Here is a 144179-nt window from a genome sequence, read left to right as displayed (position 1 = left end):
AGATGTTAATAGTTTTATTGTCAAAGAAGTCCATGAAGTCGCAGCACAGTTTAGTGGAAGCAGCCAATGGAAATTGTTTAGCCGGTTGAAGTAGGTTATTGATGGTGCGAAAGAGGGTTCTACGGTTACCTTGTCCATTTGCAATTATAGAGGAGTAGTACGTGTTCTTGGCATGGTTCAGTGCTTCCTTGTAGGTTGTAACATGGTCTTTGTAGGCTAAGGCATGAACAGTTACGCCAGTTATCCTGCTGAGATGCTCTTGTTGGCGACAAACAGCTGATTTTGTGTAGCTCAGTTGTGAACCATGGTGCAGAATGGCGGAAGAAGAAGAATGGCAGACATTTCGCGATGTAAGTGGGGCAAGGTGATCCAGTGTTTCTGAGAGGAGGACAATATATGTTGAGACCCGATCGTCTGTTGATGAGAAGGTGTCATCACTACTTAGCTGAGTGTCAGAATGTCCAGAAGAGATGGTACACTTATGTTCTTGAGATTCCTGTAGGTTATAGTACGAGATGCATGTAGACGCTGATGGGGGGCAGGGAGTGAGATATTAAATAGGACAGCCTTGTGGTCCGATACTGCAAGATCCATGCCATGAAGGTTGGAGGGAGATATGCCAGAAGAACAGACAAGGTCGAGTGTATGGCATTTTGTGTGAGTAGTAAAGTTAACAAGCTGCGAGAAATCTAGTGCAGGGAGCAGGTTTAAAAACTCAGCAGCAAATGAGCAATGTTTAGAGTCAACATGAATGTTCAGATCATCAACAAGTAAAATAGCAGGGTACAGAGGACAGACAGACATAATTAGCTCAGACAGTTCACTAATAAAAACAGAGGATGAACTGGGAGGACGGTAGATAAGTAAGAGTAACAGAGGCTGGGGACCAGAACATTTTAGGGCAAGACATTCAAAGGATGTAGCATTTTGTAAGGGCACAGTGACGACTATGCGTTAAGCGGTAGAGCACAGCAAGACCAACCCCCACCCAGTTGTATGTGGTTTGTCGATGTACACAAACCCAGAAGGGGTTGCTTGGTTTAATGCTAGATAGTCATTCGGGGGCTGCCACGTTTCCGTCACACACAAAAAGTCAATGCAATGCTCAGAGATGACATCACTTATAAACGGTGCTTTGTTATTTAAAGAGCGAATGTTAAGCAGGGCAAATTTTAAAAAAAATGTCACTTTCAATAAAAGAATAAAAGATAAAATTGTGCTATAAAACTTCCGACTGCTTAAAGGAGAACTTCGGTCGATTTAAACATGCAGCTTCATTGCTCAAGCTACCCTTGACTTGCCAGTACCGAAGACGCGAACAAATTTGGTCCAGCCATTACAGAGCTCCGTGAACAGAGATGTAGCATTGAACGCTAACAGCATGGGGTCAGAACTTTGCACTGTGTTTTAAGCGTCTTAACATGCTCCACATCTCACACCAAAAGTTATGCAACATCAGCAGACACCTTACAACACAGCACTGTAGCGTGTATGGCTCAAAATGAATAAAAAAGTAGTTAAAATAGTGTGTTTGTGCAAGCAGCTACTTACCTGTTTGTTGACATCTGTGTGTTCCGGTAGCTAGACCAAACTAGCATATCCATCGAGTGTGCACTTCACAGGCTTAACAGGCTATTGTAAGGCTCATGGCTCATGACAGGCTGTAACATGGACATGTACATTATGAACATAAACACGAAAATGCTGGATTACGTTTCCGTCTCCGCCAGTGAGGGAGTAAGTGCACGCTCGACGGATTGACTAGTTTGGTCTAGCTACCGGAAGACGTCGATGTCAACGCCGATGTCAACAAACAGGTAGGTAGCTCCTTGCACAAACACACTGTTTTAACTACTATTTTATTCAGTCAGGTGTCATTTGTGCCAACATGAACGACAACTTTTTGGATACTAGGATATTTTAAAAGGATACCTGGTAGTATTTCCAGGTCAGAGACCGTGGCACCCGGGAGGCAGTGGGTCACATCTGCTCTCGAGCAGATATTTCTGATGATGGAGTCACCAATGATGAGAAGCGGTGCAGGAGATGGAGGATCCAGACCGACGCCCCTTGGCGGAGCCTTGGTGGAGTCTGGCCCTAAGGGTGAAGGCAGAGGGGACGGTGGAAGATGGTTGGGTCCCTCCAGAGGGGGAAACTCCTGCATGTCCAGGATGTCAAACTTGTATGCCAACGGGAGCTACCCGTGTGGAGGAGGGGGAGACAGACGATTTTCACAGTGTTTACCTTTGCAGGCTACAGTCCAGTGCTCTGGCTGCCGGGAGGTTGTACTCACCAGAGCCTTCACATTTCCCTAACCGACAGGTGACCATACCTTAGCCAGGCCATGGCTGGGTGTGGGGGTGGCTGTTGCTCTGGGTTTTGCTCCCATGAGCAACCAAGAAACCTCAGGAGCTGACTCAGGGACTGCGTTGATGGAGCCATTCCACGGAAGAGTGGGATCGTTGTCCTGTGGACTAGAGCAGTGAGATGGACAGATCACATTCCTGATGCCACAGCCAGAACAGTGGAAAACTCCAGGATGAGCTTGTCTTTCACTTTGAGCTCAGTTTCCAGGCCAGCGATGCTCCTCTGCAGCTTTGAGACGGTAAGGTGGCACGATATGCACTCAGATCCACAATCTGCCATCACACTGAAGATTGTAAAAGTTCGTAAAAGTGTAAAAGGCTTGAGATCACAGTAAAATATGCTTAAAAACTTTTGTAAAGCAGCAGGGCTCGGAAGTTGAGGCAGGCCACACACACGTGGACAGACCAGTTTATAACTTAAAATCCAGGAGTCCAATAACTAAAACATTTCACCGAAACAAAATAGATGTGTAAAACAGGACAAACAAGGATCTAAAAGTGGTAGCATACTGTGTGCCATAAAAACTGGGTGAAAGCACCAAGGCTGCGACACCAAAACCGCTCACAAGAAACCGCGAGAAACCGTTCTGAATCTCTCGTGCTACTCTGCGCGTTAGCTCGCTCCAAGTCCTCTGTGATCTCATAAGACTTTCAAATGCAGCTCCAAACATGACCTGTAATCTTTTCTTATCTGGTTACTAGGAAATGAGCCATGTCAGCATCTGTTTTCAGTCCCAATTCAAGTTGAAGCTGCCACCACGAGTCGAATGCATATCCAATGTTTATTCGGGTGCCAGCCCAGCTTTGGTCGTAATTTTGTTTCCAGTCACAACTTGTCGTTGATAAAACCTTCATTTTCTCCTTAGTATGACTTTTAAGTGGACTTACTACCCAAACACTAGTTTGGGTCCACTGCACTTGTCTTCTTCCTGTATCCAAGCTGTCGAGGACGCGCATTCAGCGTTATTTGACGTCATGTCTGCAGGACTGCGCAGGAAATTCGGACCACGAATTGCAGTACATATGCAGCACACAGCCTGTTCAAGGCAATGGAGAGATACGTGGGTGGGGTCATTCTTTTTGTTTTTTAAAGCTTCATCACCCATTAGCATTAAAAGACTTACATTTCATGTTTATTTTTTCACAAATCCTGCCCTAAGTTTCTTAAAGTGGTCATGGTCTGAAAAAGTAAAAAGTTTGAGAAACACTGAAGTAAAGTGTAGTAAGGCGCTGGTGGTTCTGCTTAAGTCATGCAAATGTGATGTAGTTGGTTCATGGCCTGACGTTAGCTTATTATCTGGTGATGCCTTAAAAATCATAAAAGTGGTGTTCTTCTGTGTGGATTATCTTGTTGAACAAGTGGTGTAAGTATCATGTTCTTGTGTCTGTCACAGGGCTTTTTTTCTGCAATAATCCAAAATCCAATTTAAAACTTTCATGGGCTTCTGAGTCCGCCTCCAAAAATAACCCATCCCTGCAGCAGTCTATAAAGAGTAATGTTTGTGTTGCTTGTCTGAATATGCTTTTCTAAATTGAGCATCCAGACAGGATGCTGATTGTTCATTAATCAAGTATGGAGCCATGAATGACATAATTAAGGTCCTTCAATCGGCCCCTCATTTTAAAACTAGTCTGCTAAGAGTGTTACCACCTAATTCACAGAGCTAATATTAATAGCTAGCATTTGGAGATTAAGAATTTCCAGTTTTCCCCACAGTTATCACTGTGAAGTACTTATAAGCGGTGAGAAAATGGAGGTTGTAGCAACATAACCTAATTTGCCAGTTCAGTACCAAATTACAGTTTAAGCACTTCAAACATAATTAATCAGTCTATTGTACATAGACATGTAAAGATATAATACTATTGTCCGTGCTATCTTGAGACCCTAAGGCTTATCGTTACCCACCACCATGAAACCACAGGTTAAGTCACCCTTCCCTAGGTTATGCAAAACATCCCCACAGAGTCATGACCGCAGGCCTGCATCTGCTCTGGGGGATCTGCTCACACAATGGATGGCAGGGAGGGGCGAGGGTGTGTGGGAGGTTAAGATGCATTACTTAATTACCCACTTTGAAGTGTGGAGGAGGGGATGGATAGAGCAACATACACAACCATGCACACATGCCCTCTCCTCAAGCCATCTGCGTAGGGGTCACCATCCCATCACCATCCCAAAAGACAGGCCTCCCTACCCCCCTTAGCCTCAAATACAGCTCTCTCCATCTTTTCCAACTCACTGTCTTGCCCTCAGTGACCTACCCTGGACCCAAAGTAGACTGGATGGATGAATGAATGTCCCCCACAGCTGTGATTTCACAGTAAGTTAGTGGCAAATTACAGAACTGACAGTATGGCACCACTTTTTAAGCGTGATCCATGTCATTTTTTCATCCAGGTGAGAATCCATCTGATTATGATAAAAGCAAAATGAGGCTTGACAAGGGGTGCCCTGGTAGCTCAGTTGGTAGATGTTGGGTCCTTTGCACAGAGACCCCCTGCTCACACCACAGCGGCCCAGAGTTCAAGTTCGATCTGTAGCAGCCTGCTGAATGACATTCCCCCTCTCCCTTTCCCTCTTCCTAAATGTTGTCATCTCTCCAAGCTGTCCAATGAATAAAGCCATGAAAGGCCAAAGAATACAAAAATAAAGATGCTCTATAAAGAAAATCTGTGATCTGCTGAGCAAGTTGATGTTGAGACGAATGATTGGCCCTTAAGTTATTTCATGTCCTCTATTGCCATCTAGTGACCAAATTTAGGAACAGTCTCCAGTCAGTCTGAAAGGCACTGAATGACAGACTGTTGCCATTTTACTGTCCACTGTAGTGCAGTTTTGAGAACACACATACTGACATACACACAATTGTTAGATTGATGGTAAATGGACTGGCTTTTCAGCCTACTGACCGCCCAGAGCGCTTCACAACACTGAACATTCACACACATGTTCATGCACTGATTGCAGAGGCTTCCAATTTGGGGTTCTTCTATCTTGCCCAAGGATGCTTCAACATGCGGGCAGGCAGTGGCGTGCACAGACTTTTTGAAGGGCAGGGGCGAAAAGAAAAAAAAGGGCACATACAGCGCGTTCTCGCAGGCTGCTGCCATTACCTTCTCAAATGATATGCAAACCACGCTGTACTTGCCCCTCCCCTCAGGCCCCTCCCTCTCGACGCCAAAACAGTGACAGAAAGTTGAAAATGAAAATCAGTGACACTGAAAAAAAACTGACATTGTAAAAAAAATCTGTCACTGAAAAAAAAGTGACATGAAGAACAAATCTGAAGATTGTCATTGAAAAATACAAAAAAATCCCAATAAAATAAAATGATAAGATTTTCGCATTTGAATTACTTTCTTTTTTCGGTGCCAATACTTGTTTCAATGCCAATACAACTGTTTTCAATACAAATGTTTCAATGACAATGTTTTTTTTTTCAGTACTGGTTTTGTGTTCAATGCCAATTTTTTTTTTGGATGCCAAATTTTAAAGTCACCGTTCTGGCTCCATAGATTTGTAGGTGTTCATCAGAGGAGCGCAGGCTGGTTTGTAGTCTGTGATAATCTGTATTCCTTGCCATAGCCCCCTGGAATCGTGCTGTTTTAGATGCTCCTCCAGCTTCCTCCCGTATCGCCATTTAGCCTCCCTGACTGCCCTGCGAACATTGTAAGAGGCAGCCTTGTATTCCTCCATATTCCAAGTTAACAGTCCCGCGTTATAAGCAGTGGTGCGTGATCTCAGAGCATGGCAAACAGAGTTATCCACCCACAGCTTCTGGTTGGGAAACGTCCTAACTTTGCTCCTGGGAGCGCAGTCCCACTTGCTTCCCAATAAATCCCACCACCACTTCTGTAAACATGTTGATGTCATCACCGGAGCTGTGCCGAGCGAATCCCAATAGGTGATGTTCAGTGCGTCTTGTAAGGTCGCTACTGATTGGTCAGACCATAGCATCACCTCCCTGCATGCCGGGGCTTGTAGTTTCCCTAAGCTATCCTGCCTGCTCCACATTCAGCAGTCTTCTCCTTGTTTTGACTCACAAAACAAAAAAAATGACTCCACTACACACTAAACACACTACACTAAACACTACACAACACACTAATTATACACTCCAAACACACTATATGTCACAAATCTCTCAACTCTCAAGACTCGCTGTCTCTGTCACCGTCACTGCTGCTGTCAATCTTTCGCCGCTGTTCCTCCCACAACTTCTGCCTGTTCCACAGCAACCAAACCACGGTTTTGCCATATAATTTTGTGATTGGTTGGTGTGGTGCCTTTTTCCACCAATAGGAACATGTTTTTTTTGCTTGCAAACACTTCCTGCTTGCGGACACTTGCGTGAGAAAAGCCTGTTTTTAGCGTCTCTTCCTGCTAAAAACGCGCAGCAAACGTGAAGATAATGTTGGCGAAAAAAGCATGGCAGACATTATTTATCGTATCTCTGGTTTTACGTGGCCTATCAACACAAAAACTGGTATATAGTTGAAAAGCTGCTCCAACACAATACGTAGGAACCAAGACTCACTGAGGCACCGTCTCTTTAAATCAGCTCTTAACCAGAAAAGTGGAGACTCAGATTTTTTTTGCTAAAAATAGAATATTTGAATCAGGCAATAAGCCAGGCTGGCTGCTGGCTCGCCTTGCCCTTGGTAAAACTGAGACCAATGTAATCCCTTCTCTCATAGACAGAAATGGGGTGAGGTGCCTCAAATCATCTGATATAAATGAAGTAATGAAGCTGTTTTGCAAGGACCTCTATAGTTTCGAATGCACATCATCTTCTGAGACTAGGGCAACATATTATTTTTTTTTTTTTTATTTATTCCGAATATGCAAAATGGAACATGGCTTCCTGATTGCTATTTAACAAATTATTTACACAACATAATATGGAAATAAAAGTTTTTGAGGAAGCAAAATAATAATGATAAAAAGTAAAACAAATAACATATTCGAAAAGGAGTGAGAAGAAGCATAGCTTGTTAGCTCTCACCCCTTTGTCTAAATGAAATTAATAAATATATATATATCTACATACACACATACCACCCACATATACATGCTTGTATATATACATTTCTTAACAAGATAAAATTACAATCTTATTCAGATGCACAGAAAGCAGATCTATGCAAGCCAATCAGTAAGGAAGAAGTCTTACAAGCCATACGCACTCTTAAGCGAGGTAAAGCTCCAGGACCAGACGGTTTTAGCCCTGAATTTTACGAAACGTTCAGTCAGGAAATAGTCGGCCCCCTTACAGACATGTATTTAGACTCCTTTGATGGGGGTTATCTCCCTCCTACATTAGGCATTGCTAATATATTGGTTATTCTAAAGAGGGATAAGCCTTCTGACATGTGTGGTTCCTATAGACCAATCTGTTTGATTTTTGTTGACAGCAAACTGCTGTCAAAACTTCTGGCAAGACGCCTGGAAAAATTGCTCCGAACACTTAGAGATTAAGATCAGACAGGCTTTGTTCATCGACACTATTCAACCAGCAATGTGATAAGGCTCTTAAATATTATACAATTTACTTCACAATACAAGGGTCGAGTGGGGCTATTTGTTCGATGTTTTGGGGAGATTTGGTTTAGGGGGGTACTTTCTAAAATGGATCCAAACCATATATCACTCACCCACAGCTGTTGTCATAACTAACGGGCACCTTCCGATCCCTTCCCTAGCAAGAGGTGTACGTCTGGGGTGCCCTCTCAGTCCGCTCCTCTTTGCCTTTGCATTCGAACCATTAGCCGAAGCTATTCAACTACATACCAATATAAAGGGAATAACAATAGGACATAAGGAGCACAAAATTGCATTGTACGTGGATGATATCTTTGTGTTTTTTTGCTCTCCTCGTCTATCAATTCCTGCAATTGTGGATATTTTCAATAAGTTTAGTAACATATCTGGCTATAAAATCAATGTTAGTAAATCTGAAGCTATGCCACTAGGAGCCCTGGATACTACAGAGGTTCAGGAGAACCTCCCTTTCAGATGGTCTAGATCTGGCTTTACTTATTTGGGGTCTCAGACTTGAGGGATCTGCAAAATGCACATACCTTTTTTACTGCCCAGTGATGGCTACAAGGACTTTGCAAACTGTAAAGGATGGCCTTTGTATGTCCTCCAAGCCGCGGTGGACGACATATATCGGTAAGTTTTGGCCAAACACTTTTATGTAGTTGTCTGCACAGTCTGTGCATTATGAACGCTTACTAACTGCTGATATGATTCCTTATAGATTCTGGAACATCAACTGCAAGATGCCTGGGTGTGCTCACGATGCTAACGTGCTTAGGCAGTCAACGTTGTTTAGCCAGGCACATCTTCTACCAAAAGTAAGTCCTTCTTTACTCTCAAGATATCTCACTGAGCATGCATATAGTAGTTTTCAGTATTCCCTTCTGTCCCCGTGTCTTCCACACATATGTAGGCATAACCCTTTTGTATGAAACCTTAATGTTCAAAACACTGTATGGACTATTGTCAGATACTGAACTGTATAGTTCCTAGCACACTGTGTAACCATTTTGTCTTTTTAGTCTCAGGAGCCAAGAGAAATCAATGGCATTTCATCGGCCACTTTCTGTTGGGAGATCCAGCTTATCCTCTCTTGCACTGGCTCATGAAAGGCTACACCAATTCCCCAAACATCACCCCTGAGCAGGAGTCATTCAACGTGCATCTAAGCTCTGCAAGGACCACAGTAGAGATTGCGTTTGGTAGACTGAAGTCACACTGGAGAGTGTTGCTTAAGTGCAGTGACTTTCACTTTACATTCACCACTCACATAATTGCAACATGTTTTGCATTGTACAATTTCTGCAGGAGGGAGAAGGAGAGTGTGAATCCCACCTGGAAAGTTGAAGCTGCTGTCCTTGAAGCGGACCACAGCCAAGTGTCCGTGCTTACAACACCTCGGACAATGCAAGTGCACAGAGGATTAGAGTGGCGCTTACAAACTATTTGAGTACAAACTTCCCCCTGCGCCGATCATACTTTTAGATGTGTTAGTATTTTGTAAATAGTTGAAATAATGTTCACAGTGTTGACTGTACAGTTTACACTTGTTTCAATCCAAGAATAAACAAACACTCACGAAAGTTGTATAAGAAATATGAACAAGGTAAAATGTATACATAAAATTATAAAATAAAAAAGTACAATTTGTAAAAAAAAAAAAAAAAAAGGATTTGAAAGTACAAAAGCTTACAATATACAATATACAAAAAACAGTGAACACTGAGGTAGACTGTGCTGTGCAACTTAAGGTGCTACAAATGTGGAAATTGAAAGTGAAGAACGACATGTTGTCTGTGCGTTTTAAAGTGCAAAAGAAACAAATGCGCAAATAGGAGTTTAGAGCTGGCGGTAGACAGGGCTGGATGGTCCTGGGAAGCCATAACCAGAATAAACATCTGGCTGCGGCGCCTGGGAGTGGTTTGTGTGAAAGGAGGGGGCAGCTGGCTGAAAGCTCTGCATACCCTTCAAAAGTGCAGCAACCATACTGGCGTTGCTCTCCAAAATCGCGGTCAACATCCGCTCCTCCCGTGCCTCACTCCTTTCCAGACGCTCGTTCCAAACTTGAGTAATGCTGCTATCTTTTGGACAATCACATCAAACATGTCCATGGAATTTCGTCTCCACCTGCCTGGTCGCTGGGTCCTTGTTCCTTAAGAAATAATATGTGTAAAGTCAGTTACACGTCCCTACAGTTCAGGCATATGATAGCATGATGTAATCATCTTGACTTGGGTAAATGTTGAAACAAAGCAGCATAGGTTGATGCAGCTAGAATATTGCATAACTTACCAGTTAAATCAACGGAATTTAGTGGAGTACTATACTCCTCTTCATCCCAGCTCCTCCAGTCAAGCGAGGCGAGGACACAGGTGAGCCTTCAGGCGGGGCCTCTCCTATTGTCTCTTCCGGGTCCACCGTCGCTATTGTAGTCTCTACAAAGGGGCACAAAAACACAAACGTTTACAATCGAAGTACATGTTTTCATCATGGGATTTATTGTTGGCCAGTGAGGGGAGCATGCTCACAACCACTTGTTTCGTTGTTGTGTTTGGCGCCGTGGTATGCCTTCCTGAGGTTCTTCCACTGGACTCGGACCTGCTCCGGGGTCCTCGTGAAGCCAGCTTCCTCAATTTTCGGAGCCACCTTTTTAAATAAATCTCCGTTTCGTGTTTTTCTCCCATCCATGAACTTCAAAATGTTCAGTTCTTGGAGCTGGTGTAACATGAACCTCGTCTCTTCATCTGTCCAGAAGTGCGTGTTGCTCCTCGATCTCTCCATCGGCAATATTCGCTGTACGTTACATGTAATAGAGAATATAAAAAAGAATAAACTTTAGGTAGTCCTATTGAGCCTCGATGCTGAAAAGGCATCAAATTCGCTTGGCCTGGAAAGAGGGACCAGACAGGGCTGTCCACTAAGCCCATTATTGTTTGCAATTTTTGTTTAAGTATTAAGCCAGGGGATTACTCAAGACAAAAATATAACAGGCATTACAATGTTTGACCAAGAACACAAAATTTCATTATTCGCGGACAATGTACTAGTCTACTTGTCACACCCAGAGAGTTCAATCTTGAAATTGTTGTCATTTTTGAATGCCTTTAGCTCTGTATCAGGATACAAATTGAATATTTCAAAATCTCAAATATTAACTTTCAACTACAGACATGGGACATGGATCATATTAAATACCTGGGAGTAAACATTCCAAGAGAGCTAACTAATTTGTATGATCTAAATTTTAACTTGTTAAGCCAAAAGATAAAGGAAGACATAAGGAGGTGGAATTTAATCCCAGTATTAGGTTTTGAATCACGGATTGAGTCTGTAAAAATGAATATATTGCCTAGGGTGCTATATTTATTTCAGACGGTTCCAGTTGAGATAAACAATTCGATGAATGGCAGTGTTTCCTCTAGGTTTTTTTTCAGCAGTGGAGGCAGGCTCTCCAGGGAGCCGTGGCGGCGTAAACAAATGACACTTGACCGCAGATTTTACTTTTATGCCCAGCATAATCCCCCTTTTATTGAATGGCTGGCATGGAAAATGGCTTTTTAAAGGCTGAATGTAAAAATAAAAAATAATAACAAAAATTCAACATTAAAATAAAAATAAATAAAACAATAAATAATAATTTCTCGATGGGGCTGCTGAATCAGCTACCTCCCTTTAGGTTTTTCTCCTCTACTCTCATCTCTCTCTCCTGCACCATCACTTTGCTCTCCTGCTCCTTCACTCGGCTCTCCCCCTGCTGTACTCTGCTCTCCTTCACTTTGTTCCACTGCTCCTCCCTGTCTAATGTTACTTGTCTTATACGATTACATAAAACATTAACGTTAGATAATTTACACTCACATCACATCTGATTACAAGTGTGAATACAATTTTTTACCTAACCATCATCATTTAAGTCAGTAAAACGCTAATGATACCTGACTAGCGTCATCTTCATCAGGTGTCTTTCTCTTCTTTGAGAAATATTTGAACAAGCTCATCTGAAAATGCAGTCAGCAGTTACATCATGGCGTGTATATATTCGCTTGATGCTATCAATTAGTTTACTCACCAGTGGCGTGCACAGACTTTTTGAAGGGCAGGGGCGAAAAGAAAAAAAAGGGCACATACAGCGCGTTCTCGCCACTGAAGAGGGCACAGTTCTGTGTGTTGCCGAGGGCACTTTAGACATGTTTATATGTTATACAAATGGCACATTATATAGCCTGAAAACAGACTAACTAGACAGACTACTCAAGTTAATTTGTAGTTAGGATCAGAATCCACGAGAACTGTGTAGATTCAACATTGGACTGTGAAGAACACACAGAGACATGGATGTATGAAGGAAATAAAACCCTAGGGGGTCTGGGGGTCCTCCCCCAGAACATTTTCAATTAAGTAGATGCCATTTCCTGTATTCTAGTGCATTTTAACACCATATTAGCACCAGATAATCCAAACTGGTTCTGTGAGATCTAGTTCTGGCTCAATATAGATCAAAAAGGGGCCCAACATAAAAGTCATTGCAACAGTAATGTTTCATAGTATTTCTTGATCTTAATAGTCTTCTGGAGTTTAGTGTGTTTTCTTCACCCAATAGGGCTCTGTGATAAAAAGACAGGGAACAATACACATTTAAAATATTTATTTGACACCTCAAAAGAAACAAACTATGATGAAGCATGGACATACAGTGGCTTGCAAAAGTATTCACCCCCCTTGAACTTTTTCACATTTTGTCATGTTACAACCACAAATGTAAATGTATTTGAATGGGGTTTTATGTGATAGACCAACACAAAGTGGTGCATAATTGTGACGTGGAAGGAAAATGATACATGGTTTTTAAACATTTTTAAAAATAAAAAACAGAAAAGTGTGGTGTGCAAAAGTATTCACCCCCCTGAGTCAATACTTCGTAGAACCACCTTTCCCTGCAATGACAGCTGCAAGTCTTTCGGGGTAAGTCTCTACCAGCGATGCACATATAGAGACTGAAATATTTGCCCATTCCTTCTTGCAAAATAGCTCAAGTTTAGTCTGATTGGATGGAGCAATTTTCAAGTCTTGCCAAAGATTCTCACTTGGATTTAGGTCTGGACTTTGACTGGGCCATTCCAACACATGAATATGCTTTGATCTAAACCATTCCATTGTAGCTCTGGCTGTATGTTTAGGTTCGTTGTCCTGCTGGAAGGTGAACCTCTGCCCCAGTCTCAAGTCTTTTGCAGACTCTAACAGGTTTTCTTCCAAGATTGTCCAGTATTTGGCTCCATCCATCTTCCCATCCCATGGATTGAACAGTGCTCTGTGAGATGTTCAAAGCTTGGGATATTTTTTCATATCCTAACCATGCTTTAAACTTCTCCACAACTTTATCCCTGACCTGTCTGGTGTGTTCCTTGGGGTTCATGATGCTGTTTGTTCAACAACGTTCTCTAGCAAACCTCTGAGGCCTTCACAGATCAGCTGTATTTACACTGAGATTAGATTACACACAGGTGGACTCCATTTACTAATTAGGTGACTTCTGAAGGCAATTGGTTGCAGTGGATTTTATTTAAGTGTATCAGAGTAAAGTGGGGTGAATACTTTTGCACACCACACTTTTCAGTTTTCTATTTTTAAAAATGTTTGAAACCCTTGTATAACCTTGTATTATGCACCACTTTATCACATGAAATCCCATTAATATACAATTACGTTTGTGGTTGTAACGTGACAAAATGTGGAAAAGTTCAAGGGGGATGAATACTTTTGCAAGCCACTATATATGTTTCCAACTGAGCTGTGCACTTAAAAAGGCATTTTAAAGAAAAGCATTTTTAAAAATTAAAACAGAATAAAAAATCCCAAATGCTTAGCCTGGCAGAAACCGTGATATGCAATGCTAACCCCACTTTTAATTTTACTGGCTAGCTTTAAAAAGCTATTCCCGCAAGACTTAGCTAGGCTAGCTCCTCAGCCTAGGCTTAACCATGTGATAGGCATCTCTATCTAATAATAGCACTTCCAGGCTACATACACTAGTATTTAGTAATGCAAAATTGGTAACTTAATAGACAGCTTGCTATATTAGCTACCTACCTCGCACAGCAGTAGGATGCCGGGTTGCACCTCAGTCAGTATTAAGTCCCCACTGACATGTGACCATTTGAGAGAGAGTGTGTCTAAAACTGAATACTTAAATGGATGGAATGGACTTATTTTAACAACGGGAATGTGTTCTTAAAACTTAAGTTACCATCTATCTAGCTGCTATCAATTTATTCCATCATTTACTAAATACAATGAATCTAACTGACCTAGCCTAAATTGTAAATTGAAAATAAAATCTAGAAAGTTTATTAGCCCATCGGCCGTTTGCAAAAAATAAATAAATAAATAAATTTTAAAAAACAGAAAATATGGGCTAATGGCCATACAAAGTGTATTGAACATAAACAGGGTTTAACTTGTTGAGACCATAAAATGACTCTGGGAAAGCTTGCATGCCTTAATTGGAATCAAAATTCTCCATCCAATGGCAGCAGTTTAGTGTGTTTTTCCACCCAAGAGAGCAGTTGTGTTTTACCAACCACGAGGGCACTTAAGCACACGTTTATACCACCCAAGACTAGAGGGCAGGTTATCATGTTTTGCCAACCGGGAGTGCGCTTAAACCTGTTTTAACCACCCAAGAGAGCAATTAAGTGTTTTATTTTCACCTAAACAGTTTATCATGTTTTAACCAGCCAAGAGGGCAGTTTAGTGTGTTTTGCCAACCAGGAGGGCACTTTAGCACGCGTTTTTGCCTCCCAAGAGGGCACTTTAGCACGTGTTTTTGCCTCTCAAGAGGGCACTTTAGCATGTGTTTTTGCCTCCCAAGAAGGCACTTTAGCACATGTTTTTGCCTCCCAAGAGGGCACTTTAGCACATATTTTTGCCTCCCAAGAGAGCACATTAGCATGCGTTTTTGCTAGAGATGCACCGATCAGGATTTTTGGGGCCGATCACCGATCACCGATCACCGAAAGCAGTATCTGCCGATCCCGATATTGCCGATCACCGATCACAGCGTCAAATCCATAAATTTTTCTATATTGTTGTCTTGTGTAACTTTCATATATTTAATCAATGATTCTTCTTACATAACATTGACATTGTATTATCAAGTATAAAAATTAGGAGATGAGAAAGTATCATGAATTGACCACTGTTTTATTGCAGGCTGAGGCAATGTGCAATATTTCACACTCTAGAGACTCTCTTAGAGACAACTTGGACTCAGCTTACATAGAGTAACTGTAGCTTACTAGTGGGAATGCATCCAGTCAGGGTGGGAATTTTTTCATTTTAGGGGCAAGTCCATTTGGCCTTCACTTTTTTTTTCAGGGGCACCAAGGCCACATGACAGGGCACAAAGGCCACTGAGTAAAATGTGTTGATTTACCTTTCAGACTGATACCGTAACATCCTAATTTACAATAAGACATGGATTGTGTATTAAAACATTTTTTTATACCAAAATCAAGTTAAAGTTACATTAGAAAGTAGTTTTTGTTAAGTAGGGTTAGGGTGAGGTGATTTTTGTGACACCTCACTGAATTTTAGTTTTATTGAATATTTCTCCCAATAGAAATTCCCCAAAATTATGGCAAAGCACATTTTTTCCAAACAAAAAAATGTAGAATAACCAGCAGGAAACCACTGATGTGTGGAGTGATTTTGGTGACACTACACTCTGAATAATACTGAAGTTATTGAATTTTTTCTAGTTTCTCTTTTCAGTGTTGCACTTTGTAGACGGTCCCTGCGCCCTCGTCTCACAGCTGGCTGACCATACAGACCAGAGTTAATGTCCAGACACTCGTTTTGATGAAAATACGGTTGTAGCTCGTTGTCTTCCTTACTACGGTAGAAAATAGCTGTCGTTTGTGTTTTAACAAGGTTTCACTTATGAGTTATTGATCCGGGAAGTTCGAATCTGTGAATATATTTCCAACTTTACCGGACTAAATCCTACCACATAAGTCAGTTACGTATCATGTCAAAACCGGCTGCACTCGCTTTCGCACCAGTGCTGTAAGTTTCGTTCTTCTGTTTTGAGACGTTGCTGCTGCTGTTTGAGAGGCTTTCACGTGAGATCATCGTCATCGTAAGACTCCACCTACGCGAACCGCGGACTCACTGAAGTTACTGCACTCAGGTGGCTGTAATTCAGGGCAAGCTCGCTACGCTGACCGGGCCAGGGGCACAGAGGCCACTGTGGCCGTACAATGAGTTTTTTTTCACGGGGCATCAAGGCCAAAATGCGGGGCAACGGCGGCCATGAAATTCCCTCCCTGCATGCAGTTTATGCACTGTCTTTATACTTAAACGTCATCTGATCGGCCTGATGTGATCTATTTTGAGAACTCCGATCAAAACAGATAGGGGCATTATCGGCCGATTGCGATCGGTTGCCGATCGATCGGTGCATCTCTAGTTTTTGCCACCCAAGAGGCCAACCAGGTGGGCACTTTAGCACGCGTTTTTGCCTCCCAAGAGGCCCTTTAGCGCATGTTTTTGCCACCCAAGAGGGCAGTTTATCATGTTTTAACCAGCCATGGGGGCAGTTTAGTGTGTTTTTTCCACCCAAGAGGGCAGTTTAGCACGCGTTTTGGCTCCCAAGAGGGCACTTTAGCGCACGTTTTTCAACAACTGGGCCACAAGGGGGGGCGACCGCAGGAAGGGGATATACTATAGCTGCTTGCACAAACACACTGTTTTAACTACTTTTTTATTCAGTTTGAGCCATACACGCTACAGTGCGGTGTGCTAAGGTGTCTGCTGATGTTGCATAACTTTTGGTGTGAGATGTGGAGCATGTTAAGACGCTTAAAACACAGTGTAAAGTTCTGACCCCATGCTGTTAGCGTTCAATGCTAAGTCTCCGTTCAAGGAGCTCTGTAATGGCTGGACCAAATTTGTTCGCGTCTTCGGTACTGGCAAGTCAAGGGTAGCTTGAGCAATGAAGCTGCATGTTTAAATCGACCGAAGTTCTCCTTTAAGACTGAGAGCCTCGCATGACCATAAACAAGGCTTAATGGCGTCGCGCCGCAATGTTAGTGACCTCACCTAACTGTTTTATTGTTCTCATGCATATAAATGTTGAGTTTTACAATTTGCTAACATGAAGCTGCAGATTGAAGCCACATATTTAAGCAGTTATAGGATGTGTTGCACATACAATAAGGTGTTCAGTGTAACACATAATGTTCAGCAGCTTACATGAGCAGTTAATTTGGTACATATAAACATGTTGTTAAGTGGCCATTATAATATCAACTGTGAAGATAAGCAGTTTATATGGTTATATCTTTTACAAATAAAGTCGGTGTTAAGCAGCAGAGGTAACTGAGTGTTTGATATAAGCAGCCAAAACATGAGGTATGTTTGTAGTAGGCTTTACATGTAATTTTGTGTATTAATTTATTAATTTAACTAGTGCAGTGCCCATAAGAAAAATGTATTCCTATAGAAAATTGGGAGGTTAAGTAGCTTTTTCATGGATGGCCAAATGAGGCTGTGTTTGAAGGTGGGACGTCAGGGATATTTAGGTTTGTTGTGAAATCCGATATTCCAGGGTATAATTGGCCGTTTTTGACTATTTTTGATTTTGCCATTATATTTCACCTTAAAAACTATTTAGTTGTTGTCATTATTTTCAGCACAACCTCACATGTGACTGTACAGTTATTTTTTTATTTTGACATACTGTATTAACACAATGGACCTAAAATCACAAAAAAAACATAAAATCCGAGTAGAAAAAGTTTGATTCTTTTACTGTGAAAACCACAAATATGTTTAACAAACCAGTTTTTTATAACTTATAATGCAAATATAAATTGTTGTTTGCTAAATATGTGCATAATTAAAAGTTTTAAAAATTTACAAAGTAATATGTAACTATTTACATTTAAATGCAGGCAATGCTCATTCAGCAGTCTCCTCATTGCTTTGACTCATTAAACAAAAAACCGACTCCACTACACACTAAACACTACATAACACACTAACTATACACTCCAAACATGCTAAATGTCACAAATCTCTCAACTCTCAGTATCGCTGTCTCTACACCGACTGTCGTTGCCTGTCATTCATCTGCTTATGTCCCTCCCACAACTTCCTGTTCCTCAACAACCAAACTTGCTGCTTGGACACTTTCGTGACAAAAGCCCGTTTTTACCGTTTCTTCCTGCACCAGACACAAAGCAAATGTGACGGCAATGTTCGCGAAAAAGCGTGGCGGACATTATTTACCCTAAGTCCGGTTTTGGACGTGCCGGTGAGTCCGGTCCATCGCCTCGATCGGGAGGTGGGCTGTGTAGCTAACGGATAGCAGCTAGCGGCTAGCAGCTAGCTACACACGAACATCCACAGATCTGATTCCACTTTGTTGTCCGCGCGTCTCCGGATCTCCTCAGACCCGAACAGACTCGATTCCGGACTCTTTTAGTCTCATTAATCCACAACAGTCAGTTTAGATGCACAAAACAGAACGGACCGAACCGCCGGCAAAATCCCGGTCCAGCTCGCGCTGCTGCAGGTATAAATCCGCTTGTTTTTTAAGGTACAGTGATGTAATAAGGGTCTAACAGTGAGTAGGTCTTCACTTCATTTTAGACATATTGTTAAATACAACTCAAATACATGTATTTTCCTCTGAACTCTGTGTGTTTTGTCCGACTATTATAAAGGCCATGTCCACTATAATATGTACATTCGACTAATTAAGATATAGGGGGATGTTGGTAGCATTAAATGTGTAATTTGTTAATGAGGGTAGAATAGTGTCTAACTAGAGTATTTTGTATCTGATATGACATTGTGTGTGATTTCTAATTAGATTAAGATCTTGTAAAATGGTGTCTAATAGTGTATAAGGATCTCTGGTTTGGTTTGTAATTACAGTATAATTTGGTATAATAGTGTCTAAGTATAGTAGCCTATATTATAAGTAAAAAGACTGTATATGCAGTTTCTGATTACAGCATCATTTGGGTAGGCTATAAGGTGTCTAATTACGGTATAATTTTCTTGTTTACGGTCTAATTAAGATAACATTATCTCTTGTTGTCTAATTTGACACAAAGTACAACTTGTTACGTCTTATTGGCATCTAGTTTTGTCTAATTTGATACAACTAGTGCATTGCCGTGGGAGGTTAAGTAGCTTTTTCATGGATGGCCAAATGAGGCTGTGTTTGAAGGTGGGACGTCAGGGATATAATTGGCTGTTTTTGACTACTTTTGATTATACCATTATATTTCACCTTAAAAACTATTTACCTTGCCTTACTTGGTGTAATTATTTTTAGCACAACCTCACATGTGTGACTATACAGTTATTTTTTCATTTTAAGGTACTATATTAACACTATGGACCTAAAATCACAAAATAACATAAAATCAGAGTAGAAAAAGTTAGTTTTTTTACTGTGAAAACCACAAATATGTTAATGAACCAATTGCATTAGTTATAATGCAAATATAAATTGTTGTTTACTAAATTGGTGCATAAGTTTTTGAAATTTACAAAGTTATGTGTAACTATTTAGATTTAAATGCAGGCAATGCCTCAGGCTCCTCAGCTCATTCCTGCCTGTTCCACATTCAGCCGTCTCCTCCTTGGTTTGCCTCACAACACGACTCCACTACTCACTAAACACACCACACCAAATACTACATAACACACTAACTATACACTCCAAACACGCTATATGTCACAAATCTATCAACTCTCAAAACTCGCTATCTCTGTCGCCGTCTCCAACACATCACTGCTGCTGTCAATCATCCGCCGATGTCCCTCCCACATCTTCCTGTTCCTCAACAACCAAACTTGCTGCTTGGACACTTTTGTGACAAAAGCACATTTTTACTGTTTTTTCTTGCACCAGACATAAAGTAAACGTAACGGCAATGTTCGCGAAAAAGCGTGTTGGACATTATTTACCCTAAATCCAGTTTTGGACGTGCCAGTGCATCCGCTCCGTCAACTCAGGAGGTGGGCTGTGTGGGTCGGTTAGCGGCTAGCAGCTAGCTACACACGAACATCCACAGATTCCGATCCCACTTTGTTGACCGCGCGTCTCCGGATCTCTTCAGACCCGAACAGACTCGGTCTGGACTTGTTTAATCTCATTACAATCCACAACAGTCAGTTTAGATGAACAGAACAGAATGGGACCGAACCGCCGGCAAAATCCCGGTCCAGCTCGCGCCGCTGCAGGTATAAATCCGCTTGTGACAAAAGCACATTTTTACTGTTTCTTCCTGCACCAGACATAGAGCAAACGTAACGGCAATGTTCGCGAAAAAGCGTGTTGGACATTATTTACCCTAAATCCGGTTTTGGACGTGCCAGTGCGTCCGCTCCGTCGACTCGGGCGGTGGGCCCGCTAGCTACACAGCTAGCGGCTAGCGCTAGCTACACACGAACATCCACAGATTCCGATCCCACTTTGTTGTCCGCGCGTCTCCGGATCTCCTCAGACCCGAACAGACTTGGACTTGTTTAATCTCATTAATCCACAACAGTCAGTTTAGATGCACAGAACGGAACGGAACCGCCGGCAAAATCCCGGTCCAGCTCGCGCCGCTGCAGGTATAAATCCGCTTGTTTTTTAAGGTATGTTGTGGGCTTGAGCTCTGCAGTGATTGGCTCTGGTGCACACGTGGCAAAGGTGTGCAGTGGTTGGCTCTGGTGCGCACGTGACTGTGGTGGCTCCGGTGGACAATGCTTGCAGAATTTGTAAAGCATTTATGAAATAATTTATTCACGCTATCATTGCAGTCCAAGCAAATGCTTAGTTGCACACCACTGAACCGCGCAGCAGCCATGTTGAAAGTCTCAGGTCAGTCTGATCCTGATCCGCAGAGATATTTGAGGAACACACAAACACACACACACACACACACACAGACAGACAGACAGAGATTTCTTGCTTTTATAGAGAGAAGTACAGCCTGTTATGTCTTATTAACGTACTTTAAAATAAAGTGCGACCAAAATAACAAGCTGGAATGTTAGGGGGATTAGGAAACTAACAAAATTGGTAATGAACAGGTTATGGGCAGGATTAAACAGCTTAAATCCAAAATAATTTTTGTTCAAGAATCCCATTTGACAGCCTCAGATATTAAATTAGTACAGAGTAGATGGCCTGGTCAGGTACTATGCATCATACAATAATTATTCTAGGGGTGTACTTATTCTAATGATACCATTTCAGACCATAAAAACAATCAAAGACCCACTTGGAAGATATGTTATAACTCACGGTCATATTCTATCCCTCACATTAAACCTAGTATGTGTGTATGGCCCAAATGAGGATAACCCCACATTTTTTGAGGATTGTTTCCTGACCACTTTACAAGGCTCCTATATTATTGGGGTAGACTTCAATTCTGTTCTAAATCTAGCAGAGGACCGATCTACAGGTTGTGATACCTCTAAGATACAAGCTAGAAAATCATTAAAACAGTACATTGTGGGGCGCTGTTTAGCTCAGTTGGTAGAGCACGCGTCCCATGTGCCAAGTCTCTGCAGCGGACCTGGGTTCAACTCCCAGCCTGGGTCCCTTTGCTGCGTGTCACTCCCCCTCTCTCTCTGTCCCTATTTCCTGTAATATCTTCAGCTGTTCTATCAAAAAAGGCCAAAAAAATATTTAAAAACATTTGGTTGAAGTATGGAGGGAAAAGAATCCCGACAAAAGAGAAATTCCTTTCACTCCAGTGCTTGTAAATCCCGCTCCTGTATTGACTACTTTCTTATCTCAAGAGAACTCTTATCTAAGATTTAAAGTTGGAGGTATGATAGCATTGTAATTAGCGATCATGCTGCTATCTCACTAAGTTTTCATATAGAAAAATTCATCCATAGTCCTCCTAATTGGAGATTACAGGTTAAGTGGCTACAGAATCCTGACTTTGTTAAACATTTAGGAACTAAAATAGATAGTTATTTTGAAATTAACACAGATCAAACCAGTGCTAGCATAAGGTGGGAGGCGTTTATAGCCTACATTAGAGGGGAAATTATTAGCTACACAAGCTCCAAAGCCAAACAACCAAGAATAGAAATGGAAAACTTGGAGAAACAAATAAAGTATTTAAGATCGAACTAAATGAAAAAGATGACTCAACAAAACAAAGGGAACTATTACTCTTGAGAGTAATGGTGAACCGCTCCTCAAGCGTGCCTGTCAGGTCGCACTCGGGGATCGACACTTTTTGCCTGCCATGACGGCAACGCGCAGGAGGTGCAGCAGCTAACGTGAGTAGTTCAAAAACCTTCTTTTTCATAAACTCTGTGTACACAAACAATGTTCTCAATGCTCTTGTTCATGAGTAGAGACCCTAGTGATGCTACGAGCAAAGTTTCATGTTGTGTCGAGCCATTTTAGTGTTCTAAAAATAGCGATTTTGATGCTAGCATGTCTTGCCCCATGCTCTCCCGTTCAAAATTAACGTGCCCAAAACCGAAACTACTGTAAATCTTAAAAGTGCCTCTTTCGTCGTAATTATGCTTTCACACGAAGTTTTGACTCATATTCAATCCCAAATAAAGCCTTGGTTGCTTTTTGGCGAGAGTTTCGCTTTAAGAAGCCAGCGCTGATTATTAATCTGCTGCAGGTGCGTGTGTGTGAGCTCCCTCCCGAGACCGCCGACTCCGCCCAGCCTCCAGCGCACCTCTGAAAGCAAACAGAAAATACAAAAGCACAACCGCAACCTCCAGCCACAGCAAACGTAAATCGTGACAGTACTCCCCCCTACCCGGCGCCCTACCCGGTTTGCAGGGAAACTCATGGTAGAAGTCCCGCAGGAGAGTGGGGTCCAGGATATGGGCATGTGAGACCCACGAGCGTTCCTCTGGACCGTAACCCTCCCAGTCCAGCAGGAACTGGTCCACAATAGTGAGAATGGCTGTGTGTCCATTAGAAGGGGGAAGTCCGGTAACAAAATCCACAGCGATGTGGGACTAAGGGCGGCTGGGAACAGGGAGAGGTTGAAGGAGCCCCACAGGTGGACGGTGCAAGGCTTTGCTCCTCGCGCACACCGCACAGGCCGCCACGAACTCGCTCACATCTTTTGCTTGTCCCAGCCACCAGAAATGACGCCAGAGAAACAATAGTGTTGGCTGGACCCCAGGATGACAGCTGAGCTTGGACGAGTGTCCCCACTGAAGCACCTGTGACCGGACCTCCTCCGGTACGAAGAGGCGGGTAGGGGGGCCAGTGCCTGGATCCGGATGGTTACGTTGAGCCGCTCACATAATTGTCTCAGTCTCCCACTTTGCGGCACCAACGATCTGGGACGGGGGCACGATGAATTCAGGACCAGGAGAGTGAGCGTCACAAGAGAAGAGGCGAGAGAGTGCGTCCAGCTTGCCATTCTTGGACCCAGGGCGCAAGGAGAGTGTGTAATTGTAACAGCTCAGGAAAAGGGCTCAGCGAGATTGACGGGAGCTTAATCTTCGTGCAGAGCGAAGATACTGGAGATTTTTATGGTCAGTCCAAATTAGAAACGGCTCTTGGGTTCCCTCCAGCCAGTGTCGCCACTCTTGTAAAGCCAGGACCACTGCCAATTGGCCAATGCCAATTCATCCTGCAACTTAACCCATATGTTTTACTCTTGCCCGCTACTGTCTCGCTTTTGGCAGAATTATTTTGATACCATGTCAAAAATACTTTCAACGATTATGAAAATCTCTCCACATGTCGCCATATTTGGGCTCCCAGAAGTTTATAATCGATTTACCTCTAATCAGTTAGATATTTTAGCATTTACTTCCCTACTGGCAAGACGCCACCTCCTTCTTAATTGGAAGTCCACTAAAGCTCCGTCTAGCACTCAGTTGTTCAAAGACACTATGTCTTCTCTAAAGCTGGAGAAGATCAGATATTCAGTGAAAGGTAACTCTGATAAATTTTACAATAAGTGGTTTCCCTTCTTAACATTTTTTTCGCTCTCTTCAGTCTCTGCCCCCTGATTGATGGACCCCTTCTCCCATCCCCCCCTTTATTTTTTTTAATCTTATTTATCTATTTTATCATTTTTCTTTCTATTATTATTATAATCATTATTCTTAGTCATTATTATTCAATTATTTCACAGATGTATCCTTATTTATTTATTTGTTATTCTTTTTGAATTTCGTATTGTTTCTTGTTTCGCCCGCCTATGTTCTCACAGGCCACAAAAGTTAAAAATATCCTAGGAGGTTGACTGTATGCCTTGTCCTTCATTCCTCAAGATGCAAAGTATTTCTATTGTATTGTATCAATGTCTATTTTTCAGATTTTTTTTTTTTTCAATTGTGACATGGATGTGATATGATACTCAATGCTAATGTGACATTGATTTTCTGTTCTAAAGTGCCTTAACTCCTAATAAAAAATATTTAATGTAAAAAGAAAAAGAAAAAAAAAAAAAAAAGGAAGAGTGGATGGTGGCTTTAAAATCTGGTCTGATAGAGGTGTTGGTAAAATAGAGGCCCTTTACATGAATGGTAACTTCCTTACGTTTGATCAGTTGTGTCAAATCTATAACATTCCAAGGAAACATTTCTTTAAACATTTACAATTAAAACATTTCATACAGTCTGTAGGAGCCAAAATGTGCATCTGTTCTGAATTGTTTACTTTTGTTTAGGCAGCGCACATTATTATTATCATTATTGTTGTTTGTTTTGTCATCTTGTTGTGATTTCAGGTAAGAGGAAGTGGGTTTGGCCTCCACATTATTTCACCTGCGCAGTTTGTTCGTGGGTGCGCTAGTAGACAAAGAAGGTTGAGTGAGGCCCTATATTTTTTCTTTGACCGTAATTTTGATGTAACTTTGGCCATCATTTTTCTACTTGATTTTGACCATAACTTTCGTTAATAAACTCGAGAAACTTATCTGGAATTGGACTAAAGTTTTTCATTAAATGAGTCACAGAAAGGAGCCTGCTTTTCCTATCAGCGGATTATTATTAAATTAAATAAGACGCTACAACTTAGTCAAAGAAAAAATTATACATCCTTGACACGGCACAGACATGATTTCATCGCATCGGCAAGCGCAGTGGTGTTTGGAATGAAAGAACACTGGATTATATTGGCTTTTCACTCTTCGGAAGGACGGAGGAGATGCACTGACTGATGCCGCGGCGCAGACTTTCAACGGCAGCGCATCATGGCCAGGAAGCGGTAGGCTGTTTTAATTCCCTCTGTGTATATTATAAGTTTGAACACAGTCGGAGGAGCTGTCGCTTGTCCATTGGGGACTGTTGGTTGGCCTGCTTTGTGCGTCTTTGGAGATTTTGGAGCTGGTTTGACTGCTTGTTACGCGCTGACTGCCGCGCTCCGTTGAGATGAAAATGCAATGGAAAATCGTGTTGACCACTGTTGAGCAATTGTGAATTACGTGTTTTGCTGTGTTCATGGATGAAATGCGCATATTGGAAAATGCTAAATGAGTGACACTAAAGGAGTGGATGAAATGGATGAGAGACCAGTCAAGCTTACGGCTAAGGCTTTGGCTTACAAAATTGAAAATCTTCAGAAAGAACGACAAACAAACGTGAGAAAAATTAAAGAGCTCATAAAGGAAACTAAAGAGCTAATGAAAAATGATGAAAATGCAAAGGATGTGCAATTCGCAGTGGAGAAATTGACTCATCTGTACGACAATGCAAAGGATGCACATGAGTCAGTTGTTGTAATGCTTCCTCAAAAGGAACAGGAAACTCAGAGTGACTGGTTCAAACACATGACAAAATGCAAAACAGAATTCGTGGAAGATGCAAACCGATGGTTGTCTGAAACTGGAAGGCCGTTTCCTCAAACAGGTCACGTGACTGCAGATTTACCAATTGCTGAAGAAACAGATATTTCTCCCACTTCACCCGAGGCACCTGTGGAATTAAAAGAAACAATTATCCACACTGACAAACATAACATCCCCTTATATCAATCGAACATTAAGGCAACATCCGACGTTCATGATGAAATACAACCAAGTGACAGTGTGTCAAATATTGAAAGCAGAAGAAGCAAGAAAAGTTCATCTGGGTCAAGTTCTAAAATTTCAAGTACAGCATCTGCACATATAAAGGCCGAAGCTAAAGTGGCTGCTCTTATCATACGACAAAAACTGTTGAAGGACAAGCACATCTTGGAGGCACAAGAGGAACAGCTGAGGAGGAAAAAGGAGCAACTGGAACTGGAAGCAAACATTGCTGCTACAATGGCCAAAATAAAAGTATTAAGTGCTGCAAAGGGATCAAGTGTACAAAGTAACCTCTCAAAAGTGTCTGATGGTATGGAATCATATTTCGACAGAGGACAACAACAAAAGAAAACAGTTGATGCTGAAGCAGATACTTTTGTACCCCAGATACATACACAGGGACAAATACCCCTAAGGCACAGTGTATGTGATCCACAAACAAAAAAATAACAGTTACGGACAGAGCTGCGAGTCAAGTACAATCTTTCACTGCAGGTCCCTCGATGCTTCAACTAAGTAACAGGAATCCAAGTGAACACGCACATGTGATATCTCCAACTACACTACCTGTTTCAAGTAACGGTGACCAGAACAATATAGTCTCTGTCTTGGAAAAGTAAAAAGGAAATCACTGCATTATTAGTCCAACAACAGTGCCTGTCTTCCATGCCCAAGAAAGATATTCAAGTTTTCGATGGTGACCCACTTCAGTACCAAACATTCATTAAATCTTTTGAACACAGTATTGAAAACAATAGCAAAAATCCCAGAGACTGTCTTTATTATCTGGAACAATACACAAGAGGACAGCCAAGAGAACTGGTAAAGAGTTGCCTACATATGACCTCTGACAGAGGATTCAGGAAGCTAAATCTTTACTTCAGGAGCATTTTGGACATGAGCATAAAATTGCTACAGCTTACATGGAGAAGGCTCTATCATGGTCATCAATAAAACCAGATGACACAAAGGCTCTACAAGTATACACTCTGTTTCTAAGAGGATGTTGCAACGCCATGGAGGACGTCAGCTACATGCATGAGCTTGACATGCCCTCTAATATGCTAGCCATCATAAAGAAAATGCCTTACCGGCTGAGGGATAAATGGAGAACAGTGGCCTGTGATCTCCAGGAGAAAAACAAACAAAGAGCTACCTTTAAAGACATGGTGAATTTCCTGGAGAGGCAGGTAAAAATCATAACAGATCCACTCTTTGGAGACATCAAGGATGCAACAAGCCAAAATGTTAGGAGGTCTAAGACACAGCCTCATTCAAGGATAAAAGGAAATATCTTTGCTACGACTGTGACAGTTGCAGAAAAGAAAATTGGAGGAACAAAGGAAAACTTACCTGTGGACAGGAGTTGTTTGTTCTGTGGAGGTGGACATGCTTTGGAGAAGTGTCCACAGTTGGAAAAAAGGGCACACAGTGAGAAAATCACGTTCCTGAAAGAAAATGGAGTATGTTTTGGCTGTCTGTGTAAGGGACATATCAGCAAAGACTGCCGGAAGAGACTCACTTGTGATGTATGCAGTTTAAAGCATCCTACAATGCTGCAAATCCACCAGAAAAGGAAGGAAATTGACAAAGAACAGACAGAAAAAAGGACAGGAGCTAAAGACACTGCCGTAGCCTCTGTTCAGACAAGTGGTCTTAGTGGGGCCGGCGAAGATAACTGCAAGCTCTCAATAGTACCTGTACAAGTTAAAGCTAAAAAAGGAAATATAACTGTGCATACTTATGCTTTTCTCGATCCAGGTAGCACCGCATCATTTTGCACAGTGGGATTGATGAATAAGCTTAACCTTCAGGGAAAGAGATCAAGCATTCTATTACAAACTATGGGACAAAGGAAAGTTGTTGAAACTAGCATCGTTTCTGGCCTTGAAGTCAGTGGACTGGACAGCAATGATTTTTGTGATCTGCCAAGCATATACACCCAGAAAATTATGCCTGTGCACAAAGGAAACATCCCACATCAGAACGATATTGATAACTGGCCTCATTTCAGTGATGTTCATCTACCTGAAATCAACTCTGAGATAGAGCTGCTGATTGGATCAGATGTACCAAAGGCTCTGGAACCTCTTGATGTAATACGCAGCATGGGAGATGGACCTTATGCAGTCAAAACCATGCTTGGTTGGACAGTGAATGGCCCTTTAGGAGGAAGAAATAATGTTCAAGAGAAATCTGTGATAAATGTGAACAGGATCGCAGTCATGAAACTTGATGAGCTGTGGCAACAACAATTCAAGAACAACTTTCCTGAATGCATTAGGGATGACCAAGAACCCTCAAAAGAAGATCAACAGTTCTTGGATTTAGTTTCAAAATCTGCCCAACTAATCGATGGTCATTATTGCATTGCATTACCTTTAAAGGAGAGGAAAATACACATGCCTGACAATAGAAGTGTTGCAGAACAACGGACACTAAACCTAAAGAAAAGATTCAAGAGAGATTGTACTTTTCATTTGGACTACACCAACTTTATGTCAGACATGTTATCTAAAGGTTATGCAGAGATGGTGCCAGATGATGTCTTGGAACGCAGTGATGGCAGAAAATGGTTTCTGCCACATCATGGAGTTTTGCATCCACAAAAGAAGAAACTGCGAGTGGTATTTGACTGTGGAGCAACATTTCAGGGAGTTTCATTGAATTCTCAGCTCCTACAGGGGCCAGACCTGACCAGTACTTTGATAGGAGTCTTGACCAGATTCCGTAAAGAGCCTGTCGTCATCACTGCAGACATCGAAGCAATGTTTCACCAAGTGAAAGTACCAAATGAGGACCGTGACTTGTTACGGTTCCTCTGGTGGCCTGATGGAGACTACAATCAGAACATGATGGAATATAGAATGACAGTGCACCTATTTGGAGCCACTTTATCTCCAAGTTGTGCGAACTTTGCTCTTCGGAAATGTGCTGAGGACAACAAGAAACAATTCAGCCCGCAAGCTGTAAACACCATCATAAACAACTTTTACGTTGATGATTGCCTTGCCTCAGCAGCTTCAGAAGAGAATGCAATAGCTCTTTATCATGACCTACGAGCAATCTGTTTCCAGGGAGGCTTTCTACTTACCAAATGGATAAGCAACAGTCGTCATGTATTGGCTGCCATACCTGAAACAGAGAGAGCAAAAGAAATAAAAAATCTGGATTTGGATAGTGGCAACCTTCCTGTGGAGAGAGTGTTAGGTGTTCAATGGTGTGTGCAATCTGATGTCTTTAAGTTCAAAATCATCCTTAAAGACAGGCCTCTCACCAGACGGGGGATTCTTTCAATAGTCAGTTCAGTATATGATCCCCTAGGAATACTGGCACCTGTAGTCCTGACCGCCAAGAAGATCCTGCAAGATTTGTGTCGGAAAAAGATCGGTTGGGATGATACAATACCAAACTCCATTGTACAGAAATGGCTGAGTTGGATTCAAGAACTTCATAAATTGGAAGACTTTAAAGTTGACAGATGCCTTAAACCTACCAACTTTGGAACAGTGACATCTGCACAACTGCATCATTTTGCTGATGCATGTGAGGACGGTTATGGAACTGTTAGCTATCTGTTACTGCACAACAGTCACGACCAGGCACATTGTGGGTTCATAATGGGGAAAGCAAGGGTGGCTCCATTAAAGCCAGCCACCATTCCCCGAATGGAGTTAACTGCTGCTACCATGGCGAGCAGAATGGACACAATGTGGAGAAAAGAACTGCAGATGAAGCTAGCAGAATCCATATTCTGGACCGATAGCACCTCCGTTCTCAAGTACATCAACAATAAGACCACAAGGTTCCGAACTTTTGTAGCCAACAGAGTCTCTGAAATTGCCAAAGTCTCACATCCATCACAGTGGAGATATGTGAACACAGCTAACAACCCAGCAGATTTGGCCTCCCGAGGTTTATCAGTTTTGTCTTTTCTAAAGAAAGAAATTTGGATATCTGGACCTCAGTTTCTTCTGCTGCCTCAGGGAGAGTGGCCTCAAAATCCTGACAGACTAGAGGAAATCTCACCAAAAGACTCTGAAGTCAGGCGCATAACCATCAATGCTACTCAGACAAAAACAAATGAAGTAGATCCAATAACCAGTCTAATCCATCATTTCTCATCCTGGACTGATTTGAAAAGAGCAGTAGCATGGATCCTCAGAGTTAAAAGAACGCTCTTACATCATAGCAGAAAACGAAAACATGCACATGGTGCTCATGTTCAGCTTCATGCAGACAGCACCCACCAAGAAAATCTGCAACGAAAGAAAACAGGAAATCATGAGGCTCAGGAAAACAGTAGACTCACAGTTGAAGAATTGGCTAACGCTGAGCTGGAGATCATATACTATTGCCAGAGAAAAAGATTTGCAGATGAAATCTCAAGTCTGAAAAAAGGAATGAATGTTAAAAGGACGAGCCACATTCATAAACTCAACCCCATTCTGGACAAAAAATTATTGCGAGTTGGCGGGCGACTCAGCAGGGCAGCAATGCCAGAAGAGATGAAACATCCGATTATACTGGCCAAAGAGTTTCACATTTCTGAGTTAATTCTCCGTCATGTTCACGAAGAGGTTGGTCATGGTGGTCGCAACCATATGCTAGCGAGACTACGTCAGAAATATTGGATTCCTGGTGCCACTGTGTCAATCAGGAAAATTTTGTCAAAGTGTGTTGTTTGTCGGCGTTTAAATGCTACTCCTGGACAACAAAAGATGGCAGACTTACCGATGGACAGAGTCTCTCCTGATGAACCCCCCTTCACATATGTTGGAGTTGATTATTTTGGACCCTTTGGAGTAAAACGAGGACGGACTGTTGTGAAGCGCTATGGTGTTATCTTCACGTGTTTAGCTATAAGAGCAGTTCACATTGAAGTAGCATCATCACTGGACACAGATTCTTTCATCCATGCCCTTCGCCGTTTTATAGCCAGACGTGGTCAAGTGAAAGAACTACGATCGGACAATGGCACCAATTTTGTGGGAGCTCAACGTGAAATGAGGGAGGCAATTAAAAGCTGGAATCAAGATCAGATTCATAATACTCTACTCCAAAAGGAAATCAACTGGATCTTCCATCCCCCTGCTGGCTCACACCATGGAGGAGTATGGGAAAGATTAATTAGATCAGTGCGAAAGGTTCTTAATTCCACCCTCAATGTGCAAAACCTTGATGAGGAAGGTCTTCACACAGTTTTATGTGAAGTTGAGGCCATTCTTAACAGTCGTCCTATCACCAAAGCTTCAACAGATCCAAATGACCTTGAAGCACTTACCCCGAATCACCTTTTGCTTCTTAAAACCAAACCGTCACTGCCACCAGGACAGTTTCAGAGAGAAGACATATATGATCGCCGCAGGTGGAGACAAGTTCAGTATATGTCAGATTTGTTCTGGAAAAGATGGACAAAAGAATATCTTCCCCAACTGCAGGAACGACAAAAATGGTCTAACATCAGACGCAACTTCACACCAGGAGACATCGTGATCATCGTGGACGACTCCGCACCTCGAAACTCCTGGCTAACTGGAAAAATCATCGAGACCATCGTGGACAAAAAGGGGCTTGTGCGTCATGTTCAGATCAAGACCAAGACCGGCTTTCTGAACAGACCCATCAACAAGATCTGTCTCCTACTGGAAGCAGAGGATTTTTTGACAAATCCCAATTGACCTTTTTGACCCCCAGACCTTGACCTTACCAACATTACAAATTAGACTATGGACTGGATTAATTAAGAGTGAGGTGGTGAAGATCACTCCTCTTATAAGACTGATAAACTCCGACTATATGGAAGAAGAAAGAAGATCTACACAAAACATTGAAAATATTGTGTGTTAGAATATATTGAGTTTGATTATAATTTCATTGTAATTATTATTTGAAACATAATAATTAGGGGCCGGTATTGTAGGAGCCAAAATGTGCATCTGTTCTGAATTGTTTACTTTTGTTTAGGCAGCGCACATTATTATTATCATTATTGTTGTTTGTTTTGTCATCTTGTTATGATTTCAGGTAAGAGGAAGTGGGTTTGGCCTCCACATTATTTCACCTGCGCAGTTTGTTCGCGGGTGCGCTAGTAGACAAAGAAGGTTGAGTGAGGCCCTATATTTTTTCTTTGACCGTAATTTTGATGTAACTTTGGCCATCATTTTTCTACTTGATTTTGACCATAACTTTTGTTAATAAACTCGAGAAACTTATCTGGAATTGGACTAAAGTTTTTCATTCAACGAGTCACAGAAAGGAGCTTGCTTTTCCTATCAGCGGATTATTATTAAATTAAATAAGACGCTACACAGTCAAACTATAAACAAATGTGAAATCTGAACCACCACCACTTTCACATCTTGAAAATCTTACTCTTTCGGACTTGAATGGAAGGAGACAGATTTCTCTATTCCATTCGACTTAATTAGTATTTGATAAGGAGTCCACTATGGACAGACTAGAGGCATGGAGATGAGATGTTCAAGGAGATATAGATACAGCCGATTGGGAAATGGCATGCTTAAAAGCTAAAAAACAATCAATACAAGAATTAAGTTATTACAGCACAAGTGGTTAATGAGAACTTACATCACCCTTGTCAAACTGAATTGTTGGTGCCCTGACATTCCAGACACTTGTATTAAGCGTTTGAAAGGAAAGGGACACTATACCATTGTGTATGGGAGTGTCCAAAGTTAAATAAATACTGGAAAACTGTTGTTGAGAAGATGTCTGAGGTTGTGGGAGTGAAGGTCCCCCACCAAGCGAAGCTGTGTATACTAGGCATATATCCAGACAACTTTACTGTTAGCTCAAAACAATCAATTCTGATTGACTTTGGTCTCCTGCAGGCCAGGAGAATGATTGCTTTATCTTGGAAAAAAACAGATATGCCTTCCATACATGTGTGGGTGAAAGAGATGGTATCCTGTGTTGTACTGGAGAGGTTGACTTATATAACTAGAGGAAAGGCTGAAGAATTTGAAAAAGTGTGGAGACCATTATTGAGGTTTCTTGGGCATCAGCATGCACAACTTGACATTGTTGTAGGGAGCTGAGTGTTTTTTGGTGTCGTTCTTATGTTATTTACTTTATTATTTTTACATTGTCATTTTAGTTGTGTTCAATATGTAAAACGTGATGTCTTTTTTGTATGGAAATGTAGTAACCACGCATGTTTCACTGTCTTTGTCAATTTTATTGTATGTTTGTATGTGTTTAATATGTTTAAAAGTCATGTGTTTATTTACTGCAGATTTTAATCACGTTTCACTGGACAAAACCTTCCCAACATTTCACCAGTATGTTGACTGCCCCACCAGAGACTGTAACACACTGGATCTTTTATATGCAAATACTAAGGATGCATACAGTTCCACAGCCCTCCCCCCCCTTGGAAGATCTGACCACAACCTGGTCCTGCTGACCCCTAAGTATGTCCCTCTTGTTCAGCAGCAGCCTGTCCACACTAGGAGCATCGGGAGGTGGACTCAGGAGGCTGCGGACTCACTACAGGACTGCTTTGAGTCGACAGACTGGGATGTACTCGTTGAGCCACATGGAGAGCATCTCGACAGCATGACCGACTGCATCACATAATACATCAGGTTTTTTGAACACACCACCATGCCAACCCGGACTGTACGCTGCTTTCCTAACAAGAAGCCATGGATCACCAATGACCTGAAAGCTCTTCTTAACAAGAAGAAGAGGGCGTTCAGGTCTGGAGACAGGGAAGAACTGAGGAGAGTGCAGCATCAGGGATATGCTGAGGTCCTGTAAAGACACCTACAGGAGGAAGCTGGAGGCCAAACACCAGCAGAACAATGTGAGGGATGTGTGGACTGGTATGAAGCAGATCATTGGGTGTAAGGTGAGCGGCAGACAGTCATCAGGCAGCCTGGAGAGGGCAAACGAGCTGAACAGATTCTTCAAGAAGTTCAGCTCACAGCCTTCTGTCTTCTCCCCGACACCTCCAGACCCCCACACACCCTCACTGCCCCTAATGCTTCCTCCTCTCCCCCCTCACTCCCCTGATGTGTGTTCTCCTGTGCAGCACCTCTCCTCTCCTCTTTTCACCTTATACACCACTGACTTTCAGTACAATACCGGGTCGTGTCACCTGCAGAAGTTTCCTGACGACTCGGCTGTTGTTTACGATGGCCGGGAGGTGCAAACCAAAATTACAAAATGTGAAACACTTTTACGAAGCTTGAGACAAATTTACATTTTGGAAAACATTTCTACATATTATAAAACAAAATTACATTACCGAAACAAATTTACATTTCAGAAAACAAATTTACATTTCAGAAAACAAATTTACATTTCAGAAAACAAATTAACATGATACAAAACACCTTTACAAACACCGAGACAAATTTACAAGTGGTGAAACACTTTTACAAGTCCCAAAACAAATTTACAATTAACATCAACCGGAAAGGGAATGTACCAACTCCGGGGTTGAACCGGAAGTGATAACCCGGCAGCGGCCAATTCGAGTTGTTGTTGTTGTTGATGGCGTTCATCTCTCTCTCTACCCATAGACATATATACATAGACGCCTCATTGAGCGGGTCGGCCCGCTGCTGCGATACGTCGACGTCGCCGCCATATTGGAGGAGGCAGATCCGCCCCGTGAACTAATACGAGTCAATGGAGTGAACTTTATAAAGCTCCTTCTACAAAGTGCTATAAGTTAATGTGTCTCATTTACACATTCACACACGTTCGGATATATTCAGGAAACAGAGAGGAACCAAAAACAACGTCTGTAACGTTCTCTGAGGATTATAAACGTTAGCTAATCCTCATATGTTCAGTATACAGGTCGGCACCAAACCATTTTATAATGTTTTTATGAGTGTTTACAGCTGCTAATGTATGTAACGCTGTTACTGTGATGATACATGACAATTAAATATTTAATCTGTCCATAATAACCACATCCTGACATGTAAATGCCGACCTGTATTTTCACAATGAATGAAATACATTTCACTGAATGAATGAAATACAATAATCAGAACAAATGACTGAATCAGATGCCTTGTCCCGCTGCACCATCTCATCACACAGAATAGCTCAGGATAATTCTTTGTATTGTTAATGTGACGGGAACAGAAAGGGTTAATTAATAAGAGTTTATAATACAGATAACACTGGACACAGCAGTTAACCACTTCTCCATAATCAACACAAGCTGACAGAACTGAGCAGTTTATTGATGACATCTTTCAGGGTTGTTGCGTTACATGAAGGATTTTATAGGTTTATTCAGCAAATTCCCCTCAGCTGTGATATAATTATGCACATAAGCACAGTTGTCATCATAATAATGAATAACTGTTGTAATTGTATTGTATTGTTATTGGGCAAGACTTACTATAATGTACCAGATAGACAAAGTTCAAATGTATTTAATGGTGACATTACAAGGAAAACGGAACATGATCATTTACAGTAAGACAACATTTAGGCTATTCATCTACTCTTGATGAGCCACTGTGTGACCATTTGAAGTGAAGCAATTACAAAGTATCTAAATTTGAAGTTGTTATTGTGACAAAGCTGTCACATTCTGTTGTCTCTAAATATGAACTGTCTGTGTATATATATATATACATATATATATATATATATATATATATATATATATATATATATATATATATATATAAGTAATCAGATTAATACATCCTCTGCAAAAAGACAAGCTTGACACGGGTCTTGATCTCCGGTCGTCTGCATGCAACACAGCAGCAGTTCCACTGCTCTATTCCCTCAGCCCAAATGTTTTGGTTGACTAATATTTTGAACATCTCAGATTGAATAATTTCTGAAGGAGATTAATATGAGAAAAAGGCCAGCAAAGTTCCCATAGCATCAGGTAAGAAAACTGATCGCAGTCGTTGTTGATTGTAATCAAACATGAATGGAATTTCAATTTCCTCCACTTCTTCGCCGACTTAGAAGAAGGCAAACACCGCAAGCTCAAGCCTGGTTTATGCTTCTGCGTCGCGGCGACGGCGTAGCTACGTCGTCGACCCTACGCCGTCATTGAGCATTTGAAGTTCTGCGTCGAGGGAACGCGTTGTTCTGCAATTCACCGCCAAGCCGCTAGGGGGGTGTGGCTGTGTCTTTGTTTGGTTTCGGGGGGTTCATATCGGATTCCTTGGTTTTCTTCTGGTCAGACAGTAAACAATGGCAACTGAGATGGAGCGGGTGTTTTTGGAGATGGAGCTCGTGGATATTGAACAACAAATGCTGTTATTACAAATGTTGAAGCGCAGGCGACGCAGAAGAAGAAGCAACTGCCGGAAATGACGTTCTGAGCGGACCAATCATAGTCCTTGCCATTCGCGTCTCGACGCGTCGACGTGACGCGTAGTCAGGATTTTTTGGAAGTGCACGTCAGGCTACGGCGTAGGGTCCGCGTAAAGTCTGGTTTATGCTTCTGCGTCGCGGCGACAGCGTAGCTACGTCGTCGACCTTACGCCGTCATTGAGCATTCGTAGTTCTGCGTCGAGGGGACGCGTTGTTCCGCCAAGCGGCTAGGGGGGTGCTGCTGTGACTTTGTTTGGTTTCGGGGGGTTCATATCGGATTCCTTGGTTTTCTTCCGGTCAGACAGTAAACAATGGCAACTGAGATGGAGTGGGTGTTTTTGGAGATGGAGCTCGTGGATATTGAACAACAAATGCGGTGGCGGTGTTGTTATACTGTTGACTGTAAAAGCAACTGCCGGAAATCACGTTCTGAGCAGACCAATCACAGTCTTTGCCATTCGCGTCTTGACGCGTCGACGTGACGCGTAGTCAGGATTTTTTGTAGGCACACGTCAGGCTACGGCGTAGGGTCCGCGTAGGGGTCTGCGTCGACGACGTAGCTACGCCGTCGCCTTGACGCAGAAGCATAAATCAGGCTTAAGGGTCTGCGTCGACGATGTGGCTACGCCGTCGCCACGATGCAGAAGCATAAATCAGGCTTCAGCCAAGTCACGTCACGTCTACGGGAAGAGAGAGTGTCCGACTTCATAGCAGCGTTTGTAGCCCCGCCCCTGCTGTCACCAGCAGATCTCGCTGATGCAGTCAGGCAGCAGGAGGTCAACTTGAAAGGACCCGCCCTTTGCGGTCTCACCGAATGAGTGTACTTCGGTGCGCCCTGCAGGCCGCGTTAACTTTTGTGAAATGGGACAATCTACCCTTCGCAGCATTTCCTGGTTGCGTCACCAGATGTTCCCGCCTCTACTCGTACGTCACTATTTCTGCAGCTCAGGTCCGTGAAAGTGACAAGAAGAGTAAAGTTTGACTGTCAGATCTGTTTGAGCTTCAGGAATTCCTGATTTCCTTTTTAATCCTCCTGCTTGTGGAGGAAGAGGAGAAGCGGCTCTGGTTTATCTCCAGCTGAGAGGACCGTGGAGAGGTAAACCTGTTATTGAACCCACAGTAATGTTATCAATGTTATCATTATTAGCTAGCTAACAATTTGGGGTCATTAACATACAGATACATTACGTTAATGCTGACATATAAACTGCTGATCGCCACATATGGTTTTATTTAAATTTTAAAGGCGTTATTCCTATTTAAAGTGTTTGGTAGACAGTTGTGTTTGTTGTAATGATTTATTATTATTATTATAATTGAAATTGCCTCTTTCTTAAAACATTCTTAATGACCTGGCAGCCGTTGATCGAGTCAGAACTGCAGACCCAGTTGACGGACGATGTGGTGGACAGAGGAGACTGGACCCCCAAACACCCTGAGTACCGACCCAGATGATGTCCCACTGACACCATCCAGCCCAGCAGCACTGCAGGGACTCCTGCTCAGCCTGTTACTGTCCATCATCTGTTACTGTTTTAATATTGTTTTCAATAATAGCCTAATTGTTTTTGTTAATAGTGAATAATAATCTGTAAATAGTTATTTATGCTGTAATTTTGTAAATAGTTGTAAATGTTAAGACCTTCATAATAAAAGAAAACATTAAATCCCTTGTTGTCCCTGAAAAGTAGCACTTGATGCCATTTGCTGTTATAAATTGTACTTAAGCTGTAAATACTGAATGGAATAGACAACGTGTAACAATAGAACAATATTTTATTTAATGAATTATATAAAATGAACAATTATGAACAAATAATATAAAAAGAACCCATACATTAACTAAATAACAACAGCTATAATGTAAGGATTGTCCTCTGGAGCAGAGACGAGCCTCTCCATCCTCTCTGCAGCCTCATGTCCTCCTTCATCCTCCTCCTCTTCCTCCTCTCTGTTTGCTCCCTAAAACACAATGAAATGTAAAAGATGTTTTGTGTTACGTCAACAGAAAAAAGAGATCTAATACAGCAAAAAATATATAATCATCATCGAGGATAATCCTAAACTTAGCTCTTTATTCAATTCTAATGTTTAACTAGACTTTACAATGTTACGGTCTGAAATAAAGCAGGGATCACAGCCTGATCTAAATCTGTTCATCTTGGTCCATTTATGTACATGAAGTAAAGATAGTCTCTAACATCTCCACAGTCACAATAAGATATAAAATACAAGTCAACCTCTGAACGTCTTGCGTTTGAAAGTGAAGGCTTTTAAGGCTTTACTTCCAAAGGGATCAAGCTGAGCATTACCAACGTATTTTAACTGAAATGTGGAGGTTTTAATGTCCCTTGAAGTTTAACATATCTGGCGTTGGATGTTCAAAGAAGTAAAAACCGAGTATAAACCCAACACTTACATTTAAATACGAGATCTGCGCCACTTGAGGTCGCCATTATTTATTTATTTATTTATTCTCTTCGGGCGCGTGATGAATCTTGGGATATGTGAGACCACGAAGTGTAGTAGCGGTGCACACTCGAAAAACAGGTAAAAGGAGTGCGCATTTGTGGGGTGCATTATGAGAACACTTTGAATTGGGACACCCTTCGCCGCGGAATAGTGACGTAATCGCACTTCAAATGCGCACTCGAAGTGTGCAGACCCTGAATTGAGACACGGCTATTGTCTCCACCTACTCCTAAGTGTGGAAGACGCGCACCGGAAATACGTCACGGTAGTCGTCGTTACCCCGGAATGGAACAATTTATAAACTGCCTCACAGCGTAACCTATAAGCGAGCTGTTAACTTTAAAGTTAACATTCTTTACAGGGGAGTGCTAATTGTTAGCACATGTTGACCAGGTTCGAGAAAACAATAGTGCGCTTTCAGAACATTCCGTCATACTAAGAGCCGACCGGGCAGTTGGATAGAGAAGCTGTGAACACTTCATTCAACATGAAAACTGTTTTGATGGTAGCAGAAAAACCATCCTTGGCTCAGTCGATTGCCAAAATCCTCTCTAAAGGTGAGTACAGATGTAACTTATAGCTATGCAATATGGTATGAAGGAAGACTTTAATTTTAGGACGAAAGAAAGATCCAGGCTAATATCGACAGGGAAGAATAAAGATATCATTTCGCTTTGTGTAACAGGCCTTTATTATTTAGTTACAACACTTAGGTCAGGCTCTGGATTCACATAAGGCTCTTCTGCAGTGGCTCGCTGTGACTTTGACAAAAAAAAAAAACCCGCATTGAGATGAAATTTAGTCAATAGAAACTGGTCTCATTTCCTTTACTCGAACTGTTTTAAAGCTAGGATGCTTCTATATGTTTAATTTATTACAATGTAGGCTATTTAACAATTTTATTCATTTTCAGAACACAAGGAAGATTCAAGCTGCCTGCAAGTGTTCAGTTGTCTGTTTTCGTTGGTTATAGCATTTCCAATGTAAAGAACATACATTAAAAACTGTTGCACAAGTTGTGATATTATTATATTTGAAATGCCAAGAAGGTAATTAGAATAAATTACCCACTACAGAGTTGCCACAAGTGAAAATATTCATGAATGCTCATTAGGGCCTGTCACTAACCTTGATGGTCCAATTCAGTCCAACTGCCTTATCCGACCACTCTCCAACCACTCTGTTGCCTCTCGTCTGACCCATTCGGCAGAAATTTTGCATTAAACACACCGCCTCGACGTGCTGCCAACTCCACAGTAGCGTGCACGTTCTGCGCTTGCGCAAGATGCAATAAGCAGGTGGCTCTAGTGTTGGACTAGAGGTTTATGCACGCAACTCTCCTCACTTTCGATCAAAATGAAACATAACTATTTCAGACAAAAACAGCTGCATACTAAACATGCAGCGAGGCATTACCAAACGAACACAGATTAATTTGTCCTGAACGGTCGAACCAGTATTCTAAAACATGAAAACAAGAAATGACGGAGCGGACTACGTAGAAAACCAATGCGCACACAGTATTCCGCCCCTCCCACACACCGCGCTGATTCGCTAGCACACCGCCAATCAGAGTATCAAATGGCTCAGACGGCCGACAGCCAACCTCCTCAGACTTCGCTTGTTGAATCGGATCAGACAACGTCCGCGCGGCTCCGAAAGATCCAATGCAGCTGAACACACTGAATAGATTTGTTCCCGGCCTCGTCCGAGTCTCCCCAACGGAGACGTCCAACGGTTGGGCCAGTGTGTTCCTGCCTTAAAAGTTGCTGACCCCTGACTTGAGTATTGTGACAGAAGTTTGAAAAGTAAGAACTTGATAGCTGCAAGAGTTGTACTTATTTCGGACACTTAACCTTGATGTGTTCGTTCTTTTATGTGAATGTACGCTCTGCGCTTTATGTTGCTACGAGTAATGTTTTCAACCAGGGCCATCTCTGGAAACTTGGAGACACTGAGATAAAGTCTATGTTGCTGGACCTCAAGTAATTCAGGAAAATATTTTGACACCGAGGCCATCAAAATACACCATATGGACACAAGAATGATGCCAGTAATGTAAAATGTCTTTAATTACTATGTAAACAGACATGTCTGGAAAGGTAGCATTTTCAGCATCTAATGATGAACATTAACAATGACTGAAATGGACTGATTTTCAGAAACCTCCATCGTCACGGTCTCCTTTGTCAGAACAAACACTTATTTTTGATGTTCACCAAGGTCCTAAGGTCCTTGATATGATAGAAGTCAGTCCTGTTCAGCTGTGCCTGGAGATGGCACATAGACACGCTATGGTGATGAGCTCAAATTCCAGAGAGTAGCTGGAGGTGGGGAAGCAGCCAGCGTTTTTCTTGAGGACGGGCATTCTCAGGGACACGGGGATGGTCTCTAGACCAAATGTATTGTCGAGTCCCCTGCAGGAATGGCCAGTGTGGCAGCTGGCCTCGTGGATGACCTGGGGTACTCGGTTCAAGTCAATGTTCTCCCTGATGAGAGATGAGGAGCAGGGTGATAAGAGACAGGCTGTCATTCAGGTATTTGCTCATTTTGTGAATGTGTTAGGCAAAGCAGCCTTCTACTCTTTAACTGTAAGACTTTCATTGAAAATACTTATTTAATATTCTTGTTTTCTTCAGTGACTGGAAGTCATAGGATTTATTCATCTAAGAATTCACAAAGTAGTCTGGTCTATTAAAACAGATCATGGTCTGTCAGTCAACAGATATGCTCAGAGGGATTTCTTAGGATTTCAGGCTTATTGACCATCCCAAATCCCGGTCCCATGCCAAAGACCATAAACACAGTTGCTTTATGTAGTAACTTGTAGCAATTTACATGTATCAATAGCTATTTTATCGGCCGTATATGAGCAGATTGTAACGTGTTGTGAAAAACTTCAACTTCCCATCCCTCTCAGTTGCCTATACAAGCCGGTGGACAATTTGACAAGTTGATTAATGCTGCTGGACTGTGGATTTCTTTACGAAGGACTAGGGTTCTGTTTTCCCACAACAGTCCTTAGGATGTGACTTTATGCACATTCTTGAGTGCCTTGTCTGAAGACCTATCTCCACTCAGCTAATAAAGAGCATTAGTAGTTTATAGGGTTTCTGCAGAGTCTTAAAAAGTCTTTAATACGTCCATATTTTGCATTTTAGGTTTGTAATATAGGTCTTAATGTAATTTAAGACCTATATTACAAACCTAAATTACAATTACATACATAATCATAAGTTGCAGGCCATAAAGTGTTTTGGCTTTTGTATTCTTGTGCTTCCTTTTGTCAGCGGGTGAAAACTCTGATATCCAGACACTGTCAAATGTTGAATCTTATGTAGGGCAGCCAATAATGATTATTTTCATAATTGAGATATCAGTCAATGTAAATACTAAATTTGAAATTATATAAATGGCAAAAACAAAAAATAGACCAGCATTTTAATTTTAAATGCCAATGAGTTAATAGATTTATCAGCTAACCTTTCAGTATTAATCTGGGTTGTAACTTAATAACAAAGGTTATATTTGCGTGTATACTCACACGTAGCTCCAGGTTGCAATGCTGCGCTCGTTGATACGGCTGGGCAAGTTCACCAGCTGGCTGTAGTAGTCCTGCAGGCTGTACGTACAGAAGGATTCGTCCACACACTGGCTGCCTAGTGGCATGGCCAGGCACTGGTGGAGGGCCAGCAGGCACAGCAGAAAGACGCGCAAGAACTGGATACACAGAATAACTGGAATTTGTGGACGTAGTACTTGGTAATAACCACAAATTTAACATGACATTTTAATCAAAATCAGTATTGTTAGGTGTCAGTACCAAAACTTGGTAATCATATTGTCACTAATTACTAACTGCTATTAATTACTTACTAACACTAACTACAAATAATTCCAAAAATATACATGGCCCTACATTTGGCTAGATATAACTGTCAGTTTGTTTAAAATAGATCTAGTTTAGGTGTGCTTGCTCTGCATACACTGTGCATATATTTGAGTCAATAATGCATAATGGAGAGCCAAAGTCACGCCCCTTTGGCCATCTATAGACGGTGTAATGTACAGAGCCCCAAGGGCCTGAAAGTACTCATAGTTTTTATATCTTGTTCATAGACCCATAGGGCAAACATAGTTGAATGCACAATACATTAGATCAGTGGTAAAAGTTGGTACAGAAATTCCTGATCCCCAAAGATACATTGAATGATTTAATGATGATTAAATGTATCCCCTGACCTTTTATCTAGCAGACTCTTCAGATCCTATTGCATTTTGTTTAATACAAATGATGATATTCTAATCAACCAGCTAACTTACACTGAAAAATTGTAACTTTAAAAGCTATCCACATGGTTTGTTCACATCAGACTTCTGAAGCGTCTCAGTAGCTTCAGTTAAACTTGTACAATGTACTGTTGCACAGATGAGGACTGTGGATATTGTCGCTCTTCTCTTGTGATATGTCCTTTTAAACCATAACTTGTCACCTCTAGAGGCCAGCAGAGTCATCAGTCATCAACGCTATCAATGTCATCAGCATAATGCAAGTTTCTTACCTGGAGCTGTTCCATGGCTAAGTTTTATGACAGGAGAATGGTGTCTTCTGTGTTCGGTGTGGCCCTTGGCTTGGAGTTGATCTGCGACTTGTATCTAAACCTCCCTCTATTTATGGCTGTCTTTATCGGGATTGCTACCAGCCCCTGTGTGTGTGAGTGTGTGTGTGTGTGTGTGTGTGTGTGTGTGTGTGTGTGTGTGTGTGTTTACCGTCATAATAGTTACATCCTTTGTCTCTGTCATTAGCATTCAGCCTTGAGAGAATCATTAAATTCAGAGCAGACGTCAGTAGCACTGAGTCAAGGTAACCAAGGGCACAAACCTAACCACCCCTTCACTTATTGGAAAAAGGACACTGCTATCAGAGGTCTCATGTTCCGGCCTCACCCACCACCATGTTCGACCTCTCAAAGTCTGACTATAAAAGTTTGCATTCATTAAACTTGCATTTCAGTGTGATGAGACTGGATTCTCCTAAAGAAAAAGTCATAGAGTAAAGGCTGCCATCATTCTGTAGGTAGCTATTTCTTCATTTTTGTGTCCTGCCAAACATTTGTTCCACCCCACACCACTGTATGTTTTTTTTTTTTTTTTAAGTATTTTTTTGGCCTTTAATGGCTTTATTGATAGTACAGCTAAAGAGACGACAGGAAGCAGGGAGAGAGAGAGAGGGGAAGTGACACGCAGCAAAGGGCCCCAGGCCCGGAGTCGAACCCGGGTCCGCTGCAAAGCTTCAGCACATGGGATGCCCGCTCCACCAACTTAGCTAAATGGCGCCCCTACTACACTGTATGTTAACATTAAAATAATACAAGACCTTTATGTAACACAGGAGTTTGTCCTTATGAAAGCTTTGTCGTTGTCATTGAGTGCCATCACTGGAGGGAATTTATCAGTTTACATGCAGCCTTTTCACGTTTGCAGTAGTACACCCTAAGACACACTTTTATGTGTAAAATTTGGAGAGTTACCCTGCAAGATTTAGTAGAAAAATGGTTTCAATTTCATTGTGGTCAGAGGCTTATAAAATCCTGCATCTTTAAGCAGTGGGCTGACATAGCAGCCCACTGCTCCTAGCTTGTATGTGTATACTTAGAATGTGCAGCTAGTGATGGGTTAAATGCAGAGGACAAATTTCGGGTGTGTTTACATGTCTGACAAATAAAGATTCTTCTTCTTCCTAATAATTACCTCATCTGTTCTCTTTGGACTTCAGGAAACTGTACAAGCCGCAAGGGACTCAATGGAGCATGCTCAGTGCTGGAATACACCGGCAGCTTCCAGGGCCAAACCGTACGCTTCAAGATGACGTCTGTGTGTGGACATGTGATGAGTCTGGATTTCATCGGTGGGTATCATCAATATTAGGTCCGGCTCAGCCTTCATTTTAAAGGCCCTCTATATAACATACATTCCATACTTGAGGTATTCTGATTGACACTAACTACTAACTAGAGAAATAAGCAATTGTAAGCTGTAGTGATACAGCAAGGTGAGATTTCCGTTGTCTCATCCTACTGCCAAAACCATTTAGTACAGTAACTTTATTTGGAAGCAATCACAACTCCAGTATTCAAGTCTTATTTTGTCATACTGACCTATCGTGTTTTAATGAAACTAGTGCATTGCCCGTAGGAAGCATGTATTTCTATAGAAAAGTGGGAGGTTAAGTAGCCTTTTCATGGATGGCCAAATGAGGCTGTGTTTGAAGGTGGGACGTCAGGGATATAATTGGCTGTTTTTGATTATACCACTATATGTCACCTTAAAAACTATTTACCTTGCCTTACTTGGTGTAATTATTTTTAGCACAACCTCACATGTGTGACTGTACAGTTATTTTTTCATTTTAAGGTACTATATTAACACTATGGACCTAAAATCACAAAATAACATAAAATCAGAGTAGAAAAAGTTTGTTTTTTTACTGTGAAAACCACAAATATGTTTAATGGACCAATTGCATTAGTTATAATGCAAATATAAATTGTTGTTTGCTAAATTGGTGCATAAGTTTTTGAAATTTACAAAGCTATGTGTAACTATTTACATTTAAATGCAGGCAATGCCTCAGGCTCAGGGCTCGGCTCATTCCTGCCTGTTCCACATTCAGCCGTCTCCTCCTTGGTTTGCCTCACAACACGACTCCACTACTCACTAAACACACTACACCAAACACTACACCACACACTAACTATACACTCCAAACACGCTATATGTCACAAATCTCTCAACTCTCAAAACTCGCTATCTCTGTCGCTGTCTCCAACACATCACTGCTGCTGTCAATCATCTGCCGATGTCCCTCCCACATCTTCCTGTTCCTCAACAACCAAACTTGCTGCTTGGACACTTTCTTGACAAAAGCACATTTTTACTGTTTCTTCCTGCACCAGACATAAAGCAAACGTAACGGCAATGTTCGCGAAAAAGCGTGTTGGACATTATTTACCCTGAATCCGGTTTTGGACATGCCGGTGCGCCCGCTCCGTCAACTCGGTAGGTAATGTTAGGCCGTGTGGGTCGGCTAGCGGCTAGCAGCTAGCTACACACAAACATCCACAGATTCCGATCCCACTTTGTTGACCGTGCGTCTCCGGATCTCCTCAGACCCGAACAGACTCAGTCTGGACTTGTTTAATCTCATTATAATCCACAACAGTCAGTTTAGATGAACAGAACAGAACAGAATGGGACCGAACCGCCGGCAAAATCCCGGTCCAGCTCGCGCCGCTGCAGGTATAAATCCGCTTGTGACAAAAGCAAATTTTTACTGTTTCTTCCTGCACCAGACACAAAGCAAACGTAACGGCAATGTTCGCGAAAAGGCGTGTTGGACATTATTTACCCTAAATCCGGTTTTGGACGTGCCAGTGCGTCCGCTCCGTCGACTCGGGTGGTGGGCCATGTAGCTAGCGCGGCTAGCACTAGCTTCACACAAACATCCACAGATTCCGATCCCACTTTGTTGTCCGCGCGTCTCCGGATCTCCTCAGACCCGAACAGACTTGGACTTGTTTAATCTCATTAATCCACAACAGTCAGTTTAGATGCACAGAACTCCAACCGCAAAATCCCGGTCCAGCTCGCGTCGCTGCAGGTATAAATCCGCTTGTTTTTTTAAGGTATGTCGTGGGCTTGAGCTCTGCAGTGATTGGCTCTGGTGCGCACGTGGCCACGGTGTGCAGTGGTTGGCTCCGGTGCCCACGTGACTGTGGTGGCTCCGGTGGACAATGCTTGCAGAATTTGTAAAGCATTTATGAAATAATTTATTCACGCTATCATTGCAGTCCAAGCAAATGCTTATTGCACACCACTGAACCACGCAGCAGCCATGTTGAAAGTCTCAGGTCAGTCTGATCCTGATCCGCAGAGATATTTGAGGAACACACACACACACACACACACACACACACACACACACACACACACACACACACAGACAGACAGAGATTCCTTGTATTATAGATAGATGTTTATGGTGCTTGTTACTACTGTGTTACACTGTACAGGTTTTCGGAGCAGTGCAGCTGACTAGACCAGTAACGTGACATTACTTGTGCATAATATTCATATTATCCTCAAGTTAGGGCTGGGCGATAAATCGTTAAAATTGATTAATTCGAGTTTGTGAAAGATCGATCTTCTCTTTACTTGCTCCGCCGCCACTCCCCATGGGCTGCCGTAGTTCATAGTGGGCTCCGCCCGCCCCCCGCATTGACTTTCCACAGAGAAACAAACACAACAACATGACATCAAGCCAAGAGTTTGTTCCTAAAAAGGCACCGTCTCGTCAGTAGTTTGTTTTTTGTGGCCCTCTGTATAGTTTGTTCAAAGGCTGTTGCAACTAAAGGCAGCAGACCAACCCATTTATTTCAGCATCGCAAACAGACGCATGTATCACAGTGGGACACTTGTTGTTCAGTACGAGATGCACAAGACAGTGGCAGCCCACAAACACCCGCTGAAAAAGCAGCGGACATTAGTGGCATCATTTAATCATTGTGTCCTGTATGACAAGAAAGGGGCTCGGGGGACAGCTATTATGGATGCAACAGTGTATATATAAAAGGTTGAAAAAAACAGTTAAATAAATAAATAAAATGCTTTACATTTATTTATACATTTCTGTTCACCCACATTTATTTTTCTGTATTTCTGTTTCCATATGTTAATGAGCTAGGAGGTCCTAACCTCAGTCAACAGCAACCTCAGACACAACATCAAGCTAACACAACAAAACAGCTACAGAGACCGAGGAGATGCTAGCATCTCCTGGATCTCAGCGGCTGTCCAGTTGTCCATCTTAATGTCCGTGGATGTAGTGATGGACTGACTGCTGTGATCAGCTGTTTCTTGGTTTTAAAACTCCCCGGCTGTGGGTCGCACAACAGTGCAGGTCATTAACACCTCCGCCCACATCACGCAGAGGCCAGCACATTTCCGCCTCGTTTTTAGATAGCGGGCGAGGCGGAAATAAGTGTACTCTCCGAAGCGGACAATCGGCGGACCACAACAGACCCCCAATTTTGCTGACCCTCTGTCTAAAACCACGGACCGAGTCGCCAAAAGGATGGGCAAATTGGTGGCTTGGTGCTCTGTCTAAAAATGGCTAGTGGTTTGCAGGTCGCAGACTCCGTGTGGATTAGTAGTGTTCAAGCCCCGTCGAAACGAATACACATATACATGACTTGGATTGATGAGCACAATGTTTTTCCTGGTTAGTGGACATGGCCAAGGACCCCTCTCCAGGCGTGATTCTCAAACCACACCACCAGCACATCTAGCTCCCTCGCCAGTTAAAATGAACGCCAGTTGAGGCTATTACGCTAACTGGAGCTGGTTTGCAACGTTACAGGGAGCAAGACTTGCTTTTGTCTGGCTCTCCCATTTGACCAATCATGCTGTTGACTGAGGTTAGGACCTCCTCCCTCATTAACATATGGACACAGAAATAAATAAATGTGGGTGAACAGAAATGTAGAAATACATGTAAAGCATTTTTTTATTCTTTTATTTACACTTATATTTATTTATTTATGAATTTATATATTTATTCATTTATGTATTCTTTTATGTATACATGTATTTATTTATGCATTTATTTGTGCATTTATTTATTTATTCATTTATGTATGCATTTATTTATTCTGTTATTTATACTTTTATTCATGCATTTATTTATTTATGCATTTATTTAAGCATTTATTTATTTATTTATTCCTGTATTTATTTATTTATTTATTTATTTATACTTAAGTCAGGTTTTGTCCTCCATACAGCCCTACCTCAAATAGTGTTTAAATAGAATTTGCCTACGTAGCCAGTGAGCACACCTGCGAGAGCTAGCAGCAGGATGCTGACTGCAGTTCATTTAACAAGAGTTCACTTAACTTAACAGTGTCACTACAAACAACATTTTTATGGAAGTTCCACCCGGGGCCTTTAACTGATTCTTAAAGATTTTACATGATGTTATTCAATAAACACCTTAAATTACAGCGTTCCTAAATACAATGAAGAAATTATGTTTGTGTTTCTTAAAATACTGTTCAGTTGGATTGAAATACAATGTGTGAGGGTATTTGTTTCTAGATTAGTCAGTGTAATAAACATCATGAATCAAAAGCATTAACTTCCACTTGATTGATTTGGGATTCATCTTCTTCAGTGTCCAACCTCTTGTCACAACTAAATGTTACAACTATAACTTATGTTCCCTGAAGAAGTTGAATGAAGTACAACATTCTTAATTTTCAAGGGAAATACAACAACTGGGATAAGGTGGACCCTGCAGAACTATTCAGCCAAGCTCCCACAGAAAAGAAGGAGGCCAACCCCAAACTCAACATGGTCAAGTTCCTCCAGGTAGGCCTAAGAGCAATTGACCCAGTGTTTTATATTTTATCACATAACATTGATGGTTATTGCATTCTGTATAATCAGTTGATTGTCACTGTGTCATGTCTTTTATCATGTTCAAGTTCAAGTTTCTCTTGTCATGTCAGGTTGAAGCCAGAGGCTGTGACTATGTGGTTTTATGGTTGGACTGCGATAAAGAAGGGGAGAACATCTGTTTTGAGGTAAATCATGCTCCATTTACATCAGCTGATCTGTCTCTGAATATGTTAGCTGCATAATGACATCCAGTCCGTGGGTCTTTGCATTCACACCTTGTAGTGAAATTAGTTCTTGATTGTGCCGATTGAGATCCAATTGTGATCTGATCTCAACCATAAGCTAACTATACAACAAACATGCCACGTCCAAAGTCGAGGGAGATAATGCTGTTCCATGCGCTATACTTCATCCTTTGAGGAGGAGGATGAGGACGAGGAGGAGGAGGGAACTATCAACTTGTCTGGGTTCTTTTTCTTGTGGTCACTGACCACCCCAAAAAATGTGCGGTCTGATCCGATTGCATTCCAATCTTGATGTGGTCTGTAATCACCTGGCATGAACATGTCTTTTGCCTAATCTGATAATGTTTCTGGATATAGATCACATAGAAATGCCACTTGTACAAGGGGTATCAACTTTCAATCTGCTTGTCCTAAGGCTGAGGGATTTAGCATACTAAAATTTTTAATTTCAGTTATCATTCATGATTATTGATATTATTTAATGGCCTTTTTTAAATAAAGACTGATAGATACAAGTTGAATTGAATTAAACCCCCTTACATTTTTTTTATATTGTAATTTTACCTCCCCACCCATAGAGGCCATTACAGCTATGTTTTTCCTAGGGGTGTTAGATCATATGGAAAGTAGTTACTGTGCCCTTAAATATTATAGTTTGATCTGTTGCTAAGTAACAGCTTCTCTTGCCTCCCAGGTACTGGATGCAATCCAGCCAGTAATGAACAAGGGGAGTGTCAGGGAGCAGAGTGTTTACCGAGCCAAGTTCAGCTCTATTACTGACACTGACATCTGGAACGCCATGAACCGCCTGGGAGAGCCCAACCGCAATGAGGCCCTGTCAGTGGATGCACGTCAGGAGCTGGATCTGCGCATTGGCTGTGCCTTCACCAGGTACACTGCTTTCTTCTAGGGACAGATCGATTGTTAGTCTGGCAAATTGCCGGGGTAGATAGTCAGCATTTTCCAATAGTCACTGCTCTGTGGTCTCACTCAATGTCCCAGTCACAACACTATTTGATTGATTACACGTCAACAGTAATAGTCTATCAAGTAGTCACTAAGTTTGAATAACTTTGCAAACTAAATACTATCTAAAATGATCAATTGTTGTGTAGTGTAAGTATAAAGCAGCAGACAATGGAAATACTCTCAGCACTGTGTGACCCCTACAGCCAGTGCAACACCCCTGACTGACAATTTGTCAAACGTAACGATGGCACTAACTACAAACAAAAGTCATTACGTTGTAGCATGTCTTGTCTTAAAAACTTGTATGTTGGAGTAAGCTTGTATGTAACACTGTGATCTTACCCTCTCACTGAAGTTACATAGTGCAGAAACAAGAGATTGGTGTCAGAGTTACTGAGACAGGGACACCATTCAGCCTATTACAAGACAATGTACCATCAACATGATTTTGAAGCTGTTATTTAAGGTCAAAAGTGTTTTGAAGATTTTCATTTTTTATGCAAATGTTCTGTATATTGGTTTTAAACCATGTTTCCCACAGAATGACTCTCAAACCTTAGCATTGGTTGGGGGTCGGATTTTTTCAGATGTGAGCTGTCCGACCAGAAGTGTCCAAATCTGACGAATTGAGATTGAGACTCAAAAATCCCAAATCTCTATTAGAATTGCTTTAACTACATTACATAGTGTGTCTTTAATTGTCCACCCAAGAACTTTAATACTTTGCATAAAAACCTTATACTTGGTCCTTCTCTATATTTCAGGTAGAATTAGTGAAACATTTAGAATGATGTCAGCTGTGGTTGGATTAAATATCTTCTCCTCACCACCCTGATAGACTCCTCCCTCACTTCAGGCCTTATTTCAGTTCCTTTCAAGAGAGCTACAGTAAAGCCACTCCTAAAGAAACCCACCCTACACTCAGCCCGATTCAAGACGATTGTACAGGCCTTCAAGGCCGCAACGGAACTGCACCCATCTACCTCCAAACACTGGTCAGACCATACGCCCCAGTGCAAGCACTTTTCTCCGCTACACTACATCTGCTGTACTGACCAATGTCAGGACAGCAGAGTCACTTGCCATTTTCCGCAAAATTCTGAAGACTCACTTGCAGAGTCCTGCACGGGTTCGGGTACCCGACGGGTGACCCGCACAATTTGGATGAAACGGGTGAAAAATAATGTCCTGTGTCGGACAAGGGTGCGGATCGGGTCGGACGCCTAGAGAGCGCGGGTCGGGTTTTGCGATTGTCATTTTCATGGCATCAGGTGCAAAAAAAAAAAAAACATTAGCGACACATCTACAAAAATATGCCTGCATTTCAAAATGATAAGCATGTACCGTATTGATTCGAATATAGGACGAGGTTTTTTCGATGAAAATTATGTGGAAAAAGTGGGGTCGTGACGGTTGTCTTCTAATAGGGGTCTAACCGTTGACACATGCTGATAGTTGTCTGGGTCGCTACACGACCGCAACAGCAGAGGGCGCCAGCTTATTGTAGAGACGTCACTGACACTCTGGCTGGGGTTATCTGTCAATCACAGCGGAGAAGAAGTGACAGGAGATGAAGTTAACAGACATCTGAGGCGGAGCTATGATGCTGATTTTAAGATAATGGAGATCAGTGCAGCGGAGGCGCCAAGCAACTGTCAGCCAGCCAAGAAATATGGAGTTATGGAGTGTAACGTCCGAAGATGGCGGGTCCAAAAAGACCGTCTGAAAACGCTAACAGTAAGAGAAAAGCTTATCGTGGTCCTCTAAGCGGCTGCTTCCAAGAGACTGACAGGAGGAGGGTATGTGAGTTTGTTATTGAGAAACGAATTTTGGTTATCAGAGTCTTTTTCTGAAGTCTTGAAAAGAGGGTCGTCTTATAATCAGGGTCGTCCTATATTCGGGTCAATACGGTAGCTATATTTCATATGAGCTCAGTCATGCGTGCTTTCGCCCTCCCAGAACTCCCATTCCCCACGCTGGCTTACTTTCATTTTTAAAAATTGCGTCAGTCTAATTTTGCTTCGGGTGCAGGTCGGGCGTCGGTATCAATTTATAGCGTGTCGGCTCGGGTGCGGAATGTAATTTGTGCTACTGTCGGGAAACGGGTCGGATGCGGTTAAGTACGACGGGTACGGGCGGGTGCAGGTTTGCAAAATAAGACCCGTGCAGGACTCTGCGCACTTGTTCTGACTTCACCTCGACCCCGCATAGCATTACTCCCTCGCAACAATCCTCACAACAGTCCTGTTTAACAAAGCACATTTTCATTAGCATTTATAATGTTGAGGTGAGATTTGAACTCCATATTGAATACAAATAAGAATCAAAATTTCATCAGATGCTTTGTCCAGGAGGAGACATGATATGTTCCCTGCTCTACTACTTTGATTACAACTGACCTAAGGTAAGAGTTTGTGTAGCCTTAGACTGTCTTTTGTTGTCCAAATATCAGGTTCCAAACCAAGTACTTCCAGGGCAAATATGGCAATCTAGACTCCTCGTTGATCTCATTCGGCCCATGCCAGACCCCAACACTAGGCTTCTGTGTGGAACGCCATGACAAGATCCAGTCCTTTAAACCAGAGACTTACTGGGTCATCCAGGCGAAGGTAAGGCTCTAGTTATACTTACACCCACACAGTATCAATAATCTCTTCCTTCCATGCACCATTCATGGACATGTTCTGGTGTTTTGGTTAGGTCTTCAAAGGGAAGGACAGCCCACTGACACTGGATTGGCACAGGGTGAGGGTCTTCGACAGGGAGGTCGGTCAGATGTTCGTCAACCTGGCCAAGACATCTAGGGAGGCCCAGGTATTTATTATTATATTATTTAATAAATTAATATGTATGCAGCCTGACTGATACTATATTTTTATTCTTACATGTATTACTTGTTTTTTCAGGTCACTTTTTATTTGGATTTAAAAGTAAAAGTGATATCAGTAAGTTTATCAGTAAGCTTTAGAGGTGCTGGTATGTTAATTTTCTTACTTTTGGACAAAGCCAGTCCCGCGGATTTGTACTTATCTAGGTCTATTGATGACTGTCTAAAGCTTCTTATTTAACTGTGTTCTGGATCATTATCCTGTTGTAGGATGAAGTTGCCTCCAATTAAGTGCTGAGTTATAGTGGTCCTCTGAAAAACCTGTGTAGATAAACATTCAAAATCAGCCATTTCCTGATAGAATAGTAATTTACAACATTGACAATGTGTAGACTGTTTCAGATCAATTGAACATAATTTAATGTAATACATTTTGGCTTTTCTGTCAAAAATAATTCTGAATGACCTAGAGCTTTTGAGTGTATCAAGTGTTGACATTAATAGTCTCAAAATTCCTGCGTTGGTTAGACAAGGATCCTGTTGAAGATTGAAGATGTACTGTATTTGTGGTACAGTTATGACTTGAATGTCTGTATGGATCTTGTAGTGGTTTAAGTTTTTTTAAATTACCAAAGACAAAGAGAATTTCAGCTGGCAAGAGAATTTGTGTACATAAGTCATATTCCTGTACCTGATTGATTCACCCAGGTCACAGTAAACTGAAATTAGAGCTCGCCTTAGTTGATCTCTCTTAATACAGGTGGAGTCAGTGAGTAAGAAAGAGAAGGCCAAGCAGAGACCCCAGGCCTTGAACACAGTGGAAATGTTGAGAGTGGCCAGCTCTGCTTTAGGTATGTTCACATCAACATAAGCATCATTTCATCAGTTGTAATGAGGTTCAACATGTAAGTGATAAATGATATAAATAATATGAATTATATGAATGGTTAAAATAGGGCTGGGCGATATGGCCTAAAAATTGAATCTCCGTTTTTTTCACATCAAACTCGATTTACGATTTTACTCGATTTTTTATTCCTTCTCTAAACCAAACTTCAAATGACAAAGAATTGATTAAAAGCATTGCATTTATTTTAATGCTTTTATTCTAAACAAATTTGCCTTGCCATTGTAAACAGTGCAGCTTCAAACTCACTTGAAAAAATAAATAAAAGTGCATCCTTTTGAAAATAATTTGTCCCTTTTTGATAAAATGCTTTTGGAAAAGTAAATTTAACATGTCAGATTGCTTGCTATTATAAAAATAGATCAGTTTCCATATTGGTACTGATAAAGCGTTGACATAACTTTCATTAAATAGTTTATTTTTGCAAAATGTGCCTTTTGTTTACAAAAAGTATTTTATATCACTGATAATATGTAAACTAAATTAAACATCTGCATAGAAAACATGATATGTTGGTAGATGTACTGGACATGAGGTGTGTGCTTGCTGTCTTTTTAACATATTTTGGCCAGGAAGACGAGCCTGTAGACCTCCTACCTCTGGCCTGAGACCCCATTGCGGCTTCGTAGCACAAACCGCGGGTCTAACATTTTCAGCATGTGGATGAACCTCCGGCTTTTCCACTGTATATATGGGCACACTATCTTTAGCGATATGCAACGTGACTGCATCCATAAGAGCTGTCCATCAAGCCCCTTTCTTGTCATACGGGATACAATGATTAAATGATGCCACTAATGTTTGCTGCTTTTTAGCAGGTGTTTGTGGGCTGCCATGGTCTTGTGCATCTCGTACTGAACAACAAGTGTCCCACTGTGATACATGTGTCTGTTGAGATGCTGAAATAAATGGGTTGGTCTGCTGCCTTTAGTTGCAACTGCCTTTGAACAAACTATGCAGCAGGCCGTGGATTGTTCGAGGTCCAATGCCACAAAACCGAACTACTGACGAGACAGTGTCTTTTTAGGAACGAACTCTTGGCTTGATGTCATGTTGTTTGTTTCTCTGTGGAAAGTCAATGCGGGGGGAGGGCGGAGCCCACTATGAACTACGGGAGCCCATGAGGAGCGGCAGCGGAGCAAGTTAAAGAGAAAATTGATTTTATTTTATTTTTTTTTTAAATTGTCCTAAACCACAAACTGGAATTAATTGATTTCCTGTCATAACCCTAACCCTAACCCTTCCCACTTATTTCCTGGAGTTTCATTTACCCATTTTTAGAAATAGCATCACTGATACTGACACAAAATTGAAATGTAAGAAAATATTGAAAACACCCCATCACAATACTGCAGAGCCTGACGTGGGAGACATGTAATTTTTTAAACCCTTTGAATTTGTTTTATCAAGTACACATGTTGACTGTCAGTTTATGAGAATTTTGCAAGTCAAGACAGTCTTCGTCAGTCTCACTTTTGGAGCCTTGTAGCCTATAGCAGCAAGCGACAAAACCATTCCTCAATGTCCTATAGCAGGTGGTCATTGTAGTTTTTAAGCTAACTTAACTCAAATGAGAAATTTAGTGAGTATTTGGAGCAGCTGAGTCCAAATAAACTTGTGTTCAGGCATGGGTCCCCAGCATACCATGCAGATTGCAGAGCGCCTGTATACACAGGGCTACATCAGCTACCCACGTACTGAGACGACCCACTACCCAGAGAACTTCGACCTAAAGGGAGCGCTAAAGCAGCAGATCAACAATTGCATCTGGGCAGAGGAGGTGAGGGCCAACAGACTGACTGTATTGTACTCAGAGGCAGGCAGTTTAAATATTATGCTTGTTGAATACACATAATGTCTCTAAAAAGATATTGTACCCTTTCTTAATCAGGTGAAGGCACTACTTTCAACTGGATTAAATCGACCCAGGAAAGGAACAGATGCTGGAGACCATCCACCAATAACTCCCATGCGTGCTGCCTCAGAAGCGGAACTGGGTGAGTCATACAACTAAATAAATAATCATCGATAATCATCAGCCGTCAGAGTAGCCATTTTATTGTATATGATGTATTGATTATGGATCGATTCATGATTCAATGTTTAACGAGAGTGAATGAAGGAGTATGTTTTTGAAACCATACACTGATCACCAGCGCACACTCCTTCATCCAAGCCACAAGATAAATTCCAACATGGACCCCTTTGTGCTCAGGTTCTAACCCATGTTGTTCCTCACCTCACTTCCACAGGAAGTGATGGCTGGCGGCTATATGAGTACATCACACGCCATTTCATTGCCACTGTGAGTCAAGACTGCATGTACCTGCAGACCACCATAGACTTCAAGATTGGAACGGAGGCCTTCTCATGTAGTGGCAAAACCCTGGTATCAGCAGGTAAAGCCGGCAGGTCACATGTTCAGCTCACTTCCTACAGATTACCAGTCTGCAGTTTGCACTTTGCATGTTTCAGTCTTTTAAGAAGTTGTCAGTAGATTAGGTTATTGGGAGTTATAAGTAAAACACAAGGGACGGGTCGGGTACTGGTAAACAGTGTTGGGGAAGCTACTTTGCAAGCATAGCTTGTAAAACTACATGTAGTTCAGCCTGGCAGTAGTTTAAACAAACTACATTTCTACCCCTGGAGAAACAATCTCACAAGTAAACTGGTGTTAACTGGTGTAATTCAATATCTTAAATAACAAAAGAATATAAAATCTTGACCAAAAAAAGAAGTCCTTTCTTTACAGAAACACTGTTAAACACTGTTTTTGTGTCTTATAAAAAAAGTGCAACTGAAGTAGTTATTCACTTAAATAACAAAGAATAACTGGATTTTTAAAAACAAATCCCACATCAAAATAATAACATCAAAACACAAAATCTCTTCAAATAAACTAAGACTGGCTTGTGTAGCTTGAAACTTTCAGGTTTCTCTTGAGGAAAATCAACATGCCAACATTCTCAGGCCAAAACTGAGATCTCTGTGAGGTTACAACATCCCCTGCGGTCGAAAAGACCCTTTTACTAGGGACAGAGGTGGCTGGTGTAGTGAGGTAAGCCTTTGCTTGAGGTGAAAGCAGTGGGTAAAACTTACTGTTCTCCTTCCACAATTTGAATGGGCAGCTTGTGAGGGAAATAGACATTTCACTTCTGTACCTGACAATTTCTGCCTCAATCCTACACATGTGATTGGTCTGTGCTGCCCCTACACTTTCTGTTAAAGTCCCTTCTAGGAGTTCTTCCAATGCGGTCTTCTTGAGAGGTGGCTGTTGAAGGTCTGCATCCACCATGTCTGCCTTGTCAGCGGGCAGCTCTGATGCATGTGTAGAGGCACCAGTGTCTGTTATACCCTCATTAGTTTCCTCCACAGGGGAATTGGTATGTAAATAGCAAGACAAGAACTTAGTAATATATATATTATATTATTCATATGCACAATTATGAAAAAATAATACATGTATATATGTATATTAATGATATAAAGGCAAATAATTGTGCAGGAGAGGAAAACAAACCCAAAGGGCTTATGTAAAATCCTCCCCTCCAATACAAAATCACTAAAACAGATCAACCAATAGAAAAAAAAAAAAAAAAAAGAAGCAGAAAGGGGAAGGAGACAAGAAAAAAAAACAGGAAAAACGAGACAACAACAAGGACAAAGATCAGTATGAACATAAGTATGAAACACAGTAATTGAAAGTAAAATAAGTATCTGGTTGTGCATCTGCACAGCTTTCTCCTTCACCCTCTGGAACACATCCTGGTGCTGATCTTCAGTAAGATGAGGTAGAGAGCGGAATCTGGGGTCTAACGCAGTGCAGTCCAGCAGATGGTTGTCCCCGGGCCCAGTGTATCTGTCTGATAATTGTTGAAGATAGCTTTCTTCATCATGCTAACCGTGGTGGAGTCCTCCTCCACTGGCAACATGCTCTGTTCAATCGTGTGCTTTAAGGGCACAATTACAGACACTGTTGGGTTTTGTTAATCACTTAGCGCGGTGGTGACTGTCTTCAAAGTTTTGAGAAGTTTCATGATGTCCTCGGCATCACGGATGTCCAAGTTGTCCGGTGTGTAGATTTCACGGGTGTTACAACAGACTTCTGGGCTAAGCAGAGCAGCAGCCACAGCCGGTTGCAGGTCAAGAAATCGTTCCAACATGTCCAGGCTGCTATTCAAGCGTGTGGTAACGTCCACAATTAGCTTGTGCTCATTGATGTCCGGGCCGAGCAGTAGTTTTTGCTTCGCAGCCAACACAGCAGTGGCTGTCAGGCTCCTGCGGAAGAAGTTCACGATCCGCCGGATCTGACCCAGCAAGCGCGCGATGCGCGGCGCACACAAACCAGCCTGTGTGGCTATATTTAAAGTGTGGGCAAAACACTTGATGTGCGGTGCCAGCCCGGCTTCCCTCACTGCCACAACCATGTTTCTCGCATTGTCGGTGACTACAACGATACCTTGTTGTTGCCTTTCCAGCTGCCATTCCGCCACCGCCTCCTTTAGCACTTCAGCTATGTTAGCCCCAGTATGTGACTCCAAAAGAGGTCGTGCCTGAAGCACAAAGCCAGCCAACTCCCACTCGGCATTGATCACATGAACAGTTATAATTTCCTTTGAGTGGCTCTAGATGTCCACCCGTCAGTTGTGATAGACACAGTATTAGCCCTCCGGAGAACCTCAACCACATGAGCTCTTACCTCTGGTAGAGTTTTGGCACCACCACCTGGCTGGAGGACTGTCGTGACAGGATGCGGTATCTTGGTTCTAGCGTGTTCATCAACAGCCGAAAGCCCTCATTTTCAACCAAGGAAAATGGCCTCAAATCTTTTCCAATAAAATAACCAGTTGCCCTGGTAATTTCTTGCACTCTTGCGTTGTTATGGGGGAGAGGAGATGCAAAGCCTCTCGTCAGGGTGGTTTGCCCCTTCGGCAATTTTCACTCAGGATGTGGCGTAACGTTATTTTGCTTCTCACTGTGGTGGCGGCTAATTGGTCCCCCCAGGAATCCGCAATCGCAGAAATTACCGCAGATTTCTCGGCGGTCCGTGGATTCAAAGAACTTCTGCGGAATATCACATCTTGCATGTAGTTTTCATCCCGGCCGCTAGATGTTGCTCTCAGATAGACTGGGCTCTAGACTCACAGTAGAAGTACACTACTCACTGCATCCGGTGGACGTGGTAAACGTTTACAAAAGAAAAAACTGTTTATAATTTGGACTTGATGGCACATTTTATGTCAGCATTTCATCGCTGTAACTGATGTTTACATTTACTATCTGCAGTATGCAGTAGGCACTTTCTGTTCCTAAACCTTCACCCATAGTTTTGTAAAAAGTTTTGCACTTTTTATGTTGCAAATAACGGGGACAAAGACAATGTTGATGTTGATTATTTTAAAACCAGTAATAGTTGGTTCCACCATGTTTTACAGTGGTATTGCATTAAATTTCATAATAGAATATTTAATTCATTATTACATTAAACAATTAAACAAGTATGTTTTTTAATGTTTGCAGAATTTTAACTTTCAAGCCGCAATATCAAGAATTGCTCTCTGCAGAATCAAAATTGCTCTCCGTGGTATTTAAACTTTTTCTCTGCAGATTCCTGGGGGGGAATAGCTAATATGCTGCTGCATCTTTCTTGTGTTGCTGGTATATGTTAGCAGTCTCTTGCAATATTTACATGCTGTTTTGGTTTTGTCTGTCCCTTTCTCACTGGTTGTATTTGTGTATATGGGGAATCCAAAATGCTGCCACACAGGTGATTTAAAACCGCTCAGTGCATCCTCTATTTCAAAGTTGTTGCCTACCGTCACCATGTCTTCCCTCGTTCTGTGCCCCATACCTACGTAGTGACGTAAGTCACGTGACTTGACGTCTGACGTTGAACAAATGAATTACCAACCAGTGACTTTTTTTTCGATAACTTAACCTATTTCTAAAAAAAAAAAAAAAGAAGAATGCATCCTACTTCTCTCGCATTTGCGATTCATTTTTTCTGTCAACCGATGCGAATCGTCACGCGTTTGTACCGATTTTTAATCGTGTCATGATGCATCGTTACATCCCTACTCTCAACTCAGGTTTTATTTTTTTAAAGAACAAAAGCTGACATTTTTGGTCAACATCACAGGAACTTCAGAGGCATGAACACTTAGGCACTAGAACTAGATCCCAGAGCAGAATCGCTTTTTGACACGACACATGAGCAGTAAGTTTTAACTTATTTCACATGAGCAAGTTTTTATCAAACAGCTGGTTCTGTTTGGCACTAAAAACATCTCAACCAACACTAAAAAGCTGCTTACATGCTGCACTGGCTGGGACACCAGTGTCAACATTTTTGTCGTTTTCAGCTTGCAGAGCTCACAGGTGAACACAGAGTTCGTGTCTGTAGATGCATCTATTTCCAACATGTACATGCTCAAATATGGCCGTGGTTGGGCTGGCGCATTCGGGGGTAACCGGAGGATTGTCCATGACGTACTTGTGCCATATGAACACTGCCTTTCTTGGCACAAAGACCCACCCACTCTGTGAAGCATTTGAGTGCTGCCAGGGCAAGCCAATCAGAGGCAGCATTTTCAAAGAAAAATAAAATAAAATGTATATTATATAGGTCTTTTTTTAATAAAAAAAAAAAAATTCATGTTATTGGACGAAATTGTAGTTTGTAAGTTGAGTAGTTAAGCTAAAAAAAATGACCCAAAAAGTAGTTGAAATACTTGATGCAGCACAAAATATGAATGTGGTTTAACTACCAGCAAGTTACAGCAAATTGTAGTTAAGCTATGTAGTTCAACAACATGTAGTTTAGGTCTCCCCAACACTGCTGGTAAACATAATGACCGCTCATCACTGTCAACGTTTTTTGTGTCTCTGATTCATGTCTTCATGTCACTCAGTAGGGCTGTGCCAAAATATCGATACTACGATATATTGCGATATTTCATCTTGAGGTACGTTATCGACACACTGGTGCCAAATATCGATATTTAAAAATGTAAAAAAAAAATAAATATATATATATATATATATATATATATATATATATATATATATATATATATATATATATATATATATATATATATATATATATATATTAGGGCTGGGACTCGATTAAAAAAATTAATCGAATTAATCTGAGGCTTTGTAATTAATTAATCGAAATTAATCGCATTTTAATCGCATATAAATATTTGACCTGAGAACAGTGAGAAGCAATTTTTTTCACATGGATTTTAGTATGCCATTGAATAATGACTGAATACAGAAGCTTAAGCAACAAAACATTGTTTTGTTTTTTAAGACCAACAGACCAGTGCAATTTTAAAAAAATGTTTTGGCCTTTTATGGCTTTATTGATAGTACAGCTGAAGATATGACAGGAAACAGGGAGAGAGAGAGGGGGAGTGACACGCAGCAAAGGGACCCAGGCCGGGAGTCGAACCTGGGTCCACTGCAGAGCCTCGGCACATGGGACGTGCGCTCTTTTGCCATTAAGCGCAGCAATAGCATGCTCTTATCTACGCTGCCATCCGTCCGCTTTTTAAAACAAAATTTCCCATCCACGGGGCCAACCAAAGCAGTCTCATCTGCTTCTTCGTTCATTGTTGTTGTATTAAGTCATGAACGTTAGTTGGTGCTCCAGTATAATCGGTACCCCTGAACAGTGTTGGTAACGTTACTTTTAAATAGTAATTAGTTATAGTTACTAGTTACTTCTCCCACAAAGTAACTGAGTTAGTAACGGAATTACTCCAATATAAAAGTAATTAGTTACCAGGAAAAGTAACTCTTGTGTTACTTTCTTTTCTTCCCCTTTTGAGCTCGGCATTGTATTTATGTACTCTGCATCTATATCTATGTATTTAGAAAATGTCTCTCTGCATGGCGGACCGGCACCTGCTCTCCCTGGTATTTAGCCAATGAAGGAGTCTGAGTCAGCTGTTGATAACGGGAGCAAGTTCTCAACAACATACCTGCCTATCATTGCATTCAGTTCAGTCTGTGTCACAAGTCTTAGTGAAGCTGGAGCAGAAACATCCAGCTGTAGCTGCTCGGACGGCTCTGTGTCCTTCTGTGTTAGCAGAGCTCACGTTAGCCACACCTGCTATCCTCATCAACAGTGTCAACAACAGAGTTTTTGGCCACTAGTGTTGTAGAAGCGCGTGCAGTTGAGAGATGCTTCATTAGATTAGAGCTCCTTATAACTGACGTGGACAAAGTAGGTTAAAGTAGTGTCTGTACTTCCACTTTGAAAACGTTAACTTTCCCTCTGGACTCTCCATTTCTGCAGCTCACCTCTGCTAGTTTGTGTGTGCGAGGCTGTGTGGTTTGTGTGTAAACCGAACACAGCTTCTGATTGGCTTACGAACTCTCACTCTACCTTAGAGAGCCAATCAACACCTCTGCGGTTGTCCCGCCCCTCCCTCCTGCCTCACCGGAGGAAAATAAAACAGCTCTGCCGCTCCGGTCGCTGAGAGCCGAGTCAGCTTCAATGAGAAACTAATTCATTAGATTACTCCGTTACTGAAAAAATAACGCCGTTAGTAACGCCATTATACTTAAACGCTGTTACTCCCAACACTGCCCCTGAAACTCTTCCAGTGAGAAACGTTCCGCGGTGCAAAAATTAGTGCGATTAAAATGCGTTATTTTTTTTAACGCGTTAATTTTTGTGTGATTAATTAATCGTAATTAACGCGCTAAAGTCCCGGCCCTAATAAATATATACATTTTCTTTTTTTTTTTTTTTTGGCCCACCACCACCACCAGGCCCGGTTCTAGACTGCCTTGATTGGGGGGGCAGTAAGAAATGTTGATGGGTCACCAACTGCTACTGTTTTGAGTGCCATAGAGATAACGTTTTTTTTGTATGCCTACCAGTCTATGATGCCAACCCAGACATAAGCATCGCAGATTCGCCGTGGTTCCATCGGCAAAGCTCTAACGGGAATTCTTTTTCTGGATTGACGAAGAAAACAAATTCTGTGGCCAACAAATTATTGATGTCAGTCTACTAGCATATTTTCTATTTCAATTTGAAGCTACAATGTAATTGGCATTTTACATTTTAAGCCCACCTCCACCTCCATGATGTAGGACAACTTTATCAATGCCCAATTAGAATTAGTTATCTAATATGAAATGGAATCTAAACCTAAATATTGCGCAACTGGCAGACAGAACTTTTGATGCACGGAAAGAACACACACTTTTGAGGCCCAGTGATGCTATAAACAAGTGCACCAAAACATGGACATATGAATGCATAACCCCAATGCATAAAAAAAAAACTAAATCATCAGAGCCAGCCATTCCATAATAATAATGTCTTGCCATCATTCGTTATCCATGTTTACTTCTTCTAGATGAAGCTGCACTTGATTTTAAAAACAAATCAGTTGGTTTGCAGCATTTTTCACCATCAGCCTAAAGTGCTCTCAGATTTCTCTCTCTCTCTTTTCTCCGCTCACCCCTTGTGTCGCTTGATGCCTCGATTCTTTTTTTTGCTAGCTTAATCTCAGTCAGTTTCCAATTTTCAATCTCCAACTTCCAACAACCACGCAGATGCGGTCCACTCGATTCAGTCTTGAAATTCCCAGAAGGCATTGCTTCATTTTTAACTTTTGCAAACAAATAATCAAATAAAAAAATGGAGGTAGATTTGTATTATTTCAAACCATGCACGTTTTTGAACATCTGAATAAGAAATTCGCTACAAAAGAATGCAGACTGATGTAAAAGATTGTGACTGTAGAGGGTAACCATGACTGTGATATAGAGACTTCTATGTGGTATATAAATAGTGATCAGATTGTTGCCATAGCAGATGTGGAGGACTTGAAGAGACTAAATTGTCATTTAGCTTTTGAATAACACTAGACAGGGAACAGAGTGATTAGTCAGCCGGCCCATAAGGGCTTGTGGTTCCTCTGGCATCTGCCAATGTTTAAGATTGTCAGTCTGTCGAATACATTTTGCCCCACCACCAAATTTCCCAAACCTCCCGTCATATCTACCACAATGAATTTGGGAAATTTGGTGGTGGGGCAAAATGTAAGTTTCTTTATAATCTGTGACAAAGCAATTTTGTAAACAGCGCTATAAAAATAAATAGATAAATCTTGTCTGATTGGTTGATGCTATATTATTGTGCACCACTTTCTCACGCTTTGGAAAGTCGTGTGTGCCTGCCTGGGCTCCCTGCCAGATGCCAGCAGCCTCAGAGTAGCCGCTGTCGGAGGCTCCGACCCCAGGAAGTAACGTTAAACAGTGGCCGGCAGCGCTAACCTGAATTTACAGGTTATGGAGTCCCCTCTCACTAACGTGTGTTGTTTAATCCTGTCGGCGGGTGTGGGTGAGGCTCGTGGGCCAACAGGACTAACAGCGGGGCTGGCAAGGGTTGAAAGTTGAAACCCGCTTCACAACCGGTACGTAGCCTGCCCGTGTGACGCTTCCCATGCCGCGGAGCGGGACAGAGACAAACTCGGCAGCAGCCGCCGATGGGACTAGGCTACTACAAGCAGTTGCTAGCTGACATGCTAACAACTAACAAGCCTGGAGTGTCCGTAGTATCTAATCTGATGCTAACTGAGAGAAGCTGCTACTGACTGTATGCACGGTACGAGAGAGAGAGAGACACCGGCTCTGTTGGCAGAAGAGCCGTGGACTGTGATTACTCTGAGCAGCATTTATGGGAATACGTTACAATATTATATATTTGAATGTACTTTTTTTTTTTTTCGGAATGAAGCGGGGTCCGTTTGGTGGGGCAGCCGAAGCTTTTGGGGGGGCATTGCGCCCCCCCCCCCGTGCCCATGCCTAGAACCGGGCCCGACCACCACCCCTCTTCGAAGGACAGCTTTATCTTTATTCAAACATAGGTATACAACCAAATAAAATATAAAAAATGGTTTAAGTAGCTCTGAAACCCACACATATAGATATTTAATGATAGTTGTAGTCAGTGTGTGTGTTAAGAAGAGACACTGTGCAATATACTCTTTGTTTACCTTGCTGTCATTCATGTTTTGTAATTCCTGTGAAATGGATTCACTGCAGTCAATAAATTCTGAATTTCTTCAGTGACACAGATATCGTGATGTATCGTGGATGAAATTTCTTGCAATATATCAATTATCGCAGAATCGCTGTATCGTGATATTATCGTTATCGTGGGCAAAATATCGTGATAGTATCGTATCGCGAGGTACCTGGTGATACCCAGCCCTATCACTTAGCAAGTAGTCCATTCATTTGTCACGATGGAACTTCATTCAAAGCAGAGCACCACCAAAGAGTCTGCAATCGTCGCTGAAGGTTATCTCGTGTGCTAAGAATTTCGGATGTGCGGGGCATCTATTTCTCTCTTAGCTGAAGCCGACAATGGGGCAAAATAAATGTAGAGAGAGACATGGTGGAGATCCTATTTTTGTTTTGACAAGTATTCTGTAGTCTACCCCTTACATGACCTGGCAAGTGGCATTATTCTAATATGTCACTGTCGCCTTGTCATGGTAGATGCGCCGTATATTTTCCTGCATTTTTGTCCAATGCCATTCACACCTATGGTTCTTCCATAGAAATAAGTTGTTTACAGGGGTACTGTTGGACAACTAACAGGAGACCTTTTTGAAGAGAAAAAAAAACCAAAAACACAGTATACCTTCAATTACACATATATATATATATAATATACACAACTGATGACCTGGTGCAGTCAACAACCTATCCCTTAATATAGACAAAACCAAAGAGATGGTTGTTTACTACTGGAGAGCACAGAGGGACCACGAGCCACTGAACATCCACAACTCCCCAGGGGAGATCGTGAAAAGAACAAAGTTCCTCAGGTGTCCACTTGGCGGAGAACTTAACCTGGTCCCTAAACACCGGCTCCACCATGAAGAAAGCCCAGCAGCGTCTCCACTTCCTGAGAAGGCTCAGGAAAGCCCACCTCCCACCCCCCATTCTCACCACTTTCTACAGAGAGACTATAGAGAGCCTCCTGGGTAGCTGCATCACTGCCTGGTTGAGAAACTGCACCTTGACTGGACCACAAGAACCTGCAGCGAGTGGTCAGGACAGCTGAAAATATCATTGGAGTCACTCTCCCCTCCATCTCAGACATTTACACCACATGCTGTATCCGTAAGGCAATCAACATTGTGGAAGACCCCACCCACCCCTCACATAGACTTTTCTCCCCCCTTCCATCTGGCAGAAGGTACTGTAGCATACAGTCCGTCACTACCAGACTACAAAACCGCTTTTTTCCCCAGGCCATACGACTCCTCAGCGCTCCGAAACTGAACTGATCATCTCTGATGCCCTTTCATATGCTGTCCTACAGAGCATGTGAGTGGAGCTGAGCGGCGAGAATTTCCACTCCCGCTTACATTGGTGTTCGCTCCTTCGCTCCATCACTCAAAGTTATTCCAGACAGCTCTGCTCAAAGACGGCTCTCCGCTCAGCTAAAATTTCATTCAGCTCCAGGTAAATCGCTCCACACTCGCTCAAATTTAAAAGAGGGAGCAATTCCTGACGTTGCACCTATATGACCTGTCTGCTTGCTTTTCGAAATATTTTACAAACTCCATCTCTCAACGAATGACCTCTGATGTAGGCTAACCCTTGAAGGCACACGTGAGTCTTTGTGGACTTGTGCATGCCCTAGACTCGTCGAGAGCGGTATCGTAACGGAACTGGAGCGAAACGGAACCATCGCTATGGCCTTTGGATTAAAACCCGCTCTGCACTCCGACTGCACGCTCCGCTCCCCGCTCGCTCCGCACTCCACTCACATGCCCTGCTGCCCTATGTTTTGTTTGGTCCTGTAACGTTGCTTTGTGGGACATTTCTCTGTATTTAGTTGAGTGAAGGACCTGTGCAGTTATCAGACTAGTCAGATCGACACGCCCCCGCTCCGCACCTCCTGATTATCCGTTCACAATGGGATGGCTCATCAATGCGGCCCTGATACTACCTCCAGAGGCAGATCAGCGCCAGACCGAAATTTCCCCCCTCTCCGCATCTAAAACTTTCACACAGAGGAGGGTGCGGAGAATTGGCGTAGGATCCCTGCATGCAAACGGCAGTGTGAATGGGTTATTATCACTCAGCTAGCTTAACTGCTAACTTGCTAATCAAGCTGGGCTAAACTTGCACCTTGCTATGATCGAGCTGGTACATTGACCTATTCGGCCTTCTTGTGTTAATGGAAAACTGATCAGTTATGAGTTGCTCGAGTTGTTTTGTCAAAGTCAAACAATATTAAATCATTTAAGAATTTGACAAAAAGTTAGTTAAATTGTACCCACAATTGGAAGGACATCCACTGATTAACTAAACAAGTGCACAGTGTTCTACAGTTGTCAATAAAGTTAGTCAGAAAAAAAAAGCATTCAGTAGCTAGCGCTCCTGTCCTGTCCAGTGATCTTTCTGCATCCGCAATCAGACACCATGGATAGAGCCGTTTCTTGCTATATGCGGACTATGCGGGTGCATAGGGCCCCCGCACCACTAGGGGTGAATGTTGCAAGTCCGGCCTCAATATCTGAGAATTGACCTGGCAGAAAAGGTGCGAAAAGTACCTGGCACTTTTTTTCGAAGGACCTCTGCTGAGGTTCCAAGCAAGCCAGGGCGATACGTACGCCTGCTGATTGGTCAGGTCTGGTCTCTACCGCATCGCATTGCTATGCTAAGTACTTAGTACTACTAAGCGAGGCGAGACGAGGCGAGAGTGCAGTTGGGCTTTGTGAACATATAGAGCTCTGTATCGTCAGCATAACGGTGTAAACCTTCTTTAAAATTTCTTGTTGAACCCTGATTTAATTAATAAGTTGTTTGAAATTAGCTAGTACTTGGTAAACTAGTGATGATTTATGAATAGCTTGTGCAACCCAATCTTTGCTAAGTGTATACTCTATTCACAGGTTACACAGCACTGATGCCGTGGCAGGGCATCCCTCTGGAAGAGGCCATGCCAACTTGCGAGCATGGAGACACTTACACAGTTGACGAGATCAAGCTGGTGGAAAAGCAGACCAGCCCTCCGGACTACCTGACTGAGGCTGAACTCATCACCCTAATGGAGAAACATGGCATTGGTACACCTGATATGTTACGTTGGACATAATTGCTGTTTATATCTTGTATTGAATGTATTTATAAGAAAGGAAGCATTCTGTTGCCTGTTTACGCATCGAGTAGACACTGAGCAGCACTATTGTTCTTTTGCCAGAAAACCAAAACAATAAGGCAAAAAAAGATAACATGAAGTAGAAGTGCATCGTTAATGGTCATTTGAGTTCCTTGCAATTATCTTGTATTTCCACATTATTAATCTTAATTCAAATTAATTTCTACACTGTTCAAGTGTAAAACTCTGAATTCACATACTATCACACATACTGCAGACTTGTCTACTGGTAATGGGAAAAGAGTCAAATTTTATTATGAAAATGGTATTGGTCTGCTGAGACACCATCAGCTGATTAAGCCTTCTTTATGGCCTTTGTTTATGTAAATGAATACAGTTTAGATACAATACTTATTAATGATAGTCTCAATTTAGCACTACACTACATACAGGCCTGGTATGGCAGCATTCATCTGCCAAGGAAGAATGATGTGAATGTATGCACAGTTTTTAACATGTTTTCTTCTGTCCTCTGCCCTCCAGGTACTGATGCCAGCATACCTGTGCACATCAACAACATCTGCCAGAGGAACTATGTGACAGTAGAAAATGGGCGCAAGCTGAAGCCAACCAACCTGGGTATTGTGCTGGTACATGGCTACTACAAGACAGGTCAGTTTTTGAATTTTATTCTACATTCTTTTGGGGATTTGCAGCTGTGCGTTGATTGTGGGTTTCTTGATAATCACTGAATTAGTAGCCCCATTCACACTAGCGTTTGGGTGTGGCTGTAGGACGCCATTTCCCTGCCTCCGTCTAAGTATGAATCTCTCAGAGGTGACGAGGGATGAAATTTTGCTCCACTGCTGATCCACCTCTGGAGGTAGTATCAGGGTCGCATTATTGGAAAACCGAACCAGTGTGAACGGACAAGCCGGCTTCGTATCAGGGGCTTGTCGATCCGATGGGCAGTTAACTACACACGTCCTTCACTCAACTTAATGCAGAGAAATGTCCTACAAAGCAACGTTACATGACCAAACAAAAGTAACATAGCAACTGTAACTGTCTTTTGCAACTTGTATAAGGAAAAAAATACCGTAGATATACACACAAGTGTTTGTAATGAAAATAAATCACCGCAATGGTCAGCCCTACCAAGTGAGACTAAAGTGAACTTTCCCCCAGAAAACAGCCTCGGTCCCCGCGAGAGTGAGGGAGTCAGATTGACAGGGGGGACACCGGGGAAACACCTTGAAAACACACCAACATCATCATCATGACGTGTACCGTCACGCCTCTTCAGGAGCCGTAGCACCGGCTTTCTGTGTAAATTCACGGCGGTTCATCTTTAAGGCGGAGTTGCTTCGCTCTGTGTGAATCACCATCAGCAGAGAATTGGTGAACCACCGCTCCGGTGTTTATGCATCTTCTCCTGTGTGAACGGGGCTAGTGTTGCACATGATGTCAAATTATACAGGTAGTCATAAAAAACCTTTCAAGACATTGAACCAGACAGTATCGATACATTCATTAAAAGTGGGTATTGTAGAATGCCTTTAAACGCACAACTTGTAATTTCTGCCTTTAATTGACTCTTTATCAAAACCAAACCAAGACCTTTATGACTGTTTTGTTTGGAGGAACCGCTGCCAAGCTGCTTCACTTGTTTATCAACCTGGGGTGATCTCCATTTTCTGGTGTGTATGTGCGGTAATGTTGACTCCTGACTGGACCTGGAGGGTAAATGTACTTTCTGTCATGGACACAATAAAGAGAGTAGAGGGGAAAAGAAGAAAAAAGAATTTGAGTTGCTGGTGAGTGCTGAATTTACTGAGAGTTGACCTGAATTTAAAACATGCACGTGTGGAGTTGCTCACTAAAGTTAGCGTACGACTAATGAAAAATGATCCTACAGTCAAACTTGCTTGGTCGGTGGTGAACCACCATTACTAAAGAACCATTGCTGATGAAAATCTATCTGATGTGACTCAGGCACTGAAAGTCCAATTGACCAAATGAAACACACCATTACCTTTAGTTAACTTGTGCATTTCTCTGGGTTTGAAAGTTGTTGGAAAAGGTTGGGATTATGTTAAGTACACAATTCAAGAAAATATTTCACAATGCTCCAGTGGGTTGTAGTTTTGAAGAATTCTTACATATTATATCTTTAAAACAATACTGATTGGCTTGGTGTCTGTGTGTGCATTGCAGATGCAGAGCTGGTGTTGCCCACCATACGCAGCGCTGTTGAGAAGCAGCTCAACCTCATTGCGCTGGGTAAAGCCAACTTTCAACAGGTCCTGCAGCACACGCTGGATATTTTTAAGAGGAAGTTTCACTACTTCGTGGATTCCATCCCCAGTAAGTTCTCTGGAGCCCCAGGAGAACAGCTTCACAAACTCCTTTAAGGGCTGGTCTGCAAAATGGTGGTATTGTGGGTAGATCTTTAAGACAATGGCTTTTGACTTTTTAAAATAACACAGATTCAACCATAAATGAAATCTTCATGCAATCATAAGAATTGCTCAATGTATTCAATACAGAGACTATAAATATGGCTAATCCATGACATTCAATTGTCACACCACAAATCGATAAAAAAGGAATTAATCCTAAACCATTCTGATAACCAAGTAATTAATCTGGAAAAACTGGCAATCATTTGATGGTTTCAGCTTCTCAGAGACAATCGTTTCAGGTTGTTTGTCTTACATTTACATGTAGAATATTGAATATCTCTGATCTCTGTAAAATAAAACAAGGAACAATTTGATAACATCACCATAAGTTTCAAAACATTCGTCACTGTTTTCTTTAGTTTTTTTTTTTTTTTTACAAAAATGTTGTAATTAATGAATAATGTATTAACAATCCCAGCATAGACATGCTAACTTCTTTTTTTTTTCTCAAGCTAATTTAAGTAAGACCATTAAGTTTACTGTCTTTATTTCTAAGGAAGTCACAGAAAATTGATGAATTTAAGCAATTTAGTTTAGGCCAGACCACAAGACAGAAGTGAAACTGCTTAAGTCAGAATTATTGACATCATAGTTAACTAAAACAGAATTTTGAAAAGACCTACTTTTGAGTGGACATAAACTAAGCTTCTGCTGGATAGCAATCAATCATCTCCTTTGCAATTTCAACCAAGGTAGGGGATTTGAGTGATGACAAGTAATATGTTGAGTGAGTTGTTCGCAAAGGCTTAAAGGTTTTGAAGAAAAAATCAGTCTGTCATAGCTATCAGTCAGTCATAGCTTATAGGTTTTTCCTACACCAGCCCACAGCTCTGTCTGTTGTGTTTTACAGGCATGGATGAGTTGATGGAGGTCTCCTTTTCACCCATTGCTGCCACTGGGAAGCCCCTGTCCCGCTGTGGCAAGTGTCACCGATTCATGAAGTACATACAGGTTAGCAGAACAGACAATACTGCTGTTAGAATTTGAAGAAAGCATGATTGCAGGTGTAATCATCAAGATTGTTGTACATTGGAATTTTCCCTCCACAGACGCACGTCCTTAAATTATGGAATGAATTTACGCTCCCGGGGGCGGTTCAGCGAAAAGAGGAGGCGCGTTCCGGCGCAAACGTTCACTGGTGCTATTTTGCTGTTTCAGAAAACAATTCCACAACAGACCAGGAAAAACCTAGTCTAAAGTCAGTGGCGCTTATTCAGATGCTATTTTAAGAGCGCATGCTTGGCCATAATGTAGCGTGTGCTCAACGTGCATACACGTTGCTTCTCTCATCTACAAGGAAGCAGTTCCCATTTTTGCAAACCATACAAAAAAAAGTTAATAGATTTAAACAGAAGAACTAATTCTTTTTTCCCTCTGATATGCGACGTGCCCGCCGTAGCCATGAGGGTCCGGGAGTGGCAATGCGCGATGTGCGCCTAGTGGAACGGGTGGACGGAGATGAGTGGGAGGAGGAGGAAGGGGCACAACAGGAGCAGGTGGTGCGTTTGGAGACTTCAGACGATGCACCTGAGAGGCCACAGCAACATCGCCACCCGGTCAAGTCGGGCATTAATACCTTGCCGCATCCTGGACAGTGCGGTCCGGTCTTACAATGCTGCCACAGCGTGTAGTGGGTCTGGATCCTCTGCACCTTGGTGTTTGCGCTGCTCCCACCTCAGCTGGCCCTTGCGCACTGCTCGGCCCGTGCGCACATGTCCTGGGGATGCCAGCCGTAGAAACAATTGTGGCAATTTCCTCCCACACCCGTTTAACCAAAGCTAATTTGGATGGGTTTCTCCCATCCCCATACAAGGCCACTTCTCTGTCTTTTACGGCCCTGACGAGAACGTCGGTCTCCTCGGCTGTGAACCGCTCCTGGCGTGCGCCTGGAAAATTCGCCATTATAATAGCAATCCGCCATGGAACAAGCGTGCCTGCTTTTAAAGGGAATGTGAGATGACACTCTGATTGGTTTAATGCACGTTATGCCCTAACCACACCTATGAGTAATGTAGCTACTTCAGACCAACCCATTTTAGATTTGCGTCGGACGTCGGGCCTGAGATCCGCCCTCAAAGCTACTTGCGTTTTGCGTTTGATACTTGCGTTTCAGATCGTTAAGATAGAGCCCATTATGTAGGAGTTGTTACTTTTAGTTAATTTTTTTTTTTACTTTTAGTTAACGGTGATTGGTTGTTGAGTGACAGGGCAGTCCATTGAAAAGTCATTAAGGCTACGCAATGCATGAAGTGAAAATTAGGAAGTTGCCTACAAGCCCATGACAAAGCCTATGAAAAGATATTGGATAAAGAAATGTATTTAAGAGGAGAATTAAGTCCTGTTCCCCCCCCCCCACACCCCCCACACCCCTGCAAACAAAAGCTTTTTTGACAAAAATTACAAATTAGAAGATTGCGATGAAAAACGTGAATTGTCAATAAAAGCAGCATTTGCTCGAAAAGCTGCGTCAAACCACTCTCCATTAAAATTCAGGAATCGTGTGTTGATCCAGGCTATTACACAACAATGTCAAGTATATTGTAACATGCGTCAAAGACAATTTGTGTATTGATGAAATTCAGCTTTTTCCAATTGACAAAAGCCCTATTTGCACGCGACTAGTATAACCTGGGGACCTCCAGTAATCTGTAATAATTGCGGAGGTCGTCTGTGATCTTAATCCTGTGCCAACCTGTCATGTCCGTTATTTGTAAAGTAAAAATTCCACCGCAAATTACCTACCATATTTCGCCAAACACAGAGGTCAATTTGATAATGTTAGTGCCGTGTGAATCGGCATTCTCGGTTGAGAATTATGGAGGCTGCGTTTGGAATTATAAATGAAAGTTTTGACAGCATTTTTGGTGCAAATTCAGGAGGCTCATTAGAAGAGCGAAATCTCGAAAGATGATTAGATGGATTACATGCATGGCAGCATGCGGTAAGGAACACTTTTCCATTTTTCAACAGGCTCACCAGTTATTATATTGAAAATATCCATATCTAACTGTTGTGCTGCTCCAACAAGGGCTCCGGTGTGATCGACCCAGGGGATAATGTCGGTAAATTCGAGTTAAAACACAGACTTCGCTTATCCTGTGCGAATGCGCCGCACGAAACACAGACATGGTGGGATTATTTCTAAATCACTTGAGGTCCCCAGGTTATACTAGTCCCATGTGAAGAGCTGCATTTTTCCCGTAGCCAAATACCAGAGTGTTACCAAACATTTTTACTCCGGCGTTATTGGATTTTTTTCGGTTGGTTGGGGACATTATTGCGTACCTCACCAACTTAACCACAACTTCAATCCCTTCTCGGTCCATCCGATTTTAATAATTCCCTGTCATTTAGCGTCTCCAAAACATTCGGCTGTGACTAGGTCTTAGCGTGTTAGGAGTCCTCTGGACTATTTCTAAGGTATCCTAGGCTTAGGGGCTACTTTTAGGCCTAAAATGTTTTGTAAATAACTCTTATTTTCAAAAATTAGGAGTCCTAAAGTTAGGACTGACACAGCCATTATTTTTAGGAGTTGCTCCTAAATTCGCTTGTTAGGAGCTCCTTTTAGCCTTAAGATTCTTTGTGAATACTGGCCCAGGTCTTCTATTATTTGTGTTAGGGTTACATTGTGGAAAATACAGGATAATAACCTCAATAGTGGGTTCCCAGGGTTCCTGGAATTCCAAGTATATCCTATTCTTCCCACAAATATGACTGCCTATAGCATCTGTCATCAAATCAAAAATCAAAGAAAAAGTTTTTATTTTAAATCACGAAAGATCCATTTATCTTCCTTTGTGGATCATGTGATGTCTGGCTGTTGAGATCTGGCCTTCAAAGTTGGAATGCCAAAGTGGACTGATCCCTTTATTATAATTTCCATCTGATGTCAGTATTCATGAATAAATCACAAGGCTGTAGATCTATGGTTCATTGTCATAGATTCTGAACACATGCGTATTAGGTTGCATATTAGGTTGCATATGACGGTTAAGTACCGTGCTCAGGTGGAAACCACAAGGACCTTGTATAAAGCCCCCTGAGTGCAACGTAGGCTCAGGGACTCTCATGTTTTAATTGCGTCATATGCACTTGAGATGTACATTTGACTGGTTTGACCTTTTTAGAGTTTCAAGGAACTTTGTCATGGAAGTTTGTATTAGGAATCCAGTACAGTAACTTCTGGGATTCGCATGGTGGTGTAATGTCCTTTAGTAAAACTACTATTCTTCAGACATGGCTAGAGAAAGTATGCAAACCCAGTCACTTCTAGCACCATTCATTGTGTAATTGATGTAATTCTTTTTAACATCTGGTATACATTAACATTTTCAGCCACTATCTCTACACACAATAACTCATAATGCCTCTGAGGCATGGGTATGCTGATGCCTTCCACATAACCACTTACAATGGCACCTGTCAGTAGTTGGGATATATTAGGCTGGAAGTGAAAATTTTTTTCTCAAAGTTATTGTGTTGGAAACAAGAAAGATGGGGAAGCATAAGGATCTGAGCAACTTTGATAAGGGCCAAATTGTGATGGCTGGACGGTCGGGTCAGAGCATCTCCAGAACTGCAGGTTTTGTTGGGTGTTCCCGGTCTGCAGTGGTTGATACCTACCAAAGGAAGGACAATGGGTGAACTGCCAATGAGGTCATGGACACCCTCGGGTCATTAATATGAGTAGGAAGCAAGGCCTAACCCGTGTAGTCCGATCCCACAGAAGAGCTACGGTAACACAAATTGCTGAAATTGTAATGCTGGTTCTGATAGAAAGGTGTCAGAACATACAGTTTGCTGCCTATGGTGCTACATAGCCGCACACTGTACACTGCTGAAAGCTACAAGCTACAATGGACACCAGAGCATCAGAGCTGCACCACGGAGCAATGGAACAAGGTGGCCTGGTCTGATGAACTGCGTTTTATTTACATCATGTGGACGGCTGGCTCTGTGTGTTACTTACCTGGGGAAGAGATGGCACCAGGATGCACTATGTGTAGAAGGCAAGTCAGCAGAGGCAGTGTGATGCTTTTGGTAGTGTCATTTTCTGTTGCCATCAGGAGGCACTACAATTGTAAGCAAATATTTCCATATTAATGTGTTCATGGGACTCTTATCAAACATGTGAAGCTTAATGCAGATTCTACCATGCACAGTGGAGTAACAGCAATTTTGTGTTTCATGTGTGAGGGCTAGACCAGGCCCTCAGTGTTTTCTCCTCATGTTTGAGATTGATGTGGTCATCCAACTTTAAGGAAGGATCTCAATGTTTCAAAAATGTTATTTTCTGCTGCCACTAGCTATTATTTATACATACAAATTGCTGAGCTGTTTGTAAGAAAGAGCAAGTTTTTAATAACTTCTGATTTGTATGGTCCTGTCTGTAGGCTGACCAGTTGAAATTTTGTAGGGGATGCCATTTTTCCATAATTCTCGACCGGAAAAAGGCAGAAAAAGGTGTGGAAAACACAAAAAACCTTAAGAAAAACAAAAAACAACCCCAAATCACAGAGATGACAATTTGCACAGGACTAATATTATCAAATGACCTCTGTGTTTGGTAAAATATAATAGGTAATTTGCGGTGGAATTTTTACATTACAAATTAAGGACATGGCAGATTCGCACGGGATTAAGATCACAGACGACCTCCGCAATTATTACAAATTACTGGAGGTCCCCAGGTTATACTAGTCCCGTGCGAATAGGGCTTTTGTCAGTCGGAAAAAGTTGCATTCCATCAACACACAAATTGTGATTGAATGTGACTGAATTCTCCTCATAAACACATTTCTTTATCCAGTATCTATTCATAGGCTTTGTCATGGGCTTGTAGGCAACTTCCTTATTTTCACTTCATGCATTGCATAGCCTAAATGACTTTTCAATGGGCTGCCCTGTCACTCAACAACCAATCACCATTGTCACCGCCTCTAAGTGCGTCCTTATAAAATGACATCATCCATAGCAACAGAGAGTTACTTCTAGTTTAGGAGTTCACTGTTTTCATAACTAAAAGTAGGTCTCAGCAGCTTTGTGAATTACTTTTAAGAAACGACTCCTACATAAAAACTTTTAGTCCGATTTAGGAGTACTCCTAACGTTAAGATAAAAGTCTTTGTGAATACGGGCCCAGGTGTTTATTTGGGACAGGCGTTTAATTCCCTCCTCACAAAAATCCGGGATGAAAATGTCACAAACTTCTCCAGCTTCTCGGTGAAATCTCTGGCATCCTTCTGGGCAATAGTTGTCTTCTGCCAGTGAAGTTGGTGTGGCGGAGGAAACGATTCAGCCAACCAGCACTCGCTGCAAACTCCTCATCTCTGCTGTCACTCACGATGGCGGACATTTGTTTCTCCATCGCCCTGGTCATTTTGCGGGACACTCTCTCATGGCGTGCCGTTTGCTGATAACTCATTCCCGCATGTTTATCTGAAGCTCCTCGCCAGCCTTCTTCCTCCCTCCAGCAGGCAGCCTGGCCCTGTTGCTGTCCCCCTCGGACAGACGCTGAAGCTCCGTTTGATTTTTTCGCCAATCTCTCACTCTGTTGGGGTCGACAGAGAAACATCTAGCGGCTGCTTCTCCCGAGTTTTCCTCTGCATATTTTAAGACAGAAAGTTTGCTGCACCGGAGTCATGGCGATCATCAGTGTGATGACTGACAGAAAGCAAGCACGATACGTGAAAAAGGCGAAGAAAAAAATCGTGCAGTGTCAGTGGTCACGTGCAGTGTGAGGGGACCACATGATGTGTTTTATCATGTTTTTATGTGTTTACAGCTGCTAATGTATGTAACGCTGTTACTGTGGTGACACATGACAGTTAAATATTGAATCTGTCTATAATAACCACATCCTGACATGTAACTGTGATTTTTGATAATCTAAGTACTAATAATAGCAATCATGACAAAAAATTAACAAAGACTGCAGATCAAGATAAGAAGCTGCAACTGGCAGTGAGCAGCTTTCTTTTCTTTTAGCAGTGAAGTGATGTACTCCATGACAGAACATTATAAAATATGATAATGTATAAAATAACATTTAATGGTAAAAAAAAAGTACAGTTGCAGTAGACTTCTATTATAAATATGCAGCATATATATAGTTTATTATTATTATTATTATTATTATTATTATTATTATTATTATTATTATTATTATTATCATTATTATTATTATCAATTTTATTACGACTACTATTTTTCTGCATATTCTTGACTTTGAATGGGAGCTGCTGTAAAGCATTTCTGTTTCTGATTCATATATTATGCAGTCAGTTGTCCAAATTTTAAGTTAAATTAAATGAACCAAGACAGATGTCAGGGTGTAGTTATTATAGACACAGATTCAATATTTAAGTGTCATTTATCATCACAGTAACAGCGTCACATACCAGGCCCCCCCCCCCCCGCCGCCTCGCAAGTGCTGAGGTAAACTAGATAACTATCTTGCTCAGTATCTACTCTTTGGAGTAGATCCCCCCAAGAACTTACTTACATAACATATCGGTAGCTTAATTAATTGGGCCCGGTGCCAACTCAACTCAGTGTCACTAACGTGAGTAAACTAATTGATAGCATTAAGCGAATACATACACGCCATGATGTAACTGCTGACTGCATTTTCATTTAAACTGTGAGAGGGATTTTTCAACAATGAATAGGGTAAGACATTTATAATATATCATCAGGCACAAACTAGAAACAGTTTTAAAATGATTAGGGTGTAGGACATTGAGAGAAACAATCTCATTATTGTTTCTATTTGTAGGTGAAGACTGACTTGAGAAACAGACTGCAGGGGGATCACCTTGCAGCATCTATGCTGCGGAGCATCAGTGGGCCACCTCAGAATTTCTGTACAACAGAGCCTTAGAGCTCTTCTATAAAAAACCCCCCAAAAATTCATTGTTCTGAGCCTGGGTGCAAACTTTGCCACTGATTCTACAGCCCCATCAAGAAATTATTATTTATTGTTTTATTTTTTATTTTACTGTTGTATTTTTGTTATTATTTTTTATTTTTACATTCAGCCCTTAAAAAGCCATTTTCCATGCCAGCCATTCAATAAAAAGGGGGATTATGCTGGGCATAAAAGTTAAATCTGCAGTCAAGTGTCATTTGTTTACGCCGCCACGGCTCCCCGGAGAGCCTGCCCCCGCTGCTGAAAAAAATCCTAGAGGAAACACTGTATGTATATATATATATATATATATATATATATATATATATATATATATATATATATAAATATGTGTGTATATGTATATATATATGTGTAGTGATTGAGATCCTGACCCACCAAACATCCTGGAAAGTGACGAAGTTACGTTTATTGCGCTAAATTACATGAGTACATAATCGCCATGAGTAAACTGGAAGCTGTCTGACTCCCTCACTCGCAGGGACGGAGGCTGTTTTCAGGGGGAAAGTTCACTGAAGTCTTGGTCCGGAGGGGTGACCGTCGCAGTGATTTATTTTCAACTCAAACACTTGGGGAGTTAAAGTTTTTTGCCGGTGATAGATGCTGTTTTTTGGGCAGAAACGTGACGAAGAGTTGGTAGGACGGGCGGGAGGACGGATGCTTCTCCATGAACACACGCTCGATACGCAAAGCCGGCTTATCCATTCACACTGGTTAGTTTGGCCAATAAATCGGCCCTGATGCTACCTCCAGAGGCGGATCAGCACTGAAGAATGGAGCTCCTGTCGCTAGACAAAAAAAACAGATGTGAGCCAAAAGGGATTGGTGTGTTCAAAGAGGTATTTACAGTGGGCAATCAAATCAAATCATACCAATTGCATTTATGTATAGCCCAAAATCTCATTGCCTCAGTAGGTTTTACAAACTGTATGTACTCTATGGTATCAAATGCGCTGAGATCGCTGAGATCCCCTGAGATCCAGTAACAGAAGCACTGAGGTAGAGTTTGAGTCCAAAGTATGTAGAAGTCATTTACCACTATAACACAGAACCTGGAACCAAAGGCTTGCAGGTTCAAAGTTCAGATCATGGAAAGTTCCTGGTTTTGGGATTTTAGGTTCCCATAGTGAAAAATGCACTACATGCAGACAAGACATTATTATCAACAATTGTCAGTGAGCACCTGATCTTCATCCAATGTTGTTTCAACTGTTCAGTATATATTATGCACTTGATCTAATCCTAATGTGTATCTGCAGGCCAAGCCCAGCAGGCTCCACTGCTCCCACTGTGATGAGACCTATAGTCTACCCCAGAATGGAGCCATCAAGCTCTACAAGGAGCTCCGCTGTCCACTGGATGACTTTGAGCTTGTGCTGTGGACGTCTGGGGCCCGGGGCAAGAGCTACCCCCTGTGCCCCTACTGCTTCAGTAATCCGCCTTTCAGGGACATGAAGAAAGGTAGGATTAAACCATTATGTTAACTTGTGGTAAATCTAGTGGCTGTTAATTAGCTGGAGCTTTGTGATCCCAACAGCAAACCAGTAACCAGCAAAAACACTAGTAATTCATGGTTTCTTTGTAAAGGTTTGTTAGATGATGATAAATTATCATGAAAAATCAAAGCCTTTTTCAAAATCCTTTTATGGCTATGTAGTGTCAAACCGACCCTTATTGACTTTCTTTTCCACTACCTTTTTTAATGCACAAGTTCAGCGGCAGGATGGACCCTCCCTGGAGAAGGGCCCAAGTGAGCCCGCTCCGCCTCCGAGCAGACTGTGGCGACATCTCACAATTGTGGCCATAACTGGAATCGTCCTTTCTCCCCCTAAAACACACATGTTTTGTGACTTTTTTTGCGAAGAGTATATAATATATTATAGGGATATATTTTGTGGGAATTGAAATGTGTGAATCGGATAAAATCTGCTTTGTTAGCCGATTCTTTGATAATATATTGATTGATAACAAGGTAGAGTATTTACAGCCACTCAGTTGGCCACTATTCAAGTGTGTCATCAGTTTCAGACACACTTTCAAGCAGGTAGCCCTGTTGTGAAAAGGATGCAAAGCCCTGCAGCTGTGGCCAGTGGGGGCCGAGCTCTTGCCCCCTTTAATTAAAATTTGAGAAATAAAAGAAGAAAAAAATGTTATATATTACCCACAAAATTAATGCAGTTAGTTGCCAAGTCTGACAAAATAAACTCAAGCTACTGAGTCACTTGATACTGTGTGATGCATCAGTTTTTCAGACCTGTTAAAAAGCCTAGTGTTACTCATGCCTGTAGTAATAGCAGTAACAGTGGTGATGCGGCTAACCTTTCCACTCCTATACCATCCACAAGAACTCCTTCTCCTGTACCCTAACCAACAAGGGCTGCCCAAAGACATAAGCTGCATTTCTCTAATGCTCATCATTGAAAGTGTTATTTTTCTAATTTTTCTTTCAGGGGGGCATGCCCCCGGACCCCCCTAGTGTTGCTGGTTACCGAGTCAGGGCACCACTACTACAAAAAAAACTAGAGGAAACTCTGTTATAAGAATTTTGGACGTGTGGGGCGAACTATTTCTTTCTTAGTTGAAGCCAACAACGGGACAAAACAAAATGTAAAGAGAGACATAGTGGAGCCGTATATTTTCCTGCTTTTTTGTCCTTTGCCAATCACACCTATGATGTGGAAACAGAAAACATGATACAAACAATATATCAACAAATTGAACTACTTATGACCACTTAAAGTTAACCATGTGTGCAATGTCTGCACTCAAATTGAAAAATAAGCATCATAATGAAAACCACAGCAAATAAAATGATATATCTTACCCAAAATGTTGTGAGATGATTTGTCTTAATTAATGAAATACGAGAAAATACTAACACTGTATGGTGTCTGCAGTTGATGGTGCCGTCACAGACGCAATATTGTTTGATGTCATGCCTCTTTCGCTTCTGGGATGCCAGCATGCTATCCTAAATTACACAATGAGATGACATTATGTCGGAATTGTTTTGTCCAGTGTAAAAAAACGAAACTGGAGCAATGACAAGTCTTTATTTCTACAGGATTACTGGATCTCCCTGTAGAAATGGCGTATGTCTTTGGATCTAGATGTTATTGTCTTCATTACAGTCAACTTGTCACTAGAATAATCCCCATATCAAATAAAGGAACAGTCTATTATCTGACATGGTAAACTTCCTTGCAAGTAAATCTGGCCCTTAGTTTTGTCCTATATAGCCTTCTGACCCCTTCTTTTAATGTGTTATTTCCCAGGTATGGGATGCAATGAATGTACCCATCCGTCTTGTCAGCACTCTCTGAACTCTTATGGCATTGGACAGTGTGTGGAGTGTGAGAGTGGGGTTTTGGTGCTGGATCCCACCTCTGGACCAAAATGGAGGATGGCTTGTAATAAATGCAATGTGGTGGTGCACTTCTTTGAACATGCACACAGAGTGCAGGTAAGAAATATTCCTACATATTTTTTTCCTGTATGTCTATATCATCTTAAGGTTTGTTTGGACCAAACATGAAGCACATTTTTGCCTCTTATTACTGGTCTGAGTTTGATAGTGGGATCATTTGCATTCATGCACTCGAAACAGCCAGATTACTTTTAATAAACATTAGCCATAAGATAGCGAGCAACGACACACCAAAGGTGTGTTTTTATATTCCTTCAGATGATTTGGCTGTGCAGACAACTCCAGAGATGCCCTGCTTTAAGAAACTGAGACACAACTGTACCTGCCCAACCCATCCAGCCCAAATTTGGTGTATTGGCGTCATTTGGACCATTTGCCTGACTCCGCATGAATAGACATGAATTTTTGTCTGTGTCTTTGACTCAGTATCTAATCTACACACTGCTTTGCTTTCTTTCAGAACATGATTATGTATATGGCACAATGTCACATACAATGTCTGAAAAGGCATTACCTGCCCGAAACAGCAAACACATGTAGTGATATAAAAATCCAGACTCTGCAGGCTTTCATTCCACCCATATACATAAGATGACGTCCATGATCAGTGCCCCCTCAGCCAGAGATTAACTAGTAATAATTGATTTCACGTGCTCAAGTGAATCCAGGGCTTATTGTAATGTGAAAGGTTTTGTTGTGTTAAATCAAATGCAATACAGTTCAATAGGTTTCGCAGCGAATTCCCAACTTTTGTTCCCACTGAAAATGTCAATCTGTAAACATGCCTCACAAACATTGAGCGCTCTATTTATGGCTGGCACAAAGCAACATACAGTGCAAGTGTCATTGCTAGTTCTGGGCATGTTGATCTTAAAGTTAGATGTGGTCAGGTGCACTGATCTTGAGATGGCAGAAAATGACAGGGCCATAGACCAACAAGATGCTGGTCTGAATTCAAAGGCGCAATACTTTCTTGCTTTTTTAAAGGGCACATGAGGCTGGGCCTACACAGGTGGGTTCCCAACCCGAGTACACTCTGATTTTATTAGTTATTTTAAATGTTTCCATGCGCAGTAATGTCACTGTAACAAATGTCGTGGCACATTTAAGTTGTAAGTAGAGGAATATTTCTGAACTGCAGCTGAAGATTTATCAAGACTGCTTTTTTTATGCATAACTATTTACTGTATGAATCTGGCCAGTATGTGTGACCTTATATGAAGAAGAATACAGAACATGAGATAGTAATAGATCTTGTCAGTCAGGAGTTACAAACAATTAAAGAAGTTCATCATGTCCCTTGTGCACAAGTGCACATGTAATGTTAATGTAGAGATACACATGTTTTCTGCTGCTGTAGAATACTATTAATATTTTCCGAATAACAGAAGTATTTCACCCACCTGCATCCCGGCCACTAAAGCACCAGGTCTTGGGGAGCGCTACTGAGCTGCAACTGGAATAAGATGTAATTTCTGAACTTCTGCAGAGTCCTCATTATTTTCATATTCAAACAACATTCACATTTAAAATCGCACATCCAACCTTAACACGCCTAAGTGAAGCCAAAAGTCAGTAAAATTGACCTAGATTGCATCAAATCCCGAAAATGTAAATACAAGGGTCAGCCCAGTGTAAGGCCTAAGCCTACTCAATGACGAGTTCAGACAATCCCGACCAAAAGCCCACATAGACCTGGGGTAGAATGAACCATGGACATCACATTAATCAAAGCAGATATCTTTCAAACTACTTCTGTGTGTCTATATGGAAATGTCTCTTAAGACCTAGGTTATACCTATTATCTGTAAAGCAGGCAAATGAGGATATCCAAATTCCTCTGGGCGCTTGCATGACTATAGTATATGTTTGATTGCGATGTATTCATGTATACAAGTTGTAAGGGACCGAGAGACATAGACCTAAAGCTCATGGACATAAATAGGTCATGACTGCTTACCACATTTGCAGAGGGCTCTATATACAGCTTGGTAAATTTCAGTATTAAGATTAAGGTGTTGTTATGTTTTCTATAATTCATTATGAGGTTCTGTAAGAGCTTGGGGTTTGTACTAATAACATTAGGTGTACTGTTTGGTTCTATTCAAACAAACGCAAAAACTTTCTGTTCTGCATCCCGGGACTGTGCTCCTAAGGACTGATCGGACACTAATGCTGGCCAAGTTCTGTGTTTAGTTTTTTTTTTGTAAAGATCCCACTCTGGGGATCCTACTATAATAATAAAACTTGTGCTTCCTGCTATCTCAAACCAGCAGACATAATAATGCTGAAACCTTTTGTTGGCTGTGCTGTTCACAATTGTATTTGCATACCCACATCTATACCCATACCCATTTATATTTTCTTTTCCTTTTCTCTTTTTTGTTTAGATATTTAACTTCCCTCACACACTCCATTACATCCAGATACTTTACTCCACCTTCAACTTCTTCCTCTGCATTCATCTTCTCCCTCCATCAGCTCCATGTGGATAAAATGTCTGCAGTGTGGAAATATTTTAAATTAGAAAGCGAAAGCATTTCAGCGGCGACATACAACATCTGCAACGCGACCGTTTCGCGAGGGGGTAACAAAAGAGCTGCATTTATTTTCCAGCACTGCCTTAACCCTCTCGGGCATGGAGTTCACCAGAGCTTCACAGGTTGCCACTGGAATCCTCTTCCACTCCTCCATGACGACATCACGGAGCTGGTGGATGTTAGAGACCTTGCGCTCCTCCACCTTTTGTTAGAAGATGCCCCACAGATGTTCAGTAGGATTTAGGTCTGGAGACATGCTTGGCCAGTCCACCACCTTTACCCTCAGCTTCTTTAGCAAGGCAGTGGTTGTCTTGGAGGTGTGTTTGGGGTAGTTATCATCAGTTTCTGAGGGGAGGGGATCCTGCTCTGCTTCAGTATATCACAGTCGTGCTGGCATTCATGGTTCCCTCAATGAACAGTTGCGCCCCAGTGCTGGCAGCACTCATGCAGCCCCAGACCATGACACTCCCACCACCATGCTTGACTGTATAGTAGGCAAGACACACTTGTCTTTGTACTCTTCACCCGGTTGCCGCCACACACGCTTGACACCATCTGAACCAAATAAGTTCATCTTGGGCTTATCAGACCACAGGACATGGTTCCAGTAATCCATGTTCTTAGTCTGCTTGTCTTCAGCAAGATGTTTGTGGCCTTTCTTGTGCATCATCTTTAGAAGAGGCTTCCTTCTGGGGTGACAGCCACTCGATAGAGACGACAGAGTGTATGATCAAAGCATCGCATAAGTTCTTTCAGAAGTTTCCTCAGTCCTCATCTTTTCTTAACATGATTTTGAACACTTTCTAGAAGGTTGTTACCCAAAGCTTCACTGTCACTCAGCTCATTAGTCCCTCACATCTGTTTCTAAGATATCTTGTTTTTTCTATAAGGTTTTGACATTTTGCCAACTCTTAGAATTTCTCTTGATCCTCTGTGCTGCCTCTAAGGGTCCTCTCTCCTCTTGTAGGTTGCACAAGAGAGCTGCGATGCCTGTGACGCCTCTCTTGTCGCAGTGGATTTCAACAAAACTCGTACTCCACTTCCTGCCGGTGAGACCCAACACACCGGCTGTGTTTTCTGTGATCCAGTCTTCCAGAATCTGGTGGAGCTCAAACATGCAACCATGAGGCACCCTAGGGGTGGGGGTGCCAGGCGAGGAGGACGGGGACGAGGCAGGGGACGCCGAGGCAATCCTAAAAAACCTAAAGACAAAATGGCTGCCTTGGCAGCTTACTTTGTATAGAATCTGTGTTTGGTGTGCTCTGTTAGTGCTGGATACATGAATATGTCATCATAGGGATTTCTCATTTAATGTGCTTACTTAATGGCTTAATAAAATGGGTATTAAAAAAAATTGCTTTGTGTTTCTTCACCATTATAAAATAGTTAATATATGTTGTCAACTTGTAACTTGTGTTTTCAACGATACTATGTAGAAATAATCCAGTCCACAGTGTGGTACATTTTTGCAGTACCACACTTGCTAGCACACATCCAGTTAGCTTTTAAACATAGCATGCTATACAATGACACAACTGCTCCATTTATTATGCCAACGTTTAGTAGGTTTTTTTTACATTTCCAGGACAAAAAGTTAAGTTTAGTGTATGCTTTTCTTTCCTATACCAGATTTTCAGTTCATTATTTCCAGGAGTGCACTGCCATATCAGGTCATGTCAGGCCCGGTTCTAGACTGCCTTGATCGGGGGGGCAGTAAGAAATGTTGATGGGTCACCAACTGCTACTGTTTTGAGTGCCATAGAGATAACGTTTTTTTTTGTATGCCTACCAGTCTATGATGCCAACCCAGACATAAGCATCGCAGATTCGCCGTGGTTCCATCAGCAAAGCTCTAACGGGAATTGTTTTTCTGGATTGACCAAGAAAACAAATTCTGTGGCCAACAAATTATTGATGTCAGTCTACTAACATATTTTCTATTTCAATTTGAAGCTACAATGTAATTGGCATTTTACATTTTAAGCCCACCTCCACCTCCCCGATGTAGGACAACTTTATCAATGCCCAATTAGAATTAGTTATCTAATATGAAATGGAATCTAAACCTAAATATTGCGCAACTGGCAGACAGAACTTTTGACGCACGGAAAGAACACACACTTTTGAGCCCCAGTGATGCTATAAACAAGTGCACCAAAACATGGACATATGAATGCATAACCCCAATGCATAAAAAAAAACTAAATCATCAGAGCCAGCCATTCCATAATAATAATGTCTTGCCATCATTCGTTATCCATGTTTACCTCTTCTAGATGAAGCTGCACTTGATTTTAAAAACAAATCAGTTGGTTTGCAGCATTTTTCACCGTCAGCCTACAGTGCTTTCAGATTTCTCTCTCTCTCTTTTCTCCGCTCACCCCTTGTGTCGCTTGATGCCTCGATTCCTTTTTTTGCTAGCTTAATCTCAGTCAGTTTCCAATTTTCAATCTCCAACTTCCAACAACCACGCAGATGCGGTCCACTCGATTCAGTCTTGAAATTCCCAGAAGGCATTGCTTCATTTTTAACTTTTGCAAACAAATAATCAAATAAAAAAATGGAGGTAGATTTGTATTATTTCAAACCATGCAAGTTTTTGAACATCTGAATAAGAAATTCGCTACAAAAGAATGCAGACTGATGTAAAAGTTTGTGGCTGAGAGGGTAACCATGACTGTGATATAGAGATTTCTATGTGGTATATAAATAGTGATCAGATTGTTGCCATAGCAGATGTGGAGGACTTGAAGAGACTACATTGTCATTTAGCTTTTGAATAACACTAGACAGGGAACAGAGTGATTAGTCAGCCGGCCCATAAGGGCTTGTGGTTCCTCTGGCATCTGCCAATGTTTAAGATTGTCAGTCTGTCAAATACATTTTGCCCCACCACCAAATTTCCCAAATTCATTGTGGTAGATATGACGGGAGGTTTGGGAAATTTGGTGGTGGGGCAAAATGTAAGTTTCTTTATAATCTGTGACAAAGCAATTTTGTAAACAGCGCTATAAAAATAAATAAATAAATCTTGTCTGATTGGTTGATGCTTTATTATTGTGCACCACTTTCTCGCGCTTTGGAAAGTCGTGTGTGCCTGCCTGGGCTCCCTGCCAGATGCCAGCAGCCTCAGAGTAGCCGCTGTCGGAGGCTCCGGCCCCAGGAAGTAACGTTAAACAGTGGCCGGCGGCGCTAACCTAAATTTACAGGTTATGGAGTCCCCTCTCACTAACGTGTGTTGTTTAATCCTGTCGGCGGGGGTGGGTGAGGCTCGTGGGCCAACAGGACTAACAGCGGGGCTGGCAAGGGTTGAAAGTTGAAACCCGCTTCACAACCGGTACGTAGCCTGCCCGTGTGACACTTCCCATGCTGCAGAGCGGGACAGAGATAAACTCGGCAGCAGCCGCCGATGGGACTAGGCTACTACAAGCAGTTGCTAGCTGACATGCTAACAACTAACAAGCCTGAAGTGTTCGTAGTATCTAATGTGATGCTAACTGAGAGAAGCTGCTACTGACTGTATGCACGGTACGAGAGAGAGAGAGACACCGGCTCTGTTGGCAGAAGAGCCGTGGACTGTGATTTCTCTGAGCAGCATTTATGGGAATACGTTACAATATTATATATTTGAATATACTTTTTTTTTTTTTTTTTTTCCGGAATGAAGCGGGGTCGGTTTGGTGGGGCAGCCGAAGCATTTGGGGGGGCATTGCCCCCCGTGCCCATGCCTAGAACCGGGCCCGGGTCATGTCATGATAACTGATCATTGATAACTGATCATTGTAGTCATTTTCAAGCATCAATGCTACACATTTGCTTGTTCTCACATGAAGCAATTTCATGCTTTTCTTAAAATGGCCGGACAGAACAAGCAGATTAGATTTTGGAGTGCGACTTACTATCTCGCACGCGCCAGTTACTATCTCGCACGCGCGTCTTACTGTATCTCGCGCGCACGACTTAGTATCTCGCACGTGCGAGATATTAATTCAAGCGCATTTTGACGTAATTAAACAGTGCAGTCGGTTAAATGCAGGCTTATTATCATGGATCGAGACCATCTCAGAATTTTAATTGATTAATTAATTAATTAAAGTTAATAAAGTGTCTTATTGTTATTGTGTAATGGTAAGAGATACATGCAACAGGTATTTGATGATCCACGATGAGTGTCCAGGTATTTTAATAGCCATTTTAATAGCTGTTTTAATGGCTATTATGCTAGCCATGATGGAGGAGTTGTCAAGGTAATAGTAGTTTGGTTATAATTAATTCATGAAATAACGTTGCAACAGTCACAACTGGCAATCAGGACAAACGATTAACAATGGATGCAGGTGCATATAGTATCATATTCATGTGAAAGTTGTGACAGAAAACCTACATTTACTAAAATACCTTCAATTTTCCATAACATTCTCACACAGACCACATTCTCTCGGCTTTCACAGCGACACTAAACACGTTTGTTGTCTTCTGTTATTATATAAAACAGATATACTATTGCTCTTTATACCACAAGGGAGCGCTGTTGTATAAGACAGGTCATAGTTAACACGCTGCACGTAGAGAGGTCAGAGTGCAACAACATGGCGACTATGTACGATACGACGCTGCTACTGAGAACAATGTTACAGTATAAGTTGTTGAAGTAAACGGCACTTGTTCATGATTCCAGCATCCCGTCATTGTTGAGTTAACACCACAACGTTCACTTCATTCAATTATTTGGGCCAGAGTGCCACTGCATCTTACTTACTATCTCGCGAGTGCGAGTTATTATCTCGCACGCGCGACTTACTATCTCGCGCGCACGGGAGACAGCAAGTCGCACGTGCGTGATAGTAACTGGCGCGCGCGAGATAGTAATTGGCGCGTGCGCGATAGTAAGTCGCACTCGCGAGATAAAAGAAAACTATCCATGTCACCTCCAGGGCTCTTCTTCTTCGTCGTCTTCTTCCTCTTCTTTTTCTTCTTCTTCTTTGGTGTTTAATGGGTGTCGGCATCCTTAATGTTGCATATACCGCCAACTGCTGGACTTTACTTTTCTCGTTTTCTCTTCTTCTATATCCTTTTAATTAATCCAGTTGATATAAGAAATCTGAAGATGATTCTCCTCCCTTCTCTAGATTTTCCACATTCTATAATATTATTAAAGTTAATTTCCCTTACTCCCACCTTCCGCAACCCTGTATCATCTCCCTCTCCCGTTCATAACCAGGACATGCCATCACCACATGTTCTACTGTCTCCCTCTCCCCACAGTTACACAAACCCGTTGTATGTTTGCCTATCAGACTAAGTGTGCTGTTCAATTTACTGTGCCCTATTCTCATTCTGCTCATGATTACTTGTTCTGTTCTATTATCTCCATAACATCCTATATCTCCTACTACACTTTGTAATTTATATAGATGTCTCCCTTTTTCCTCCTGCTTCCAATGTTGACTCCATTGATTATTTATTTCCTTCCATACTAAACTTTTCCCCTCTGCTTTTGATAATTTTACTTCCATATCCACCTCTTCTTTCTTCACTGCCTCCTTAGCAATTTTTTCTGCTTTTTCATTTCCTTGTATTCCTGAATACGCTGGAACCCACATGAACGTTATTTCCCTACCCTGTTGTATTAATCTGGATGTTTTTACGAGTATTTCATAGAGTATTTCTTGATGTGTTTTACCTGTCCTGTTTTTAATGCTCAGTATTGATGAAACTGAATCACTACATATGACTATCTTTTTGTCCACCTTGTCCTCCATCCATTCTATTGCTAGTAATATTGCGCATAGCTCTACTGCATATATGCTTAAATGATCTGATGTTCTCTTTGATATTGTGGTATGATGGCTGGGAATCACTACTGCTGCACCTGTTGCTCCTGTTATCGGCTCTTTTGAACCATCTGTGTATATGTACACATATTCCCCATACTTTTCATCTACATAGTTATACAATTCCTGTACTAGATCTGCTGTCTTATTTCTTCTCTTGATATTCCATATTTCTAGATCTACACTTGATTCTTCTCACATCCATTCTGGTCTTGTTGTCCACAGAACTGTTGGGCTGAATTCTATCTGCTGTATTTTTAGTTGTTGTGCTATACCCTCACTGACCCACCCAAAGCTTGTTTTTTGTTCTTTCCCTTTTTCCCAACACATCTCCAATACTCTCTTTGTTGGGTGATCCTCACTGTGCCCTTTTAGGTTTGTCCAGTAGTTGGCTATAAGCTGTTTCCTTCTAATCCATAATGGCATTTCTCCTGCTTCCACCTGAAGGGAGCATACTGGTGCTGTTGTCATTGCTCCTAGACAAATTCTTAGTGCACCTCCAGGGCTCCGTAGTAAATATCTGTTTTATGTGTTAAACAATCTAGAAACATAAATGTGGGTGTGGTTCTTCCAACACGGAAGAAGGAGGTGTGATGACGCATAGATATAACATACATTATGTCTATGTGACGTACATGAGGGTGTTACAATGGAGTGTTTGGTCCAAAGCAGACGGCTGGTCTTGTAACGGTGCCGACAGATACCTGTGATACCAGCGGCAGTCGGTTTGCCAGCAGTTCTACCAGCTCAGGTTTGTGTGTGTTCTTTATCAGTGTGTTTCTGTGGGCTCTGAGAGCTGTCGGTCTGTAGTATGTGTCGCGTAAAGTCACCATGCTGAGGGACTGTTACAATGGAGCTGAACCCAGATCAGATGAAGATAAACCTTCTGCTCGTCGGGAAATGTTCATTTATAAACTAATCCCCCCAAAATGTTTTTAATGTAATGACCTCTGCTGCTGGCCGTGTTCATGATAGAGTCACACAAGGGAAGACAATTCGAGCACGCAGTGTCACCAGACGTCGATAAAAACAGGCGAGTTTTACATGTTCGGTAAATAAAATCACAAAATAACGTCGATCTGGAAAAGTTGACTAGCTTTGTTGTGAGCACGTGGCATATCTGTGCTACAGGGTGGGTGGGTTCGGCACAGTCCTCTCCTCTTATGTGAATGATGTGTCAGCCCGGTGCTAAATATTCGTTTTTTTCAGTTAAGCTGCTGTGCAGTTAGCATTACTGCTAGCATGGTTGTCAGGACCGCTCCCACGTCGTCCGGTGTGTCGCATTAACACGGGACTATGTTAACTGGCGACCGTGAGCCGGATGCGTCTGTGGTCGCCGTAGCTGCAACAGATGTTGTAAACGGGAAGAGAAGACGTAGCTGTCCGCTGATGTGCCTATTTGTTCAGGTTCTCTCTCTGCAAAACATACCTGATACGTGTTTGGGCTCCTGTTTGATTAAACGTGTCTAACCCTCAGTCGCTGTAACAAAGTTGCTGGTTGTTACGGAGGACGTTGTAAACAGTAAAAGGGGGAGTTGCTCGTCCTGTGAATGTGTATCTATAACGTTAATAAACCTTGATTAAAAACACGTACTCGTGTCTTCTCCCTATTTGAGAAAACATGCATCACTTACAGGAACTTTGGAACCCTTCTAAACAAAAATAAAGAATTAAAACTGCAAGCCGTGATGAACGGGCCCTCGCAGGCCGCGCGTGTCGGGATGCGACGTTGTCGGACAAGCATGTGATGACGGGGAGAAAACAAGCAGTGAACGTCATGTCAATCGGATGATGTTTGTCTGACTTCCTGTGTCCAGTGGGTGGCGCTATGGATATGACACAGTATTGATGCACAGATCTATTCATGGCGACTCCCTCTAGATTCCTGAGAGATTTGGCCGAGATAGGAAATTGTATGAAGAAGTTATTAGGACTCGATGCTTCATGACGAAGGATTTTTATGGCGGGCACCGCCACGGTCAGCAGGTATGACATAGGATAAAGATTTCCATAACTTTTCATCTTCAAGGTGAGAGGATCATGCTGAGTGACTGTGAAGTCGGTGGTGTTACATCTGTAGGAGGAGATCATTTAAGTACGAAGATGGGCAATATTTCAAAATGGCGGCCAAAAGCAAAATGGCCGACTTAGTATTGATGCTGAGATTTATTTGGGGAGACAGCCTCTACACTTATGAGCAGTTTGGTGTGGATAGGAAATTGTATGTTGAAGTTATAAAGCCTTGATGCTTGACGGCGTGAGGAAAAAATGGTTTCCACCGCCCCGCCCACTAAAGTTTGACGCAGCTGAATGATTTCCATAACTTTTGTTCTTCAAGGCATGAATAAGATAATTGAGTTAATTTGAAGACTGTGGTGTTTAAGCTCTAGGACAAGATAGTTTTCAAAGTAGGCATGAATTTGGGAAAAATGCCGCCACACATCAAAATGGCTGACTTCCTGTTGGAGTGACAGTATGGGCCCTCTAGACTTTTTTGTGCGTCTGGTCATGAGGAATCTGCATACCGAATTTCGTTTGTCTACCCGCATGTGGAAGACAGGGAAGAACATTAGGGGGCGCTACAGAGCCTGCAGGTCATGACCACGCCCAGTGACAATGCAGGATCATAATTTTCGCCGGATGTGAGGTATATTTCAAATTTGGTGAGTTTTTGGGTATGTTCAGGCATCTAAAACTGCAGACAAACTTGGAGAAGAAAATGTCTTTCCTTACAATTACAATAGGGACCTCGCAGGTCTACCTGCTCGGCCCTAATTACGGGACTTCAACTCACATTCACTGAGGGAAAAAAATACCAGCGCGGTAATCAATCCACCATGCCAATCAGATCACACAGGTGACTCGCAGTATAAACTATTTCACTCCTCACAGCAGACAGGCGGCCACCTCTGGGTCGCAGAAGAAGGCCAGATCAACTTGTGACCGCAGTGTCTGTTCACCGTGTCTGTACTATGACTTCTTCCTGTACCGCTACTCGAAGAAATAGAAGTGAAGTATCTGACAGTAACTGGCAGTAAGTTTGAGACATTATTTTCAGTCCATCTTCAATAGAAAAGGACCAACAGGGATGTCTTTAATGATAGCACAGCCCATACCAGTGCCCCTCCACCACCTTGCTGCCATCTGACTCTAAATGTGGTGCCCTGTGTTCAAGAGTGATTAGCAAGGGGCCCATCCATCAGTTCCATCAAGGGCTACTCATGGCAATTCTCGATGCTTCAACTTACAAGTCCTATTTCAAAAAGTCAAACATAAAAACAGGGTAAAAATGCAAATACTTTAAGCTAGTTTATGTTGAGACATTAAGCAACATTTTGACCTAGTGAGTCAAGATTAGGGCTGCAGCTATCGAATATTTTTAGAATCGAGTATTCTACGATTATTAGGGGTGGTGAAAAAAATCAATAATCGATTAATCGCGATTATAATATTGACGATTATGAATCGATTATTAAATTTCCAAAGATCGATTTTAGGATTTTTTTTCAGCAGCGGGGGCAGGCTCTCCGGGGAGCCATGGCGGCGTAAACAAATGACACTTGACTGCAGATTTTACTTTTATGCCCAGCATAATCCCCCTTTTTATTGAATGGCTGACATGGAAAATGGCTTTTTAAAGGCTGAATGTAAACATAAAAAATAATAACAAAATGTATATTATGCAAAAAAAAAAGGTTCATCAGCACTCACCATTATCAGTGTGGTAGAGCCATGAGTGGAACCGGCTATTTTTTCAACCCATTTAGGGTCCCAGCCTGATAGCCTGTGCTTCCCATTAGGTTTTTTTCCTCTACTCTCATCTTTCTCTCCTGCACCATCACTTTGCTCTCCTGCTCCTTCACTCTGCTCTCCCCTTGCTGTACTCTGCTCTCCTTCACTTTGTTCCACTGCTCCTCCCTGTCTAATGTTACTTGTCTTATACGATTACATAAAACATTAACGTTAGATAATTTACACTCACATCACATTTGATAATTTTTTACCTAACCATCATCATTTGAGTCAGTAAAAGGCTAATGATACCTGACTAGCGTCATCTTCATCAGGTGTCTTTCTCTTCTTTGAGAAATATTTATATTATAAAAATATTATTAAGCTCATCTGAAAATGCAGTCAGCAGTTACATCATGGCGTGTATATATTCGCTTGATGCTATCAATTAGTTTACTCACGTTAGTGACACTGAGTTGAGTTGGCACCGGGCCCAATTAATTAAGCTACCGATATGTTATGTAACCTTAGCTGGCCATCAATATTTGGCGACTGTCTATTGAACTTATACAATCTATTATAAGTTTTCTTAAGCTAATAAGTCTACCTTTTCTCCGGTGAGTCGTTGCCCTATTTTCAAGATGACACTCCTCTGACTCTCCGACCTGGTGCCTGGGTGTTTGACGTGATGTCACTTTCAAGGCCGCGCTCTCGCGAGTAGTTACGAGGATGGCACCAGTAAGTTCTTGGGGGGGAGGATCTACTCCAAAGAGTAGATACTGAGCAAGATAGTTATCTATTTTACCTCAGGACTCGCGACATCCGACCCAGTGCAGGACTCTGCTGTGAAGGTGGAGATATGATGCGGCGGTGGTGTATTTGCGCAATTTAAAAAAAAAAAAAAAAAAAAAAAAAAAATTTGAAGGAGCGGCGGCTAGGATTTAGGAGTGGCGGGCCACCAATGTAGAGGAAACACTGGAGTTATTTGGTGTAGTATTACTCTCTAGCAATGTAACACAAATTAGTTTCCACATCTTAACATGATATCTAGTCATACCGACATCTACAAATACCATACCAATACCAGACCATTGCTTCGACTATTTTTTGTAATCAAATTATTCTTGTTACTCAAGTAATTGTTGCAGCTCTAGTCAAGATTATGAAAGAGGAAACACTTTACTCTTTGATTTTGACTCATTCTCATAATAAATCAAAGTTTAGTATTAGATCTGGCAAGTTTGAGATACTAAGTCACAAGTGTGCTATAACATAACTATGATAGAAATGTAAACATATTGACAGGTGTTAAGCAGGTGAATTCAAATACTCTGTGTTGTGTACACTGCATTTATTTTCCATCACAATGTCACTGCACATCCTGTTTTCATCTACCTTTTAGTCTCCATTTGTGACCTTTGAGCTGTCTCCTCCTTCACCTGAGGGCGTACTGCAACCACAGTCAGTGGGATGGAGAAGGAGGCCAGGAGCTTCCTGGGGAGATTTGTAGAGGAGTTCCATGCTGCTCTAGAGGACGACAGTCCTTTGCCAGTCAGCCCCCTGAGCCAAAAAGTGTCGCTGGAGGAGCTGCATGGAGAGAGTCTGGAGCTGGGCCTGAGGCTGCTTGCTGCAAGGTACAACTGGGGGGAAGAAGTAGACAACAAAATTAATAGAATTTGTTTGGCAGGCTTAAAGGATAGTTAAAAGCCTCAGCATTGCAAGGTTAAAATATTGACTGTATTAGACAGAGCTTTTCATTCTGAAAAGTGAGGCCAGTATGAAAGTGCCCTAAAACTGCATTCTTTCTAATGACCAGCAGGAGCCACTCCACTGGTTGGATAGGGAAGTCTGATCAGATGTAAGCTTATGAAAAAAATAACCTACCTCTCACTTGATTCATTGCCTTAGGAACAGTTTACTATTTAGTTTAAAATCTCTACTTTTAAAGTCTTCTTCAATACAGCATGATGATTCTTTTGTAAATTATCGATCCATTTAGAGTTAAAGGGACCATAGAGCATGGTATGTTTTAGTGCATGGCTACCTTGTGATTGAGAAGTCCATGGTGTGTCCTCAGAATCTCAGTCAGATCCAATCGCGATATCCTCTACTCCAACCTCTCATCCAAATAGGGTAAGTTGTAGCTAAAAAAAACAAAAACAAAATGGTGATGACTGTAATGCCAAACTTGTCATGGTGGGTTTACACTTGTCTCTAACAACAGATGGAGACTGAAGGCCCATCACTGTGAAATCTAATGTCCATTATTGTATTTATAGAAAAGAATTTCAAAAAGTAATATTCTGTAGTAGTATATTAAATCACAACATAAATCTTAACAAAGCTTTATGTCCATCTCTCACTGTGAGATGAGAACTTGTTTGGAGATTCACTGAAAGGAGGAGGTGGGTGTCCCTTTATCTCAAGCTGGTCATGAATTCTTCAGTTGTGAATTGAGTTTTTAAACCCATCAGTTCCGCAGCTTTTGAGAGAACTGCCAACCATTTTTCTACCGTTATGTCATTATTTTCTAACTCACTACTGTTCTCTAGCAGTGATGCTGCTACCTCTGTGGACCAAACGACGAATATTATGTTGGCATTCCAGCTCTTTCTGAAAACGTCATGTCAGAATAAAGTAGCCACAAACATTTCCATAATCAACATCTCGGTTAAAGTGGCGTCTTTCTGTCATTCAGGCAGACAGGTACAGCCAGAGTTCCATGTCTGAAAAGGTTTTTAAATGTAAAGAAACCATGTTGTGTTTATGAGGATAGAGTGTCATTTCTTTCTATCCCCTTACCGCCCGTTACAGACCAATAGAGGTGCCATCATTTAAATTCTTAAATTCTTTCAATTAAAAAAAAAAACATTAAACTTTGATTATCAAAAGCATGATCAGCATGATAATTTTTCTCTCCACCCAAAGAAAAAAAAAAAGCAACACTTGTTGTTGTTAGAACCCTTTTGTCACCACAAAAATCTGTTTTCGTTTAGCAGTTTGTTACCGATTGACTGCTGAAATACTGTTATTTCATTTTTAAATGTCAGTGTGGGAACAAAAAAAGTTTGATTTGAAAACTGAATCCAATCAATTGAGACCTTGAGATTGCAAGTTAAATCCAATGTATTGTTTCCACATCAGCGTAGTCTCAGCATTATATTATTTCTGATATATCACACACTAGGCTGTAATTTGAATGCTTGGTGCTATTTACAGTATTTAACCAGTCTGTGCATGTCTGGCAGCATTCTTCACATTCCTGACAACTCTGCTTTTAGCCTGCTCACTGAGTATGCAAGATTGTCACTGCATTTTAACATCACACTGCATGGCTCGACACTAGAAGAGTTGCTGACACACTGTTTAAATTTGAAGGCAGAAAAATACCAAACAAGAGCGATACTGTCACTCTGCATAAGAAAAAACCAAGCTGGGGTGCCGTTTAGCTCAGTGGGTAGAGTGGGCATCCTATGTACAGAGGCTTTGTCCTCGCTGCAGTGGCCCTGGGTTTGAGTCCTGGCCTGGGGCTCTTTGCTGCGTGTCACTCTCGCTCATTCTTTTTCCTGTCTTAAGAACTTAAGATGTTCTATCAATAAAGCTGATGAAGGCCAAAAAAATATATTTAAAAAAAAACTAAAAATACTGAGGACTGACGATAGGCCTAATTCAGACCAAAAACAACAGTCCTCCCATTCTTTCCGAATGACAGTAGTACATTTAGGCTGTAGCGATGAGCACAGCAGGGGTTGCCAAAGGGGTTATTGGCCCTGTGGTGAAAAGTCATAATCAATGCAACCTGCTTAACTGAATTGTTGTTCAAGTTGTTGATACTAATTTATTAAAAGACACTCTTGCTGGAGCTGGAGAGCTAGTGTGCATGACTGTTAAAGTCGCAGCCACTAGTGCGAAAGATGGACTGTGGAAAACTGTCCAAAGTGTGGCTTCACTTTGTAAAGGAAAAACACGATAAGTCAGGTTGCTAGTCTAATCTGACGAAACATTTAAGGCAGCATGTCATTAATGTCAACAAGTGTATCGTGCTTGATGTCTTGCAGTCTTCGTAATGGAGTGCATTAGCCTCAGCCACCAGTGGCACATCGCAAGCAGCTGCAGTAATGAAGGGGAACGCAAGCCAAAGCACACCATTCACTATGCCCAGTTTTGTCTTTGGTCATCATTCCCTTTTTAATGCCAGTGTCACAGAGCAGTGAGCTGTTCTGAACACTTCAGTTCCAGCATTTTGAGTGTGGGTTTCCTTTTGTAATGTTACCTGTCTACCACAAGGCATCACTGATAAAGACATTTGAGTTTGAAAGTGCTAAACTGTGCACATAATAAGCTGAACAAGGTGTGTATTTAATATCACTCTTGACTGAGGCAGCCCTATCATGAATATGACCGCATTCAATTCAGACTAGAATTGTGCTGTATATAAAGTGTTTTAGAGATGTTACTAGGCGTGACCTAGTGAGACTGTCATTGTGATTTGTACATTAAGTGTTTCAGCTATTTATTAGTATATGAGACTTGTAAGTCAAATTACCATCAGAATGTGTCACAAGGTGCATGTATGAAAGTCTTAAGTCTTATGAACATGTTTTACACACTCATGACATCATGCGTTCAGGCCAGATGCACTCAACCATTATAAACCTGGAAGGATCAGCTTTGTCGAAGTCATACAGTCTGGTCACTCCTCTGGAGAGTCCTGACAAAGAGACACCGTGTTTTCATCAGTGTATTTATGATACTGCTAATGCACCTAATGGGAGATGGAAACATCTTTTCTGAATAGCTTATGACGTGGCAAACATTTAACTTGCATTAGCAGGCTTTTCAGCATCTGAGGGCGTTAGTCTTCCTTAATGTAATGACAAACCTTCAAACTCAGCTGAAGTTAGAGATGAAACATACAAAATACAACGAATGAGAATCATTGCTCTGAGTGTCATTTTATCTGCTCATGTTTTTTTGGGGGGTAAGTTGGGTGGGTCAGGAAACTCAATATCCTGTTTGTAGAAATACCATTGTTCTCCCCGCTTCCTGTTTCATAAGCCCAGTCTTCCGTGCAATAGAAATGTAATTCTGTAAAGTAAAAGGAGTGATAGCTGACAGAGGGTTCATTCCAACAACAACATTCATTATTCAAATAGTGGTTGCTGAATGGTTGCTGTAATCAAATTGGTAACAGGAAGTTTTTTTTTTTGTTGTTGTTTTTTACCAGAACAAAGAGTTTGTCATTTTCGAAAATTAATATCTCCACTAATTGTCTCTTTCTTATAACCAAATAATGGTTTATGTAGCATTGTTCTAGTTCACATTTGGAAGTTATTTGGTCCTGCTTAAAAAATCGAGTGCCACAGATCTTGTTAAATATTTCTTCAGAGCTGAAGACCCCACTTTGGGGGTTATTTTGACTGTAGATTATTTGAATTTCCTTCAAACTTTTCTATTCATTGTGTATATATGTAAAAAAAATAATAATTCAAACATGTTTTATTAAGCTATCATTTATAATTTTCTTAAATTAGAAAGTTGAAATTGTGAAATATGTGTATTGAGCTAAGGAAGTAAGATTAATATTTTGTCCAGACACACACAGAACAGGATGACATCACCCACAAACGAAGCATTTTCAAGCTGTAACTTGCAAATTTCCAGAACCCAGTGAAAAAACCGATGAAATGAAACCACTTAATGTAATATTACAGCCAGTGACGAGAAAAGTGTAAAAAAAACAGCTTATTAAAAAAGATTTTAAACAATGAAGGAGTAATTTTACATCTTTGAATTTATTATATATGCAGTAAATATCAATATTTTTTAAAGGACATTAAAATTTAATAGACAAAATAACCAAAAACCTGGGATTTTCAGCTCTGATGCTATAAGATCTGTGACACTTAGTTTTTCATGCAGGACGAAATAACTTGTAGATAAGAACTACATTAACACTACACAGAACCATAAAAAAAACCTTCCTCTTATCATTGATTACTGTAACTATTCAGCAACCATTTAAATGAAAAACTGTTACCAAGTTTCCATACTTTCTCTTGGATATTCTGGACAAATTTCAACCTAATCCAGAGAAAAATGTATGATTATTGAGGCTTTGAACACAGATAAAAAGAAACTTAATTAAAGCTGCGAGCAGCGTTGAACGGGCTCTCGCAGTCCACGCACGTCGGGGCATGCTGCCGTCGATGAATGCTGCCATCGGGGCATGCTCGAGCAACACCTTCCGCTGAGGAAGTCGTTGCTTTATTATTGGGTGGCCTGCTATTTCCGGTATGAAATAATATACGCTGAAGTCAGAAAAACTGTGTGAACTGCTGCATGATTCCCCGGACAAAGACTGAGTCGATGGTCCGCCTCTGGAGCTGGCTGAAGAGAATGTGCACACGAGGCATGATGCAATGAAATTGTTTCAGGTAGAAGCTGAAAGAATCATCCTCCAGTAGCCTCACAAACCTTCCAGCTTCTCGCACAGTGGCAGGCTCAAACTCCGCTGATTGTTTCAAAACACTAGATGATGTCACCTTTGTGCTAAAACAGTGTTCACTGCACAGATATGGAAGTTCCATCTTACTCTGTTTGCTCTCGGGAGTCTGTGTGCCACCACTCTGTCACGCACACTGGTTCTCATGGGAGATCTTGAAAAAAATCCAGAGAATCCAGCCAGGTCAGAGAAGAACTGATTAACTGATGGGATGTGAGATGTCACCTGCTGCATGATGGAAGCTGAAGAGGAAGAAATTTCAGCCCATGGGGGAGTTGCTGTTGTGCTTGTCCCTCTGGGGCTTTAACAGCCAAAAGTGTAAGTCTGAAATGAGACCATCAGCTGAAAGCCAACAACATTTCCTACATTTCTCTGTATATATTGTGTATGTGAAGTAAAAGATGTGGGATCCAAATCAAGCTAAAGAGAACTTTTTCTTTAGTTCTTCCATCTGCTCTCCACTGTAGCGATGATGTCACACACTCTAACTCACGCAATACACACCCATCATAAAATCAGAAAATGGCCTAAAAATCCTTAAAGTCCGTGTAAACCAAAATCAGCCATTTTCTTCTAAACACATCAAACAGGTCATAAATGTGTTTACTTAAAACATGTAAAAGCCATTCGGCCATGTAGAATTTAATTTTGGAGCTAGGCTCACAAACAGTTTTTCAACATTTCTGTGTTCAGGATTTAATGGGCGGGTCAGAAATCATGCAAATCATGGCCGCGTTACGTAACGCGGCTATATGATTTGCATAAACCCGGCCCTGCTGCGGAAGTGCTATAAATACGTTCAGCGCGTCGGTTTCAGCGGTTCTCCCACTCGCTCTCTAGTCTTGGATAGCATTGCTTACAATAGTTTGCAGCTAGCTAACCAGTCAACCAGTCAGCTAACCAGTCATGTCTCCTCCACATCCTCTGCATCTTTCCTGGATGCCACAGTGTGCAGGGTGACGGCGCTGTTATCTTATTTAAGTTTCCTTCGGATGACAACGTAAGGAAACGGGGGAGTCCGTTGACGCTGGTCAACTCCGTCCCCGGCTTGCATCCTCTCCTCCCGCCGACGAGGAGATGTGGCCGCTGCTGACCGCCGCTGACACTCTCCGTCCCGCTGACGGCGGGTCCCACCGGCATAATGTGGCCGCCGCCGCTACCACCGCAGCAGCAGCCGACCCACTCCGTCCCGCTGACGGCGGGTCCCACCGGCGGTATGTGGCGGTAGTATCAGGGCCGCATCATTGGTGAGCCGTCCCAGTGTGAACGGATAATCCGGAGGCGCGGAGCGAGGGCGTGTCGGTCTGACAGTCTGATAACTGCACAGGTCCTTCACTCAACTAAATACAGAGAAATGTCCCACAAAGCAACGTTACATGACCGAACAAAAGTAACGTAGTAACTGTAACTGTCTTTAGCAACTCATATGAGGAAAACAAATACCACAGCTGTATGTGGAGAAGCGTCTGTCCTCCTGTCCGTCCTCCCGACTCTCCCTCAAATTTCTGCTCACAAAACAGCGTCTGTCACGCTTGTCACAAGACTTTAACTCACCGAGTGTTTGACGAAAATAAATCACTGCGACTGCCAGCCCTCCTGACCGAGACTACAGGAAACTGTCCTCCAGAAAACAGCCTCCGTCCCCGCGAGTGACAGAGTCAGACAGCGTCCTGTTTACTGATGGTGATTATGTATAATTATGTAATTTAGCGCGAAAAACTTCACTCCGTCACTTTCCAGGATGTTTAGTGGGTCAGGATCTCAATCACTACACGTTATAACAGCATCTATATGATTATAAACTGTACTTTAGATAGACAAGGGGAACACCTGGGGAACACCTGGGGAGACACCGACGTCATTAACATGACGTGTAGCCCCTGCCGCATGGGCGTGGTTCCAGCGCCTCTAACTGACACGCCCCCAGCGTTTCACAGCAGAAAGAAGTGCTTGTTTTTCCATGATTTTGAGACCTAATTTTATATACTTAACAATTTTTTTAATCTTTCAAATTCGGCTCAGTGGTCAATGATACATGTTTCTTTGGTGTGACAAACTCATAACACAATTTTTTTGCCGCTTTACACGGACTTTAACACTAAAACTGTGATGATTTGAAAACCATAAAAGATTTTTAAAAACTGAATACATGCCCAGTAGTTTGAGGTCTTCTGACTCTTTAAAAGTTAGAATGGTGTATCTAGCTCAAAGTTTGAGGGACAAGGAGAGGTTGAAAGTTGATGAGTTTTGAAGAGGATTTGAAGATTTCCCCATTTACTTTCCATTCACAATGATTAGACTGCGACCAGAGCGCCATCTATGGGCCGATTTGCACCAAATTTTACACAAAGCCTCAACAGGCCATCCCACATAATGATGAACATTTATGTGATAATCAGACAGTATTCTGTAAAGATATGCAAGATTGTCTGTTTTCAACACAACATGCAGGAATTTGTCATTTTATATTCCGGGCAGTTTATGGACTATTAAAATTCTTTTGATAAGTTTTTGTCAGGAGGGTCTACAGATGCTACATGCAAAGTTTGGTGCAATTTGGTCAAATCGTCTAGGAGGAGTTCGAAAAAGTAGGTTTTTCATTGTTTGCAATTTTGCGAATGGAAAGTGGCCTACATCAAACAATTCAGCTGAATTCAGGGAACAAATAGGTATGAGGTTTAATGATGTGCAACATATTAAGTGGGAGTTATGAGCGAAAAAGGCTTTTGTGTTGAAAATAGCGCCACCTGCTGGTCATTTTTGGTGTGTAAGTCACAGGGGCCATTCTATAGCACCTCTATTAATTTCATTTCCATAAGTGTTACGGTGTGGGCACAGGGCCAAATATACAATTAAACTGGCACCAGAGCGCCACCTAGTGGCAGATCGGCAAACCCTTCGTCAGATGTCCTCAGGAGGGCACTGACAATAAGTGTACAAAGTTTCGTGTCAATCCGATGAACAGATGTGGAGATATGACATAGTTCAATTTAAAGAGGGCCACCTTGTGGTCATCGCATAAAATTTTGCACAGGGCCTCAGGGGCTCATGGGGAAGTAGTATCCTGAGTTTCATGTCATTAGACCGGACCACTGTGTAAATATCCAACACTTCCTGTTTTAAACCAAATCTACAGGAAGTTGTTATTTAATAACTTTAAAATTATTTGTTTTAATTAAAATCCACGAGTAACTTTTTGTCAGGAGGGTCCACAGATGCTGTGTGCCAAGTTTCGTGCAAATCGGTGAAATCGCCTGGGAGGAGTTCGAAAAAGTAGGTTTTCGACATTTTGTGACGTAGCGGAAAAAAAACGTAGGCGTAAATGGGCGTGGCCTATACCATGAGATTCAGCACAATTCACTGAACGCGTGGATATATGGTTTTTGAATGTGCAACAAAGTATATGGGAGTTATTAGCCAAAAACGCGTTTCCCTTAATAACAGCGCCACCTAGTGGTGGAAATTCAGGACGACAAGAGATTATAAAATTTTTCGCCAGGTGTGACTTATATTCCAAGTTTGGTGAGTTTTGGGGTATGTTCAGGCAGTGAAAAATGCGATCATTTTGTGAGAAGAAAAATAATAAAAATCATTTCAATTACAATAGGGTCCTTGCAGGTTCCCTGCTCGGGCCCTAAAAATGCTGAAATGCAAACTTAAAAAATGTATAATGTAGTGGACTGAGCGGACATAATTCACCATTTGGTTAGTTTCTTTCTCACTGACAACAGACTCTTAGGCTAAGCACCTAGTCAACAACGACAATGGCGGCGCGTCCAGACGCAGCGGCTTAGAGCTCCGTTTTATTTTACATCTTTTTTGTGTTTTATATGTCATTTTTTTGTTCTTCTGGTACACACATGCCACAGCGGCCCATCTACAGTCGCCAAGACCTGATAAGAATTGGCTTTCAGGCAAAAATAGAAATCACGGGTTCCTTCGCACTGACCCACATCATCCCACCGGTGATAGCGAGACCGCTGGGCACCCCATGGATTGTTATCGGGTCCAGCAAGCACTGGAGGCGACGCAGGGAGAGGAGGCAGAAACGAGGATGCCGCACAGGACTACTAAATCAGCTTAGGAAACAACCACACAGACCTCTGCTACCATCTATCTTCCTCACAAACGCAAGATCCCTTGCAAACAAAATAGATGAGCTGCAGTCACAGATCGCCTACAACTGCCACATCTGTGACTGTTGTCTTTTGATTGTTAGCAAATCGTGGCTGCGCCGCATATCCCCAATGCTACCGTGGAGCTTGCAGGATGCACCTTTCACCGCTGCGACCGGACTGAAGCCTCCGGTAAGAGCATGGGAGGGGGAATCTGTGTTTATGTGCTTGAGGACTGGTGCTCGGACAGCAGAGTGATAGACACCCACTGCTCACCGGACTTAGAGGCCATGTCTGTTCAGTGCCGACCCTTCTACCTGCCACGGGAGCTAATGGTTGCCATAGTAACCGTTGTTTACATCCCTCCCCGTGCTAATGTTAGCACAGCACTCGGCCAGCTTGAGCTCATGGTATGTAAACAACAGAGGGCTCATCCGAATGGCGTGCACATCATTGCTGGGGACTTTAACAAAGCATGCCTCAAGACTGTTCTCCCCAAATTTCACCAGCACGTCAAGTGTGCAACCAGGGGAGAAAACACACTTGATCATGTTTATTCAAACATCAAGCATGCCTACAGAGCGACCCCCCTCCCCCACCTTGGACAATCAGACCACCTCTCTCTGCTCCTCTTCCCTGCCTACACCCCCCTCAGAAGGCAAACAAAACCAGCCACCCAGACCATCAAATCCTGGCCTGAAAATGCTCTCAACCAGCTGCAGGACTGCTTTGCCTGCACAGACTGGAGCATTTTCGAAGATCAGGACCTGGACACACACACCTAGTCTGTCCTCTTCTACATCAGGTGCTGTGTAGATAACGTCACCGAGGATAGACGCATCCGGATCTTTCCAAACAGAAAGCCCTGGATGACAAAGGAAGTCCAGACCCTGATCAGAGCTCGTAACTCGGCCTTCAGGACGGGAGACAGAGCTCTCTACAGCACTGCCAGAGCTGACCTGAGGAGGGGCATCAAACAGGCCAAGGTCTCTACAAGAACAAAATAGAAGGATACCTGACGGACAATAACCTGCGTCAGATGTGGAGGGGCATCCAGGCCCTAACCAACTACAAAGGCAACCCCCCTCCCACATCCTCCAACAGCAGCAGCACACTGGCAGAGGAGCTAAACAGCTTCTTTGCCCGGTTTGAGACCACCACCACACGGCTGCAGTCACTGCCTCCCCCTGGTTCCAGCACCCCACCTCTCTCTCTCCAGGAGCACGAGGTGAGAAAAAACTTAAGAGCAGTGAACCCCAGAAAAGCTGCTGGTCCTGACGGTATCCCAGGGGCGGTGATTAAAGCATGTGCAGACCAACTGGCAGGGATCCTCACCAAAATCTTCAACCTCTCCCTGACACATGCCACCGTCCCCACATGTCTGAAGGCCTCTATCATCGTCCCCATCCCCAAAAAACCTGCCATAGACAGCCTGAATGATTACAGACCTATCGCTCTGACGTCTGTAATCATGAAGTGCTTGGAGCGATCAGTTTCCCAGCACATCAGAGACTGTCTCCCTCCCTCCCTCGACCCCCACCAGTTTGCCTACAGGGCAAACCGTTCTACAGAGGATGCCATCGCCCTCACACTCCATACAGCGCTGAGCCACCTGGAGAACAAGAAGAGCTATGTGAGGATGCTCTTCGTGGACTACAGCTCAGCATTTAACACCATAATTCCAGACATTCTCATCACCAAACTGCTGGAACTACAGATCCCCCTCCCCACCTGCAATTGGATTAGAAACTTCCTGTCATGTCGCCCATAGTCTGTGAGACTCGGCCCCCACCACTCCACTGCACTCACACTCAGCACTGGTTCCCCTCAAGGCTGCGTTCTGAGCCCTCTTCTGTACGCCCTGTACACCTACGACTGCTCTCCAACTCACCCAACCAACCGCATTATTAAATATGCGGATGACACCACAGTGGTTGGACTCATCCGAGGCGAGGACGAGACAGCGTACAGGGCCGAGGTGGAGGAACTGTCACAATGGTGCTCAGACAACAACCTGACCCTGAATATCCAAAAGACAAAAGAACTCATCATGGACTTCAGGAAGAACAGACATGACCACACCCCCCTCCTCATAAATGGAGAACAGGTGGAGACTGTCACTGTAGTTGCAAATATAACTTGATGCCTGATGTAAGACCAAGGTCAGATGTTCCTTTTATAATAACAGGGCTGGAGTGAGGAAGCAACAGGTGCTGACGCAGCCCACCCAAGGCCAAGATAGAGGCCTGGGTGAGACACTTTGCAGCCATTAGGGAAGATATAAAAAAAATAAATAAAATATTAATATTAAGATGATAGTCTCGCGTGATCATGACAAGGGGGTGGTCCAAGAAGGGGGTTGGTGACACTGACCCCAGGTATAAAAGGGGGTGATCCGGGGAGATTTCTCAGTTGTTCGGGGGTACCTAATGGATTTATAACTTCTCTTGGAATAAACACCTTTTTGACTGAAGACCTGCTGCCTCACCTCTGATTTGGACTTAGTCTGTGGAGGAGATTTGGACTTAGTCTCTGGAGGAGATCTGGGGACTTAGGCTCTGGGGCAGATTTCACCTCTGGTCTGCACTTAAAATCTGGGCTGTTTCTCCTTTAATTTGGATCTTAACCTTTGAGCGGATTTACAAGGCCTGATAGTGGAATAATTTGACGGATAAGAAGGTAGTCTCCCACTACATCACCACCTTCAGGTTTCTGGGCACCCACATCTCCGCAGACCACTCCTGGACCTACAACATCAGGGCCCTGGTTAAGAAGGCTCAGCAGCGACTACACTTCCTGCGTGTCCTCAGGAAAAACAAACTGCTGCTGGCCTTCTATCACTCCTCTGTGGAGAGCATACTGACATACTGTCTGGGTGTGTGGTACGCAGGCTCAACAGCTGAGGACAAGAAGGCGGTGCAGAGGGTCATAAACACTGCCCAAAAGATCATTGGCTGCCCTCTGACCAGCCTGGAACACATCGCCACATCCTGCTGTCTCAGGAGAACCAAGGCCATCACAGCAGGGTATCCGCAGAGTCTTAAAAAGTCTTAAAAAGTCTTAAATTTGACAATCTCAATTTTAGGCCTTAAAAAGTCTTAAATACGTTCATATTTTGCATATAGGTCTTAAATTACATTTAGTCGGGTCTTAAATATGTACGTTCATTAACCGCTTCCGTCATCGCCTTTTTTTTTTCTTTTTTTTTTTTTTGTTTGGAGGAAATGTGTTGGTGAGATTCACAGATTTCATCCAGTTCTGCTCGACCTGAACTCTGCACTGCCTCTACCACCTAACAGTCAAGCGACATTCAAACCATCTTTGGCCCAGCTCAGACGGTGAAAGCAGAGGTGCTTTCGATTTTGAACACTGTGTGTGTGTCAGTGTAAGTGTGTGTGCGCACACACCAGGGTTATTATAGTTAACTCAAATTAAATACCTTGATAAAAACTATACTTAAACTACTTAGATCACTTGTTAAACTAATTGAAACTAAACTAAAATGAAAAACAAACTGAAAAACTACATTAAACTAAAAACTAATGAAAATTTTAAAACTATAATAACCCTGACACACACTCATTCACTCCATTCTTCATTGTTTGAGCTGCTCTGTGAATGGCAATAAATGTGGTTATTTGTTTAAAGCAATTCTGGGACCGCATTTTTCCTTATTTTTTGGACTTCGTGTAGGTCTTAAATTTAGTTCAAAATGGTCTTAAAAAGGTCTTAAAAAGTCTTAAATTTGACTTGTTCAAACCTGCAGAGACCCTGTCACAGGAGACCCCTCACACCCTGCCTACCCCCTGTTTGATCTGTTGCCCTCTGGGAGACGCTACAGGTCAACAAAGTCCCACACCAGCAGGCTGACAGATAGCTTCTTCCCCTGGGCCATACGAATTACAAATATGAACGGATACACTCACAAACCACCCCCCGACAAGAACAAACCCAATCTACCTCCTCCTACCTCCCTTTAGCACCTTAAAGGGCTATATATATATAATTTATTATATTTATATTACTATTTGTTCTATGTGTTGCTTTTTTTTATTTGTTGCTGCGGGAGCACCCTCAATTTCATTGTACTCTGCTGTACAATGACAATAAAGACTATTCTATTCTATTCTATTCTAGTAAGCGTCAGTGAGTAACCATGGCAACAGAGGTGCCCAGTAACTCAGCGAAAGTGTCAGTGGGTTACCTGGGCAACGGAGGAGATGAGTGAGTTTAGCCGTTTTTCCAGCCGTTAGTAGAGTTTTGAGTTCTGATGTTGAATAAACGACTGTAAGGCAGTCAAAGAGAGAAGTTGTTTGCTTCCTATTTTCTACAGCTTCTTCAATAACTTAAAAACTATTAGGGCAGTACTAGTACAGTTATTTGATTTAGCAAACAACCTGTAAATTTAATGGAAGTTTCAACGGAAGCTTTTTCAAGAAAATCCATAATATGAACTGGTAGCGAGGTGAGTTGGCATGGAATGACCCAGAGCAGATATCTGGATTTGTATTCATCAGCTGCACTCAATAAATGAGCATTGATCATGCTCCAGTTATATTTTGGCAATTTCTGTTTGCTAGTGTTGGGCTTGTTCGCTAAGGTTGATCACCTCTGGCTCTATGGTCATGTATCACTTGTCTGGAGACAGAAATCATGTTCAGGTCATAACAAACAACACATTATGTGATCCCTCTTGTCTTTGTTGGCTCAGGGGGTCTCCTGTGGGCCTCAGTTCCCTCCTGTGCCAGGCAGCGCTGTCCCAGCTACTGCAGAATGACCTTACACCTTTCCACTGCTCTCAGAAAGCTGAGGCCAACCAGGAAGATGACCAGCAAGAAGTCTGTAAGTATTCAACTTGATGCTTAATTGGGAGGCTGTAGGTTGTGGTGCTGTTAATTATACATGTTGGGAGGGGGAATCTGTGTTTATGTGCTTGAGGACTGGTGCTCGGACAGCAGAGTGATAGACACCCACTGCTCACTGGACTTAGAGGCCATGTCTGTTAATTATATGTATAATTATACTTATACTGAGGTGTGTCTCTAATAGTCTGTTGCGTTTTTGAGAGCTATGGAAATCACTGGAAATTAAGACTGACATGGTGTGCATGTTCTTAATGAATGCAGTATTTCCTCTACATTCATTTAGGAGTGGCGGCCCGCCACTCCTAAATCCTAGCCGCCGCTCCTTCAAATTTCCTTTTTTTTTCTTTAATTGTCGCAAATACACCACCGCCGCATCATATCTCCACCTTCACAGCAGAGTCCTGCACTGGGTCGGGTGTCGCGAGTGCTGAGGTAAACTAGATAACTATCTTGCTCAGTATCTACTCTTTGGAGTAGATTCCCCCCGCCCTCCCCCAATAATTTACCGGTGCCATCGACATTAATTACTCTCGAGAGCGCGGACTTGAAAGTGACATCACGTCAAGCACCCAGGCACCAGAGGCCTGTACTGCGAAGGGGGCTCAACATAGCCAGACTTTGTGCTCATGATGCAGCTCAACAAAGCCCCAAGTCCCCAATCAGAGTTAAACGGTACTGCGACGGTGGTTATCAACTTAATTTGTCAAGTCCGGTTCTCTGCTTTGTGCTCTGCCCGCGTTCACATAAAAGGGGGCATTTGACGTCATATTATTCTACTTACTAGTGCATTGCCCGTAGGAAGCATGTATTCCTATAGAAAAGTGGGAGGTTAAGTAGCTTTTTCATGGATGGCCAAATGAGGCTGTGTTTGAAGGTGGGACGTCAGGGATATAATTGGCTGTTTTTGACTACTTTTGATTATACCATTATATTTCACCTTAAAAACTATTTACCTTGCCTTACTTGGTGTAATTATTTTCAGCACAACCTCACATGTGTGACTGTACAGTTATTTTTTCATTTTAAGGTACTATATTAACACTATGGACCTAAAATCACAAAATAACATAAAATCAGAGTAGAAAAAGTTAGTTTTTTTACTGTGAAAACCACAAATATGTTTAATGGACCAATTGCATTAGTTATAATGCAAATATAAATTGTTGTTTACTAAATTGGTGCATAAGTTTTTGAAATTTACAAAGTTATGTGTAACCATTTACATTTAAATGCAGGCAATGCCTCAGGCTCCTCAGCTCATTCCTGCCTGTTCCACATTCAGCCGTCTCCTCCTTGGTTTGCCTCACAACACGACTCCACTACTCACTAAACACACCACACCAAATACTACATAACACACTAAATATACACTCCAAACACGCTATATGTCACAAATCTCTCAACTCTCAAAACTCGCTATCTCTGTCGCCGTCTCCAACACATCACTGCTGCTGTCAATCATCCGCCGATGTCCCTCCCACATCTTCCTGTTCCTCAACAACCAAACTTGCTGCTTGGACACTTTCGTGACAAAAGCACATTTTTACTGTTTCTTCTTGCACCAGACATAAAGCAAACGTAACGGCAATGTTCGCGAAAAAGCATGGCGGACATTATTTACCCTAGTTCCAGTTTTGGACGTGCCGGTGCATCCGCTCCGTCAACTCAGGAGGTAGGCCGTGTGGGTCGGTTAGCGGCTAGCAGCTAGCTACACACGAACATCCACAGATTCAGATCCCACTTTGTTGACCGCGCGTCTCCGGATCTGCTCAGACCCCAACAGACTCGGTCTGGACTTGTTTAATCTCATTACAATCCACAACAGTCAGTTTAGATGAACAGAACAGAACGGGACCGAACCGCCGGCAAAATCCCGGTCCAGCTCTCACTGCTGCAGGTATAAATCTGCTTGTGACAAAAGCGCATTTTTACTGTTTCTTCCTGCACCAGACATAGAGCAAACGTAACGGCAATGTTCGCGAAAAAGCGTGTTGGACATTATTTACCCTAAATCCGGTTTTGGACATGCCAGTGCGTCCGCTCCGTCGACTCGGGCGGTGGGTCGTGTACACGAATATCCACAGATTCCAATCCCACTTTGTTGTCCGCGCGTCTCCGGATCTCCTCAGACCCGAAAAGACTTGGACTTGTTTAATCTCATTAATCCACAACAGTCAGTTTAGATGCACAGAACGGAACCGAACCACCGGCAAAATCCTGGTCCAGCTCGCGCAGCTGCAGGTATAAATCCGCTTGTTTTTTAAGGTATGTCGTGGGCTTGAGCTCTGCAGTGATTGGCTCTGGTGCGCACGTGACTGTGGTGGCTCCAGTGGACAATGCTTGCAGAATTTGTAAAGCATTTATGAAATAATTTATTCACATTATCATTGCAGTCCAAGCAAATGCTTAGTTGCACACCACTGAACCACGCAGCAGCCATGTTGAAAGTCTCAGGTCAGTCTGATCCTGATCCGCAGAGATATTTGAGGAACACACACACACACACACACACACACACACACACACACAGACAGTCAGACAGAGATTTCTTGCTTTTATAGAGAGATGTGCGAAAATGGATTGATCCGGGGCCACATATTTTACTTAGGATGAGCAGATTCTTATTATGCAAAGAAACCATCACTGCAAAAAGTAACACTGTCGCCGCCAATAGAGCGAGGGAGGGCTGCTGGCAGAAAATTGCTGACTGTGTAAATGCGTAAGTTAACAATGATTAATATTATGATCAATATTTTATTAAGCCCTTAGTGTTTTAATTTCTGAAAGCTCAACATTGTGCAACTTTTACATATTAACTCATCCATTTAAAAAATAAATAAACTGAAGCAACAACTATCTTTTTTCATTTTTGAATGATGTCTATATTGATTTCACATTTTACTGATCTCAGTTATAGAATGTGCGTGTGTGTTTTATTAAAAGCGAGGCTGAGTGTGCGTAGGCTATAAATGTTCAGTGGTTTTTTTTTTGTATTACTGTGTCGGGATGAACAAGCAAATGTAGCTACTGTCCCTGTACAATGACAATAAAGACCTTTTTGACAGTGAAAATAGCTCAAGCCTGTAAGATTTGTGTTTGGGCGTACACTGCCCTACAACGGGTGAAACATTGATCAGTTCATCAGTTTATTCATGGCCACATCAAAGAAATGATTAACTTTACTCATTATCTGTGACAAATAAATACTAGGTCTGCCTAATTAATATTTCATATTGCATTTTATTAAGATGTGGAAGCAGCAGTCGGACATGGCAGCAAGTTAGAGCCAAATACAAAACATCATTCAAAGTGGTATGTAGCCAAGCTGCCCCATCATTTTGTCAGTGTGTGTTCTTGCTCAGATTTTCTGCATCACCAACTGAATGTCAGTAGGTTCCCGTGGCAAAAAAACGAAGGGCTACACAAACAGTTTGCCCGACAGTGAGCGCACAGCTTCTTCGAGTGGCATTCCTGACACTCGGCTCAATAAATGAGCAAATGTACCCAGGCACGCAGGAAGATGTTTTAAGTAGGGGGGGCTGCCAACTGAATGAATGAATGAGTGACGTCATCGTATATTTTCTGCTACTGTACCCTAGCGCATCGCACACTACTAGGCTGCTTACTGGCTCCCAAAAGCTACGCGCAAATACAGCTGTTAGCAACTAACGTTGTTGCTGCTGCAGCTATTACTGTTATCTAAACTAAATTAAAGGAAGCAAAGATTGTTTAACCTATGATTACGCATTATGTTGCCTTCTTTCCACAGCAAATACATTATTTCCTCTTAACGGATGGTTCAGAGAAATGCCATCTAGTTAAGTTAAATATTTTCATGATCATTTTAGTTATGAAACTTTAGTAACCTCACATGATTTTAAGGTGTGCGTACACACAAGCAGGATTTCACACATATAAAACGTGACTGGAATTATTAAACAAGCCGTAAATGCACATTGAGAGTGTTATGAATAAAATCAGGTCTTACCTTGATTTACATGGCACCAAACGTTTGGAATAGGCACAGTAACGTTACTTGTGAAAAATCCAATATTCCTTGCTGTTTTACTCCACGTCCATGGTTGTCACTTGCCATTGTTGTTGTTTGACTATTCGTTTGAATATGCTGAAGTGGCTTCCTGGTGAGGGAGTCTCCTCCACAAATATATTTTTTTTAAATGTATTTTCCCACACATTCCCACAACTCTATTTACACCCCATATAATTTATAGATATTACCGTATTGACCCGAATATAGGACGACCCTGATTATAAGACGACCCCTCTTTTCAAGACTAATCTTCAGAAAAAGACTCTGATGACCAACATTCGTTTCTCAATAACAAACTCACATACCCTCCTGTCAATCTCTTGGAAGCGGCCACTTAGAGGACCACGATAAGCTTTTCTCTTACTGTTAGCGTTTTCAGACGGTCTTTATGGACCCGCCATCTTCGGACGTTACACTCCGTAACTCCATATTTCTTGGCTGGCTGACAGTTGTCTGGTGCCTCCGCTGCATTGATCACCATTATCTTAAAATTAGCATCATAGCTCCGCCTCAGATGTCTGTTAACTTGCCCCACTTTTGATCCACTTTGCTCCGAAAAATCACCGCGTCTCTCCATTTTTCATCTCCTGTCACTTCTTCTCTGCTGTGATTGACAGAGATTGCCGTCAGCCGGGAGCTCCTAGCCGTCAACCGGGGGACGGACGGACGGATGCTCATCACCGTCACGCACGGAGTATAGCGGCGCTGACCTAGTGGTATAGCGGCGCAGCACCGCTGTTCCACCGGCTATATATATATATATATATATATATATATATATATATATATATATATATATATATATATATATATATATATATATATATATATATATATATATATATATTTCAAACATTTAGGTTTACAGTGATGTTACACCCTGCAGCCACCACCAGGGGGGGCTGCAGCCCCGGCAGCACCCCCTTCCCGCGCTACTGAATGTACCATATTCCCTCAACTGAAAATCTATATCGCTCATGGAGAATTTCATCAGGAAATGCCAGCGGATCAGCGCGATCTCGAAGAAGCCGCTCACGTCGTAGTGCTGCCCAAATTATTCTTGCTCCCAGGTCCACCGGGTTCTCAATGAATGGTGACGCCATCTCCGAATGAGTTACACAATGAAACAGCGGCGCTTTTATAGCCGATTTTAGGCTGAAACTCCGAACATAACCTGGTTGGGACCAGGTTATGAGCTAAGCATAAGTTACCATGGTGATCTAGCCGGGTTAAAAGAGAGCCACCTTTGTAGTACAGGATAGCCTGGCTTTAGACTCAACATACCTCGCTAACCCACTAAACTGGCTTCGCAGTACACCCCTCTGGTCGGAGAGTCAGAGGAGTGTCATCTTGAAAATAGGGCAACGACTCACCGGAGAAAAGGTAGACTTATTAGCTTAAGAAAACTTATAATAGATTTTATAAGTTCAATAGACATTCGCAAAATATTGATGGCCAGCTAAGGTTACGTAACATATCGGTAGCTTAATTAATTGGGCCCGATGCCAACTCAACTCAGTGTCGCTGACATGAGTAAACTAATTGATAGCATTAAGCGAATATATACACGCCATGATGTAACTGCTGACTGCATTTTCAGATGAGCTTGTTCAAATATTTCTCAAAACCCAGAAAAATTCATTGTTCTGAACCTGGGTGCAATCTTTGCCACTGATTCTACAGCCCCATCAAGAAATTATTATTTATTGTTTTATTTATTTTTTATTTTTATTGTTTTATTTTTGTTATTATTTCTTATTTTTACATTCAGCCTTTAAAAGGCCCTTTTCCATGCCAGCCATTCAATAAAAAGGGGGATTATGCTGGGCATAAAAGTAAAATCTGCAGTCAAGTGTCACTTGTTTACGCCGCCACGGCCCCCCCGGAGAGCCTGCCCCCGCTGCTGAAAAAAATCCTAGAGGAAACACTGGAATGGATGGAAACTTTTCACCTCTGTCTGCTGCTTTCTGCATCCTCTGTCATGTATTGGACTGTAAGAGGCAAAAGTAGAAGGAACCAGAAGGCTGTGATTGATTTCCTGTTTATTTGATTATGCTGTTATTCAATCTTGTCATCAGTACTTCAGTCGGCCGGAGTTCAACGTCTCTTCCTCAACAAGCTGATAGATGTGGCACTTGCATGGCATCAACACTTCCCCAAGCTTCCTGCCGGCCCTTCTCGGTTTATCTACTGCTCTGTTCATGCCACCAAGAACACAAGGAGAAAGATGGAGGACAAACACTTGGCCCTGGCTGAGTTCAACCATCTCTTTGGAATCCAGGTCCAAGACTTTCACTGCCCGACACTGGTTTTCCTGTCATGTTGTTCATAATTCCAAAAGGTAGAGGAAAAACAGAATGAAAATATATCACTAACTTCAAGTCTGTCTTTGTGTCTCTGTACTATTGTCCAGGATGGAGTGGAGCGCGCCTACTATGCTGTGTTTGATGGCCACGGAGGGGTGGACGCTGCAACCTACGCTGCCACTCACCTCCATGTTGCTCTAAGTAAACAGGAGACGCTGTTGAATGATGCGGCCACAGCCTTTAAAACTGCCTTCAAACTCACAGATGACATGTTCAAGGCCAAAGCCAAAAGAGAGGTACTGAGCCTCCTAAACACAGGTTTCTAATGACATATGCACACATTGTTACACCCTAGGGATATACAGTATATTTGGCTGATTTAATTATAATTAAAACCAATAATATATTGCCAACTTACTTTCTTTAACAATCACAGTATCCACACACTTCAATACAGTAGATGATGATGATGATGAACATCAAGGTTCTGCTGCTGGGTAAAGCCAGGCGATGAAGACAAGAGAGCCAAACATGTTCCCGGTGTGGATGTTTTGTTTTTGTTTTTTTACAGTTTCAGAGGAAGACAGCATGATGCCACATGGGTTCCCAGAGGAGGGAAAAGGTGTTGGTATTATATTAACCACCTTTGCTCACTACATCGTAGCCTTTCTTAAAGTGAAACTCTCACCAAAAAGCAACCAAGGCTTTATTTGTGGTTGAATATGAGTCAAACCTTTGTGTAAATACATAATTATGACGAAAGAGGCACTTTTAAGATTTACCGTAGTTTCATTTTCGGGCAAGCTAATTTTCTATGGGGTGCACTCTGACGCTAGCATCAAAATCACTATTTTTAAAACACTAAGAAGGCTCGGCACAACATGAAACTTTGTTCGTAGTATTACCAGGGTCTCTAGACATGAACACAAGCATTGAGAACATTGTTTGTGTCTGCAGAGTTTACTAAAAAGAAGGTTTTTGGACAACTCACGTTAGCAGTAGCACCTCCAGTGCGCCGCCGTCATGGCAGACAAAAAGTGTCAATCCCCGAGTGCGACCTTACAGGCAGGAGAGTAATGGTGGACCTCATACCTGTTAGGTCGCACTCAGGGATCAACACTTTTTTCTGCCATGATGGTGAAGTGCCGGAGATCCAGCTCCAACGGTGAGTAGTTCAAAACCTTCTTTTTAGTAAACTATAGTAAGACCCTGGTGATACAACAAGCAAAGTTTCGTGTTGTGTCGAGCCTTCTTAGGGTTTAAAAAATAGTGCCCCATGCACTCCATTGAAAATTAGCTTGCCTGAAAACGAAACTACGGTAAATCTTAAAAGTGCATCTTTTTAATTTTTTTTTTCTATAAATCATGTGATAAAAATTGTAACAATGTGTCATAACCTCAAAGTACAAAACCTAATTAGCATTGATTTTAACTTCAGATGAATATCTTTCTTGTTTTGCCTCTAAATGTTAAATTATCTGTTTGATTTTAGTTTTAAAATTATCATTATATAATGACTATTAAATTCAAATGGCTTTTAGATTTACTTTTTTTGTCTGAACATCTATTGTCTGCTTCATATCCCATCTAACAATTGTATTTGTGTCCTGCTTCAACATTTACACTTTCCATTTTGTGTATGCTCTTATTGAAAGACATGTGAGCAGGGTGGCTCCTCCAGAGCTGACTGTACAGCTGCAATGTGTTAGCATACAGAGGTCCTACCACTGTATTGTGGGTTGTCCTATGTACACTGCTGCAGACAAACCTCAATTGAAAATGTGTTTATTTGTTGTCAGCGTCTGCGAAGTGGCACTACAGGTGTGGCAGTGCTGATCCAGGATGAGGAGCTGACTGTGTCCTGGCTGGGAGACTCTCAAGCAATACTGGTCAGAAAGGGACATGTTGTAACTCTTATGGACCCCCATAAACCAGACAGAGAGGTAGGGAGTTCTCATAAACATACATGGACACACACACACACACCACGCTCTCTTTGGTTTATACCATGTGTTATCATCCAATTTGCAATCCTCTTCACTCAGTGTATTTTGATATTCCTTATGAATAGCTTCTAACGCTTTCAACAATTCTCCAAACGTCACACAATTTTCATTTACTTCCTTAACGTTTGATTTATCGTTCATCAAATCCTTAATTATGTTCATCCGGCGCGTAAGCAAACCAAGCTTATTCTTTCTGGCCTTTCGTAAAGCACTTGCATTTTCAGAAACATTTTCCTTCTCAGCAGTATCGGTTTGCATCGCTTCGGCAGCTTCGGCATTTTCTTCAGACATTTTCAATTCCAAAGTCAAAAATCTTCATCAAAGTCAAAATTAAAGTGTCCCACTGAGCAGAACTGCCCGTGTTACTAATGTAACTTTACGGGTAGCGTCTTTAAAATTTCTTTTAACAACTTAAAGTCCCGTGAACTTGATTCAAAGTCAATCCATAATTCAAACGAAATAGTTTTCTAACGAAATCCTCAAAACTTCGGCTCCTAGAGCTCTTTAGACGTGTTCCTTAATTATTTCAAATTGGGCTTACCCGCAACTTCGGAGTTGTGTTTGGTTCAGCGTGGGGATTCCTTTGTTCCTTTGCGGCCTGTTCCTGTTGCGGCTTTAGTAGCCTATTCCAATCCACGTAATCCTTTAAGTTTTCCAAGGTCCAAAGCGAGCTTTTGACTAATGTAGTGACTGATTTGTCCTGAATTTTCTTTTTTCTTTTCTATCACTTTGGTGATGACTGGGGAAAGTCTTGACGCTTGTATAACTTGCAATTAAACAAAAAAGAAAGTATTCACGAGAAATCCAGTGTTTCAAAAATAGATTGGGTTTAATGTCCATAAATAAGATAGTTTACAAGTAACAGGTTGCGCAACAAACAATCCAAAGCCATGCAAGCCAGACAAGGTCAAAAGCTGTGCGCTCTCAGTCAGCCACACCTCCTCTCCGCTTGTTTCCTATTTAACGGCCACTTGACCTGCAGAGGGCACAAAATCTCCAGAAAGTAATATAGCAAAGGCACACATGAAAATTAAATGTTAAACAAAAAAATAGGTGGCTAAAATGGCTTCTACAAGCTGTAAGCCATAATCATCACAATTGTAACAAATGAAGGCTTGGAATATCTCACTTTGCATGTAATGAGTCTATAAAATATATTAGTTTCACCTTTTAAGTTGAATTACTGAATAAATAAACTTTTGCACGATATTCACATTTTTCGAGGTTCACCTGTATGTGAGTTTAAACAGGTTGAACATGCAAACGCACATTAGATCATCCAGAGATTTGTCACCAGAGCGAGTAAAAAGAAATAATTTGATCTCCAGTACAAAAAGTAAGGACATTTGTGTTTGGTAGATTTTTGACAATAAATCTTATACCGTTGTATATTTTCCTTTTAAATGTTGCTACACTATAAGGAACATGCATCTGTGGGATGAGCAGCAGAGCTGAGTATGTGGGTTGCGCCCATGAAACATTTGCCAAATCTTCTCTGCCAAACAGCTTATTCTGCTGTTGACTCTTGTTTCATGTCATTTGGCGGATTGGGTGATTGAAGTCTGAAGAAACATATGTTCTGTCACTTTTATGCTGTGGGTCTAATGACAACTGTAGTCTCAAGGAGGTACAATTGAAGTGTCAGTATATGACCGATGACGGCTCCATGGCACATATGGAGTTAGAATAGTGAACAGTGAAGATGGTTCAAATAAATTACTACATGTCTTGAGATAAAAAGGGTGAAAAGGTGATCCTATCGTAAAGTCTCTCTGTTGTCCTTTACTGTCCAGGATGAGAAACGGAGAATTGAGGACCTTGGTGGCTGTATCACCTTCATGGGATGCTGGCGTGTTAATGGAACCTACGCTGTATCTAGAGCTATAGGTAAGTTGATTACAAGCAACAAGAACAGTGCAAAATGCATTTGTATGGTATGGCAGTCCTTTTTCTTTGTTGGCTAAATACACTAAACTCTCAAGTGGCCTTTATTTACCACAATGTCAGAGGCAACCAGGAGTCAAATGTATAAACTGTGTGTTCACATGAACACCAGTTTCCACGCAGGTTTCCAAATGTATAAAATTCTATGGTGAGGATGTGTGTGCTGGGATACATCTTTAACACCATGCAAACCATCTCTTCACCTCCTACAGTAGCTCACACACTCCACTGTGTGCAGAGATGTATCTTTTGGCCTCAGACCACTTTTAACACTTTAAGAAGTCTGTGGCTTTGTCACTGAAAGTACTGATTATACCGAGGAGTGGTTGGATAGTGTGTGTGAATTGCTGTGGAGAGTCCAGGCAGAACTCTGGATTTGATTTTACAGAGTTGTCCCAATAACTAGGGCTTTGTTGCAATCAAAGTGTCCTTATATTCTCTTCAAGGTGCATTTAATTCACTTCCAGTGATGACAATGTGTGTTGATTCTGAAACCCATTAAAAAATACAAGAATATAAGAAAACATGTACACATACAGGTACGATGTGAAACAGTTACATACAGTGTGATCTGCAACGTCACTGCGACATAACTTTAATTCCACAATGGTTATTACTGGTCAGTCTCCTCAAAACCTCTGTTGAATATCATTATCTTACAGCACAATTCTAATTTTCATAAAGCATCTTCAGAACCTTAAACTGTGGAATCCACTTCATTCACCTTATTAGTCTTCTGGCATCTTCAAATAAGTCTCCTCAATCCAAACGGTAAAGAACTGACACAAACTTACTGCCTCACAGGCTAATGAGCTAACACACTTTAACACAGTTTGATGGATGCAAAAGTCACACTGGGAAAGACTTGAAGTCAATTAACACATAACTGTAAAAAAGACAAGAGAACTGAGCCATGACCTCTATGGCCTCCATTCAGTACGTGAGCTGATGTGTTCTGTCTCTGTTGCTGGGGAGAATAGCTCCCTCTGCTGACCAGATTGTCTACCCAGTCTCCACTGGCATAATCAGTATGATCAAGCATTACTGCTGTTCAACAAAGGTTCTGTTCACAGACAGCAAAATGACACTTCATGTTCTTCAACGGCTTCCTTGCATCTAACATTTCTCCTTAACACTAAACTAAATTCTGGCCTTTCTTTATATGCTAACCATGTAATTGGGAGCATGTTTACAGCCAGCCATAGTGAACTGTAGGTTTAGTCAGACAGCTCGTGCTCGTGCTCGTGCTCGTGCTCGTGCTCGTGCTCGTGCTCGTGCGTAACATATCAAGATGATTAAGACGTCTAAGGAAAAGACACAAGGGAACAGACGTGTGTGTGGAGTTTTATAAATCTCATGACAAGACTGCATATGCATGTTTCCCGTTTGTGTATATTCATGTATAGAAATCTGTGTATACACAAGAGTTGTATACATTTGGCCTCTGGTCTATTTGATACAGGCTAACATTATTTTTCTACATTATTAAGTGCATTTTATTATACTGTAGCTACCAGTTGTTATGTAATATATTAAAAGCAACTGAAATAGTCTCCCTTTTAAGAGTTCAATTCAAACACCAAACCAACCAATAAGGCGCTTTATTTCAGGCTGCTCCGCACACTGTTGTTTTAGTTTTGTTGTTGTCTTTTTTCCAACAAAGTCTTTATTGATTTTAGCAACTTACTGAAAGTGTGCACATATACAGTATTTGTAAAAAAGGTATTTGTCCAGTTGGTCCTGGGACCTGTCACTGATTTGAAATGGCTTCAAGTGACTTTACTGGCTTCAAATCAGTAATGTGCTCTTTCCGCTCAGTGCTGAGCTCCTAAGGTTTTTCCATTATAGTGTTTGTGTCTGAGTGTAATGGATGGAGGAGGAGGAGGAGGAGGAAGAGGACACAGCATGCAGATTATGGGAATAGAAAAATCTAAAGTTAAAGAAAAGCAATGTTCAGCAGGACAGTGTCAATTCTAATACTATTGATAACTCATTGAAACTGAGACCGACCCACTGAAGAAGCTTGCAATCTACATCAGGAACTAATTAAAGGCTACGTCAAAGAAGTATGTTTGAGTTTAGATTTTAAGGTGTCAATAGACACACTGCTGAAAAACCCTCAAGTCAAACTTCATTAGCTTAAAGTGAAACTCTCGCCAAAAAGTAACCAAGGCTTTATTTGGGATTGAATATGAGTCAAACCTTCGTGTGAAAGCATAATTAGGAGGAAAGAGGCACTTTTAAGATTTACCTTAGTTTAGGTTTTGGGCACGTTAATTTTGAACGGGAGTGCATGGGGCAGGACATGCTAGCATCAAAATCGCTATTTTTAAAACACAGAGTTTATGAAAAAGAAGGTTTTTGAACTACTCACGTTAGCTGCTGCACCTCCTGCACGTCGCCGTTATGCCAGACAAAAAGTGTCGATCCCAGAGTGCGACCTGACAGGCAGGCTTGAGGAGCGGTTCACCATTACTCTCCTGCCTGTCAGGCCGCACTCGGGGATCGACACTTTTTGTCTGGCATAACAGCGACTCGCAGGAGGTGCAGCAGCTAACGTGAGTAGTTCAAAAACCTTCTTTTTCATAAACTCTGTGTGCACAAACAATGTTCTCAATGCTCTTGTTCATGAGTAGAGACCCTAGTGATGCTACGAGCAAAGTTTCATGTTGTGTCGAGCCTTCTTAGTGTTTTAAAAATAGCGATTTTGATGCTAGCATGTCCTGCCCCATGCACTCCCGTTCAAAATTAACGTGCCCAAAACCGAAACTACGGTAAATCTTAAAAGTGCCTCTTTCGTCCTAATTATGCATTTACACGAAGGTTTGACTCATATTCAATCCCAAATAAAGCCTTGGTTGCTTTTTGGCGAGAGTTTCGCTTTAACAAGGGAAGAGGTGAACACGCATTGCTAGAAAAGCTGGAAGGTCACTGTAACACAGTCCAAGCTGGAAGTTCAACTGAGGTAACTGAAAATGCTTAGTGTTTACATTTACATTTAGAGCATTTAGACGCTTTTGTCCAAAGCGACTTACAATAAGTACATTTGTCACAAGAAATAAACCACAACATATCACCGTCAATAGCGAAAAAGAAAGAATAGAAACAATTTTCAAGCCCTCATTTGAGCATCAGCAAGAGCATCCAAAGGCTACAGTATGTGCAAAACAGTGCTGCTAGGATCCTGATGAGAGTGCGAAAGTATGAACACATCACACCCATCCTCCATTCACTTCACTGGCTTCCCATCTCCGCCAGGATTGAATACAAGGTCTCCCTCCTCACTCACCAGTGCGTCCATGGCAACGCCCCTCGTATCTTAAAGAACTGCTAACCCCACAAACCTCATCTCGACCCCTCCGCTCGACCAACTCTCACCGTCTCCACCCCCCCAGGACTAAGTTCCGCACCTTAGGGGACCGAGCATTCTGTTCTGCCGCCCCTCGTCTATAGAACAGCCTCCCTGAATACCTGAGGGCACCACAGACTGTTGAATGTTTTAAAAAAGGACTTAAAACTTTCCTTTTTAGCAGTATATGACCACTAAGTTGCTATTGACTTTCAGATGTTTTTCTTTTTTTCTTTTACTAATGTTTTCTTTTATTGGTGCTTTTCCTGTAGCACTTTGAGATTTATCTAAATGTAAAGTGCTTTACAAATTAAATATATTATTATTATTATTACTATTATTATTATCATAGCTGCTGTTTATCAAGGATACTTTAAATGCATAAGTGCTATGATTTAAGTGCAATACGGACATACAATATCGTAATGAAGAAGGGAGGAACAAGTTGTAGAAGCTTGATATTCTAAAGGGTGTGAAAGGTACAGAAATGTACGGAAGCCCTAAACGGCCATGCATTCATACATTTTATTTCCTCTGTTTTCCCGTGATAACAAGATAATTTCCTCCGTTTTCCCGAGATAATGAGATCATTTTCTCGAGATCTCGAGATAACGAAACTTTGTTTTCCCGAGATAATGATATAATAAGGTGTGTGTGTGTGTGTGTGTGTGTGTGTGTGTGTGTGTGTGTGTGTGAATGAGTCAGTTAATAAGAACATCTTGTTTTCATTTAGTTAACTGATATTCTTTGAAGCCAGGTTATTATTTCATTAATTATATTAGACACTAAATGCGGGACTTTTATTTTGAAAGCGTCTCGCTGTGAACCGAGAACATCTGTGTTCCTGTGAATTGTGTGTGTGCGTGTTTGAAGTGTGCCTGCATGATTTTTGCTGAACGTGATGAAATGATTTACTGTGCACCTGGCTGAAAAAAGGGTACAAGCTTTTACGGTGTGTCCGAAGGTGTGTTATCTGGGGGAAACAAAGTTTCGTTATCACGAGATCTCGAGAAAATTATCCCGTTATCTCGGGAAAACGGAGGAAATTAACTTGTTATCTCGGGGAAACAAAGTTTTGTTATCACGAGATCACGAGAAAATTATCCCGTTATCTCGGGAAAACAGAGAAAATTAACTTGTTATCACGGGAAAACCGTTTAGGGCTTCCATAGAAATGTGTACCATGACACGTATATATCTAAAAGAATACAAGATCAGCCATTAATTTCAACCAGGTGAGCTTCATGGGGGTCAGATTAGTAAACTTGCCTGTGATCAGGGTTCTAAATTAACCCCCGCCAACCTGCCAAATGCGGGTTAAAAAATCATTTTGGCGGGTGTTAATAAAAACTTACTAGCCAGTTTGGCCGGTGATGCATGAGGCAATCATGTCAGTCAGAGCCACTCTACTGTTCTCGCTCCCTGGGCAGTACTGACTACATTTCCCATGAACACTGTCGTGATGCTAAGTGATGACGTATAAGACGCCCATTGGCTGCGCGCAGGCAGTGCAACCAGCCAGCGCGAGAAACCATGGAAACAGAAAACACAAAGAAGAAGAAGGAAAAGAATTAATGAACGGAGCAGAAACTATCAAAAGAAGGGAGGGAGCTAGCTAAAGTAAATTAAAAAGTAGCCTAAACTTAAACTAAATGCGGTGGTGGTTGGTTGGACAGACGTCTGGGGGCGAGAAGAGGAAGGGGGCAGGGGATGAGATTGAGAATATCGACAACAATGCGTGCAAAACGAAAAAAAGAAAGTTCAAAGCCAAATGGCTGGCAGGTCGTGAATGGCTTGTGTTTGATCACGAAAATGTCGTCATGTTTTGTAAGGACTGCCGCATGTGCGCAAAAGAAAAAAACAAAACAAACAATTTCGTGGTTCGACGTCCTTGATCTCTTTGATGCTCTCCTCACCATCCCTGCAACTACAGCTGTTTGCGAAAGAGGGTTCAGTGTGATAATTCAGGTAAAGAGTGACTGGCGCTCACGCCTGAAAGGTGAGACCCTCTCTGACCTCCTAAAAACCCAGTTGTGCTCACCTGACATCAAAGACTTTGATCCAACTAAAGCCATTGACATCTGGCATGCTGACAGTTTGCGCTCACGCAGGCCTGAGTTTGTACGCAAACATGGAACAAAAGGAACTGAGGATGGCTTAGATTCAGATGAACAAATAAGTTCAGAGAGTGCTGAAGACATTTGATGCAGTAGAGCTCTGAAATTATCAAAATGAAAAATAAATGATTTTTTTGTTGTATGCATGTACTGTATGTGTATCTGTATGTATTGTACTTGGATTGTGTTGATAAAATCCAAAATGTAAAAAAAAATCATTCAGCGGCACTCATCACTCTTATCTAATCTCTCCTATTTTCACTGGAAAAAATTTGGCTAGTGGAAATTCTGATTGGCTGGTAACTTTAGAAAGTTACCAGCCAAATTGGCTGGTAATCAAAAAAAGTTAATTTAGAGCCCTGCCTGTGATGACTGTTGATCTTTATTCTAAACAAATAATTCACCTGTTGATCAAATGGTCCAAAATAGGCATGGGCTGAGTCAGCATAACGGGGTGAGAACACACTGCCTGCGTGAGTAGTGCGTTTGCACGGTGTTTTGTCTTGCTTTTTATTTCAGCATCCACTTAAAGAGCTCAGGGACACTGTCTGTAGTAGTGCGGCTCATGTGTGTGAGCTGCAACAGCACAGCATCTATAGATTTGTAGTCACGCCTATCTTTTACTGCAGTTTGCACACTGTTCTTGGTAAAAATACAGTCCTGCATATACCTGTAGAGGGTCATATCGACATCATACCAGGGTTTCCCTATAGTTTTATTGTCTGTGTCTATAGAATATGATACATATAATATACAGTGTTCCACAGGTCAGGAGTTAGTACTGTGTTTAGCTGCCTTTGCTGACCACATTCTGCCTTACTCCTCCAGGTGACTTCGACCAGAAGCCCTATGTGTCTGGAGAAGCTGATTGTTCGGTAACCAAGCTGTCTGGGGATGAGGACTACATACTTCTGGCGTGCGATGGCTTCTTTGATGTAGTCAAACCTTCAGAGGTCCCACATTTAGTCCTTGATGCACTCCAACAGTCTGGTGATGCAGGGGGTACAGGGGACACTCTGCAAGAACAGTCTGAGCAGTCTGTTGGACTAAGAGTCGCTGCACAGCTGGTAGGTCATGCTAAGGCAGCTGGTTCTAGTGATAACATCACAGTTATTCTGGTGTTCCTGCATCCACCAAAGCAGCTGCTCGCTCAAGACTCCACTACAGGAACTGCACAAGCAACTCCGGACTCCAGTTCCCAAGATGCACTGCAACAGTGAAAGAGGAGGTCTGCTGCCAAGACACCCATGTGCCATGTTACTGCCTTCCTTGGCATTTGTTTCTCAGTCTGCTCTTGTCCCCTTGGTGCTGTCAGACATGTACACAGCAGTGTGCAGCCTCAGTCTGTCTGTGCATCAGAGGAGTGCTGATTCAGCTGTGTTTAGACCAGACCATTTTAAAATGGTCTTGTTAGATGATGCAGGGCTAAATAAAGTGTTATTCATAATATTAAGCCTCTAAATGTGGCAATCCATCCCCCACTCCCATGACATTAATAATACTGCGTTGTTCCAGTCATCTGCTCCCTCAAGTGGATGCTAATTTGTTAATTAGCTAACATTGCTAGCGCCAGCTTTTTAATACCTTCAGTATGCATCTGGATGAAAAAATGTATCATCATTTTGTTTGTCCAGATAAAAGTCTTAAAAGGAACCAGAACACATGACGTCTACGACATCTCTAGGGAAGAATCCCCAGAACCTCATTAAATGGCCACACCCACATTTGAAATGCTTCCTACACCCATGTAAATACATATTTAATTTAATGTATTTACACAATAAGTACATTTCTACCAGCACTCCTGCCTTTTTTGCAGCAATAGTGATGTTATTTTGTTGTAATAATGTTTTCACATTCTTCATAGACATGAGTAGACTGCAGCGATGGATCTATTTTGTACATTTCTGCAGTAGTAGAGTCATGACACACTGAATGCATACAGACCGTAAAGACAAAAGCCTGAGTGCATACATACACGTGTAGATGTCTTCAGATTTAGTCAGTTCAGTGGTACTTTAATTTCAGTATTCAATGGTTGATAGATTTTACACTTATCTGTATTGGCTTGTGAGATAAATCATTACAGCTCTTTGCCCCTGTACCCTCTGTGCTAGAAAGAAGAGCCTGCCTTCTCATGACTGATGCACTGTTCTGGAAAGTCTGTTACTTTTTCTTTCTTTTTGCTCAGCATAAGTATTTGTTGTCAAGCTTAAGTTGTCATCAATAACATCTCATTCATATGCTCTCAGTGCATCACCATTATTAAATGTGTTTTGTGGATTGCACTCAGACTTTTTCAGGTTCTGCAGTGGGATTTGATTTACACAGATGTCATTAACTTGCTTCATTCTAAAGTATTTATTTTCAAACAACGGTTACTGTGCCTTCACCAGTCACGATGGCTCAATGAATTGCCTCGGAACATTGTTATTCTGTGCTGTGCTATAGTGAACTGCTTTAGTGCTCCCTGAGGGAAACTGAATCATTTTTAATGCTCCAGTCTAAAAAATGCTAACGAGCCTTCCAGAGGTGATATCAGTTGAACGCCAAAGCCATGCATTACGACTGCTGACAGTATTTTACAGGGTGAACCTTGCAGGAAAGGTTTTTGAGTAAGACAGTAAGTCTTCAACTGGACGTATTTTTAGGCAACAGTGTAGTCAGTATTTCTGTTTTGACGTAGTGCTACTTTGCCAAAACTATATACAAAAGCTTGGCATGCTGAGCTAACAAAGTACTGATGTGGATCATTAACTGTTGACAGTATTTCTGAATTCTGTGTTTGATTTTATAATATATTTTTTTAACAGTTCTTAATTATGTCTTATTGACAATATTAACGTCAGCTGTCATAATATTGCAATGTAATAAAACACTCTTGATATTTTGTTGTGCTGTGTGTGTAATATTTAGTATCAACAGCTGAATTGAAAGCACTGAGGATGAAAATGTGTGCATTTATTTAAAGCAAAGTGAATAGATCTGAATTCATAAAAGGATGTGGATTACATTTTTGGTTTGTTTGTTTCCACAAGGTTACAGTTACTGCGTAGATCTATAAATCATATAACTAACTTCCAGTGGCAAAACAGGTTGTAACATAAATCATTCCCTCCAGGATGTTGCAGTATTGGGATCTCAATTAACAACAGTTCAGTCAATCCCTGTGAGTTCTGCACAATCTTGCAATTTTCTTAAATCACCACAACTTTTCTGCAAATTGGACAATTGCTTTCTGTGAGTTTCATCAATTCTAGCTGTCTCGTGCAAAACAGTGAGCCATACGGGTATGTCACCAAACTGACTTGCTTGTTTCTGGTTGTAAAGCTGCAGACATGACACAAACGTCTCACATTTACCAACAATATTTACTGCTGAAGGTGCTCTGCACCAATGCAATGAGTAAACTGTAAACTGCTCTCTGTGGGGGAATTTTATGATTACCCAAGGTCACTCTGTCTCCAAACATTAGGTCATATGTGTCTTGTACAGACGTTAAAGTCTTGATAATGATAGTGATAATTGCAGCCATCTTGTTTTCTTTCTCTTGCTTGCTGCCTCTGTCTTCTTAAATTACATACATTTATGTCATAATTTAAAATATTGCTTTCTATACAAAAAAAGAGAGGGAGTCATGCTTTGCAGGGTCGAGGTGAAGTCTTAACAAATGAGTTTTGACTGTTTTGCGGAAGATGGTGAGTGACTCTGCTGTCCTGACATTGGTCGGGAGTTTGTTCCACCACCGAGGTGCCCAAAAACAGAAGAGTCACGACTTTGCTGAGCCGACTGTGTTTGCTCTTAGCCATGGGGGTACCAGTCAGCCAGCTGATGTAGATGAGCAAAGTACTCTCGCTGGGATGTGTGGTCTGACCAGTGTTGGGAGGTAGATGGGTGTAGTTCCTTTGGCAGATTTGAAGGGCAGCACCATTGGCAGTCTTTCCACAGAATGAAGAGTTCAGTTTTACCAAGGTTGTGTTTGAGGTGATGCGCAGCTGTCCAAGCGAAGATTTCTGCCAAACATTCTGAGATACGCGATGGAGGAGGATGGGGGGAAAAGAGAGGAGCAGTTGGGTGTCGTCAGCATAGACAAGGAGCTGTTCCATGTGACCTGAAAGGTGTGATTTGTCAGGTATGATGTGAACCAGCTTAGAGCAGAATCAGCAATTCCAAGTTCAGCCAGAGTGGAGAGAAGTATTTGGTGGTTGACTATGTCAAATGCAGAGGATTAGTCGAGGAGAATGAGGACTGATGAGTTGGAAGAGGCTCTGGCGGCACCAAGTGACTCAGTCACTGTGAGGAGGGCTGTCTCCGTGGAGTGAGTGAAGCCTGACTGATTTGTGTCAAGGAGGTCATTTTCTGAAAGATAGGAGGACAGTTGGTTGTAGACTGCATGTTCCAGTGTTTTAGAGAGGAATGAAAGAAGAGATACAGGTCTTTAGTTTCGGATGTCAACTGAGTCTAGGGTGGGTTATTTTTTAGGAGTGGCTTTACTGTGGCTGTCTTGAAAGGAGCTGGAATAAGGCCTGAAGTGAAGGGGGAGTTGATCAGAGTGCTGAGGATTGGCAGGATGTCGTGAGAGAAGTCTTGGAGAAGGGAGGAGGGAATCGGGTCCAGGGAACAGGTGGTGGCACTGTTAGACGTCACTAGTGTGAGAACATCTTCAGAGGAGAGAGGGCTGAAGCAGGTGAGGCCATCGGAGGTAATGGTCGGGGAAGGTGCTTTCTGAATGGGCATAGGAGTAAATGAGGTCATACCCGTCAGGAGGTGATAGGACAGAGAGTGTCTAAACAGAAAAAAAGGGGAGGATAGCAGAGTGGAGGAGGCCTCTCAGTAGACACTAGAGCTAATTGGTCTGTGGATGGTAGTGAGGAAAGAACAGTAGAGGAAAGAGCAGAGCGAGAGAGGGATTTCAGATTGTGGCGTGTGAGGTCTGAGGACAAGGGAGGTGGTGAAATTTAAGGAGAGAGAAAAGTGACAGCGTGGTGGTCAGACTCAGTGAGCGGGGTAATGGAGAGTGCCGAGGAACCTCATGACCTTGTGAAGACAAGATCAAGTTGGTTCCTGGCCCGGTAGGTCGGTGGAAAGGAGGAGAGTGTGAGGTCAAATGTGGAGAAGAAGTCGATGAATTTAGGTGAGTGGAGTTTATTTCTCTGGGGGGGATGTTGAAGTCACCCAGGACAACGAGTGGTGTGTCCATTGTCAGGGGAGCAGCTCAGGAGGGTGTCCATCTCATCAAAGAAGTCACTGAGAGGTCCAGGAGGGCGATAGATCACCCCAATGTTGAGTTTGAAAGGAAGTGTGACAGACAGACAGCGTGGAATTCAAAAGCAGATCTGGGTAGGGGGTCCAGGGGAAGGACCTGGTAGGACCACATGGGGGAGACAAGGAGGCCAGTTCCTCCTCCTCGACCTGTTTGTCTCAGGGAGTGTGAAAAGGAGTAGGCGGATGAGAGGGCAGTTGGAGTGGCAAGTGTTTTCAGGGGTGATGCAGGTCTCGGTAAGGGCCAGGAAGTGGAGAGTCTGCAGGGAGGCATAGGCTGAAATGGTGTCTGCCTTCTTGACTGCAGACTGGCAGTTCTATGGCCCCCCCAGTACTTCAAGTTCAGTACTGTGGGAGAATGTCAAATGAGAATGTTAACTGCCTGTTAACAGTCAGTTTCACAACAATTTACTGAAAAAGTATTTAGACAAGATTAAATATTACAGCTAACCTTTCGCACATAATGCCTTACACTAGATAAACAATTCCCTCGTATTCACCAGCAGTAATTTCACAGCTTCTCTTTCTTGGTCAAATGTATCTGGTATGTAAATGTAACTCCCTCAGTGTTACCCGCATGTGAGGTGAACATTTACCCCCAAAAAATATATGTATATATTAGGGCTGTCAAACGATTAATTTTTTTAATCGCGATTAATCATATTTTGTCCATAGTTAACTCGCGATTAATCGCAAATTAATCGCAATTTTTTTGGCACATTTTCTTCTGTTCTAAATGTACTTTAATGTATTTTTTTCATGTTCTTAATACTTTTAACAACATAATAAAGGGCAAATATGCTTGCTTTATGAAAATGTTTATTCAACAACCTTTTAAAATAAAAGGCTCAAAAAATATCCCCTCACCCTAAATGGGATCAAAACATGGTGATGTCTGCTTTTGGCGAGGGGGGGCGGTGGGCACTCTGAATCTGCCAAGTGTTTGGCTTGCAAATGATATCTGAGTACTTCAATGGTAACTCATTTCATGTCGACATACACACACATACACACATATATATATACACACATATATATATACACACATATATACATATATATATATACATATATATATATATATACATATATATATATACATATATATATATATATATATATATATATATATATACATATACATATATATATATATATATATATATATATATATATATATATATATATATATATATATATTTAAATATATATATATATATATTCCAACCAGAGAGAGTTTGTGTTAACGTTTACACAGTTATTAGGTTGTAATATTTTAACAGATTATCAGAGGTTTAACACACCCTCTCTTTCTCATTTAACATGCAGTTATCCGTCTCTTCTGATGGAGGTGGTGACATGAGGCGTTTTTGTTCTGATTGGGTTATTATCGTGATTATTTGTGGTCTATTAAGGTACATTGTAAACACAGCTACTGATGCTCTTCTGTCTTAAAGGTCGCAAATCCCTGCAGCCAGGTTCTTCTCTCTTGACTGATTAATGCCCAATGTTTTATTAGGGAAGTGTGTGTGTGTGTGTGTGTTTTTACTTGTATGAGCCAAAACAAACAAATCACAGAAAGTCCAATCAGGTGTGTTTTATTTTGGAAGTTACAAAGTATATACAGGTGATTGAGTTGATATGCATAAATGTGAACTCAATCTAACTTAATAGGAGACAAACAGGACTGGCCATTACATGGCCACTTAAAGTGTTAAGATGACAAAGGCACTGATGAGGAACAACTCTTTAGTTACAACAACAGTGTCTCAGGTCTGTCCTCTCTGGTGCAGTGCAGAGTCTGACAGCCTGGATGTTGTGTGGAGGCTCGTCGAGCTTGCAGTTGTTGTTGTTGTGCTCACAGCTTCCTTCCTCTCGTGCCTAAATGAACACATGACCAGTGAGTAAAAATTAATGAGATCAGAAACCGTAAGAGTAATACCTGGTATTGGAGAGCATGAACACTGCGTCGTATTGTCCAACTGATCTTACTTGTTTTTGGTTTCCAGAATGAGTTTTCCGAACAGTGACTCAGGATTCACACATTTCTCCTTGTCTGCTGTTGTTGTGATACTGTAAGACAAGGAAGCACTTTGTCAGAGAGAAGTTTAACAATGCAGGAAAATGCAATGTTAGGAAAGGTAGCTTAATTACGGTTTACTCACATAATCTCTGTTTGTGGACAGAAGATACTTGGGTCGTGGATGACTGGCCCTGACTTAATGTGCTTTGGGATCACCTTGCCGATATAACCATTCAAGCATTTGCACTTAGATCCTTTGCTGTGTTGCCCTATGGGAAGAATAGACAACCTTATTTATCACCTTTTAAATCAGTCAGAAGACTTCAGAATGAGCATTAATTAATGTTTTGTCAGAGGCAGGGCTGCTCTGGAGTCAGAACTATGTGTACTGTGTTTAATTCAGTGAATACAGCTAAAAGTCAACTCTGACAGACTACAGCCCAGTAACAAAGATAAAGTGAAATGCTATAAAGCCACTAAAAACAGCTGCCTGTTAAAGCTGGTAACACCTGAGGAGAGCGTTGAGAATCAACAAAATCAATAAAGTTGTGACTTAAACTCAAAACTATGAGCTCAAAGATGCAGCTTTAAAGTTATGTTAGAAGCAAACTTGAATGTCTTGACAAGAAGGAAGGACAAGATAATCACACAACACTAAACTTTTTACAGTACCGTGTACACAGAAGGCCAGCAGGAAGGTGAGAAAGACAATGGCAACCAACTTCATAGTTGTGGCTGCTGACTGGTTCTGGCTCCTTTTCCCCTGTGGCTTTCTTCAGTCTTGTGTCTTGATGGTGTACTGCTCGAGGGATCCATCTCTTTATACACTGGAGAACGCTCAAATAGTGACGTTGTGCATAATGATGCAATGCTTCCACATTCCAGTGTGCCTTTCACTTTCTCTGTCCCTTCCGTTTGTCCTTCAGTAAGACTATTTACAAGAAACAGAAGGACTTCTTCTCAAGAAGCTTGGGCTCAGAGAACTGGCTATAGAAAGGCTACTTTATCATGTTGTTTACAAGAGGGCATAAACTCGGTGAATAATCTAATAATCAAGTTATACTCATTTACAACCACACAGTCTGGTCATTTACAGATTTGGTTGTGTTGTGTGTATTTGCAGTGTGTATTGTAAATGCTGTGCCTGTGTAATGTTTTCATTATGTGTTGTCCTTTGTCTACTTGCATGCGTTTTCTTAAAGGAGAACTTCGGTCGATTTAAACATGCAGCTTCATTGCTCAAGCTACCCTTGACTTGCGAGTACCGAAGACGCGAACAAATTTGGTCCAGCCATTACAGAGCTCCGTGAACGGAGATGTAGCATTGAACGCTAACTGCATGGGGTCAGAACTTCACGCTGTGTTTTAAGCATCTTAACATGCTCCACATCTCACACCAGAAGTTATGCAACATCAGCAGACACCTTAGCACACAGCACTGTAGCGTGTATGACTCAAACTGAATAAAAAAGTAGTTAAAATAGTGTGTTTGTGCAAGCAGCTACTTACCTGTTTGTTGACATCCGTGTGTTCCGGTAGCTAGACCAAACTAGTCAATCCGTCGAGCGTGCACTTACTCCCTCACTGGTGGAGACGGAAACGTATTCCAGCATTTTCGTGTGTATGTTCATAATGTACATGTCCATGTTACAACCTGTCATGAGCCATGAGCCTTACAATAGCCTGTTAAGCCTGTTAAGTGCACACTCGGTGGATACGCTAGTTTGGTCTAGCTACCGGAAGACGCGGATGTCAACAAACAGGTAAGTAGCTCCTTGCACAAACACACTATTTTAACTACTTTTTTATTCATTTTGAGTCATACACGCTACAGTGCTGTGTGCTAAGGTGTCTGCTGATGTTGCATAACTTCTGGTGTGAGATGTGGAGCATGTTAAGATGCTTAAAACACAGCGTGAAGTTCTGACCCCATGCAGTTAGCGTTCAATGCAACATCTCCGTTCACGGAGCTCTGTAATGGCTGGACCAAATTTGTTCGCGTCTTTGGTACTCGCAAGTCAAGGGTAGCTTGAGCAATGAAGCTGCATGTTTAAATCGACCGAAGTTCTCCTTTAAGGTGCAGGGCATTGAGCTCCCTTGGCCCCCATAGTACTGCATGACTTTAAAGTCAGGCTATGGGAGTAATGGAAAATATGTAACAGGACTAAGTCACAGGTATACAAAAAAGGTTGCCGTATGCCATTGCAGGTACAGCAAAAAAAGTTAGAATATAGAGACATTTAGTGAAAAGGGATAACCTGCAGGATTACAATTTTAAAATAAAGAATGATAGACCTCTTAAACCTTGCACATGCGTGCATATGAAAACCTGTCTCTGTTCTCACATGACATTCCTCTGGTCTTAAGTGAAAATGAATACACAAGTGTGTTACACCCCCCTTACTAATCCAATTCAAGGCAATTCTAGCTCTCTGAAACATATGACTCAAGCTGTCCCAAACGATTATTTTTCAAACAATTAATCTAGCGATTATTTTTTCGATTAGTCGACTAATCTAACGACTAATTTACATGACCAAACAAAAGTAATGTAGTAACTGTAACTGTCATTGGTAACTTATGAGGAAAAAAATACCGCAGTTGTAGGCGGAGCAGTGTCCGTCCTCCCGCCTGTCCTACCAACTCAACATTTCTGCCCGAAAAACAGCGTCTGTCACCGGCAAAAACCTTTAACTCACTCAAGTGGTTGTGTTGATAGAAATCCCCACGATGGTCATCCCCCCGACCAAGACTTCAATGAACTTTCCCAGAGAAAACAGCCTCCGTCCCCGCAAGTGACAGAGTCACGCAGCGACCTCTTCACTGATGGCGATGATGTAATAATGTAATTTAGCGCGAAAAAAGGTGACTCTTTCACCTTCCAGGATGTTAAGGGGGCCGTTACCACACATTATAAACGGTCCGCGGATTTAGATTGACAGAGGGGACATCTGGGAAACACCCCGGTGTCATCATCATGACGCGTACCGTCACGTCTCTTTAGGAGCGGCAGCGCAGCTTTCTGTGTGAATTACATGGCGGTTCGTCTTTATTCCAGTGATGCTTTGCTCTGTGTGAATGACCAGCAGCAGAGAAATTACGAACCGCCGCTGCGGCGTTAATGAAACTTCTCACTGTGAGAGCGGCTATTCTCAGCCCATCCTAACAATACAGTGGCCTGCATGTAAAGCAAAGCCTAATATCTGGCCCCAGTGCACCAAGAAAGTCTGGAAATAAAGGACCCTAACCTAACCCTGATGCATGGAGATATCTTAAGTGCAGCTGCATGCTGTGCAACTCATTGCAGTCCCATTGTAACGCATTGCTGAAGGCACGTCTGTTCCACCCATGCAGCAGTTACTGAAAGGTAGCACCCAAATGTTTGGATAATACCTTTGCCTAGGCTGCATGTTGACTAAAGATGTTCTGGATCCAGAGGAGACGCTGTGCAAGCCAGCCTTTCATGCCGACAAAAGGACTTCTCTCAGGGAAGCAGACTGCTGCTTCAGACTGCTGACTACTTTCTTCTGCTGACTTCTTTCTTCAGCCATGTCAACTGTGCGGTTTCCTTCACTACTGTGTGAACAGCCACTGTCAGTCCGCAGTATGTAAAATACTTTGCAATAGTATACACTTCTTGCCAAGGACTTTTGAGGTACAACTTCCCCATCACCCAGCAACCCTCAACTTCGGATGCAAAAGTGGTAGTATATTTAAGATATGGAAAAACAGCACATGATCATAAAGACAGGGATCCAATTAAAAGATAGCTTGCATTCTGTGTATCTTAAGTCATTGCATTTCATTATATTTCAGATATGGGCTTGAACCCAAGTGAAAGTGAGCTTTCTTCTGCTTAACCAAATCAATGGGACGAAAAACACATTTGTGATGATTAAGTGGACTGGATGCAATGATTTCAGTTTCATTTCTGAATTTCTTCCCAGGATATTTCCTCTTCTGTGTGCTTGGACAGAAAGTCCCCAGATCACTTCCTCAGCAGGATATTGTAAATATGGACATGCATTTGGCCTAATTGTGTGACCTCCATTGGTGACTGTGCAGTGCCCTGGTGACACTACTGATGTCACAGCCTCTATCAGCCAACATGTTGGTGCTCAAGAGTAAAGTTTGTCACATTTACTAATATAAGGTACAATCACAGATAAATGCGGTCTTGCAAGTTCCTTCATTTTATGCATTAGAAAGAGTTTACTGGCCTGTGTATAATTTCTTTATTTGATATTCAATTGAGGATCCAAAATCAGGAAATGTAAAGAATATTTGTTACTTCATTAATTGCTTATGAATATGATCAAAAACAATGTTTTCTGTATCATTGTGATTTTATGCTCAAATAAAAAATAGGGGAATTAAAAATCAAGAACGATTTTGATTTTCATGTTTAACTTGTCTGCCTTGTGTGCCTTTTACGGCTTTATCGACTCAAAGGGAGTATGGCTCATAAACTGCTCAGATTAGTAAGAAATCTTCACTTGGACAGCACCACATCACAGAGGAAGACTGCCCTCCCATGGACCTGTCAGTCACTGTCGAGGATGTCATGGTATTGCCTTTGCTGACTGCAAGGAACCTGGGCGTAATCCTCGATGACGGACTGTCCTGCACCCCAACATCACTGCTGAGGCTCTATCCTACAGATTTGCCCTCTACAACATCCCCAGGTTCTGTTCTTTCCTCACAAAGGACGAAACGCAACTCCTGGTCCGGGCTAAGGTCATCTCCCTCTTGGAACAGCATGCAAAATTACTTTAAATGTTTTATTGTAACATGATAAAGTCCTTTTACAGGAAACACTGACCTGTTCAAGATAATGTACATCTGATTACCTTTGTTGCTTTAGTCAGGAATCTAATATAATGTGCAGTCCATGAATGTATTATAGAGCTTGTTATGGTGGAGCTGCCCAGTCTTGCTTTCAATTTTGCCCAGTGGCCACTCATGGTATTACTGCGACAAATTATAAAAGGGATGTTATAACAGCTGTTGACAGGGTCAACAAGGTCTATTATGGATTTTTGATCCCTGGAGGTTATATATCCATACAATTTTTCAGCCAGGAAAAGGAATTTATGAATCATGACATCATCACAATGTAAAGTAAATGGGCTCAGAAGGAACTTGTCAGGAAGTAAACCTAAGGGAAAAGATCTCTTTTGGCGTATGTGTCTCATGGACTGAATAGGCGTCATCTTTGGTTTCATGATTGAGTTCTATTTAAAATCTATGGTGCAGTTGTTTTAACAGTATTTTATATCTTTATTCTGAGTCAGCAGACTATAGTGATGAAGTTGCTTTAGTTACCTCTGTATTGGATTGAAGTACATATTTACAGTGTAGTATAGATTTGTATGTATAGGGGCAGGGTCTGATTTAACTGATACCTTTGTCACTCAGTTTCAGCATGTGTTCCCTTTTACATTTTAGGAAGGCCCTAGACTTCTTAAGAAATGGGATGTGAAATTGAAACAAACAAGCTCACACAAACCCAATGGTCAGCCTCAACCTCAGCTTAACATTGTTGAAGAAAATCATTCAAGTCCTGTTGAGCAGTTTGCTGTGGTGATGTGTTTATTCAAAGAATACCGGTAAACTGGTGAACCGACAGGCACAGAGCGGGTCCGAGCCGGTGAGTCGACCCAGAGCAAATGAAACTACAGCATCTTATACAGTAAGAACAAAGGCGACAATATGGCAGGTTCAAAGAATAGGAATACAAAGCAATAGGGGGGGGGGGGGCACTGTGGAGAGTGTTATTAGCTCATCACAACTGATCACATCAGTTTGATTGCATTTAGCATGGTGATCAAATTGGCCCTAGGTGTCTTTTGATTAAAGGGATAGGAGACAGACAGGAATCACCATTTGAGGTCTGGAGGTCAAAGGGCTCCCCCCACTCCAAATGTGTACTTTCTTCCTCAATCCACCCTTTTTTTTTTTTTTTTAAGACACACAATGTCAGTCACAGTCAATTTGTATTTCAAACAGAAAATCGGGATTTTCTTCCTCTATTGGTGGAGCAGGGTGGGTCACAGTGGAGTACATGATTTTGGTAGTGGTTTGGGTGATAAGGGATTTGCACATAGATTTGAGACAAGTGATCAGAAGAGTGATAACAGTCAAGGCTCCAAATGCAAACAAAACAAATTCAAAGATTAAATAACCAAATGACCCTAGTTTTTCTTTAAACCAGTCCAACAAACTAGGGGTAACAGGGTTATGAAATGTTTTGGCAATGTTATGCAAGTGGTTCGTTATTTCTTGTAAGGTGGCATTGTGGTCAGGTATGAACATACAGCATTCCGTTCCAATTACAGCATAAGTTCCTCCTTGGGAGGCCAATAAGTAGTCCAGTGCAGCTCGATTTTGTAACGTCATCATTCTCACTGTGGTAATCTCTTGTGAGAGCATGAACGTGCCTTTTGCAGTGGAGTTTGCAAGATCTTCCACTGCATGGGAGAGGTCTCTTATTTGGTCCAAGGATGCCATGACTCCATAACTTGGAATGAGGGCATCAAAAAAAATCTTGTCCATGGGGTTTGTGTGTGTATACAAGTCCCTTTTTACCATGTGAACTTTCGGTGGCAAAGCAAGGACTCTCATAGCTGGTATCACATGACCCAAACCACATGTTCCAGACCATCCTTTTGGTGAGTATTCATAGGCCTTTGAGCCGCAAATCCAGTACACACCCTTGGGTCAAGGTATGGAGCAATGATTCATCACTGTAACAAGGGGGTTATAATTCTCAAAGCCTGGAGAGGAATTTTGTCCTGGAAGGTACATTTCCTTTGGACTCATCGTTTGCTTGCTGTGGTGAAGCATATATAGAGTCACATTTAGATGTTCCAACGTCAATATTCCCTTTTTCTTTCGACACACCATTCAAGTGTCTCTGGAACTAGTGTGAGGGTGATAGGGTTAGAAGTGTCACAGGAATAACAATTTGTGGCAAGTTCATTGCAGTATAATGGTCTATTTTGTGGCGGTTTGGGACATGTACAGTGCTTCTTGGTAGAATTGAAGTTAGGTATGTGACAAGTGTCGCAGGATGAAGCAAGCAGAGCTGTCAGACCTGGGCTAGAAAGAGGACTCAGATGCAGAGCAAGTATAGATTCACAGGTTTTTATTCTGGAAATCCCAGCGTCAAAAAGGGGTGACAAAGAAATAGGCTGTGAAACAAGATAACCTGATAATTTTCTATCCAAGGAAGGAAACAAACCACACAAAAGAAAACCACACCAACGGCGGGAACTCCAAGACTGGAGAAAACAAAATCACTCTCTACGAGGCAAAATAAAAGACTGCAATAAACTACACTGATAAATACTAGGTAAAAAAGTACAACAGAAAATCACTCAAAAATGAGGATGACACAAGGCTATGAAACAAAACTACTCTAGCATACTAAGCTATACAATTTAAACAAATCAAATTCACTCAGAGGAAACAAAAGGCTACAAAAACTGCAAGACTAAACTACGCTTGAAAAAGTTAACAAAATTCACTCTTCTTGAGGATGAATAAACAGAAAAAAACCAACATGAATTCAAATACTTAGACTGTGGCAAGGACGAAGGGCTTGGGTGCACGGCAGAACGAAACACTTAGGCACAAGACAAGGGGAGACGCAGACTTAAATACACAGAAGGGTAATGGGGAACAGGTGGAAACAATCAGGGATCAGGGTGACGTCAGACCAGGGACACATGAGGAAGGGCAAGTGACCTGAAACGAGAGGGTAGTTAGAATTTTCAAAATAAAACAGGAAGTACACGAGACAAAACACCTAAGACGAGACAACTTCACCGCTGTGTGACAAGAGCCATCAGCGGGAGTCCTTCTTTTGTGTTGTGGGGTATGAAGCCACACACATAACAGTTCTTCGGATTTGGACAATTATTGGCAACCATTTTTGCCAATTGGAGAAATGTGTTTGACAAGTGTGGTTCATTTAGAGTCTTTCCGTCTTGGTATCCGGAAAGGTCCCGTTTGTGGTGTTTGTTGTTCTGTGTTCTGTGGATGTGCTGGTGGGTGTTCTACAGCTTCTTCAGGAACTCCTGTGTCAGCGCTGCATCTCTGCTCCTCTGGAAGCTGGCGTACCTCTTCTTCTTGGCCTCCGGTGCCAGCGTTGTCCTTCAGGGGGGAAAGTCCTTCCCAGGGGTGCTGTCCACACTTTATGGCTTCGTAGGCGATGAGGAAGATGGCCCACTGGATGTAGAGGGACCCTGCTGACTTCTTCCGCATGGTGGAGGTGTCTTCTTACAGTGTGATGCGTGGATCCAAGTGGAACGACCCTCACGCTTGACTGCTATGTTGGTGGTAAGCAGGACCTGTTGTGTTTTCGACCAGCGGGGTGTTTCTTCCTCCGGAACTCTCTGATGCAGACCCAATCTCCTGGTTGTAGCGCTGCTGGCTGCTAGGAGGTGACTGGACAGTTTTTACTTGTCTGTGGAGTAGCTGAATAGCAGAGGTTAAGGCAGGGCACAGTGTTCGCATAGACTCATCCATGGCATGGAGGTTCATCTTCTTCATCCTTGTTGCTTGGCAAGCATTTCGCTAAAGAAACAAAATCAGCCTTCTTACAGGCCCAGGCTTCAGCCCGGTTGGGCAACGTGTCTATACATACAACAATATTGTCATATCCAGAATCAGCCTTCTTGTAGGCCCAGGCTTCGGACTGGTTGGAGAACATCTCTATACATAATATTATCATATCCATTACATTTCTAAGTACAAGAAAGCTGGTGCCACAACGCGGCCGTCGTTGTGGACCCACACATTATTTACATTTTTACAAACATGGGAAAGCCACAATGTATGCTCCTTCACATCACGGGATCACATCATTATGAGAAGCAAGGTTGTTAGCGGGTAGGGAAGGACAGAGCTTTACAAGGACAGAAATGTCAAGTTTTGCAGCTACTTTTGGCTGCATGATCAGCTAGAGCACTGCCTCTTGAACCAGCGTTCTTGGAATTGGTGTAAGCTTCCCAATTAACAGCAAATAGATGAAGCAAATCATGTAAACATCCAAAAGCATGTTTGGAGTCTGTGTAAATGGCGACAATTTTACCTTTTGCAAGGTGACATGGTCTCTTCAGTGGAACAACTCAGCTACGTGGGCGGAACTTGAGGGTGGCAGGGCGGTGCTATCAATTATTGAAAAATTGTCACAAATTGCATACCCTGCGCATGGCACTCCATATTGTCTATAAGCAAAACCATCAGTGTAGAAAACTAGATCAGAGTTGGAAAAAATGTTTCTGAAAGGTCCGGACAAGGTTTAAAAGAAAATGTGTGGTGCAGCAAGTGAGGCATAGTCAATTATCCATTTTCTACAATAACCTGTCATTCCTAGAGATGTCTTCATCTGTTACACATTTGTGGGTTTTGGCATTTCCACTAAAGCTTTTATCCTGGACAGAGGAAGGACTCTTGTAGAACTGGATCATGTGTCTCCAAAGTATTTCTGACACAACTGAGCCTTCTTTAGTAAGGCTTTTGTGGCCCTTTGCCACTAAAATTTTGAGAAAGACAACTGTGTCAGCCTCACATGCAGCAGTAGAGGGAGAGGTCAAATGCAAACAGATACTGGCTATCTTTATGTAGAGGAACAGAGAAAAATGCACTGCAAAAGGTTGAGATCGTATAATGAGTCGAATTGGCTGATATTGAAGATAATACAGTTGTAGGATTTGGAACTAAAAGAAAACAGGGGAGTACCACTTCATTAATAGCTCGCAGATCTTGTACAAATCTATATTTTTATCCTTTTTTTTCCCGGAAGTATAGGTGTGTTACATGGACTGTTCCATGACACCATTATCCCTTGGTTTAACAGAGATAGAATTATGGGACGAATGCCTTCACTCTTTTCTTGAGAGAGGGGATACTGCGAGATCCTTGACAGGGGGCATTCTGTTTTAGCAAAATGTGTGCTGGCTCAGCGGTTTTAATCAAACCAATGTCATTAGAGGAAGAGGCCCATACTGATGGGGGCACAGTAGACACAACTCTATCATGGACTTTCCCTTCCCCTATTGGTTGATTTTGATCTATCAGAGCATCTAACATAGTTGTTTGTGTTCATTAGTCTCTAAAAAAGATGCCATCAGGTTTGCAATAGATGGTGCCATTTAGGTCGCGTAACAAATCTCATCCTAACAGATTCATGGGTGTGGTATCTGATAGAAGAAAGGAGTGGAAAGTAGTGAAACTGGACATGCTTTCAGTGAAAGGATCTATAGATACTGTAGTAGTTTTAGATACAGGTAGGCAAATAGAAATACTTCCAACCCCCACAGCTCTGTTTTCTTTAGAAACTTTAAAACGAGAAGATGTAGTTGGTTTTACTGGAGAAAAAGAGATCTCCTATATCTATCAAGAATGTTAATTCACATTTATTATTTAATAAGGTTATTTTTTAGTTTTTGCTAATTTAATTAGTGGAGCTTGAGTTACCGTTTCTCCTGTTTCACTGTTGTCACTGTCCTGACAGCATTACTGGTTATACTGTTGCGTTGGTGGGTCTTCTGTTTGGTTAGTTGATGGAAATGCAATGGCAGAGTACGTGGAGCTACTATGTTTGGACAGTTTCTTACCCAATGACGTGGCTCACCACATAAGAAACACTTCTCATGGTTAGAGAAAGGTGGCCTGTGGCTTTGCTCATGGTGCGAGGGCCAGCATCTTTTGCACCCTCTCTCTTTTTGGAAGCTTCCTTTGCCACTGCGTTCTCCTCTGGTTGTTCCGCCTGTGTAGTGAGACACTTGAGAAACCATTAGCATTTCATGCATTCTTCATATTCTTTGTTCTGTGTTATCCGAATCCCAATCATCTGGTGCCATTTCTACCAATTCAGTCATTGGTTTTCTTGACCACCCAACTCTCAATTGTACCTTTGTCCTGATTTTTGGTTGAAGACTATTCACAAGCAAATGTTGCATGTAATCAGGTGGAATTTCAACAATTGGACTTGGTGACAGACCCCATTTTCCTTTGCAGTTGTCATCGTGCACACAAATCTCCATTCTTTTAATATTTTTTGTCCTTACATCCTTGGGAAAATTTCTGACTATTGCCTTTAGCTCCCTTCAGCTCCAAGGTTTGTAGACAACATATTCTCCCATTGTAATTTGTCAAGCTAATTTTGCTGGGTTTGTTTTCTTTGGTTTTCAACTTTTTCTTGTTGGAACCCACCCTAGTTCCTCTACTTGAGTATTTATCTCAGGTCTTCGTTATTCAAAAACCCAGTCATCACCAGTGTTATCAACACTGGTTTCTTTTATCTCTCTTACAGGATAAAGGCTGTTTATTTTGATCGTATTTCTTTGTTTTAGTGTTTCTACAGGACATGTCCGTTTGACTGTCCGGCATAAT

General features: G+C 41.9%; 3 protein-coding genes across 6 annotated transcripts; 2 read left to right on the top strand and 1 right to left on the bottom strand.

Moving 5' to 3' along the window:
* The first annotated feature begins 38999 nt into the window (after nucleotides 1–38999).
* On the top strand, nucleotides 39000–86021 carry top3b (DNA topoisomerase III beta). Of its 3 annotated transcripts, XM_030418117.1 has the most exons (18): nucleotides 39001–39301; nucleotides 44521–44652; nucleotides 49066–49172; nucleotides 49313–49387; nucleotides 50142–50338; nucleotides 52869–53025; nucleotides 53117–53230; nucleotides 54004–54094; nucleotides 55776–55930; nucleotides 56042–56147; nucleotides 56403–56549; nucleotides 68100–68273; nucleotides 68849–68977; nucleotides 70523–70672; nucleotides 71621–71721; nucleotides 79960–80161; nucleotides 81976–82163; nucleotides 85635–86021. In XM_030418117.1, the coding sequence occupies exons 1-18, from the start codon at nucleotides 39232–39234 to the stop codon at nucleotides 85908–85910; spliced, it is 2571 nt and encodes an 856-aa protein (XP_030273977.1). In that variant the 5' UTR covers nucleotides 39001–39231; the 3' UTR covers nucleotides 85911–86021. The 3 variants fall into 3 exon arrangements, with proteins under 3 accessions (XP_030273978.1, XP_030273977.1, XP_030273979.1); XM_030418118.1 differs by lacking the exons at nucleotides 81976–82163; nucleotides 85635–86021 and adding an exon at nucleotides 80412–81969 and having other exon boundaries at nucleotides 39000–39301; XM_030418119.1 differs by lacking the exons at nucleotides 81976–82163; nucleotides 85635–86021 and adding an exon at nucleotides 80417–81969.
* A 1937-nt stretch (nucleotides 86022–87958) lies between these two features.
* ppm1f (protein phosphatase, Mg2+/Mn2+ dependent, 1F) lies at nucleotides 87959–128381 on the top strand. Of its 2 annotated transcripts, none has more exons than XM_030418122.1 (8): nucleotides 87959–88004; nucleotides 95636–95867; nucleotides 109565–109695; nucleotides 115848–116050; nucleotides 116183–116371; nucleotides 117875–118018; nucleotides 119875–119968; nucleotides 126320–128381. In XM_030418122.1, exons 2-8 carry the CDS (start codon nucleotides 95704–95706, stop codon nucleotides 126709–126711), a joined length of 1317 nt encoding a protein of 438 aa, XP_030273982.1. In that variant the 5' UTR covers nucleotides 87959–88004; nucleotides 95636–95703; the 3' UTR covers nucleotides 126712–128381. The 2 variants fall into 2 exon arrangements, with proteins under 2 accessions (XP_030273982.1, XP_030273981.1); XM_030418121.1 differs by lacking the exon at nucleotides 87959–88004 and adding an exon at nucleotides 89587–91252.
* A 3954-nt stretch (nucleotides 128382–132335) lies between these two features.
* On the bottom strand, nucleotides 132336–133603 carry LOC115581152 (C-X-C motif chemokine 11-1-like). The gene is made up of 4 exons (XM_030416032.1): nucleotides 133449–133603; nucleotides 132919–133045; nucleotides 132746–132826; nucleotides 132336–132634 (listed from the first exon to the last, which is right to left on the bottom strand). Exons 1-4 carry the CDS (start codon nucleotides 133501–133503, stop codon nucleotides 132523–132525), a joined length of 375 nt encoding a protein of 124 aa, XP_030271892.1. The 5' UTR covers nucleotides 133504–133603; the 3' UTR covers nucleotides 132336–132522.
* Between the last annotated feature and the right edge of the window lie 10576 nt (nucleotides 133604–144179).

This window comes from Sparus aurata, chromosome 5 (assembly GCF_900880675.1).
Source record: "Sparus aurata chromosome 5, fSpaAur1.1, whole genome shotgun sequence".
Lineage (NCBI taxonomy): Eukaryota > Metazoa > Chordata > Actinopteri > Spariformes > Sparidae > Sparus > Sparus aurata.
This window is presented reverse-complemented; position numbering and strand designations above follow the sequence as displayed.

Bases quoted from the DNA above. Each gene is read 5' to 3' on its own strand.
- ppm1f (XM_030418122.1), top strand. From the start codon at position 95,704: ATGGAGAAGGAGGCCAGGAGCTTCCTGGGGAGATTTGTAGAGGAGTTC. The intron at 95,868-109,564 runs GTACAACTGGGG...TTGTTGGCTCAG, and splicing joins CTGAGGCTGCTTGCTGCAAG to GGGGTCTCCTGTGGGCCTCA. The intron at 119,969-126,319 runs GTAAGTTGATTA...TTACTCCTCCAG, and splicing joins CGCTGTATCTAGAGCTATAG to GTGACTTCGACCAGAAGCCC.
- LOC115581152 (XM_030416032.1), bottom strand. From the start codon at position 133,503: ATGAAGTTGGTTGCCATTGTCTTTCTCACCTTCCTGCTGGCCTTCTGT. The intron at 132,827-132,918 runs GTGAGTAAACCG...CTTGTCTTACAG, and splicing joins TGTCCACAAACAGAGATTAT to TATCACAACAACAGCAGACA. The intron at 132,635-132,745 runs GTAAGATCAGTT...GTGTTCATTTAG, and splicing joins ATTCTGGAAACCAAAAACAA to GCACGAGAGGAAGGAAGCTG.
- top3b (XM_030418117.1), top strand. From the start codon at position 39,232: ATGAAAACTGTTTTGATGGTAGCAGAAAAACCATCCTTGGCTCAGTCG. The intron at 53,026-53,116 runs GTAAGGCTCTAG...TGTTTTGGTTAG, and splicing joins ACTGGGTCATCCAGGCGAAG to GTCTTCAAAGGGAAGGACAG. The intron at 54,095-55,775 runs GTATGTTCACAT...ACTTGTGTTCAG, and splicing joins AGTGGCCAGCTCTGCTTTAG to GCATGGGTCCCCAGCATACC.